Source organism: Macaca mulatta, chromosome 5, assembly GCF_049350105.2.
Source record: "Macaca mulatta isolate MMU2019108-1 chromosome 5, T2T-MMU8v2.0, whole genome shotgun sequence".
Classification (NCBI taxonomy): domain Eukaryota; kingdom Metazoa; phylum Chordata; class Mammalia; order Primates; family Cercopithecidae; genus Macaca; species Macaca mulatta.
The window spans coordinates 154,046,581-154,182,164 of NC_133410.1; the positions used below are offsets into that span (position 1 = coordinate 154,046,581).

Here is a 135,584-nt window from a genome sequence, read left to right on the forward strand (position 1 = left end):
CAGAGGCTCCCAAAGCTCAGCTCTTGTCATCTATGCACCTGCAGGCCCAACATCACGTGGAAGCTGTCAAAGCTTGGGGCTTGCACCCTCTGAAGCAACAGCCCAAGCGGTACCTTGGCCCCTTTTAGACATGGCTGGAGCTGGAGGGGCTGGGTTGCAGGGCATCATGTCCCAAAGCTGCATGGAGCAGCAGGGCCCTGGGCATGGCCCGCAAAACCTTTTTTCCCTCATAGGCCTCCAGACCTGTCATGGGAGGGGCTGCTGCAAAGGTCTCTTACATGCCCTGGAGATGTTTTCCCCATTGTCTTGGCTGTTAATATTTGGCTTTTTACTTATGCAAATTTCTGCAGCCAGCTTGAATTTGTCCCCAGAAAATGGCTCTTCTTTTCTTTTTCAACCACATGGTCAGGCTGCAAATTTTCTAAACTTTTATGCTCTGTTTCCCTTTTAAATATAAATTCCAATTTCAGACCATCTCTTTGTGAACACATATGACTGTATGCTGTGAGGAGCAGCCAGACCATATCTCTAGTGCTTTGCTGCTTAGAAATTTCTTCTGCCAGATACCTTAAATCATCTCTCTCAAGTTCAAAGTTCCACAGATCTCTACAGCAAGGGCACAATGCTATCAGTTTCTTGGCTAAAGAATAGCAAGAGTGACCTTTACTCTAGTTCCCAATAAGTTTCTCCTTTCTATCTGAGATCAACTCAGCCTGGACTTCACTATCCATATCTCTATTAGCATTTTGGTCAAAATCATTCAATAAGTCTCCATGAAGTTCCAAACTTTCCTACATCTTCCTGTCTTCTGTGTGCCAAATTGTTCCAACCTCTGCCCAGTAGCCAGTTCCAAAGTCGCTTCCACATTTTCAGGTATCTTTATAGTAATTTCCCACTTTCCTGGTACCAATTTTCTGTATTAGACCATTCTCACACTGCTATAAAGAACTACCTGAGACTGGATAATTTATGAAGAAAAGAGGTTTAACTGACTCACAGTTCTGCAGACTAAACAGGAATCAAGCCTAGGAGGCCTCAGGAAACTTACAATTATGGTGGAAGTTGAAGAGGAAACCAAGAATGTCTCATTATTGTGCAGCAGGAGAGAGAGTGTGAGGGGGTGAAATGCTATACTTTTAAACTATCACATCTCATGAGAACTCACTCACTATCACAAGAACAGCATGCGGGAAATCTGCCCCCCATGATCCAATCACCTCCCACCAGGTCACTCCCCTGACACATGGGGATTACAATTCAACATGAGATTTGGGTGGGGACACAGAGCCAAACCATATCACCCCACAAATTTAAGAAACTGGAAATACAAAGTTTTACTGTCATCATAATGTTTACCATAGAATTTTCACAAGGAACTTTGTAATGTATAGGCTGTTACAAAACTCTTAGGAAAAGGGCTGACAACTTTTTATTAATTCCTTCAATTTATAATTAGATCTGAATTTCAGACTTGGGGGCAATAATGAGAACAATTACTATGAAGTATGCTGTAATTAAGAAAAAATACCAATTTGTATTTGACCACAACAGTTGTATTAGAGATTTATTCTTTCAGCAAATATTTGAGGGTCTGCCATGACAGGTCTGTGCAAACTTTGGGCTTGGAGATGGGAACACAAACTAGATACAGCTCCCACCCACATAGTACTTAGAAGAGCAGTGGGGTTTTCTCACTGGATACTCAACAATTTGACTAAATACATTTATAATTACAGAGAGCTATAACTTCTTTGGAGCAAAGGGTGTGATGGGAGAATAAAGGATTCCAACAACAACATTTTTTTCAGAGACAGAGTCTTGCTTTTTGGCCTAGGCTGGAATACAGTGGCATCCTCACAACTCACTGCAGACTTGACCTTCCAGACTCAATCCATCCTCCCACCTTAGCCTCTTGAGTAACTGGGACTATAGGCGTGTACCACCACACCTGGCTAATTTTTTGTATATTTTGTAGAGATGGGGTTTCACCATGTTGCCCAGGCTGTCTCAAACTCCTGACCCCCACCCTGGCCTCCCAAAGTGCTGGAATCACAGACATGAGCCACCATGCTAGGCCAGCATTCCTTTTAATATGAAAAATAACACACCAATGATCCTTGGCAGGCTCATTCCAGGAAAACTGAGTCACTTAAATTCCCTGAGGGAGCTGAACTATAAATCATTACATTTATTTTTCTATTGAGTAGAATCATCTCTTAAAACAGGTTTTTGGATTTACGTTTTGCCTATATAAAATTTGCAGCCAATTTTAAGAGCTTCTCTTATCTTAAGTGATTAGTAGCTGATTTTTCCTGATAAACTGATTACAAAACATAATTAATTTGCCTTCAGTTCCTCACCATCTCCTTTTCTGGAAGGATCTTGTCCTCCTCTCTACCTCAGCCATACACTATCTCTGGTCACACCCCTACATCTTGGCATTGCTCAAAACTGCCCCAGCATCATGATTTCAATTTCAAGTATCTCATTCCCAGACTGCTCCCCAGCTTTTGGGAAAGGCTCCCAACTCCAGTAACTCATGGACCCCACTGGGACCTTCACTCGGTGGATCCTATCATCTTTCCAACATTTCACATTACTATACGTTTTCACCTTTCTCCTATCACAGACCCCCCGCAGTCACTCCATTGCCTACACCTTCTGCTGTCTGATGCCCTTTCCTTCCATGACATACACCTGGAAAACCCCAGCCCTAGTTAAACTCAGCTCTGTCCCCTTAGGTTAACCGAGGCTGGAGAAAAACCCACAGCCATGCTGACTGGTCTTACTTTAAATTCATGGCCACTAGACTGGGCGTAGTGGCTCATGCCTGTAATCCCAGCACTTTGAGAGGCTGAGGCAGGTGGATCACCTGAGGTCAGGAGTTTGAGACCAGACTGGCCAACATGGTGAAACCCCGTCTCTACTGAAAATACAAAAATTAATTGGGCATGCTGGTGCATGCCTGTAATCCCACTTACTAGGGAGGCTGAGGCAGGAGAATCACTTGAACCCAGGAGGCAGAGGTTGCAGTGAGCTGAGATCGTGACAGTGAGGCAAGATCATGACACTGCACTCCAGCCTGGGTGACTGAGCAAGACTCCATCTCAGATAAATAAATAATTAATTAATGTCCACTAACCTCAAATGGACACTTAATAGTAGCAATCCTACCACATTTCCAGAGTTCATTCGCTCTCAAACCTTCCTAGATGACTGTTAGATATCACTCTTTTCTTTTCCAACCTCCAGCATCTCTTCAATCCCACCATTCTCAGGAAGCAGGTTCCCTGGCAATTTCACCAAGATGAGAGTGTTGAGAAGAGACCATCCCCGTGTTCTCACCTCTGCAAGCAAGCACCAGCTTGTGTGCATCTTGGTCCACATACTCTGCCTTCCCTCCAGTCACTAGCTTTTCCTACATCATTGCACTGCCCCCAACCCCGCCCCCCAGCTTTTCAGTGCATGCGTAAAGTAGACTCAGCTTCTAGGTCTTTATACTTGCTCTTCCTTCTGCTTGGGAGGTTGGGAACTCATCCCTCAAGACTGTGTACTGTGCTTCCTTCCCTTCCTTCAGGACCTCTTGCAGTGAGGTTTCCTCTGTCCCTTTAGAAATAGTCATCTCTCCCGTTCTCAATCCCTCTTCCCCTGTTTTTTCCCATCACTGGTACCACTGTCTAGCATATTTGTGTATTTATTTAATTAATTATTTTTTTTTGAGATAGAGTCTCGCTCTATCACCCAGGCTGTAGGGCAGTGGCACGATCTCAGCTCACTGCAACCTCTGCCTCCCGGGTTCAAGTAATTCTCCTGCCTCAGTCTCCCAAGTAGCTGGGACTACAGGCATACGCCACCATGACCAGATTTTTTTTTTTTTTTTTTTTTTTTTTTTAGTAGAGCCGGGGTTTCACCATGCTGGCCAGGCTGGTTTTGAACTCCTGATCTCATAATCCACCGCCTTGGCCTCCCAAAGTGCTGGGATTACAGGCGTGAGCCACCATGTCCAGCCACGTATTTATTTATTTATTATCTGTCTTCCTTGATGAGGGCAGGGATTTTTTTTTGCTTGCCACCATATCCCCTGCTAGAACAGTGCTTCATTTACTCATTCATTCATTCAACAGATATTTAATATGCTCCTATTAAATACCAGGCACTGCTTAGGCACTGAAATTATAGCAATGAACACAGTAGACCAAAAATCCTGCTCTTTTGGCTAAATAACATGGAGACATTTAAGTGAAGACTTGAGGGAGATGAAGGAGTGAGCCATGTGGACATCTGTGGGAAGAGCTGTCTAGGGAGTGCTATGGTTTGAATGCATCCCCCAAAGTTTATATATTGTAAACTTAATCCCCAATGCAGCAGTGTTGAGAGGTAAGAACTTTAAGAAGTGATGATGTCATGAGGGCTGTTAAATTAAGTTTAGACTAAAGTTGCCTCCATATATATAGATATATATTTGTGATAGAGTTTTGCTCTTGTTGCCCAGGCTGGAGTAAAATGGCGCAATCTCAGCTCACTGCAGACTCCACTTCCCGGGTTCAACTGATTCTCCTGCCTCAGCCACCTGAGAATCTGGGATTACAGGCATGCGCCACCACGTCCAACTAATTTTGTATTTTTAGTAGAGACGGGGTTTCTCCATGTTGGTCAGGCTGGTCTCAAACTCTTGACCGCAGGTGATCCACCCACCTTGGCCTCCCAAAGTGCTGGGATTACAGGCGTGAGCTACCACGCCCGGCCCATACATATTTTAAGTTAAGTCTAAAGGTTTCTCTGGACACAGCAAACTGTAACCTAATTGGATATGCAAACAGATTATAACCACCTCTTGTACCAACCACAGAGTTTTGGTCAATCACAGGCAGCCAACTGTTCAACCTGTGTTAAAATAAGGCAAAAATTTAGCTCTAACCAATCCAGTTTTTTTCTGTACCTCACTCCATTTTCTGTCTCTTTTCCTTCTCTGCCCATAAATATCATCTGACCCTGTGGCAGCCCCAAAGTTGCGCTGAAACGATTCTGGTTCTGGGGGCTGCTCAGTTCTCAAATTGCTCTTTGCTCAATTAAACTTTGTTAAATTTAATTTGCGTAAAAGTTTTTCTTTTAACAGGGATCTGCCCTCATGAATAGATTAATGGCACTACGGGAGTGCGGTTTGGTATCTTAGGAGTGGATTACTGATACAAGCATGAGTTTGGCCCTTTTCTACCCTCCCTCTCATGTTCTCTCTCTTGCTATGTGATGCCTTTTGCTATGTTGTGATGAAGGAAGAAGGCCCTCACCAGATGCAGCCTCTTGATTTTGGATTTCCCAGCCCCCAGAGCCATGAGCTAAATTAACTTCTATTGTGTATAAACTACACAATAGTTTGTATTAGTGGTGGTTGTATTAGTCCATTTTCATACTGCTATGAAGAAATACACGAGACTGGGTAATTTATAAAGAAAACGTGGTTTAGGGCTGGGCACAGTGGCTCACGCCTGTAATCCCAGCACTTTGGGAGGCCAAGGCAGGTGGATCACCTGAGCTCAGGAGTTTGAGACCAGCCTGGCTAACATGGCAAAACCCTGTCTCTACTAAAAAATACAAAAAAAGATTAGCCAGGTGTGGTGGTGCATGCCTATACTCCTAGCTACTCAGGAGGCCAAGGCAGGAGAATTGCTTGAACCTTGGAGGTGGAGGTTGCAGTGAGCCAAGGTTGCATCACTGCACTCCAGCCTAGGTGACAGAGTGAGATTCTGTCTCCAAAAAAAAAAAAAAAAAAAGGTTTAATGGACTCACAGTTTCACTTGGTTGAGGAAGCCTCACAATCATGGCAGAAGGTGAGAGAGCAGCAAAGGCACATCTTACATGGTGGCAGGCAAGAAGGCGTGTGCAGGGAAACTGCCCTTTGTAATACCATCAGATTCTCGCAAGACTTATTCACTATCATGAGAACTGCATGAGAAGAACCCACCCCCATGATTCCGTTACCTCCCACCAGGTCCCTTCTATGACACATGGAGATTATGGAAGCTACAATTCAAGATGAGATTTGGGTGGGGACACATAGCCAAACTCTATCAGTGGTATTCTATTATAGCAATACAAAATGAGCTTAGAAAGGGAGGGAATAGCTAGCACATAAATACTGAGGTGAGAATGTGCCCAGATTATTCCAGAAGACTGAGAATGTCAATGTGACTTGGGGAAGTGAGCAAAGGGAAGAGTAGAAGTGCAGGTCAGAGTGGTAAAGGAGGGGGAAGGAAAGATTATGTAGAGTCTTGTGCTTATTAGAGGAACTTTTATTCTGAGTGAAACGAGGACCCAAGGGAGGATTTTTAAAAAATTTAATACAATGCTATTAATATACTGGCCATATTTAGGCTTTTACAATGGTCTCATCAATGTCCTTTTAAAAAGAATATCCAAATTTTTATTATCATTTAAAGAAGTAACTTGCATAATGGGCAAAATCAAATTTTATTGCATACATAATAATATTAATAGTTATTTAAGACTAGTAGGACTGCACTAAGAAAGGCCATCTAGGCTGGGCGCAGTGAGTCACGCCTGAAATCCCAGAACTTTGGGAGGCTGAGATGGGCGGATCACTTGAGGCCAGGAGTTCGAGACCAGCCTGGCCAAAATGGTGAAACACCGTCTCTACTAAAAATACAAAATTTAGATGGGCATGGTGGTTGGTATCTGTAGTCCTAGTTACTCGAGAGACTGAGGCAGGAGAATTGCTTGAACCCCAGAGGCAGAGGTTGCAGTGAGCCGAGATTGCACCACAGCACTCCAGCCTGGGCGACTGAGCGAGACTCCGTCTCAAAATTAAATAAATAAATGCCATCTATAGATTTTTAAAAAAATTAACTGCTTTAAAATGACAGTTTATAGCTCCCCCTCCCCATTCAGGATCCAATCAAGGTCATATACTGCATTTCATTGTCATACTTTTTTTTAATAGCTTGAGGTGAAATTCACATACCAAATGATTGACCCATTTAAAGTGTACAATTTAAAGGTTTTTGATATATCCACAGAGTTGCGCAACCATCACCAGAAACTAGTTTTAGAACAATTTTGTCACCCCATAACCTTTAGCAGTCACTCCTCAGGTTCCTCATTTCCCCAACCCTATGCAAACCACCAAACTACTTTCTGTCTCCATAGCCTTGCCTACTCTGAGCATTTCACATATGTGGAAGAATACAATGTGTGGTCTGTCTTCTTCCACTTCACATGTTTTGAAAGGTTATCCATGTAGCATGCATCAGTATCAGTACTTCATTTCTTTTTATGGCTGAATAATGTTCTCTTGTATGGGATACTTTATACTATTTATCAAGGGAGGGTTTTCAATAGGGGAGTGGCCTGATCTGAGTGGCATTTAACAAGGTTCACTTTCCTGTTGTTCTAAGGAGCAAAGGATGATCAACCGCGTCAAACGCTGCTTTTAGGGAAAATAAGATGAGGCCCACGAATTGACCAGTAAGTGCTCAAATAGGTTAAGGGAAAAAGGAATTTAATTAGAAGGCATATTCTGACTGCTGGGAGTGATTTTTTTTATTTTTTATTTTTATTTTCTTGCTTCATGTGAAATTTATTCCTCAAAAAAATCATTCTTAGTCTAACTGTAACTCAACATTATAGTAATTATCCAAGATTTTATGCAGTTTCAAGAGTTAGCCAAGAGAAAAGTTGACTCTTAGAAGATATTTTCAGTGTCTATGCAGATCAGGTTGGTAAGAGTTAAGTGCGAAGGAGTTGGCATCATCTAAAAGACTGTAAAAATTGGACCAAAAATGTGGAGTGTTAAAGCAGTATCTCCTTGTGGCATGTCATTTAGAGCAACAAGGTTACCTACTCGAATCACTGGATCCTGAGTTGACATAAAACGCATCTGTTGACTCAGGGTTTGTATAAGCACGTGCAGTAGTTACTAGGCTATCCAATTCTGGGTACGTACAACTTCTGGGGCGTGCAAATTATTGGAGAGTGCGTGAGGGGCAACGAAAACTAGATATAAAAGGGCGCGTCTCCAAGGATAACTGTCAACATGCACTCCACGTTTATAGAACGATTCGGTGGGCGCGGTGGAAGCATTAATGAACATTTCAGAAAATAAAAACATGGAGTATCGAAATTCACTTGCAGATAATGGACCAAGTCCGCTCCACCGGGACTAAAAAGGCAGGGTTAGGAAAGCCTGAACGCCGCGACACTGTTTTTTCTCCAGGAATAAACGGGACGTGGGGCTGCGGGTAGAAGGGGGTGGCTCCGGCCGCTCCCCCGCCTCGTCCTCCGGCCCCGACCGTGCTGCGCTCACGCCGGTCGGGCCGGGAATTTGGAGAGGATCCCTGGTCGCGCGGCAGCGGCGGCGGCGCGCGGGTGAGCGGGTGAGCGTGTGAGCGAGCGGGCGGGCGGGCAGGCGAGTGCGCCGGGTATTGGCAGCCGAGGAGTGGAGGCTGGGCGGCTCCGACTCCCTGACGCCAGCGCGACCAGATCAATCCAGGCTCCAGGAGAGAGCAGGCGGGCGGGCGGAGAAAGGAGAGGCCGAACGGCTCAACCCGGGCCGAGGCTCGGGGAGGGACCCTGGGAGCGGAGCGCGGCGCAGCGCCCGGCCGGCCAGACCCGGGCCGCGGGACCCCGCTCGCCCGGCCACTCGTGCGCCCGCGCGGACTGGCGCGCCGCTAACCCGGTAAAACGAAACAGACCCAAACCCAACTTTCCCTTCATGCCGCGTCGCCGCCCTCCCCTCGGCGCCCCAGGCTTTCCAGCGCCGCCGCCGTCGCCTCTGCACGCGTGGGGCCACCGCGGTCGTGCTGGGCTGGGGGCGCGGGCGGCGGCGGGGAGGGGGCTCTTTCTGCGCCGGGCGGGCTGCGAACCCCCCACCCCCCATGATGGCGCCTCCCTGCCGCTCTGAGGAGCGAACCTGCCACCGCGTCTTCTTCTCTTGCCCAGCCCGCCGGGCACCCCTGGTGTCTTTGTTGGGTCGTCTGCCGTGGGAAGCCCAGTTCCCGGGCCCCCAAGCCTCGGCCCTCGGGCCCGACCGCGCTGGGACCTCCCCGGCCGCGCTCCCCCTCCGCGCGCTCCTCACATCTCTCCCGTGCGGCAGCCGGGCCGAGGCCCGTTCGCGCGGCCCGCGGACCCATTGTGTCCCCCGCGCCGGCGGGGCGACTCCTGAGGGAGCTGGAGGACGACCGCCTGCGCTGCCCTCCAAGGCGCCTGGTGGAGCGGGTCTCGCGGGCGGGGGACCCCGGCGGCCCGGGCCCCTCCACATCCCGCACGGGTTTCCTTCTCGGCCCCAGCGAGCCTCTTTGGGGTCGAGGTCAAGGAAAGTTCGCACCGAAATCCCCTCTAATTTATTCAAAGGTTTGGCGGCGGCGCGTAATTTTTTCCCCCTCTTCCGCCTACACCCGCTGCGTCTCCTGGTGTCTCATTCCTTTCCCTTTACCGGAGTCGATTGCCTCACTGCATGTGTATTCGTGAGTTCGCGGTTGAACAACTGTTCCTTTACTCTGCTCTCTGTCTTTGTTAGTGTTTCTCGGGGTTGTTTCTGTAGGAAGGTGGGGGTGGTGGGCGTGAGAGACAGACGTGGGCTTGTTTTTCTAGTTGCTGAAGCTGTATGAAGGCTTTAAAGGGAGAACGTTTCCTTGATGTGCTTTAGGAGGGGAGGAGGAACAAATGCCTGCCAGATCTCACAACTACAGTAGCTGAGCTTTTGTTTATTTTGAAGCGCATGCAATTTTTAAATACACGGTGCAAGATAACCAGTAAAGGCTCGTTCCTTCTGAAAATTGAGGCCGGTCTCAACCATCTCCTGAGAAAGCATCGTTTTCGTGAGTGCTGAGACAACTGTCCTTTTTCTCTGCCCTCCCCCCTCTTTTCTTTCCATTGTATCTGAAGTTTCAAAGTACGTGGAATGATAAAGAAGTTGCATGATTTCTGTTATGTCTTCCTGTTGCTGCAACTCTCAGCGGCTAAATCTCAGAATGCCTTTATTTCAGAACATCTCTGGGTCTAATTGTCTGTTGTGGATAACTTGCCCACACCTCGGTAACACAATGAGAAAACTGTTCCCTGCCCATGTTGATTTTTCATCTTGTTTGTAATTACTTTAAATTGTACTGAAGGTGGGTGAGCTGTATTAAAGAAGAATCGGGGCAGAAGTGTTCACTGCCCCAGCATTTTCAATTGGTGTAAATATTGTTGCATCAGTGTTATTCTGATGTAGGTGCCAGATCTAAATATGCTGTACTGATTAAAGTGTTTGTTCTGCCCTCTCCCACTCTCTTTCCTATTTGCAGTTATTTGATATTTCTGTGCAGGTGGTGTATCATTGGTGTAATACTGCAGTTCTTAGGAAAGTGTAACTAGGGTCGTGAGAGATGATTTTTCTGAAGATGGGTGATGCCAGAGCCTCTAGAGGATCCAGGCAGGATCAGGTTTCTTCTGAGGGTAGGGATTTGTCCTTGATTTAGTTTTGACCCCTACAACCATAGGTATGTAACCAAATACATTTTACCCCTTGCAGTATCCTTTGATTTCATATCCTTGAAGAGCTGATGACCTTTGTGTTTTAGAGAAATGACAGTTTTTAGGCAATTAGAGACATTGACGTCTTACACTTCTTGGAATTTAATTTTATTTCTACTAAGTTCATTAAGGCATTAAGAGGAAGTAAGTCACATTTTCTCAACTACGTTGATTACATTTATTAGTTAAAAACTAAATTTCACTTTGTAATTTTGATTTCTAGCAATTCTGGGTTAAAGATAAAATCTAATAACTTAGTGGACTGGAAAAAGAAGTAACTTGGGTGTAATTAGACAAGCATGTTTAAGCTGCAGTAGCCTACATAATCAAGGCCAAGTGTGTGTGTGTGTATAAAAGATCTCATTTGTGTAGTCTTACAAGGCTAATGGAGGCATCACTGAGGCTTTATAAATAATGTAAGTTGGGTATAATGTAGAGTCTCCAGAGACAGCAGAGAAAGCATCATTACCAGCCTTTTCAACCTGCTTGAGATCTTAAATTGATTTACAGCACTGAACTGGTGCAAAATGATACATCAGGATGACATGGGGTCAGCCTGTAAAAGTCTATGATGTCAGCCTATTAGTTCAGTCATCATAATTAAACCATATTACAGGGGTAGCTAAGCAGGAGTCTGGCGTTATACTTCACATATGGGTGGTACATGGGTTTTGTTTATAGTGGAAGGGCTGAGATGGCCAGGAACACCAGTGTGCCTGAAAGAAGGAAAAGGCTTACAGAACTATGAATTTCTAGAGAGAAATTTAAGATAAATGCAGAGATATTCAGTCTGAATTGTATAAGTAGCTTTTCATTTGGTAGAGGCAGAACAGATGCTTTAGGGATGCTGATAAGGACCTTTGCAGCTCTGATATGTGTACTGAATGCTTCATGTGAGTTTGAATTTAACTTGGCCTTAGGGACCTTCTAAAATATCAGAGGACCGCATACTTAACTATGATCCTTTTATTACCACTGAATTTGCACTATATTGATGTATCAACTGACATGTTTCTTTAACTAGTCTAACTTACCAGGCCTATACCAGAAACAAAGATATTTGAATTGAACATATAAAAATTCAGGAAAAGAAGATCCTTGTTTTGCTTAAATTTCTGACAATCCTTATTTAGCTTATGGATTTTCTAGGGCTCTGCTATCCACTAAGGTAGCCATAGTCACATGTAGCTTTTTTGAAATTTAATTTTATTCTGTTTTTTTGAGACAGGGTCTCGCTCTGTCACCCAGGCTGGAGTGCAGTGGCACGATCATGGCTCACTGCAGCCTCAACCTCCCAGGCCCAGGCAATCCTCCCACTTCAGCCTCCCAAGTTGCTGGGACTGCAGACACTGCCACCATGTCTGCCTGACTAATTTGTTTTTGTATTTCTTGTAGAGACAGGGTTTCGTCATGTTGCCCAGGCTGGTCTCGAACTCCTGGGCTCAAGCTGTTCTCCCGCCTCGGCCTCCCAAAGTGTTGGAGTTACAGGTGTGAGCCACTGCACTCTGCTACGTATAGCTATTTAAGTTTAAATTAAAATTAAATAAAAATTCACTTTCTCAGCACCAGCTACATTTCAAGCGCTTAGTAGCTGCTTGTGGCTAGTGGCTGCCATACTGGACAGTGTGTGTATAGAATAGTTCCATCATCACAGAAGGTTCTGCTAGCCAGTACCGCCCCAGGACCTTTACTCTTGTCACTTGTTACCTCTACTAATGAGTTTGTGGAGTCAAAGATGGAAAGACATATAAACTAATCTTATCACTAACTAGCTGGTTTTTTAAAAATAAAACACAGTTTGGGAGGGACAGTTGAAGCTACTGGATAAAAGGAGTTTGACTTTTCTGTAGATATTATTATTATTAGTGTCATCGATTCTAATTTGGTTTAGAGCCTTAGAGAGGAGAAATAATTGTAGCTAACCTTTTTTTTCTGAATGTTTACGTATGTATGCCAGGCATTGTTTATAATACCCATATCTCATTTAAGCCTCAAAACTTCCATAAGTACTGTTGTTGTCACCTATTACAGGTAAAGAAACTGAGGCCAGAATGATTCAAAATCTTGCTTCAGGCTGTGTAGTGAACGATTATGATTTCTAATCTTACCTGGGATATGATCGAGGCAGTCAAACTCTAGAAACTCCATCTTAACTATGTTTTTGGTCTTTCGTTCAGAAGACCCAAATCATCGTCGTTCTGCTGTGCTTTGCTATGCCAGTATAGACATGACTTGGCTTGTATTTTTTTAGGTCTTTAAATAAATTTACCTTCTGTTGTGCCTTTCTGGGCTATCTTCTGTCGTCCTTTTGTAAGTGTTTAAGAAAGGAAAAATAATGCTTATCTAAGCAGCACATAATTTGAAGAGTAAATCTGACTTGAAAGTAACGGATTTCAAAGCCAAATTAGTTTTATCTCTGCTTTTCTGCATAATTCTTGTCACTTTCCTCTTGCATTTTCTTACATAATCACAAACTGGTATTAAGTTAGGAGGAAAGTTGTAGTAATTCAGTTTGTCTGTCTTATCAAAATTAGTCTGTCTTTCCTGAGCTGTTAAACACTGTAAGAATAGTAATTGCTAATTCTTTGGGGATTTTTAAAAAAACATTTAGCATCTATTTTTATAAATGTTTTACAAGGTCAGGGCTGTTTAAGAATCTGATGAAACTGTGGATCTTGTATCTTCTTATTCCCACCTTCCTATCCCAAAATGCTTATATGCCATGGTGAGTTAATGTATACACTTAACTCTCTAAATCTCATGGTCTTTTGGGTGAGGTAGGTCCATGGGACTGCCCTGCCAAGTGCTTTCATAAACATTAAGGTTTGTAATTTCTTTTACAGAGAATAGAGATATTTAGTATTAAAAGTTGCTTTAAAGATTTTCTAATCTGGTTGGTTCATATCAAGGTGAACAATCTGAAGTCCAGAGAAGGTAACTGACATCCAAAGTTACCTGTCTAGTGACTGGAAAAAGGGAAAGCCAGGATCTGGATTCCTCTTAGCATTAAGTGCCCTTTTCTCCCCCCCCAAACACCGTCACTATCTTTCTGAGGCTTTGGTGTGAGCATATCCAACGTAATTTAGGGAAGGGAGGAGAGAATTTTTTGGCATTGTAGCAACTTTTTATACCTAACATTGTTTGAGCTTAGTAGGAATCAAATCTGACAAACAGTGAGAAATGCTTATTTTCTACATATTAAAATTGATTCTTTTTCATTCTGGAGATGGAAAAGAAAAGCCCTATATCTAATTTAATCAACGGGACCTTATTAGAAAACGGGAAATCCAAGATTGTACAAAGTTCGAATGAAAGCAGGCAACTCTGATACCTAGCAAAATATACGAGTCTCCTCTTGACTCTCAAAAACAAATCACATTCCTAACCAAAAGCTAAAGTTTGGGGTATTTAGGGGATACTAGGGAGCAAGGGAGTCCTAGGGAGAGAGTTGGACAGGTCTGAGGAGAAAAAGGATAATTTAAATATAAAAAGTGGAGAAAATCGGTTTTAAGTCATAGCATGTCTTTGAGGTTGATGAAATGTTCTGCTACTTCTATATGTGGTTTTACTCTTTGGTACCAAGATTTTAGAATGTACTTTTATTACAAATAGGGGCGTCTCCTCTTTGCCCCGACCTGAAACCTCTTGACCCTTTATTTTCCTTTCCTGCTATTATCTGGTAATACAGATATTCAGTCTAATCTGTTGATCTGTCATCTGATTTGCAGCAAAAATACCTGACGCATTTTCATCACTCCGGTGTAGCCACCTTTAAAAAGAAAAAGGCAGAGCCAAATAGTATTAATGTAATTGCTTAAAATCTAAATTAAAATACTCATCTTGGTGTGCGTTATTAAGACAGTGTCAGTTCTAGAGGTGCAGGGCTAGTCCTATATGCAAAACAGTAATGTCTATAGCTATTGCGGGCTGACTTGCAGAAATGAGCGACTTCTCTAGAACATTCATTTGCATAAAGGAAACTGTCTTTCAGAAAAGAAAAGCCAAAAGTTTCATAAGCATTTTCACTCCAGTGACATCAGAGTTTTAATAAATACTGGGAACTACAGTATTTGAACAGTTTACATCTTTATAATTTTTGTTATAAGCTAAAATCTAACTTTAGAGAAGATTCTTGAAAATAAAACATTAAATCCTCTAAGATGTGAGGAAGTCCTTACCTGGTGATTCTCCCAAATTTCTTCTCTGTTTTTAGTGTTTGAAAAAGGAGCATATATATACACCCCTAGGTTTGCAGTATAGATTGGTTTCTTAACAATTTTTTTTTTTTTGAGGCAATAAGCCTGGATCTGAAGAAAGAACGTAGAATTGTTAATTATGCATGTATATGCTTTTGAGTTCAGGATGTAAATGAATATTCACTAGGTCCTGTTTGGGAAGAGGAGGAGAGAGGGGTCTCTCTGTTTATTCAGAATATATTTTTATACATAAGTTTTAATGCTTTATTTGTAGTTTCCCCTTAATTGTAGGGCTGCTGTACTGTGGATATTTTGCTCTACAGTCTGAGATTGTTAGGGTATAGTTACTCAAACTATTCATTTATTATCCTCCCCTGTCTTTTTTTTCTTTTTTTGTGGTTTCTTTGTGGTGTGCTTATGCAAAGTAGATGTATTCCAGACCTTTATAGCTTTTCTTCTTTTAGGTTCAAACACTGTAAGAAAAGTGGGGGGAGACTGTCTGTCAGCTGTTATAATTAGGCATTAAACTGAATCATTATTCAGTTAACTAAATGCACGATCTTTTGCTTGTTTAGATTGAAAAGAAGCGTATCTTTTTAATGAAGGAGGGATAGTAAATGGGCCCTTATTTGATAATTTTGCTGCAGTATTATAATTAAGTATGTGCTTCATTTATTCCTTGAATATTTATTAGTTCTGAGGCTCAATAATTAGAGGATACATAAAAATGAAAAATTAAATGCAGCAACATTATAAGAACTCTTACAAGGTAGTATAGGAGTAAATTGTACAGACAGCTCACATCAGGACCACTGTGGCCTGAGTTTGCATAGGTAGAAGGAAGAGGGACATTATAGGCAGAGTAATGGCATGGAAAACCTGGGAGATAAGCATGAGTGTTGAGTATCTGTAGAGCAGCACTGTCCAATAGAATTTCTGCAGTGATGGAAATATTCCACATCTGTGCTAATACAGTAGCTGTAGCCACACATGGAACAGCATTTTTTAATAAATTAATTTATGTTTCAGTAGCCACATGTGGTTATCATATCAAATAGCATGGATCCAGAGGTAGTGAGCAGCCCTGCCTGACCTCAGTGGGTGTTCTTCATGGAGCCTAGTATGATGGTGTGGAGGGGATTTTCAGAAAAGTTGAGTTCCAGTGAGAATTTTAGGGCCTTAAACTGCAAGAATAAGGAAACATTGGGAAGTCACTGAAAGTGTTTGAACATGCAGTTTGCACTGGAGGAATAGAGCCCAGTGCCAAGAGATCAGTAAGAAAGCTATTGAGTTATGTATGAGATGATAAATCTCTGATAAAGGTAAACATGGAAAGAGAAGGATTAAAAAAAAAAAAAGAAAATGAAGGCTTGGTGACTACGTGGCTATAAAGTAATGAGAAAGAGATGTCGGAGATATATCCTAAGTTTCTAACCTTGGTGGCTGGAAAACTAATAAAGGTGTTACTTAAGAATAGGGAAGAGCTGGTTGTAGAAGGAATAAAAATTGTGCAAATGATAAATTGGACTTGATGTGTTAAATTTAAGGTGCGATATCTAAGTCAGAGTATGCTACAGGCAAGTCAGAGATAAGGTTTGGGAGGACTTGAAAGCTTTACGTTGGACTCTCTGCAGTCATCTACTGGGTATTCTGAGAGAACCACAGAGAGAGAAAGAACTGGTGGACTGAATCTTTATTGGAGCCCACGGTTAGGAATTAATAGAAGGAAGAGACTAATTTGAAGTAGACTGTCTGAGAGGCTGTTTGACCTAGACCAAAGAAGAAACTGAAAGAAAGGCATGGGGTCAGAGGAGTGGGGAAACCAGGAAGCCACTGGAAGAGAGATTCTAGAAGTAGGTTTGGAGGGGAAAATGTACAGTTAAGGGTGAAGGAGAAGTCAGATAATCACGTGAATGCAGTTTCAGAGAAGACAATACATTAAGAAGCGAGAAATAGAGTCTTATACTGCCTTAAGTGACTTGCATTTTAAGATAGATGAGATCTCTTCATATTTGAAGGTTGAGGGGAAGAAGTCAGTGGACAGAGAGCAATTGGAGGTGATGGAGTTAGCCATCTGGAGCACAAATGACAAAATATTGACCATGGTAAGGAGAGAGAGTTGTCTGAGAAAGAAACAGAATGGGGTCCAAGTGAGAGGGAAGCATGTGGCAGAGCTCCTGCCCACTTTTGTTGATTTTCCTGTATTGTTGGAGGTAAGTCCTTTTACTGGGATGGTGAGGAGGAAGATCAGCACATGGTAAGGGAAGAAGAACCACCGGAGGTAGAGTGCCGGGCAATCTATAGAGAAGTCAAATTCTAAACAATTGGGGGGAAGCCTAGGGTGATGTGTGGTGAGGCTGTTATATAGGAGACTAGGTTAATTGTTACTTTTTGGTATCACTTTGTGGCCTGGTAGGCTTAGGGATAGCAAATGGGTTCAGAGATAAGGCTCTGGAGTCAGATTGCCTGGGTCTAAGACCAAGCCCCAACACTTAACTTGTTTTATAAGGAGCCTGATGAGCTAAATGAATTGAGAAGAGGTAAGCAATGAGAATCCTGGTAATGAGGTAGTGAAATATCAAGTTTGGGAATTTGTAGATAGAGCATTTCCCTAACAATTCTAGACAAAGGTTTCTAAGAAAAGTATAGAAATTGAACTAACAGAAGAGTCCCTTTAATGATTTTAAAGGTTATTTAAGTTGATTAGAACTTTAAAAAATAAGTATTCTGAATTTTTCTATGGCTTTTCTTACAGCATTCATTACGGTTAAAAACATTTCTTTTTCATTAAACCAGTACATGCTTAATGCAGAAAGATTCTGCAGTGGATTCTTGTCATAGCTTTAGAAGGAAAGGGGAGATTGATTTATGCCATTGGGGGGAGGGTTATTAATAGCCAGCCACGGAGCCCTTCTAAATGTGACTCCAAAGGCAGAAACAATAAAGGAAATGTTTTATAGATTTGATAGCATTTATTATGTGACCAAACATACTCAAAAACAAAACCTGAAAGACAGATAGAGATTTGCAACAAATACCGTTCTTTGTAAGAAAGACTTGTGTCAATAGGAAGCACCACCCCAATAGAAAAATTGGTGATGGACCTGAACAAGCATTTCACAAACAAATGAGATGCCAACTGCTGACAGGAAGGTTCTGCGCCTATAATCCCAGCTACTCTGGAGGCTGAGGCAAAAGAATCACTTAAACCCAGCAGTTCAAGGCTACAGTGAGTTATGATTGTGTCACTGCACTCCAGTCTGGGCAACAGAGCGAGACTATCTCAAGAAAAAGGAAAAAAGAAATACAAACGACTAATGAACATAAAATGTTTTGGTTATGTCCTCGATCAGACTCTTGATTGAAATGGGGATGATGTCTTCCTTTTTCCTGTATTTTGTCATTCTTTGTATACTAGGAAGTATCAGTCTGAGAAAACTAGGCTTTTCTCATTTAAGGAAAGGAAGTCCGAATTTCCCAGCCTTCTAAGAGAATCTGGAGTTTCAGGGAGGTACAAGATATATATAAAGCGGAGTTGTAAGAGGCAAGCACCCTGCTTCCCTCCATGACATGGTTTTCGTCCAGGAGTTTCCTTATTACACTGTGAGGGGCTATCAGTTATACACAGTTTCTCAGTCACCTGGCATAGATGATGAACCTTGAAGACACCAGTGCTTCCTAGATCATATTGAAATAGGCCCCTTTCTCTCCTACCTGAATTGCAGTATTAGATTTTATAGTGGCATTTACTCATTGATGTGAGACACAGTGATTATCTTGGAGTGTGGTTTTGATTATTGAGATGGACGAGTTGATGAGGTATTAAATAAAGTGAGAAAAGTTCCCCTTGTAGTAAAACCTTATAATGTTTTTTTAAAAACTTAGGTGTCAGTGTTTAATTTTCCAAATTTTTTTTAAAGGATAATAGTGGTCATGGGTTTTCTGTCAGTAGAAAACTCGAACTGTTTTTCCCTCTGCTCTCACATTACAACAGTCAACACAAAATACTTTTGTGACTAAATGTGTGTGGGTTTTTCCCTACACACCAAACACTGGCTGGATGTCTTCCAATTCAATTTTGACACTACCTGGAGATAGCCTCAGATCCCACAGATTGAGGGTTCAGTCCCACCCACTTCCGACATAAGTCCAGGACTCTGGAACTTCTGGCTGACCAGCTTCAAGTTGGGGCTTCTATGACCCCGCTATTTAGATTCAATTAATTTGCTAGAATGGCTCACAGAGTTTGGGGGAACTTACATTTACTGATTTATTATAAAGGATATTAAAAAGGATACAGATGAAGAGATGCACAGGGCAAGGTATGGAGGAAGGGGCATGGAGCTTCCATGCCTAACCTGGGCGTGCCACGCTTCAGGAACCTCTGCGTGTTCAACTTTCCAGAAACTCTCTGAACCTTGTCCTCCTGGTATTTTATGGGGCTTCATTTTATAGGCATGATTGATTATACCATTGGCCACTGGTGATCAACTTAACCTTCAGCCCCTTGCCCACTCCCTTGAGGTTGGAGGGTGGGGCTGAAAGTCCCAATCCTCTAATCCTGCCACCATCCTAAAGCTAGTTAGGGGCTGCCAGCCAGCAGTCAATCATTAGCATACAAAAAGACATCACTTTGGAGTCTCCAAGGATTTTAGGAGCTGTATGCCAGAAACAAGGTTGAAGCCCAAATATGTATTTTACAGTACCGCAGGTTTAAAAGGCTATTCATATGCTGCCCATAAGGGAATGAGTCTGCTGGTTATTGGTAGGATCCTTACCTAACTGAATTACATTCCGTCTTAAGTGGGTTCTTACCTTGCCCTAGACAGAATCAGAATTTGTCTGTGTCTTCTCTTATCATCTCCTTTCTTTTAAATGACCTGCAAACATTTTAAAGTTGGATAAAAAAGGCTTTTAAATCTCACCTTAAGGCTCACAGCTTGGCCCACCAGCATCCCCTGCCCATCCGTAAGTCGTTTCTGAGTGAGGTGTGACTGGGAATACGGGCCCTGAAGTGATACGCATTGGTGAGACTTGTCACTTAAACTCTTTGAGCTAAGTGGTAGAGGGAGGAGAAATGCCAGGAAAATCGGTCTTAATTTTATCAGAGACAGTAGTTTTTAATGAAAGAGAATAATGATGCAGTGAATATTGCTGTAGAAATTATACAGCTGGTTGTGTATAGCTTGCCATCTCATCTATTACAGCTTCCTGTTTTGCTTTTTGCCCATTGCTGGCTTTGCAGTCCAACATAGTTAATAGCAACGTCTTTATTTTTCATGTGTTTATGTTTGTGTGCTCAGGACTTCTATTTAGTTTATTCGAGCTTGAGGGAATGATTAGTTTTAAATGTTTTTCTGTTAACTGTGAACAAAATTAACTAGATTATCATTTAAATGTTGGCACAAAAACTGTATTTATAGCATTTATTTGCATTTATTTGTAGCATATTTGCTGAAGAGTTTTGTCAATTTGTGTGGGCTGAGATGGTCTGTATTCTAGAAAAGGCTCCTTTAAAAGGGGTGTATCCTCACTGTGGAGTTCTACTTTTTTGTTAAGCTGATATTAATTAATTCAGCAAGTATTTTATGCATTCCTGCTGTGCATCCAGCACTGGACTATGTTTTGGGTGGGATAGAGAAAAGTGTAAGTCATTTTCTGCCCTGAAGAAGTAATCTAATTGGTAAGAGGAGATTATACATTTGAAGCTGTTTCACTTCAAAATCAAGGGATTGGGGGGAAAAGTCTGATGCGTTTGGTAGAGCTTTTGCCTCTGGCTCACTTCTACCTTAGTTTATTCTTTTTTCTTTTTTTGAGACGGAGCCTCGCCCTGTCGCCCAGGCTGGAGTGCAGTGGCGCGATCTCGGCTCACTGCAACCTCCGCCTCCCAGACTATAGCGATTCTCCTGCCTCGGCCTCCTGAGTAGCTGGGATTACAGGTGCCCACCACCAAATCCAGCTGGTTTTTGTGTTTTTAGTAGAGATGGGGTTTCACCATGTTGGCCAGGCTGGTCTCAAACTCCTGACCTCGTGATCCACCTGCCTCACCCTCCCAAAGTGCTGGGATTGCAGGCGTGAGCCACCGTGCCCAGCCCCAGTTAATTCTTTCAGCAAGGTTTTGAGTGTCCGTATTTCTATTTATGCTTACGTTCATAGTGTATCTCTTAGACAGCTTGATAAAGTTGGGATAAGGGATTGTAAGTATAGGACCTGCACTGAGGATCTTCTAACTTTGAGGAACAATACAAACCTGCTTGTCTAGTCTAGCATCTGTTGTCATACCTTTTATAACAGTTACCTTATTAACTCTTTAGACTGGAGTTCCTTGAGGGTATGGCCAGTGTCTTTATGATCTTTGTGTTAGCACAGTGCCTAGCGCAGTGGTTCTGCCTTGTCTACTCATCAAAATCATATGAACAACTACTGCCGCAAAAATGCCTGGGCCCATCCTATCGAAGGGTTATGGTAAGGAAGCTCTTAAAAATATTAATATTGTTAATATCCAGCAATATTAAGAATGGTTGGCTGACACACACTAGGTACTTGATGAATGAATTTTTTCATTTTGTTGTTTTTAGAAATACGTCAGGAAATATGGTATGTTGTGAGTTCATTGTGGTTATGAACCATATCTTTTATACTTTGTAGCACTCAGTACTGTGTGATGCTGGTTGTGGGTGCTCAGACGTACCAGTTAAGTTCTGAGGATTGATTGCTTTGCTTCCCCTTTTTTTCATTGAGGAGAACAGAGATAGAAAGGGTATGTGTGTTTGACATTGCTCCCTTTTCCCTTTGTGGAAGAATCAGCAGTTCTGTGAATCCTGAAGTCTAGAATTGAGTTATAGGAAGCTATTGAGGCCTGAGGTGCTTAGATTGCAAAGAGAAAAGGAGAGGAAAAGTGGCAATAGAGCTGTGGCTCATCTGGCTATGTCAGAAAAATTTTTGGTTGTCACAAATTGGAGGGAGAGGCTGGAGGGTTGCAGATAGCTTCTAGTGGGTAGATGCCAGGGATGCAACCAAACATCCTGTAATGCTAAAGTTGAGAAACCCTGAAATAGAGGATAAAAAAGGGGATCGGGAGACAGATGGGATGACTGAAGTGGTAGTGTCATGACCATTTCTGCCACACCAGCACACAGTTTGTGTGATTTGTCTTCCCACTTTCCTTACCCCCGCTTCAGAGTGCAGAGCACTATTTTTGCCATTATCTATAAGTAACATTGTGACTTACAACTGTGTATTAGGTGTTGAAATTAATATCTTAGTATCTTATCTATGTTAAAATATACCTGAAAGATTCCTTTAAATTTTCTTTACATCTACTTGATTGGAAAACTATTAACCTCAAGATAAAGAGAGCTAGCAATTTTTGTTTTTGTTTTTTGTTTTCAATAGAGGATCTTAAAATAATCAGTGGGAGTGTAAAGAAAATTAATTTCCCTTTTTTTTTTTTTTTTTTAATTTACTAGACAGGGTCTTGCTTTGTTACCCAGGCTGGAGGCTGGAGTCTAGTGGTGTGATCACAGCTTACTGTAACTTCGAACTCTTGGGCCCAAGTGATCCTCCTGCCTCTGCCTCCCAAGCAGCTTGGACTACAGGCATGCACCACAGTGCCTGACTTTTTTTTTTTTTTTTTTAAATAAAGGCTATGTTGCCCAGGCTGATCTCAAACTCCCAGACTCAAGCAATCTTTCCATCTTGGCCTTCCAAAGTGCTGGGATTACAGGTGTGAGCCACTGCACCTGGGTCAAGAAAATGAATTTCTTAAAAGGAGTTTAATTTTAATGTTCCACAAATTCATCATGAGAAAAGGATTATTAAGATTTGAACATATACAAGAGCTAATGGTGCCAATTTTCTGATGTCTTGTTGAATGATAGCTTATAATGTCTTATTCTAAGCTCTTTAGATTAAAGTGAATTGAATTTTGTCACTGCTGCCCTGATAAAACTCTTGTTTTTTTTTTCATGTTCTGGGTAAGTGAGAAGATATAGAGAAGGAAAGCAATAGCAAAAACAAGAATAAATTAGAAAGGGATAGGAGATGGAGGGAATTTTTTTTAACTATAAGCAAATCCTTGCCTGTTATTCTGCCTTATGCATCAGACCAAGAAGGGGGCTACTGAGGAGAAGCAGTAGAGAGGTTACCTTGGCAGGTTCCTTAACTTTTTTCGTGCCTCAGTTTTGTCATCTATAAAATAGTACTTATTTTGTAGGACTCGTGTAAGGATTAAGAGAGCTATTTAATTAAATTTAAAGTGCTCAAAACAGTGCGTGTTGATTCATTATGGTGGTGGTTGTGGTGATGAGGATGATATAAGGATGATTTTGGGTTGTTTTTGAATATAGTTGACCCTTGACCAACAGGGGCTTGAACCACATGAGTCCACTTGTACTCATTTTTTTCTCAACCAATAGTGGATAGGAAATACAGTATTTGCAGAATGTGAAACCTGAATATGCAGAGGGCCAGCTTTTTGTTTATGCACGAGTTCCACAGGGCCCACTGAGACCTGTATGCAAGGATTTTGGCATTGGGTGGTGGGGTCTGGGAACCAGTGCCCCAGGTATACTGAGGGATGACTATACTTCTGTTGAAATTTGATGGAGACCATGGATGCACTTTTTTACAGTGTTTCCCATAAAACCACCTACCACTTTCTCCCTTTGAAGTTGGTGGTGATAGTGATAAAAGTTTCTTGAGTTTTCAAACTAATATGTTTCAGGTGTTCTGTAAAAGTCTGTTTTTTTGCCTGTACTCTGAATTCCAAGAGAAAGAGTGATTTATATGACATAAAATGTTTGTCTTTATGTTTTTGTAATATACTGAAACACTAGAGTTAACTGTCATCCATTTACAGATTTTCCACAGCAATTTTTGAATCTTAAAGAGGCATTTCTCTAGAATTTACTGTGTTCTCAGGGCATATTGTAGCTTTATTAATAGTGTAAGCAAAATATAAATGCTTAAAATCTTTCTTTGTTGAATCATAATAGATTGTCAAATCAATAGTTAATTACTAGTAAGGCTGCTTAGGATTATCCGTTCCATTTTTCACACCTACTGAAACAGCTGGTTGATATTTGGACCGTTTGGATTTCCATTGTAGGATAAGTAACACAGAGCTCAGCATGCGTGGAAGATGTCATTGTAGCACAGACTGTAGGCCGCTCTGTCTGCATGTATGTTTCTCCTTGGATGAAGAGCCTGAACAGGCAGTCCTGTGACTGTTATCACTGTCTACCATATGATATAGTTCTCCCATCTCTCCCATACACACTTCATTACCATAAGCTTGATGGTGATGGGAACTGTGTTATAACTCGTTTTCTTTCTACTGCACGTTTATGTTGGTGATAAGGGCTTAAAAATTTGTTCAGTTAAATGCTGGATTGATGGAAATGAAAGCCTTCTTAGTAGCTGAGCGTGTAAAGGAGGAGAACTTGGGTTCTGAAGTCTTCTGAGAATACTGTCTTAGGTTTTTCCATTGTAATTGGTAAATAAGTTACTTTGGGGAAGTTAACAGATAAAACTACTGAACAAGTGATCAGAGGTAGAAAGGACTAGATTCATGGGTACAGGTCTCACCTAATTCTATAGGTGATGCTTGCATATGTCTAAAGCATTATTTCTCTAAAACCAGTGAAAAACTTTGCATATGCTGCTTTTAGCTCTTAGGTGGAGGGAGCTCTCACATTCTGGAAGAGGGGGTTGCTGCTGTTTGTTCAGTTTCTCCTCTGAGGTGGCCAAGTGAATGTTTGCAATTCCAGTCCAGTTTGGCAGATTGAAAAAGTCTGTCATTAATTGTCATATGAAGGAGAGTGAAATCTGGCCGATGTCAATGTTTGTTTCAGTGGTTAGATAAACTTTTATTTTTAGAAGTTATTCTTTCAAATAACAGACTTCTGTAATGCAAAAAGTACAGGACCAAATTGCTTGTGAAGATATTTGAATAACATCGAACATTTTTATTTAGTAAGAAATTCATGCATTGAAAAATTTGATGTGAATAATTAATAGAAAGGGCAGTAAGGGTCTAAAATGGGAGGGAAGCTTACTTTTTTGCTATAATATGCCATTTTGTGAAATGGAATTTTTTGATTATGTGCCTGAATCCTTAATAAAAGAGAACATTCCATTCCTATCCATATCATGTTAACCCAGAATAGGGTGATGTATTTTACCAGAATACATTTCTCTGAAAATCCTGTGCAGATACACTTTCAATTATTTTTTTCCTCTATAAGAGGATATATCTTGCCACCTGTTGGTCATAATGCTGTCTTCTAGAGCCATGTAGAAATAACTGTCTTACCTACTGTCAGTTTTTATTTATTTTTATTATTGGGGTTTTAAATTTGAAAGCAGCAATTGGTTAAAAGTAAAAGAAGTTGGCTTTCCTGCACTCCCTTGTACCCAGCTTTCTCCTAAAGGTAACTACTTGTTCAGTTTCGTTTATTTTTTTCCAGGCCTTTAAAAATGCTCATGTATATACATAGACAGTTTTTGTTTCTATTTGTGTTTTTAGAAAGAGACCATACTATAGGTCTTTTTTACCACTTCTTACTGAACAGCTGTAGTATGGTTTTCTTTTCATGGTAGTATTGTACATGAAAGTCTATCTGTTTTTTCTTATTTTGTTAACAGTTACATCATAGTCGAATGTACCATAATTTATTTAATATTTCCATTATTGTTAGGCACCTGGGTTATTTAGAACACAAATATACTTGAACATAGATCTTTGTGTGTGCTCATCTGAGGGAGCTATTTCCCTGTGGCTCTCTCAAGCCGTGGCTAGTTTCTCCCATAAACCTCTTACCTCTTATTGCTGCCTTCAGACCATTCTTCTACCATCCTCTATAAAAAACACCCAGCTTCGACTATCACATAAAATTATACCACTCATTACCCTTCCTTGTTAGTCATTTTCTGCCCCACTGCCCATATCGTTCACCCTAATTCCTACAAGATTTAACTCCTAGTTGTTATTCCCTTTATACTATAGGTTGACCAACCCTAATCCGAAAATTCAGAATGCTCCAAGATCCAAAACTTTTTGAGGACTGATATGGCATTACAAGTGGAAAATTCTGCGCCTGACTTCATGTGACAGGTCATAGTCAAAACTTTTTTTGTGCACAAAATTATTAAAATTATTATATAAAATTGGCCAGACATGGTGGCTCATGCCAGTAATCGCAACCCTTTGGGAGGCTGAAGCAGTGGATCATTTAGCCCAGAAGTTTGAGACCAGCTTGGGCAATGTGGCAAAACCCTGTCACTAATAAAAATCCAAAAATTAGCCAGGCGAGATGGCACTTGCCCGTAGTCTCAACTATTTAGGAGGCTGAGGTGGGAGGATCTCTTGAACCTGGGAGGTCTAGGCTGCAGTGAGCCATGCCACTGCACTCCAGCCTGGGTGACAGAGCAAGACCATGTCTCAAGAAAAAAAGAAAAATTACTCTTCAGCCTATGTGCATAAGGTATAGATGAAACATACATGAATTTTATGTTTAGACTTGGGTCCCATCCCCAAGATGTCCATTATGTATATTCACAATATTCCAACCTTCAGAAATGTCTGGAATCTGAAACACCATCTGGTCCCAAGCATTTCAGATAAGGGAGATACTCAACCTGTATTCCTGTACAGGAATTATGGACATTTAGTCCATAATTCTTGGACTATTTTTCCTCCAGTGGCCTTGTCTTTGGTCGTATCTCAGATGCTCAATCTCTGGGTAGAAAGATTCCATAAAAAAAGAAAAAAAAAATCTCACTCAGTCTCATAGTCCCCGTAATATGGGATTTTGTACTTCTAAAAATTAAACAATTCTCCAACCTTACAGTTAATTATTTTCTTTATTTATATAAGCAGTAAAGTATTATTTGTTCACATCTGTGCTTTGAGAATATATCCAGAATCTGATGACTTCTGCCACACTGGTTGAAGTCTGTATCATCTTGTACCTTAACAATTGGCATAGCTTTCTAAATGGTCTCCCTACCCACCACTCCCTACTTCCATCGCTGCATCTTTCAATATGTTCTCAACCCAGCAAAGCCATAGTAATTCTATTAAACTGTAAGTTGGATGATGGCTCTCCTCTGCTCAGATCTCCCAGTGTTTCCATCTCAATTTGGATCAAAAGCTCTTAAGTCTCTGCGGGTCCCGCACATACCTTCCCCTGTGACCTCTCTGGCCTCATCTCTCATTTCTGTCCCCTCACTTACTCCATTCCAGCCTTGGTGAGGACTCCTTGCCGTTCCTTGAACATCTCAGGATCATCCTTGCCAAATGGCTTAAATGGCTTTTGCAATTGCCCTTCTCTCTGCTTGGAATGCACTTCCCCAGATAATTCCTTTTCAGGGGGCTATTCAGATATCACATTCGCAATGAGGCTTTCCTTGACCACCAGAATGTAGGCCCCACCAAGGCACAGGCACAGACTTTGAAAAACTTTTTGTGTCTCTTTCAGTGCTGTGTTTCTAGTGCTTAGAATAGTGCCTGGCTTGTGATAGCTGTTTATTGAGTGAATTGTATGACTGTAGTGGTTATCAGTTTTTCTCTTTTTGTGTGAAGTTAGAGCTTCATTAAACAGACAAAAACTAGACTGTAAACTTCATTTTTTTGGATATGCAAAATATTAAAATTAGCTTTATTCATGAACTTGCTTTTTTTTTTTTTTTTTTGAGACGGAGTCTTGCTCTGTGCCCCAGGCTGGAGTGCAGTGCAAGCTCCGCCCCCCCGGGTTCACGCCATTCTCCTGCCTCAGCCTCCCGAGTAACTGGGACTACAGGCGCCCGCCACCTCACCCGGCTAATTTTCTTGTATTTTTAGTAGAGACGGGGTTTCACCGTGTTAGCCAGGATGGTCTCGATCTCCTGACCTCGTGATCCGCCCGTCTCGGCCTCCCAAAGTGCTGGGATTACAGGCTTGAGCCACCGTGCCTGGCCTGAACTTGCTTTGTTAATAAATCACTTTGTTTTTCAGCATGTTATAATTTTGAAGTAAGCCTTTCATATTTATGTTTAATCTGCATAACCTGGTGGATTGGGTGATGGTATCACAATTTTGTGGAAAAGCAAATTGAGGCTCAGAGTTGTTTTCTTCAAAGTACAGCTACTAAGTGGAAAGCTGCAGTTCAAACCTATTCAAGTTAAAGACACTTGTTTTCTAATTTAGAAACCATCTTAAAATGACAAAAAAATAGGTAGAGGTTTTATTTGAAAGCATGGAGAATGTGCCCCAATTTCTCATTCTGGGTTTTGTCTGCCTTTTGTTTCCATTTTGAAAATATGTAAAATAAATGGTTAACTTTAAAATTCCTGACAATGACAGATCAACAAGTTTTATTTCTCTCACCTGTGGAGGAAGTGGCCTCCACCCAGTTTTACTGAATTAGGAGGGAAGTGATTTTTTCAAGTGATAAAAAGAAATAAAATTCCATGCTCTTCCCAGAGGAGGAGTTCAACAATTGGGAAAGTGGCGTGAGACCATATGTTGGTTTGTAAAAGGATATAACTTGTAAAGATGTTTCCTTTGATGCCTGTGATGAATATAGATGTGTTTCCCTTCTAGAGGGTCCTGATTAAATTATGCAATTAAGAGCTGAGCTGAAGGATCTAAATATAGGAAGAGAGTTCAGGCCGTCCTGCTTTGTGTCTGTCGGTTCACGCCTACAGATGTGCATATTTGTTGTCATAAACAGCACCTGTGAGATCAGTGGAGAGAGAGAAATATGTTCCAAAACATGAAATACAACAGGTTTTTTGTTTCTCTTTTTTTTTTTTTTAAGGGATAGTTTTTTCCTCCTGTAGTTGATTCTATTTTCATGTGTGAATTTGATATTTGGATTACTTTTTAAAAAAAAACTTGACTGAGGGACTTTAGTATTAGTCAGTACTGGTTTAAAATGTAGACCTACTACTTACCAGAATATGGTCTGGAGAAAGTTACTTTAACCTCTGAGCCTCAAGTTTATTAGTAAAATTGAGATAATGATTTCTACCTTGAAGGATTGGTGTGAGGGGTCAATGTAATGTTTGTAAAAAACAACCAGTATAATGCTTGTATAAGGTGGTAACTCAAATAATTTCGTTTATTAGCTACTGATGAATCATTCATAACTAGCCACTTCCAGAAATCTACCACATTTAGCATTCTTTGTAGTCTAAAATTGCTATTTTAGGATAACTGACTCAAAGAGAATAGTTTTTTTCTAAGAGACAACTACCGTAGACTTTTTTCTGGGGTAGTCAATAAAATTAAATCTTAAAATGTCTGTGGTCTTCAATCTTTCCTGTGTTTCAGGAGTGAGCATTTTAGGCCAGGAGTCTTTACAGTGTTTGAGTTGACATGAATGTGAATGGACTTTATCAGGGTAAGCTTATGGGGAGCTGGGTATCTTGAAAGGCTACCATGTCCTGAAGGACAGTATGCCATTACAAGCATGAATTTGGGAATGGGGATTCAATAGGATTAAGGAATGTTGTACAGCTTTTAGAGGAAATGGCAAGAAGATATTCAAAAGCCAACTTTATTTGTTGAAGTTGGGGACAATGAGAAAACTTTTAATTGCCTTAACTCTTCAAGTAATCATCTAATGAGAAAACAGATGTGACAGCTGCTATTTTATAGGGAATTCTGTGATTAAGAAAAATTAACCAGGTACTCTATTAGCAGCCTAGATTTGTCAGGATGGAAGGATTTGTGTATGCAGAACAGAACCAGAAAGAACTCTTAAATAATTTTCTGATACAATGAAGATAGGTTAATAGCATACTTGGCACACCTAAAATACATAAACTACAGTTATATCCTTAGAGACTCTTGTCATTGTGACATCCATAAGTTCCTTGATTCCTTTTCATCAAGGAGATGCTACTTTTGAAATTGTTTGGCTGAAATTTCACAACTTCAGTGAACTTACAAGTAGTAAGCTGGAATTCAGTCTACATGTTACTCCTTTTGTTTTTGATTCCTAAGATTTCTGCTTAACTCTGTTGAGGGACCACATTGCATCTCTTGCTAGCATGTCACTTAAGTCTTACTGGAGAGACTGGAAGACTTGCTGTCAGTGTCTGTGCTTTAAAGGCAACAGTACCTGCATTATTGCATGACTATAAATAGGTTTTCATGAGCCAAACCTCTCTCCTATTTCCAACCCCCAGTTTCTCCAGATTTAGAAAATCAATCTCTGACAAAAATAAATTTTCAATGGGAAAAATGTCAAACTAGCTATTCTGCATTGTCAGTCCCATGTATGGAAGGTTGGGAGGTGTTTGGAAGTAACCAGATCAAGGCTGAATAGTAAGAGGCTCAGTAAGATGGAACTTTACTTGTGGGTGTTTGTGACAGTAGGACTCTCCTGCTGCTGTGAACTGAGACCAGCAGAGTTCTGTGTTCTCTGTGGGTCTCCATATGGCTTTCTTGTGTAGGAATTTTGTTTAAATAAATTTTTTCCCCTACGGACTAAATCGAAATAGAGTTCATTTTAGCCTTTTTAGCTATGAAGTTAAACACTGTACTTTATGAAGTACATTAGAATCAGTAAAGAGCAAGGTTTTATCCATTTTCATTTTTCTGTTCTAGGGTTTTTTTTTTTTTTTATTTCCCTTATTTTGCTTAGTGGTGAGTTTTATTTAGCTAAATTTGACTCATTTGAGATTGAGACAAATGTTGAAAGGTGAGGGCTAACTGCTGTTTTAAAACAGGAAAAAGGAATGCAAGCACTTCACCTGTTTCCTCCTCCAATACAAATACAGACAAATACAGCAGGTCCTCAAACAACCTCATTTCGTTCAATGCCATTTCCTTATAACATTGATGAGAAAAAACATTGCCAGCTTAGGCCACTGCCAGTGTGGAGTTTGCATATTCTCCCCATGTCTGCTTGGGTTTTCTCTGGCTACTCTAGTTTCCTCCCATATCCCAAAGGTGTGCACGTTAGGTGAATTAGTATGTCTACATTGTCCCCATTGTAGTGAATGTAGGTGTGTGTGTGAATGCGCCCTGCCATTAAATAGTGTCCTGTTCATGGATGATTCCCACCTTGTACCCTCAGCTGCTGGATCGGCTCGGGCCACTGCAACCCTGAATTGGAATAATTGGGTAAATAATTATCTTGTTTCTGTTAATCTTTCTTAAATGTATATATGGCTCACATTTATTTCAGTGTTAATTTTAGAAGTGTTTTGGGTCTTAGAAGTTTGGTGATGTTTTTGTGACCAGAAATGTCCTGTAGGAACTTAACTCTTGTTTATGTAAATTAGCCGATGCTAAAATCAATTTTGTTTTACATTGTTTCACTTAAAGCCACGGTTTCCAAGAACCAGTAAGGACTTAACTGTGTCTGAAAACCTGGTTAGCTCCTAATTGGAGTAACTGGGTTAAAGAAGCGTTTGAAGATATTATTTGTTGAACCAGATCAAAGAACATTAGTACTTTAGGGTATTTTCTGGAACTGAAATGACTAGATCCATTTCTGTTTTTATATTCACTGTAATGTCATTGGAATTGTATAGCAAATTTTAACTTGTCTTTTGCCTGTCTGCCTTAAGGGTGGATAGAGATTTATCATTTTTCTTAAGGAGTTGTACAGTAATCTTTCATTCTTTTTGTTAGGAACCATTTACAATTCCTACTGTCCACTACTCATCATTGTGTTCTACTTATTCCAGAGTTCTGTCTCCACCTGTCTTCATTTTTAGGGGTACTGTTTTTTAGGGGTACTATTTCTCTGTTTGGAAATGTGAGCAGGTGGGCCATTGTCTCGTAGGTTGTCTGCTGTTCCACATTTAACTAATAGTTATTTCAGCTTTATCAAAGTTTGTAAGTTCCCAATTCTTCTGGACTTCTGATTAATTCAGCCTGATTTTATTTAGGGCGATTGAGTATGATTATGATCCCCCTCCCGTTTTGTGAATTTTTCCATCTTTTACCAATAAATGTCATTGTAATTCTTTGCTTACAAGATGGCTTGAAAGATGCAAGCAATGATGGATTGCTCTTTACGTTTTAAAATATTTATTGGCATTAAATTTCTGAAATAATATAGTTTTTGCAACCTTTGTGTTTTTATGCATTTTTAACCCTGCATCTTTAGTGTATAATCTTCTGTGAGTCTGTGGTGTCTATAAGTGTCAGGAATTTTTCAATAAATTGAAAATAAATTTTTCAATTTATTATCCTTTGGAATCATGATCTATTTGGACAATTCCATCTTTGTTCAGACTATACAGTTGACTTGAGTACCTAAGTGAAATGGAGCAGGTTAGAAAAAAGTAGTTTATTTTAGAGTAATGAGAATTACATTACAGGTCCCCTGCCATGTTCCCCTTTGACCTTTTTTGATGTTTTAATTTAAGCACCTCAAACAAGGCAGGAGTTAATCTCACCAGGCCTTGAATCCTATCCAAAATTGGATGTTGGGATAGATGACACATACATTTCTGTAACACTAATTAATATTGCCAGTTAATTTTGATCACTTTCTACAACATGTCTCTGAGAGATCTTACATGTCCATGGCATCTAATGAAGTGTATTGTGAAATGGTTTCATATATTAAAAATACTGAAAATTTGTGCAGTTTGCTCATGATCACTCTGAAGCCCACCATAGGTCTACTTTGGGAGCTCAAGTCCTACTTTTTCTGTGTATTTACAAGACCAGTCTATCTGATTAAGAAGATATCTGGTGATGTAAGTCTGGAAACACACATACGTAGTTTTGTTACTTGGAAATATTTGTTTCCAAAAGAAAAAAAAAAATGGATCAAACAATTTTTTTTTTCTTTTTTTTTTTTTTTTTTTGAGGCGAGTCTCAATCTGTCACCCAGGCTGTAGTGCAGTGGCACAATCTTGGTTCACTGCAACCTCCACCTCCCTGTTCAAGTGATTCTCTTGCCTCAGCCTCCCAAGTAGCTGGATGTACAGGCGTACACCACCATGCCCAGCTTATTTTTGTATTTTTAGTAGATACAGTGTTTCGCCATGTTGGCCAGGCTGATCTTGAACTCCTGACCCATGATCCGCCCTCCTCGGCCTCCCAAAGTGCTGGGATTACAGGCGTGAGCCACCACGCCCGGCCGATCAAACAGAATTTTTATAAAGGTGTCTTTAAAAAAAAAAAAGTATCCAGCTGTTAAACATTTTCAAAGTGAAGTTAATCAATACCCTGTACTTTTAGTTCCTTAATTCTTTTAATCTTTGTGCCATGATTTTTTACTATTAGTTAAGAAAGAGTAATGAACCAAAGAACAAGAGGTAGGAGGAGAAAATAGTTGCCTGCTTCATTTGACAATAGACCATTTATCTTCTGTCGTTTGCCTTTCTTAAAGTACTGACAGTTTTTGGATATTTTTCCCCTAGTCACTTTTTGTAGCCTGTATTTTTTTGTTTATTTTATTGAATAATATAATTATTCCCTCAATATTTAATGGGAGCATTTGTTTAGTCTGTTGAATTCCATGCTGGTGCAAGAATTATAAAACAGCCTCTAGTCTGAAGCTGATACAGAGAGTGGTTGGACATTTTTTGTTTCTTCATCTTTTTATTAAAGGTACTTGGGTTATAACATTTGGTGGTTACTCCTTCCTTTAATAAACAAATTATATCTTCATGTACAAATTAGAGTAATTTAAAAAAACTTTCTATGGGAGTTTGTGATCTATAACATATTAAATGGAAGAGAGTGTATTTTGTTGATATTCACAAGAGTTGGATCATTTACTTGTTGCTTTACTAGATGAGGCCAAGATGAAGAAAATGCTCATTTGTTCTGCAATTGGTTGATTAGGTTTACTTTAAATATAAAGCAAGTTACACAGCAGTTAAGAGTACTTTAACATTTTTTTCTTTTAATATTAAGGAATAACACATAAGTTGGAAAATTAAATAGCCATGTCGAGTAGTGTAAGAGTATCTTTCTAATTTCACTTCCGGCAATTCTGATAGAAATCCTTCCCATGGGTGAGACTCCTTAGGAAAACGTTCTGAATTTGGAACACTGCTTTAAACTACATTATATATTTTTTACTTCTCCAACCAGATCACACTATAAATCCAACCTGATTTCTAAGTAGGGTATAGATGTGGCTTGAGCTAATGAATTGATTTTTGTGGGGTTTTTTTTTTTTTTTTTTTTTTTTTTTGTAATTAACAAGTATTTGCATAGAAAGGCTTTTTTAAAAAAATCAAAAGTTACATTTTTTCGTTAAAGAGTGTTTGAAAAGTTTAGAAAAGGTGGAGAGAGACACATTACTAATCTTCCAAACCCAGTCATGGTTAATATTTTCATATATTTACATAGTTGTTCATGGTACATATAACCAGCCATTTTATGTTCTGATTACAGTTTTCCCCAAATTATTATGTAGTCTTTATGAACATAATTTTTAAGGGCTATATAATATTCCATTGAGTGGATGTATGCAGTTTACTTAGCTATTTTTCAATTATTAGATGTTTCTCCTTTTTTCCCTGTTATAGATAATGCTCTGATGAAAATCTTTGTGTGAAAACTATTTTCCCTTTCCGGTTCAGAATATTTCCTTAGAGTAAATTTCTGAAGGTAAAGTTGCTGGAATAAAGATCTCAATATTTTTAAGGCTGCTGGGTTTTTTTTTTTTTTTTTTTTTTTTTTTACTAGATGAATACTTTTTTGTCAGTGTGAAATGTTTATATTTGGACAAGAGGGAAGGAAATCTGTTTGCTGACTCATGTTTTTATTTTGCACTTTAAACTGATAAGGCCACTTAGCTTTTGACATAAACTAAGGCAGGAAGTACAAAAAGGGGCAGAAAAAAAGTAGTTGTCTTGCCAAGGCCATAATATCATGGACTCATTTGAGTTCCTTATAGGAGGTAGGTCACCTGTTTGACTTGTATATTAAAAAATGCTTAACTCAGGTAAAAATTAGTCATCAGCCTGCATTTTGTTTTGTCTGTGCATGTTTATATGCAAAGTACTGTGATCCTTTCACTTTAATTTTTGTGAGTGGCCTCATGACATTTACCACCAAACTGGCTTCTATAATGTTTGGATACCTTTGGTTTAAATTTTTTTTTTTTGCTCCCAGTATGAAGAAATTTTTCTGTATTGAAGATATTACCCTAGTTGTCTTTCTAAAATGTAGATCTAATCATGCTAATTCTCAGATGTAAAACCTTCCACTTGTCCACATGATGAGATTCTTCAGTCTTGCCCCTGCCTTCGTATCAGCCTGTGTCATCTCCAGCTGGATTAAACCCTAGCATTTCTATCATGTGTCTGTTAAAACAAGCCATTTGGAAAAGTGGTTTAAAAATTCTGGCTTTAGAGCCAGGCAAAATAGGTTCAGATCCAGGTTCTGCCACTTGTAGCTGTCTACATAGCTTTGGACAAGATGCTTAACTTTTCTATATTTTATTTTCCTTACATGTAAAATAAAGAAAATGATAGTATTTACTTCACAGTAAATACTAAAGCATTGTTGCTGAGATTAAACTGGTTAATATATAAACAGCAGTGAACAGTGTTTGTCAAGTAATGAACACACAAAATGTCTGCTCTATTGTTTTGCAAAATTCTGCTTATCCTTTAAGTCTGATGTTTTCTCTTGGAAAAAGAAGTTCTGAAATCTCTGGAATTGTTCTTTCCCTTTCCGTTTTTATATATTATTGTTTGTAGGCTGCTATAACAAAATACCATATAGACTGAGTGGCTTATAAACAACAGAAATTTATTTCTCAAAGTTATAGTAATTGGGAAATCCAAGATCAGGGTACCTGGATGGCCTCTTCTCACTGTAACCTCACATGGTGGAAGGGAGGAGAGATCTCTCTGGGATCTCTTTTATAAGGGCACTAATTCCATTCACAAGGGCACCATCCTCATGACCTAATCACCTCCCAGAGGGCTCACCTCCTAATTCTATCACCTTTGGGGTTAGGATTTCAGCATGTGAATTTAGGGAGGGGATACGAATATTCAGACCAGAGTGGTGTTGATACTTGTTTTATAGCCTTTATCACATGGTATTAGAGTTAGTTAATAGTAGGTAAATGCACAGCACGTGGGCCTCCTCTTCTATTATTATTGTGCCCGTGGGCAACGGTATAATCATAGCATTTCTTCTGACTGAGTCCCTGGAAGGTCACCTAATAAAACATCTCAGTAAAGTCCTTTAGAATTAGCATGCAGGTTAGCAATTTGCTTTATGGGAGTTAGTTGTTTACACACTGGCTTTCCCAGTGGATTGTGAGCTCCTCCAGGATGTTAGACATGTTTGCCTCTGTGTCTCCTGTGTCTAGCACCATGCTAGGCACTTAGGAGACACTTAATACAGCTTTGTTGAATGAATGCCGATTTGAATAGTTAAAACGAAAATCTGAAATGGTGGTTCTTACATACTACATTGCCTAACACTCTTGCTTTATATAACAAGTGATTTTGGGGGTATTTAAATGTATTTGTTATATATTTTTAAATAGCCCCAAGTTATTTTGATACAAACAGCCATTCTGTTTAAAAAGTATTGGTTAAAATGTTAAAAAGCTGTTTTTGAAGTAGAAGAAATGGACATATAGAATATGAAGAAATACACTCTCTGTATAAATTGTTCCTAGAAGCCTAGAAAAAAGTTCTTGTTCTTTTGCAAAACTAACCTTTTAGTAAAAAGGAAATTATCATATTGATAGGTACACTCTGACCAGGTGTGACTCTTGATAATAGCATAGTTTTGTTTTCTTTCCTTTAATGTTAAATGAAAATAAAAAAAACTAGTAAATTTGGGTGAACTCTTTACTTTAAGAAGGAAAACGGCAGACTCCCTATAGCCTCCCAGATAAAGTTGACATTCCATATTTGGCTTTCTAAATTCTTCAGGGAGCTAAATTATTCATCAGGCATTTAGTGAGAATCAGCTATGTGCCAGGTACTATGCCAAGTTCCAAAGGTAAGAAAATAATAAGTTGGAGTCCCACATCATTTTCATTTCCTGTAGTGAAGATGACAGATGTGTAGATTATCACAGTGTAGCTATCGACATGCACAATTTGCCATGACAGCTATTTATAATAATTATATTGTTTTTAATTTCTGAGGCTCACTAATGGTTTCCCCCATTCTAATCCATTTATTGGTAATTTGTGCCTTCTCTTTTTTATGTATCAGTTTTGCTAGGGATTTATCCAGTTTTATTAGTATTTTCAAAGAATCAACTTTGATTTTATAGGTTTTCTTTAGTATGCTTTAAATTTCTGCTTTCATTTTCTTCTACTTTCTTTGGGTTTATTTTTCCTTTTAAAAAATCTTTGGTGGGTATTAGAGTGTTAGTTTTCAGCTTTTTTCATTTTCTAATATATGCATTTAAGACTATAAATTTCTCTCTGTGCCTTGAGCCACATCCTACATTTTGGCTGTGTTATTTTTACAGTCATTTAGTTAAAAATATTTTCTATTTCTGCTGTAATTTCTTCTTTGACCCTTGGGTTATTTTAAAGTTTGGTTCTCTTCAATAACAATGTTTTTATTGATTTCTTATTTATACTGAGATCAAAGAATATATTCTGTATGATTTTAGTCTTTTGATACAGATTGAGATTTGGTTTGTTCATTATATGGTCAATTTCAGTAAGTATTCCATGTGTATTTGAAAGTGTTATGAATTGTACAGTTGTTGAGTGCTGTGATAATATGTATATAAATTGGATCAAGTTTTTAAACACTTTTTTTCCTGTATCAATTGATTTTTGTTTGCTTGTTTTATCATTTACTATGTTAATCTCCCACTGGGATTGTGGGTTTGCCTGTCGTTGTAATTGTTAGTCTTTTGCTCTATGAATTTTGAGGCTGTTACTATTTACATAAAATTTGGAATTTAAAAATTTGGAATTTAAAAATCTACATGGTTTTTACTGTAGATTTTATACTGATGGCTCAACTCATCAGTATAAAATGTCCTTTTTTTTCTTTTTTCTCCTTAAAAATCTCTGATGATACCTCTTACTTTAAAGTCTATTTTATCTGAATGGATAGCTATGCCAGCTTTTTGGGTAGAATATGCATAGTGTGTATTTTTCCACTCTTTTGCTTTCAATCTTGTGTTCTTATATTTAATGTGTGTCTCTTTTAAGTACAATATAGTTATATAGTGTTCCCCCTAACTCTACCTCTTAGTTGTCATATTTTAGTCTATTTATATTTAAGTAATTGCCTATACTTTGGGATTATATCTAAATCTTACTATTTTCTATTTGTCTGATCTGTTGTCTCCTTTTCATATGTTTTGCACTAATCATTTTTAAAATTTGTATTTGATTTTTAGAGACAGCTCTCACTCTGTCACTCACGTTGGAGTGCAGTGGCATGATCATAGTGCCTATCATAACTCCTAAGCTCAAGCAGTCCTCCTGCCTCTGCCCCCTGGGTGGCTGAGACTACAGGCACATGCCACCTTGCCAAACTACTTTTTTACTTTTTGTAGAGATAGGGTTTTCCTGTGCTGCCCAGGCTACTCTGGAACTCCTGAAGCTATCCCCCTACTTTGGCTTCCCAGAGTGCTGGGATTACAGGCATGATCCACCACACTGGGCCAATCATATGTATTTTTTTAGTTCCATATTTTTAACCCATCTATTAGCTTGTTATAATTTTTAATGTATTCTCTCAGTTGTTGCTTTATTATGACGTGAATTTATAACTTATTGTACTAATAATAAATTATACTTTACATGGACTGGATAACACAAGGACTTTAGAATGCTAACTTCATTTATCTCTTTTTGCTGTTGCCATGCATTTTAATTCTACATATATTTTAAACATCATGAGACATTCCTATTGTTGTTTTGTGAAGTCAGTATTCATTTAAACTTACCCTTATTTCCTCTTCAGGAGCTCTTCCTCATTTCCTGCAGTTCTTTGCTTATTTCTAGAATCTTTTTCCTTCTGCCTGAAGAATTCCTGTTAGTATTTCTTTTAGTGACAATCTACTGTAAACCAGTTCTCTCAGATTTTGATTGTTGGAAAGCATCTTTATTTCACAATCATTTTTTGAATGTGTTTTTCCTCTAAATGTAGAGTTTTAAGTTACCAGCTATTTACATTTGGCACTAACGTTGTCATTTCATTGTCTTCTGGTTTCCATTGTTTATACTGAAATGTCAGCTGTCAACCTGATTGTACTTACTTGAAGGTAATGTACCTTTTTAAAGAGTTTTGTCTTAGGTTTTCAGGAATTCTACTGTAATATGACACATTGAAATTTGTGGATTTCTCTGTGTGTATCCTTGGAAGCTGTAGGGCTTCATGAATGTATGGTTAGATGTCTATTGACAGTTTTGGAAAAATCCCTGGCTAGTATCTGAAAATATTGCTCTGTTACAGTCTTTCTTCTTTTCCTTTAAGACTCTACTTACGTGGTGCTAGACCTTTCACTAGATCCATTATGTCTCCTCAGTTCTTTATTTTTCATTTTTTTCCCTCTCTTTGCATTAGTATGAGCATTTTTTACCAATCTTCCTGCTCACTAATCTTTTATTCTACTGTATCTAGCCTGTTGTTAAGTTCATCCTATTTAAAGTCTCATTAGTTACTATATTTTTCAGTTCTAGAATTTTTATTTCATTCTTCTTTATGGATTCTAGTTCTCTGTTAAAATCTTCAACCTTGTCTTCTCTTTCCTTGACATACAAAGTAGTAATCATTAATACTTTAAAGTCTGTTTCTGGTAACTCCATTACCTGGGTCACCCCTTAGGTCTGTTTCTATTCTGTTTTGTTTTGGTCATTTGGTCCTGTTTTTGGTATGCTTAATAACTTTTGGTTCATTGCCATACACTGTGAATTTAAAATTGTAGTAACTAAGGTTGATGTCTTCCTCTATAGCGAAATTGTTTTTCTTCTGGCAAGCTGTTAGAGAGCAGTACACATCACCTAGACCAAGGCTAGGATTAAGATGACTCTAGGTTGGTTGTAAAGACTGCTCCATTTCATTTTTGCCCTTAGACTGGGGCATATTCCTCCAGGAGACTCCATTGAAAACCTAGACTATTTACCAGGGTTTCTCCTCAGCAGGCCCTCAACTCCATTTGTTGTTGTGTTGTTATTTTGGGGTTCTTCAGCACTATGAGGCTACTAGAAGCTCTGCTTAGTTTGTAAGCCTCTTAGTTACCTCTTTCTGCTTGGCTCCTAGACCTTTTGCTACTCATAGCATAGCTATTGGCAAATCCCTGGAAAGGAAGAGTGGTGACAAATATTCAGCTCACTTCATTGCATTTCCCCTCTCTCCAGGATCTTGGCCCCCTCAAGTCCTGCGTGCCTTGGTTCCTCTTTGATGCCTTTAAAAAGCTGGGCTTTTGTTTGTTTTCTGGCTTGTTTGTTTGGAAGGAGGTTGGTCTGATATGTGCTACTCCAGTTTAGCCAGGGTTTGTACAAAGTTAGCCTCCTTAACCTTTTTCACATTTTATGTTTTCATGTGCTGAAGGGTAAATAGAAAGTTTAAATGAAGCAACTTGGCTGAAGAATTTGGTACAGTATGTATCCATGTGCTTTATTCCTTTTATGTCAATAAATAGCAAAATTTTTAAAGCAGGAGATGTATTTCCTGTCCTATTTGCCCTGTAACCCATAGACACAGGTTTGTTCACTGAAGAAATACCCTAAAATATTACTACATTTATATAATAGGAATTTTCTTTTAGCATAAGAAATATTTGTAGAACAAACCAAAAAACAGAGATACTAGACTAATTTTTTTTTTTTACTCCCTGTTGCTTTCAGTTTTTGTTGATTGAGGTGTTTTGAAATATATTTTTAGAGGTTATAAGTGAATCTAAATCTAAAATATTACAATGTCTTTGGAGAACTTGGACTTTTTAACTTTGTTGCTTTTATCCCAGAGCTTTTGTTAGCAGTGGCTTACTTTTTAAACTGCTTCTCAGTTTACTCATCTGAAAAGTGGCAGCAACTGTATTACCTAGCTCAAAGGATTGTGAAAAGCATTAAATGCTATATATCAGTCTGCTTTGGTTGCCATAATAAAATATCATAGACTGGGTGGCTTAAATAACAGAAATAGATTTTATCTTCATTCTGGAGTCTGGAAAGTCCAAGATCAAGGTTCTGGACAATCCAGGCTCTTGTGAGGGCTCTCTTCCTGGCTTGCAGATGATCGCCTTCTTGCAGTGCCCTCAGTGTGTGGGCATAGAGGCTGGAGGAGGGAGATAGCAATCTTAAGACCACCAGTCCTATCAGATTAGGGCCCCACCCTGATGACCTTATTTAACTTTAATTACTTTCTTAGAGGCTCCATCTCTAAATATAGTCATACTGAGAGTTAGGGCTTCCGCATACGAATTTAAGGGGTCACAATTCGGTGCACAGCATACCGTATTACATAAAAGCATTTAAAATAGTACCTAGCACATGGTGATTACTTAATAAATTTGGTTGTATGGTAGAGATGATTCTAACCTTTTTTTTTTTTTTCTTTTGTAGGTGCTGACTGGGTTACTTTTTTAAACACTAGGAATGGTAATTTCTACTTTTCTGGACTTCAAACTAAGAAATTAAAGAGACTTCTCTGTAAATAAACAGATCTCTTCTGCTGTCCTTTTGCGTTTGAAGACGCCTTTATTTCACCGTATCCAAGGACTATATAACTAGTGCTGTCATTATGAATGTGACAAGTTTATTTTCCTTTACAAGTCCAGCTGTGAAAAGACTTCTTGGGTGGAAACAGGGCGATGAAGAAGAAAAATGGGCAGAGAAAGCTGTTGATGCTTTGGTGAAAAAACTGAAGAAAAAGAAAGGTGCCATGGAGGAACTGGAGAAGGCTTTGAGCTGCCCAGGGCAACCAAGTAACTGTGTCACCATTCCCCGCTCTTTGGATGGCAGGCTGCAAGTCTCCCACCGGAAGGGACTGCCTCATGTCATTTACTGCCGTGTATGGCGCTGGCCCGATCTTCAGAGCCACCATGAACTAAAACCACTGGAATGCTGTGAGTTTCCTTTTGGTTCCAAGCAGAAGGAGGTCTGCATCAATCCCTACCACTATAAGCGAGTAGAAAGCCCTGGTAAGTGAGTTATTTTATGTTGATACGGTTTGTGTGCCCGGTACTGGATTTGTGTTGTTTAGAACATCAAAAGAATCCCTTTCCTTGTTTTTAGTTGTAATTTAAAAATATTCAGGGAAACTGTATGTGTGTGTCTGTGTGTATGTAAGAGAGAAGGCCCTTGAGTGTTTCATACATTTTAACAGCTTAATCATCTCTAGTTAACATTATGTCTTGGGAGCAGGCTATGACAATTGTCATTGCAGTACTAATACCTCTAATTTTTAATAAATTTTCTTTCTAAATTTATTTTTTATGTCTCACATGGTTCTCTGCATTTCTCTAGATAAAATTATCTATGAATTGTATTCTAAGGGAAGAAAATTAGGAAAGAAATACAGTATTGCTGTCTATATGCTTGAAGGAAGTATATCATGAGGATAGTTGCCAGTGACTTAAACCATTTTGAACTTAAGAACAGCACTTTTTATCGTCTCTGTGACTTTTGCTGTGGCATGTTTCCTGTGGTGAATATGAAAGAATTATGTTCTTCTATGGAATTATTTGATACTATTACTTTATAAATATACCTGGTTTTTAACATGTATAGTCTTTTGGAAAGGTACAGTAAAGGATATATTTTAAAATTTGTATGGTTTTGCCCTCAAGTTAGAATCTACATTCTAGACAGTTGGATCATTGGAAAGTGATTAGATAGTCAAGCACTTACATGTCTCATCGTCAGATTGGGACCAATTTCGTTAATGGATTGGCTGTTAATAGTTATTGGGGTACTAAGGCTGTACATTAGAATCACATGGCTCTCCTCCCAGAAATCCTGATCCTGGGATAGCCTGGTAATCTGTGTTTTTAACAAGTACTTCAGGTGTTACTGATGTAGCTATTGGATTGGTGTTTGGGAATTACTAAACTAGATCGTGTAATAACATGGTTTTCAAATAAAAGGCATTCTGTATTTTTGTGGAATATTTAAGACATATTTTTTAAAAAGATTTTAAAGACGAATAGTATAACAAACATCTTTGTATCCACTACTTATTTTAAGCAATAAAAGATTACGTGTAAACTGGAATCCCAGCTTTTGCTCTTCTGATCCTGCTCCCTTTGGTAACCACTGTTCTGAATCTGATGCTTATCATTCGCATGCATGTTTTTATACTATTATTACATACGTATGAGTCCATGACAATATGTAATATTTTATGTATTTAAAAATGTTATATAATATTGGAGTTTCTTTGTACAACTTGTTTATGTTCATCCAACATTACGTTTTTGTGATTTCTAGATTATATACTTTAGGATTACCTTGTTAAGTCCTGTGAAAAACACTTTGGGAATTTATTGGAATTTCATTGATTTCATTTGGGGAAGACTGGCATACTATGCTCTTAAGCATAATATTATTTAGTGCACTTTTAAGTTTCTCCATACAGCCCTTGCACATATTAGATTTATTTCTAGATAACTGGTTTTTACTGTATCCTTCTAAAAGTTACATTTTGTTACAGTTGCTCTTGGCTAAGAGAGCATTGCCTTTTTTCTAACAACTGTGCTGAATTCTCCTTACCAGTTCCAATATAGACATTCTTTACTGCTTGTTATATCAGCTGTGATGCAGTGTTCTTTTTTCTAAACTCAACACAGAGGTACATGTCCCTCTTCTAGCCGGAAATGGAAATGGAGCTGAGAGTTTTGGAGAGTGAAATGTAGTGGATAAGTAATAGGTACCAGCATTATTATTTAGGCACATGATTTTTCCGATCCTCGTAGTAACCTTAAAAAGTATTAATACATAGGGAAGATTTTAATTCTACTGCATATGCAACAGAGAGGGATCTTTTAAGATGCAGACATGATCCTCTTGTTGTCCTGCTTTTCACTGCTCTTGGGAAGTCCTCTAGAGAGGTCTGCACATTCTAGTCCTTGCCTCCCTTTCCAGCTTCCTTTGTACTCTTGCATGCTTTGTGTGCTTGAGTTCTGTGGAAACATTCCATGCACATTTCCTCCATCTGTACCTGTTTCTCCTCCCTTTTTGTCTAGTCCACTCTTATTTATCATTTGTGTCTAGCACATGGTCATTACTTAATAAACTAAGTAGTTGTGTGATGGAGGTCAGTTTCATTGGGAAACCTTTCTTGATACCTCCTTCTCCACACATATCTCCCTATTCCACTTGGGGAGGTTAGGTCTCATTTCCCTTAGCAACCTGAATTTCTTTAGAATGTTCTTCACACTTGTAATGATTGTTCTGTTGGTCTTCTCTGCAAGATAGTAAATAAAGCTCGATGAGGGCAGGCACTGTGCATATTATTAACATCTCTATTTTTAGCAACAAGCATAATTTGGTAAATGTTTGCTGTTAAATGATAAGGCTGACTTTTAATTTAATATCGTCATTTGGCCATTTTTTTAGAGCTGAATTTTCAGTTTGTCTATACCTTTTGACCATCTTCTTCCCTTCTTTGGTCATTTTATGGCTATTACACCTCTGATACAAGGTGAAAAGTTAAAACCAATACTGAGATGAATTTGTTACTCTTAATAACATATGTGCTAATAAAATAATGGGGAAGAGGTGGAAAACTGGCTTACATAAGCATTTTGAGACTCCACAAATGCCATTTCAGCCTCCCCTTTACCCAGGAATCTTGTGAGTCATAGATAGAATAGAACAATTCTGGAAAACATGGAGGCTGAGGCTAAGATCTACTTAATTTGAACATATCAAGATTTTATGTATGTTTTTCACATTGTGAAGTGACTGATGTGGGAATTGGAACAAAGGACTTTTTCCAGAGACCACTATGAAGCAGTCCCTGTACCTTCTGAAGAGAAACTCTACTAAATCAAAGTGCAAGAAGCAGCCAGATGTAGTGGTACGTGCCTGTAGTCTCAGCTCCTCAGGAGGCTGAGGTGGGAAGATCACTTGAGCCCCAGAGTTGAAGGCTGCAGCACACTATGATTGTGCCTGTAAATAGCCATTACGTTCTAGCCTGGGCAGTGTAGTGAGACCCTGTCTTAGAAAAATAAGGTTAAAAAAAAATGCAACATAGTGAAAGCCCATCTCTACTAAAAATATAAAAATAAGCCTGGCGAGGTGGGGGCGCCTGTAATCCCAGCTACTCAGGAGGCTGAGGAAGAAAAATCACTTGAACCCAAGAGGCACAGGTTGTGGTGAGCTGAGATCATGCCATTGCACTCCAGCCTGGGGGACAAGAGTGAAACTCCATCTCAAAAAAAAAAAAAGTGCAAGGGGCTCTAGCCCCTCATACTGCCAGAATTGAAAAGTCATTTCCCCCTGTAAACCCCTATAGAGTACACCTGGGTATTATTTCTGTGAAATCAGGAAAAGGGGGTCTGGAATTCTAAGCTGCACGTATACACAGCTCAACACTGAATGATTTTGAACTTTGTCACTATTTTACCTCTGATGAAGTATCTCAAAGAACAGTTTAGCCCTTTAACATATTTAAGTCTCCCAAACTTGGTATTTTCTGCTGAGGTCCCAATGACTCTTGAAAAAAACTCAAAAATTCAGAATATTTAGGTTTAGAGTAGTGGTTTTCAAAGTGTCATCCACAGACTAGCAGCATCAGCACCACCTTGAACTTGTTTTAGAAAAGCTAATTATTATTTTAAAATTGACAAATAATTGTATATATTTGTGAAGTACAGTGTTATGTTTTGGTATGAGTATACATTGTGGAATGATCAAATGAGGCTAATTAACACACCTGTCGCTTCCCATGTGTATTTGCTTATTTCTTGTTTTTGTTTGTTGTTGTTTTTAATTTCTTTTTTACTGCCTATTCTCTGAACCTTTTTTTTATTGAGGTGGAGTCTTGCTCTGTTGCCCAGGCTGGAATGCAGTGGCACAATCTCGGCTCACTGCAACCTCTGCCTCCTGGGATCAAGAGACTCTCCTGCCTCAGCCTCCCGAGTAGCTGGGATTACAGATGTGCTTCACCACGCCCAGCTAATTTATGTATTTTTAGTAAAGACGGAATGTCAGCCACGCTGGTCTCAAACTCCTGACCTCAGGTGATCCACCTGCCTCGGCTTCCCAAAGTGCTGGGATTACAGGCGTGAGCCATTGAGCCCAGCTGAACCTTTTTTTTTTCCCCCACCATACTAATTTCTTTTTGGTGAGTACATTTAAAATCCACCCCTAGCCTAGGCAACATAGCAAGACCCTGTCTTAATTTTTTTTTTTTTTAATTAGCTAGGCATGGTGGCATGTACCTATAGTCCTACCTATTCAGAAGCTAAGTCAGGAGGATCACTTGAGTCTAGGAGGTCAAGCCTGTAGTGAGCTATCACCATGTCGCTGTACTCCAGCCTGGGTAAGAGAGAGACCCTGTCTCAAAAAAAAAAAAAGAACCCACTCTTAGCAATTTTGAAATACACAATGTTTTATTAGCTATAGTCACCATGCTGTGCAATAGATCACCAAAACTTACTACTCCTAGCTTAAGGTTTGTACACTTTGACCAACATTTCCTCTTTCCATGTTCACCCCTCCCTGCAGCCTCTGGTAACTACCATTCTAATTCTACACTCTACTTTTATGAGTCTGACTATTTTAGATTCCACATGTAAGTGAGATTGTGCAGTATTCATCTTTCTGTGCCTGGCTTATTTCACTTAACAGTAATGTCCGCCAGGTGTCACAAGTGACAATTTCCTTTTTTAAGGCTGAATAGTATTTAATTTGAAAAAAAAATGTTCAACATCAGTAATCATCAGGAAATGCAAAAACTGCAGTAAGATATACCTTTCACCTAATAGCTGTTATCAAAAAGATGAAAGATATCAAGTGTTGGCAAGGATGTAGAGAAAGGGGACAGCCATTGTGGAAGACAGTATGGAGGTTCCTCAAAAAATTAAAAATAGGACTACCATATGATCCAGCAGTCTCACAACTGGGTATATGTCCAAAGGAGGTCAAATCAGTGTGTCAAAGAGATGTCTGCACTACTATGTTCACTGTAGCATTATTTACAATAGCCAAGGTATGAAATTAACCTAAGTGCTCTTCAATGGATGAATGTGTAGAAATACAAATTCTTAAACCCTTCCACAGACCTACAGTACTGAATCAGACTCTGGAGATGGGACCAGCCATCTTTGTTGTAACACGTTCTCCAAGTGAAACTGATACTGCAAAAGTTTGAGAACCACTGGTTTAAGGTATCCAGGCAAGTCATCAAGTCCAATTGTCTAGATGAAGTTGTCTTGAATTCAGAAGAGATGCTAATGAGCTAGTCCTTTAAATCTTCCAGCATTTTTAATTTTACGTGTTTGGATACAGATAGAAAATTGCTGTTTCCAAAATTTTTCTTCTGGTATTCGTTAAGATTAGCCCTCTGACAGAATGGGATAAGGTGTCTTTAAGTGGGTGGGAAAGTTGGAGAGAAGTCCATGCTTTTTGTTATTCGGCTCAGTGCAAGTTTTGGAATTGTTCTTTAGAGTGTACTGTCTCTATTTCTTTGACAAAAATAATATTATGGACTGGAGTAATTGTTGTTTTTCCTTAACCTATGTCATTTATTTTCTTATAAATAAAACAGTGTAAAACAGTGTAAAAAAATGGTAGTGAAGAAAACCAAACTTATGGAAACATTTGCTACAACTGGTGTTTATTATAGTTAACAGTGACAAATGTGCAAGGAGAAAAACCTTCCTTTTGTTGAAATTTGCTACTTTGACCATTGCTGAAAAATAGATCTTTGGGAAAGTAGAAAATGTTAGGAATTTCTTTTTCTGCAAATGTGTGAATACTTACAGGAAAGAGAAAGTTCCTGGAGCTTCTGAAGACTATGACCCTGCTGATGATTTAACAGGTGGACTATTTACTTGGACTTTTACTAGTCTTCAGAATCAAGGCTACTTATTAGTGGTTGAATTAAATTGTAGGGTTTATTTTTTTCTTACCAGGGTAAATGCTGACAGTGGTTAAGCAAGTCATCTAACTGTGATATTGAGAAGACCATTCAGTTGCTATCTTCTGCTATTAAAAATGCCTTAATGGAGATTACCTGCCATTGGCCTTTTTTTTTTTTTTTTTTTTAGTGTTTTTCACATGGTTCTTGAAAATTATCTTTTGCACTTTGAACTTCATCAGCTTAAAAGGGCATATTAAATCTGAGCTTGAAATTCTGATATTTCAGTTTTGATCTTTAAGGTAACGCCCTAGCATTAGCTTCCAGGTGCTTTCATTTTCAACATGATGGCTGCCAGCTGTTTAAAATTCACGTAAAATCCTCTTCACCTGTTGACTGAATGCATGTTTTCATGCTTTGGCTGCCTCAGTCACTGTGTAATTCATGTCTTGGTAAATTTTACCTTGAAGAGAAAGTCTTAAAATTATAGAAATGAATGACATATTAGTTCCCACCAGGAGCCAAGAAGAGGAAAGAGGGGAAGGGGAGTGGGTGTAGCCATAAAAGAGCAAAATGAGGGATCCTTGAGGTAATGAAAATTTTCTGTATCTTGAGTGTATCAATGTCAATGTTCTGATTGTGATAATTTTGTAATATTCTGTGGTAGTCTGTAATATTCTGATTCTGTTAAGTAGGATTTCTCTGTTATCCTTAAAACCGCATGTGAATCTACAATTATCTTGATTTAACAAATAGTTTTGCGTTTAAAAAAAAAAAGCAGCTAGTTCAGCTCACAGCTCACACTGGTGCTTTTTGTGCGCTTTTCATTTTGTCACACAGAATATTAAAAAGACAAGAGTGGAGATGTAATAAGATTAATATTTTTTAAAAACAGAAATGGGCCAGGCGCAGTGGCTCACGCCTGTAATCCCAGCACTTCGGGAGGCCGAGGCAGGTGGATCACCTTAGGTTGGGAGTTCGAGACCAGCCTGATGAACATGGAGAAACCCCATCTCTACTAAAAATACAAAATTAGGTGGGCGTGGTGGTACTTGCCTGTAATCCCAGCTACTCGGGAGGTTGAGGCAGGAGAATCACTTAAACCTGGGAGGTAGAGGTTGTGGTGAGCCAAGATCACGTCATTGTACTCCAGCCTGGGCAACAAGAGCGAAACTCCGTCTCCAAAAAAAAGTGGAAAGCTTTAAAAAATGTCTTGCTTCACCACATTGTGAATGTATTTTTGTTTTTGTTTTTTGAGATGGAGTCTCGCCCTGTCGCCCAGGCTGGAGTGCAATGGCACAATCTCAGCTCACTGCAACCTCTGCCTTCCAGGTTCAAACGGTTCTCCTGCCTCAGCCTTCTGAGTAGCTGTGATTACAGATGCCTGCCACCATGCCCAGCTAATTTTTGTATTTTTAGTAGAGACGGGGGTTTCACCTTGTTGGCCAGGCTGGTCTCGAACTCCTGACCTCGTGATCCGCCTGCCTCAGCCCCCCAAAATGCTGGGATTACAGGCATCAGCCACCGTGCCCGGCTGTGAATGTGTTTTTATGACATGTCTGTGTTAACAAAAACTTTCAGTCTAATTGAAGTTTTTTTTTAAGTTTTTAAATATATGGGATTAATTAGCAATAATATTTACCATAAAAATAAGGCATTATGCCTTGTGTTCCTGTGTGTCTAAATTTGTTTTCATTCAGACATTTAAAGCACATGATAAACTCTTCAGGAACTGTGCCTGCCCCAGAAGGTTAGCATGTAATTACAGCACTGTATACTAAATTGAATAGAGGTGTGGACAGAGACTGCCACTAACTCTTACACACTGGATAGAGGCTACAGCTAACTCTTACACACCCAGGAATAACCACAGAAAAGCTTGCTCACTCAACTCTGACACATACAACACATGGTGTTTCAACCTGTGTGGTGATGGAATGTATGTGTATGTTTCAGTGTAGAAAGGACTTAAATCAGTTTACAGGTAGACATACAATAAAATAGAAAAGAATTACTGATAAAATAGACCAGGGAAAACACAATAAAAGATCAAGACTAAGAAAAACTAGCACAAAGGTGTTCCATAGGAGTTACTATAATACATATATACTACTATGTATAGTTATATGTTTGTAATCCTAGTCTGCATGTTTTTTGTAATAGTTTTGGTGTGGGAGAGAGGTGTAGCTATTAATAGCTTGGAGATGAAGGAAGAAAGTTTTAAGAGTTAGGAGATACAAATCAGCTTTAAACTTGAAGGTTGGGTTCTGGGCAGAGCCACTGAGGCCGTTGCAGAGGCTTCCAGCAGGAGGGGTGCCTTAGGGTGGAGTGGGTGCCCCCTGGCTTTTGCAGTTTCTCTTCCACAGTCCTCTCAGGGCTCCAGTCTTCAGTTTAAATGGAAGTTAGTTTTTGGCTTTTTGTTTTGGTTTGGTTTTTTGAGACAAGATCTGGCCCTGTTGCCCAGGCTGGAGTGCAGTCGTGCAGTCATAGCTCACTGCAGCCTTGAACTCCTGACTTCAAGGGATCCTCCCACTTCAGCTTCTCAAAGTTCTGGGATTACAGGCATGAACTACCATGCTCAGCCTGGAAGTTCTTTTCTGAAAAAGGACAAGGTCACTACTTAGGTTTCTATCCCCACAGCCAAGTAGACATGGAGATAAGACAGTGAACCCTCTCCAGGATTTCATCATTGGCATTGGCTTATGGTTAATTGTATCATTTTCATCTATAATATTACTAGAAACAGATGAAATAATATAGTAATGAGTAGGATTTTATACCCAGATCTTTTAGTGGATTCGTGTTAAATCCTAGGCAAAATGTGAAGCTTGTTATTTTAATTTTTTTCTTTTCTGAGCAACTGCTCTTAAATGCATTATTTGTGGCATTTGTTTTCGGTTATTAATAGATGAATAGATACTGTTTCAGCCATTACTTTATGTTACTTTTACATAAATTGTAAAAGTACATAAATTATTATACATGGATAGAAGCAGACATCTAGACAACTACAATGTTATTTGTTTCTGGGCAGAATTTTTCCATCGCCAAATCTACTTTAATTTGAAATTTTAAGACGGTAGTCTATAGATCATACAAAGTACCTTTCTCATACTTTTTCTTTCCTGATGTTTATCTCCTGCTTTATTTTTCTTCTTATTTTATTTCTTCAATATTAGGTGGGCAGGAGAAGATATTTTCAGATCTTTCAGATTCATTTAAAGTGCAGCTGTCTTCCACCCTCCATTGCTAGTTCATAGAGCAGAAAGAACACCGGCCAGCCAGCAACTGTTAAAAAGAAAACGGAAAAAAAAAAGTGACTGAAAAAAAACAGCAATTTTGAAAACCATACAAAAACATTTGTCATAATATTTTAAATTAAAAGAAAAAAACCAGAATAATATTTCCAGAACTAGCTTTGGGTGAAATAATAATTGAGACCTTCTGAATTGTGCTTTTTGGCTTATTATTCCCACATGTGGATCATCCTGAAACAATGACTTCTTGTAGGTTTGAGGACGTTTTATATGTGGTTGGGGTTGGGAGGAGTCACAGGTGATTTGCCCCATGTGGGAGTGCCCTATGGCCTTGCTGGACACTTGGAAAAGGGAGAGAAATAGAACGGGATGGTCAGCTTATGTAATGATCTCAGGCTGATTAATTTGGTTTTACTTTCAGCTTCTTTGGTGCCAGATATCAAAAGGCCAGAGAACAGACCAGAGATTGCTTTCTCTCAAATATATGTTCCATCCCCTTGCCATTTTCCCCTTAAAATGAAAATATTCTCTGGAAAGACTAAGCATCATGACTAATAAGCATGAATTAGCCAGATCATCAAACCTCTGCCCTGATATTTGAAAAAATGAGATTTGTTTGGGGAGGAGATGGGGAAGCAACAAGGGTTTATTTGTTCTGAAGAAGCAGAGCTGGAGGATTTGGAGCAGCTGTAGGGTGGATACCATGAGCACTGTGGTAAAAATCTGAGGGCTTGCAGAGTAGTAGAGCTAAAACCCCCACATTTTGTTAATTTGCCAGTTTGGCTGGGGATTGGTGTAGTTGTTTGATACTGGTGCTGAATCTAGTTTGAATGTCTGCATGCAGACTCGTTTCCCCTGGGTTTGGGCTGGGTTGGGCTAAGCTGGGCTGGGCTGGGCCGAGCTGGGCCGGGCCGGGCCGGGGCTGGGCCGGGCCGGGCCGGGGCCGGGGCCGGGCCTCCTGGTGTAGATATCTCCCCGGAAGATAGAGAGATAATCACTTGCTGCTTACCCACTCCACTTTCCTAATTATCATTGCCCTCAGTCCTCAGCAGGATTTCTCTAGCACTGAAGCCTGACCATAATACTCAATTGCAGGTCTGCTCCACATAAAACTATGTAACTAGAGGTAAATGTAATTTCCTTGATAAAAGATCTAGGGTCTTGGAAACACGTTCTGTGGCTTAAATCAAGATTTAGGTCAGCAAAGGAGTGTTTGGCAATTTTCCTCCAGTTCTCTAAATTGTAATGTTCATGCTCTGGAATCTTAGCAGGTTTTAAAAATGGAAAACCGGATTTATATTCTGCTATATCACTACCCTGGTTCTAAAAGAGCTCTCCAAGAGATGTTGCTGTTCTTAGTTCTTTACTCTTTCGCATGAAAAAAGCCATTTCTTATCTAAATAGTGGCCTGGCGTGGTCTGGCTTATGTGGTCGCACATCACCTTCACTTGACTAATTGCCCAGTTGCCTGACTGGGATGTTCACTGAGAATAAAGTAAAAGAAGAGTGATTGTATAAGGAGTATTTGGACAGCTTATTATAAACTAAAAATAAACATATAAATGATAACAGAGTGAAATTGCCTTGTATGTTTTTGCCTTTGTTTCCCTGTAGTTCCCCTATCAGTTCTAGCTCGCTAGCTTTGTGGCAGATTTTGCAGTATTTTTCATGTGTGACAGTATCTTCCTTTGAGCACATGAGAAGTTTACCCAGGATATGGTGGTGTGCCTGACAGGTATTTAAGTAAGATGATCAAGTTGGGAGAAAAGTCGTGGATAAATGTCTATTCACATATAATTTACAGCTTTTAAATAGGAAAAATAATAGCTAATCTTAAAATGTTATTTAAGAGAAAACTGATGGGAGCATGTCACAAAGACCCAGAGGCCAGCTTGTGACAAATCTGAGACAATTTGATCAACAGAGTAATTAAGGACAGAAGTGAATTATAAACTACTGGGAGAAAAACAGGAATCCATGCCAATGATGAATGGGGGAGAAGGAAAAGGCTCTTGCTCACAGTAGAATGCCGTTGCCGACCAGTAAATGTGGAGTTCTTTAGGATATTCTGGACAATAAGGCCATTTAAAGGAGATACTTATTTCTCTTTAGTAGTTAAAATATGGTGGGGAAGAATCTAGGGTTAGAAAGCCCGGACTGAATTTTGGCACTTGATAACTTTGACCTTGTGTTAGTCATTTGCCCTCTTTGAGCTTGTGTTTGCTAACTCATAAAATGGGGGAGTGGTTATATCCACTTTTCAGGTTGAGGATAAAATTAATGCATGTGAAAAGGCTTTATGTACTAATACATTCTTGAAACAATATGACTGAAATAGTGATACAAGGAACATCACTTCTGTGTATCTTTCTTAGAATAGAAACAAAATTAGTAATGTAAGCAACTTTTCATTAAACAAATATTCAGAAAACGAATGATATTATTAGAATAAAAATAGTAACAAAGTTAATGACTTTTTATGCTTCCTGTGTACTGGACACTGCTTAATCACTTACCATCTATTCTCATTTAATCCTAACCACGACTGCAGGAAGATGGTACCAGCGTGACTACTGAGATGTAGAATTTGAGTAGATTTTTCACATAACTTTTATCTGGAGAGACAGGATTCAAATTAAAGCCTAACTGCAAAATGCATGCTGCTAACCACTGTACTGTACTGCTTCCCAAAAGAAGTCTTTTCTTTAATCAGTTTTCTCTCAACAAAAAGGAGGGGCATCCAGAGATTTTGGTAGTAGAGAATGATCATATGTGCACCAGCTGCATGAGTTTTGGGCTGCAAGTCCCCATCTGCCCTTGAAGTGTTTATGGAGGCTTGTGTTTATTTCCCGTTGATCAGTAATTTTTTTGTTTTTGAGACAGAATCCCACCCTGTCACCCTGACTGGAGTGCAGTGGTGCAATCTCGGCTCACTGCAACTTCCACCCCCCCACACCCCTGCCCCTGCCCTGGGTTCAAGTGATTCTCCTGCCTCAGCCTCCCAAGTATCTGGGACTACAGGCATGCACCACCACGCCTGGCTAATGTGTGTGTGTGTGTGTCTGTCCACACACACACACACACACACATATATTTTTTAAATGGAGTCTCACTCTGTCACCAGGGCTGGAGTGCAGTGGCAGAATCTTGGCCCACTGCAACCTCTATCTCCTGGGTTTAAGCGATTCTCCTGCCTCAGCCTCCTGAGTAGCTGGGATTAAAGGCACCCGCCACTACGCATAGCTAATTTTTTGTATTTTTAGTAGAGACAGGGATTCACCATGTTGGCCAGGATGGTCTTGAACTCCTAATCTCGTGATTCGCCCGCCTCAGCCTCCCAAAGTGCTGGGATTACAGGCGTAAGCCACTGCGCCCAGCCTAACTTTTGTATTTTTTAGTAGAGATGGGGGTTTCGCTATGTTGCCCAGGCTGGTCTTGAACTCCTGACCTCAAGTGATCCACCCACCTCGGCCTCCCAGAGTGCTAGGATTACAGGCGTGAGCTACTGCACCTGACCATAATGTTCTTTATTAGATACCAAGTATCTCATTTTCATGGAATGTATTTAATTGCATCAAATACAAACTCAGAATGAGCTGAATATAATTAATTCAGCTGCAGTTACAAATTAAACAAAGATGCCTGGTTGACACCTGGGTTAGTCATTTACATATTGATAGTGCAATAGATGATTACACACCATAAGCTAACTGCTTTATATGTAGTGATGACTGTCACTGAGTGCTTATGGAACTTTGTTAAAACTAACGTGTGCAACATTGAGAGACACCATAGCATAGTGGCTAAGAACTTGGATTGCAGTGCCAGGCTGCCTAGGTTTGAATCCTGTCTCCCCTGGTTATTGGTGATATATTCTCTATCTCATTCTCTGTATCTCATTTTCCACTTTTATAAAGTAGGGGTAATGTAGTGCCTAGGATCAGAGTTGTTACGAGGATTAAATGGGTTAATATCTGGTACAACTTGGTATATGGCACTTGGTACACATGTATAAGCACCATATTAAAAGAAAATCTGAGAAGTACTATTATTCCTATTTTACGATTAAAAGTGAGGTTTAAATAGTAAATTGCCCTAGTTAATCGACTAGTAAATAAGCAGAATTTCCAATTTTGGAACTGAAAAACTAAAACCTGCTTTTGACTGTTATTATACTTCGTGTGTAGCTTTTGAAGGTATTTTTTTTCTCCTGATGTTTTTAGGTTATACCCTGAAGTTTTTTCCTACCTCTAACAACTTTTGAAGTCTCTAATAACATAGCACCTTCCTTCTGTGGAAGTAAAGCAAATAAGTACTTGGCAAAGGAAAGGAAGCTACTGGGGTGAAAGTAGGAAGAGAAAAGAGAGGGAACTAGGTTTGACAAACTGCTGTGTGCCACCATTCTTAATTCTCAGAGTGCTATTAAGGGCTTGCTATCCCTTTGGGGAAACTGAGGTAAGAATTTATGTCACCTAAATTCATACAGCTAAGACCCTGGGCTATCTTGATCCCAACCCAGTGCTTTTTCCATGACACTATGCCTCTTGACCAAACAAACTGGACCCTATAAATTTTCTGTAAGCTTACTATAAGGCCATGCCAGCCTTTTCCATGTCATTTGGATTTATGTCTGTATACTATCAAAGAACCAGGACCAACACTGTGTAGAGTTTTTTATAAGTGAAAGGGATGATCTCTAGAAATTTGACTTAAGATGAGAAAAATTGAAGTTCAAGTCCCACAGCTACTTAGAGCCATAGATAGGGCCAGACACCTAGCTCTCTTGCCAGTGCATGTAGTAACCGTTTGTCTTCCTGTACCTAGGCTCTATTCACCCAAAATTGCTGAAGGTTTTGACTTGTTATATCTGGGATAAGGTATAAGAATCTGCCTTTTTACGTAAACCCGGGAGGCGGAGCTTGCAGTGAGCTGAGATCCGGCCACTGCACTCCAGCCTGGGCAACAGAGAGAGACTCCGTCTCAAAAAAAAAAAAAAACAGAATCTGCCTTTTTAAATAAGTATCTAATTCAGGTGCAAGGAGTCTGAGGGCCGAACTTTGAGAAAGACTGGTTTATATGAACACTTATACTAGACAGGTCAGGAATAGCAATACAATTTACAAACATCAATAACTGAAAAAACATTCACTCAGGACTTATTAGGTGCCAGACACTGGCACCTATTTTCTTTCAAAAGAAAGTCAGTTCTACCCACAAAGGCATTACAGTCCAGGTGAAGTAAAGTCAAATTAGCAATAAAATGTTTCAGATGCTACAATGACAGTCTGTGTGGGGCACCCTGAGGCACAGGGAGGAATTCTTTTCTACCAGGGCTAGGTAGAAAGACCAGGAAAGGCACCACGGGAATGCTGTTAGAACTGAGACTTGGAAATACGGCCAAGTGAGCAAAGGTGCAGAAGTATGAAACTAGCAGAGGAAAACTGCAAAAAGCCCCAAAGATAGGTTGGAGCAGGAATCTGAACTAGGTCATGGAGTCATAGCAGATGTTCTGTGGGTGCCCAGAAAAGGTATTTTTCAAGAAAAGTATCTGTGGTATACAAAAAGAATCATTGGCCTGGCATTAGCTAGGAAGTTGGATTCTCAGAAGTTGAGTTAGATTTAGGTGATTTTTAGGTAAATTTAGTGGCTTTTAATGCTTGATGATATTATTGAATGAAATTCATGTCTCTATGCCAAATTATGTTCATATGTTTGTCCTTTAATATATTTGTACTTGAGTAATTATACTCCCAGAAAGTAAATACTACAGTGTTGCTACCTTTAGGCAAAACTGTCATACCTTTTAAAAAGATCTTGGCCCCCAAAAAACAGAAAGATGGAAAGAGAATTTAAAAAACAACTTCCACAATCTCTTTCCAGTTTTATAGTACTGAATGATTGTCTAGTGGTTGTGAGCAGACCTTGATTCACAACCTGACCCTCAATTAGCAGCTGTGTGACCTTGGATGGGTTACTTAGCTAGGCTGAGCCTGATCCTTCACCTGTAAAACGGAGATAGCTACTGTGAGGATTTAGTGATAGACACTTTTCCCAATGGGCAAGGACAGTGTCTGTCCTGTTGACTCATACCTGCAGTGCCCTGCATGATGGAGGCATATATGGTACCCAGCGAACCTTATAGACCCTCCGTACTAACACCTCATCACCAATAAGCAGACCAAAAAAGTGCCACCACTGAGGGATTTAGGCTGTTATATATTTTCATTAAAATTTAACCTCTATTGAGGTTCCCAGAATCATTTCTTCAGCTTAGAGTTTCCCTGACATATCCTGAGGTAAGGAATTCTATTTCATAAATGTGTCTGCTATTAATTTTAAGTGTTCTTACTCTTACCCTTTCCGGCACTTCCTACTTGAAGTGTCTCTGTTTAGAAGGTCACTGAACACACTCTATTGGGGACATCTGTCTCGTGTAGGCATCATATTGGGCACAGCTGCTCTGGCAGCTTGCCCTCCCTTTCTCACGAGAATTGCTGCAACTGACTGGCTCTGGGGCCATTCTTGCGCTAACCCTGGGCCTTCTTTCTGCTTGTAGGTGGCCTCACTGAAATGTCCTGAGATTCAACTTAGATGCCATCTGGTGCTGAGCTTTGAACATTACGAAGCTCCAGGTGTACATGAGCAGCATTCTTATCAATCAGAAGACTTGCAGAATTTAGAGCAGGAAGACCCTGTGGAGAGCAAGTTTCTTGCTCTTTTGTGTGAGAAAACTGAGTCCCTGAGACATTAAGTGATTGGCTCAAAGGCACAAAGGTAGTTATGAGAGTCAGGACTAGAACTCAGGTGTCTTGACTCTAACCTTATAAATGCCTTCTCCACCTTGTCAAAACTGGAAAGCATTTCCGTACTGCCAGGTAACAGCTTGTGTCCGTTACTTCTGTTTGGGCAAACATATATCAGAACTCTCTTGTGTGTTTAAAAAAGAAGAAAGCTGCTTTCTCACAAACATTTGGTGGGTGGGGATTTGTCAGACTTAGTCTCATTACTAGACTACTTTACCACTGACAACTTGGTGATAGAATTTCAAGCAGTACTTCAAAATCTTAAAAAAGCTCTCACATCTAGAGTTTACAGGAATCCTTTCCAGAGCTCAGCTCCTCTCTACAATTTTAACTGTTCTTTTTCATTCTTTTCCTTGTACCTTAGCAACGCAGAAAAGCTGAGTGTAATAGCAGAATCACAAATATCTCTGAAACTTTTGCTTCCTGAAACATTCTTAGTTGGGTTTCCCTGTTGACTGGAAAAGGGATTTTATTTTTAACAGAGATGCACAGTTTGAAAAGCAGAATTATGTCACTGAGAAAAGGCAGAAATCTGAAGGTTTTTTTCTCCTGAGATAAAAGGAAAATAGATCAGGAAAAGAAGATAGCTTCAGCCTTTTAAAGATATAACACAATTAGAGATTTTCAAATGGGTGGAGAGGATTAGTGAAATCACCTAGGGGCCTTTTTTCAGAATACATTTGAGGGGTTGGGGTGGGAAACACGATCTGGGTTTTTACTAGGGTTAGAGCTCCTAGGATACAAGAAGGCCATACATGGTCTGATTTTTAAATAACTCAGAAGAAATTCATGTGTACAAAGAACGATGTTTTAACGTTGGGCTCCTCTTTGAAAGCAGATTCTTATTCAAATTAACCAATAGGAGCAGCCCTTAAAGAGGGAAGTCCCACACTTTAGCCATATTTTGAAGTTACCAAGCAGGGTCACCTTAGTGCACTAAGAAAATGGTTCCCCAGAAAAGTCTATGTTCCCATATTTGTTTTCCATAAAATAGGAACAGTCCGAGACATAGAACAAGTCAGAGGGAAACATTGCTCACCCTCTCTCCCTTCCTATTGGTGACCTGAGTTGGGCCTACAGTTTGCAAATCCTTATTCTTTAGGCTGGTAAATCTCTCACCCAAGAAATGAGAATTGCACAAAGAAAGTGTGCTTAAGCATGAATAATTGAGTGTTTCTTCTTTCCTTTTCTCCTAATAGAAAACATATTTTAATTATTCTTTACTGAAATCTTGCTGAAATGAAAGGAGCATGAAGTGGGGGTAGAGTGAGACATCTGGGAGAGAACCACAGCATTGTCCTTCAGGATTCCACATAGGGAGAGAGGCCTGGGCCTTGTTATTTTAGAGCAGCACGTGTGTGTAGGCTTAACCCAGCCTGACTAACTTCCATGTGTCTCCTCTCTGCTACATTAATACTTCTTTCTAGGGCTGGCAGCTGTTCCAGACCTAGCTCTTTACTTTCCTGAATTTAATTAGTCATTGCTTATAGTTAGTGTGAACATTTATTGTCCAAGCCAGGAGGCTTGAAATTGACAAGAGTCACCTATTACTAATTACTAATTGGACAACAGGTACAAATTGGGACTGTCCCAGGCAAGCCAGAACTTACAGACACCCTACTTATACAGTCTCCGGTGTGGGTGTGGTGGCTCATGCCTGTAATCCCAGTGCTTTGAGGGGCTGAGGCAGGAGGATAGCTTGAGACTAGGAGTTTGAGGCCAGCCTGGGTAACATAGCAAGACCTTGTCTCTACAAAAAATAAAAATTAACTGTGCATGGTGGTGGGCACCTGTAGTCCTAGCTGCTCAGGAGGCTGAGTCAGGAGGATCGCTTGAACCCAGGAGTTAGAGGCTGAATTGCTCTATGATCATGCCTGTGAATAGCCACAGCACTCCGGCCTGGGCAACATAGCAAGACCCCAGCTCTAAAAATAATAAAGTTGTTTTAAAAAAAACAAAAGAAAGAAGTTTTTGTAAGTGCTGCTGTGGACCATGTGGTAGTAATTACCAGCTAGAAGATACATTGGAGAAGAAGCCTCATTTAATCTCATTGAAAGTAGCAACAACTTGATAAATTTAACAAGAAATGTACAAATCCTGTATGTAGTGTTAGGAACTGAGTTGCGTGCCCCAAAATTGATATATTGAAGCCCTAACCCCAAACACCATAGAATATGACTGTTTTTGGAGATAGGGCCTTTAAAAGAGGTAATTAAATTAAAATGAGACTGTGGGCATGGGCCCTAATGCAGTCTGACTGGGGTCTTTATAAGAGGGATGAAACATGCAGAGACATCAGGAGAAAAGACCGTGTGAGTACACCCTGAGAAGGCAGCTGTCTGTAAGCCAAGAAGAGAAGCCTCAGGGAAACCAACCTGCCAACACTTTGATTTTGGATTTCCAGCCTTCACAGCAACAGTGAGAAAATAAATTTCTGTTGTTTAAGCCACCAGTCTGTGGTATTGTGTACAGCAGTGCTAGCAACTAATACAGACAGTACTTGTAGAACACAAAAGTAGGCTTGAACAGACCTTCCTACATCTTCAAAAGGGCATTTCAGTATCATCAAGATATTAATCTTAATTTATGAATATAATGTGACCTCAATAAAAGTGTTAATAACTTTTTTTTTCTGGAAGTAAACAAGGTCATAACTGAAGTCATATGGAAAGCTTAAGCATGCAAACAAAACACTGAAAAGGAAGAACTGTGAGAGGGGCTGGCCCTATCAGCTATTAAAATCTCTATAAAGCCTTTATAATTAAAACAGAGTGGTACTGGGGCACAGACTAGAACAGGATGAAATGTAGTGGAATTAAATGTCTGAAAGTAGACTCAAACATTTATGGAACTTTTTTTTTTTTTTTAAGTGGCAACTCCAATCACTGGGTGAAAGATGGGCTTTTAATGAATGGTGTTGGGGTTAACTGGCTAACCATTTGGGGAAAGATAAAATTAGATCCATTCCTCATACCACAAATAAAACTAAACTCCAAAGGGATCACACACAGATCTGAATAAATTATGAAACTTTATATGCACTAGAAGTATGCATGGATGAATTCCTCCTTATAACCTGGGTATAGGAGAAGACTTTCTAGGACTCAGAAATCCATATACAATAAAATAAAATGTTGATAAATGTGACTACCAAAAAATACACATAAGCAAAGTGAAAAGACAAATGATAATCGTAAAATATCCACAACGTATATCACAGGCTAGTATCTCTAGTATGTTGTTTTTAATGAAGGGTGAAAATACAAAAATGGGCAAAAGGCATAAGTCAGCAGTTCACAGAAAAAAATGGAAAAGCACTCTCTGAAATACATGAAAAGATGATCAACTTTCTTTATAAGAGAAATGTAAATTAAAATTACACCAAAATGCCATTTCTCACCTATCAGGTTGTCAGGATTCAAAAGCTTGACAGGCTCTATTCTGGAAGATGTGGGAAAAAGGCACTCCTGTGTGACAGTGCAAAATGGTGCAACCATTGGGAAGGGGTGCTTGACAATAACAAAGTTATATATGCATTTACCCATTCACCCAGCATTTCCACATCTAGGAATGTGCCCTGAAGATACACCTTTGACAATGCTACCATATATATGCACAGTCATTGCAGTATTACATTTTATGGCAAAATACTGTGAAATACCTAAATGGCCAGATATGGGAGATTGTTAAATGAACTTTGGTGTTATTATCTGTCAAACCACATGAGGAAGACCTCTGTGCACTAATATAAAGTTATTTCTCTTATATAGGTGAAAAAAGCAAAGTGCAAAAGAGCATGTATAGCAGGCTACCTTTCTTTTTAGCAGTAAAGACGAAATAAGAAAGCATCCATTTATCTGCTTGCTTTTTTCAAGAAGAAACACAGGATAAACCAGAAAAGGAAATTGGTGACCCTCTGAGGACGTTAAAATTGGAGGACTAATTTAGAAGGGACAGGGTAGGGAGTATATTGTTTTGACTTTAAAATCATGTTAATATTGTCTGTATTTACAAAGTAAAATTAAGTCAACAAGAATGAGAGAGGGAAATTCCTAAAACTAAGTGCAAACAGCAACAGATGTATTCAGATAAACTAACTGTGAAAGGGAGAAATTGAATAAAATTTCAAAGTAATAAAATAACACTGAAGAGGGGGATGAATCCAAGTAGATTTTAAATGAATTTGAATGAATCCAAGTACTTTGTATACCAAAAAAAAAAAAAAAAAAAAAAAAAAAAAAAAAAAAAAAAAAATTAAAGAAAATAAACCCAAAACTTAGTAGGTTTATTTTATAATTTCTGAAACTTTTTCAGTGTATTGTAGAATTAAGCACATTCATAAATACTTTGATGTTGGTAGCCAAGGTTCTCACTGTTGAAGTAAGGAGATACAGATAGGAAATAGAGAAAGGCAAATGAAAACCCTGTGGAGTTGGCTTACACTTGAATGTAACAGCATAACCCAATTTCTAACACACACGCACACACACAGGGCTTAGAATCAGTGTGGCTCCAGTAGACATGCAGAACACAGCCACATCCCAGATTTTGGTTTCTAAATACTATTCCTCACTAAAGGGAACCAGAGATTGCTAGACTGGTGGAAAGGGAAGGTAAGAGATAAGCCTGGAATGTCTTGTTCCAGAAATTAAGAAATATTCAAATAATTGGAACATGTTACAAAGGCACAAGGAGTAGCTTGAACAGGCACCCAATGGCCAAATCTAAGACAATATCACCATCGAAATAAAGACGGTTATAGATTATAGCTCATTGATTAAGAATCCATGAAGCCATACTGATGACTATTATATATAGGTATATAGACACGAGATAGAAAAGCACGTCCTCGTATTACAATTCTGACTAATAATTAAGGAATAATGGATTTAAAATTCACCAGTTCACAACCATTATAGCAAAAATTTATTCAAGCAAAATGGATGCTAAATATATGGAATAAAGCTTGATGAGGAACAGGATATTTACACAGTCTTGTGTCTCACTACTTATTAATTACAAAAGGAGAGACAGTAACTGTCTGCAGTGGAAGAAATGCACAATACCTTAACCAAGGGATCAGGATTAAACCTCAAACAGGCAGACACATCGTGTGCTTTTGTGTGTATGAACTGAGAAGGGAATAATACCACTTACCTAGTAGTCTAACCAAAAATCTGAGAGTTTAATCACGGTGAAGCATTGGAGGGACCCAAATTGAGAAACAGTCTGTAAAATAACTGCCTGTATTCAAAAATGTCAGTAGCATGAAAGCAGGAAGGAAAAAAAATGCTGAAGAACTATTCCAGATTACAGGAGACTAAAGAAATAATGACAACAAAGTACAATATGTGATTCTACCTTAGGTCCTGTATCAGGAAGTTGCTACATAGGACATGGTTGAGACCGTTGACAGAGTTGGAATATGATTTTATGTTAGATAAAATCAGCAATGTTAAATTTCCCAAGTTTGATAACAAATGTGTATATGTAAGTTAATGTTCCTTTTGGGAGTTGCTCTGAAATGCTTTAGGAAAAAGGGATATGTATGTTACCTGCTCTCAGATAATTCAGAAGTGTATTTGTGTTCTGGGGCCGGGGAAGGGAGGAGAGAGAATGAGTTAGTTAATGTGGCAAGATGTTAAAAATTGATGAATCTGGGTAAAGGATATTTGCGTGTTCTTTGTACTCTTGCAGTTTTCTGTAAGTTTGAAATTATTTCAAAATAAGTTATTTTTTAAAGTTCATAGAAGTTTTTATAACTTCCTCAAGCTGGAAACAACCCAAGCATTGGGTTGTTTTTCTTTTCCCCAACCCAAGTATTTATCAGCAGAAGACAAAATTGTATCATCAAATAAATTGTAGTTTATACACATAACAAGATGCTACACACACAACACTGGATGAATCTCACATTGTGAGGAACACGTATGCAGATTATCAACTTGGGGAGCAGAAATACATTGCCCTTTGCTGTGGCCATTGCAAAGGCTAGTTCTTCCTCCCTGACTACCCCCATCTGCAAGTAGTAGGAACAAGTAAGTCTCCAGTTCTAAAACTGTTAGGAAACAGGAACTGCTAAAACAGATGCTCCACTAAGTGTTAGGGTGGTGTAAAGTTACTGCAGTCTTTGCCATTAAATGCAAAAAGCACAATTATTTTTGCACCAACCTTAATGGACTCTGTGAGTGTGTTTTGGGAGGGAGGGGTCCTCTAAAGGATAGAGGACATGACAGATTGATTCTAGTTGCTGTATGGTGCTGCATTTGTGGGGAGGGGTTTAGGGGCCAATGTTTCCCCCTTTTACGGGTAAAAATCGTAATTGAGACCATAGCTAGATGCCTGTAAAAGGCAAGCTGGGAAATGGCAACTCAAGTCACAGCAGCTAAAAGAAAAGGGAGCGTTTATCGTTGCAAAGGTAATTGAAAGGAATTGGACTGTTTGGGAATATAAATTTTTATTGGCATTGGGGATCCCTTATCAGGAATGTTTCTTCAACAAAACAAAAGCATTTTATAGTTCAGATGACTATTGAAAGGTAGAAGAAGAAATTATGCTTTTAATGGTTTGGTTTGGGAAGATTCCATCACTGTACTAAAAAGAAAATACATTTATTATATACTCAAAAGATTTGTTCCTAAAGGATCAAATAGGGAAATAACAAATCTGATGCTATGGGATTATGTAGGAGTATAAAATGTAGCACATGAGAAATTTTAATACTTTTTAAAATACCTATTTTTATCTAAAAAGCAATGTTCAGTTCATAAAAAAGTGATAATCCAAGTGTTAAGAGCACTTTTTACTGTAGAAATGATATAAATTTTGCATAGATTCCCTGGAAAGCCCTCAAAAGTCTGCTAAATTCCTATTGCCACCAAATATTGTTTCTTTGGGGAGATTCCTAACAACCAACAATAATCATAAGTTTTAAATCTCTCCTCTCATGCAGTTTATAAAATGGGTTGCTTTTCTCTTTGCAGCTGAGGCCACGGGAGCTGGAGGGATTGCAAAGGCCTTTGTTAGAGCATCCATCTGGTGACCCTGGTAGGGAAACTTAGGATCTAACCCTAGGATCTGGCTGGGCTCTGTAACTGACTGTTAACCAGCCCTGCCTTTCTAGGATAATTATATTTATAGTGGCTTTGCTTCAGGAGGTTTCTGGAGGTTGATGACCATGCCAATTATTAACTCCTTAGGTTCCTGATATAGAGCATTTAGGAGTGACAGGAGTTGTTTTCTTTGCTTCTCAACAGGTGCCTGCCTGTTGGGCCACCTTTGTACCTTGAGTTTTCAGTTGGCAAAATGTGAATTGTATGACCTATTTCTTTCTTGACCTCACAGGTGGTGGTAAGGATTCTTGAAAAGTGGGTAAGATCCTTAGAAAAAAGATGTTCATAAAGTGTGACTCCTAGGACAGGATTCAAGATAAATTCTGTCCCACAAAACGCCTCGTATTTTGTATAATTATCTTCATGGCATTTGAGTTTTCTACAGTTCACTGATTTTACCTCTTCAGCTCTATTTACTATGCTGCTTTTTTTGTGTTAAAGTGAACTAGTGTGTCAGCTTAAAACACTTGTGGTGAATAATTCATATCATTCAATAAGCATTAACTCAAATGTGAAGTCTTACCAACTGGGGCTGTGAAGTGTAAGTGTCAATGGTGATAAACAATTATGCTTTGGTTTTTAGTGAATGAAAAAAATTAAGAATGAGAGAACCTTAACATTTGTAACCTAAAAGATTGTATTTTGCCAACTTTCTTTGGGCAATTTGTGAATACTGCAAATCTCAGGCGTAGGTCATCAGTGATTCTAAAGGGATTATATTTGTTCCTGCATTTGTTCTTGAGGGTAAAATAGCTTTTCATTTGAATGATGCTTTTGAGTTGGCAGCAGGGCATGGAACAGATAATTTGTTGTTGCTTACAGATTATGTTTTACTTTATTGTGATGTAATTATAGATCATTATTCTCATTTTTGTCCTTCTCTTTTTTCCCTTCCTTTTTCTAGTACTTCCTCCTGTGCTGGTTCCAAGACACAGCGAATATAATCCTCAGCACAGCCTCTTAGCTCAGTTCCGTAACTTAGGACAAAATGAGCCTCACATGCCACTCAACGCCACTTTTCCAGATTCTTTCCAGCAACCCAACAGCCACCCGTTTCCTCACTCTCCCAATAGCAGTTACCCAAACTCTCCTGGGAGCAGCAGCAGCACCTACCCTCACTCTCCCACCAGCTCAGACCCAGGAAGTCCTTTCCAGATGCCAGGTAGGTTGGAATGTTCAGTGATGTTCTGTGGTCACATCAGTGTTACCACAGTGTCATGGAAAAACTGGGTCAGCCTGCAGTGGAGGGAGGTTTTCAGTCCCGGTATATGACATAGTGCTCTCGCACTTTTAGGATACAACTTTTGGAGAAAGGAGACGACATAGCCAAGTAAGCAAATGTCTTATTTTATATTTGTCAGGCACAGATGCTTGAATAAGCTATATTTTTCCCTTGTTTTTTAAAAGGTTTTGAAACAGCTGCATCCTTCTGGGAGTGGCATAATTGTTACAGTCTTTACTCTTGATAAAAAGAAAAATAGTGTGTTACACACATTTGCTGTTATGAGAGCACAAGTTCAATTAGCATCGTTTTCATACATGGAAAAAATTCCTGTTGTAAGTGCAACCTCAGAAAAAGTATTTCCTGAGGGATGATCCCACCCCCTACTTAATTAAATTCATTTAAATGATGATGTAATCCCAAGAAATGTATACTTTAACAACAAAGGAATTACAACAGAAGTACTGGAAACCTTCTGCTTGTTCAACTTAGCAAAGACAAAAAACAATTATCCTCTTTTTTTAGACATAACTGATGGTGTAATAGTTATCAAAATACATGATTAATAAGGACATTATATATTTTGAAGTTGCAGGTTAATGAGCAAGCATCTCCAAAAAAAAAAAAAAGAGTGGCAGATTTCTTGCCAGTAGACCTTAAGAAGGATACCCTAAACAAAAATATACTTAATATCTATTAATGTTTTTGGAAGGGAAAAGGACTGGGCAAGTGTATTTATTGGGCTCCTTGAAATGTTTTTAAGTAAATTTGAATTCAACATCAGTGCTAGGCCTTCAAAAATTGAAAAGTGGTCCACATTTATATTGCTTCCTTTTATTTATGTATTTATTACTTTCTTTTATTTAAATCTTGTTTATTTCACATTGCTTTGTCTGGTTTTCACTCCAAAGCTGTTTGGGCTGAGAGTTGGGAGATAGACTAGTTTAAAAATTAAAGTAACTGGTGACTTCCCGTCTACCTCACTCCCTTCCTCCTCACCACTAACCTGTATGATGGGCAGGTTAGTGGCGAAGAGATACATTTCAGAAGACTTTTGAGCAGTGACGGCAGCCCAGAGTGGCCACAAGATTGAATTAAAGGTTATTGCTTGAATTTACACTTTGTCCCTAGATGTCAGAGATTAAGGCACAGGCCAAGTAACAGAAATATGGAAAACAGTTGCAAGGGACGGGAGGAGGTGTTTGTAGGAATAGTAGAATAGTATCAAGAATTATCGGGTCCCTCTTGGTTGTGCTGATGCCACAGGTTGCCAATGAAATTTTCACCAGCTTCTTGGCAGAAATTCATTGACTTGGGCTCAGAGGAGGCTCTTTGTCTTTGTTCCTGGCTTGAGATAAAGCCGAGTCAGGCTTACAGCTGCAGGGAAGAGGCTGAATTAAAAGAAGCTGGAGAAAGGGCAAAAGAGGCATCCAGAGAAGATCCCAGTGGTCCTGTCTCAGTACTATGAGTCGTTGCTTGTTAGCAGCTGGATGTGAAGTTACTGGGTTATGATTCAGCAGGAGAGTGAGTCTTGGAAATCACTGGGGCCTTCTGAAGGAACAGCATGAGTTATGCGTATTTGACAGTTGCTCTGAGTGGTCTCAATTACTTATCCAAGCATTCGCGATTCCCTCAGGTAAAATTTTGTCTCCAAGACTGTCACGTATGCTAGACGGGCTCATGATAGCTAGTGAGGAACTTGCTTTTGGATGGAAGAGGATTATTTGTGAGAAGCCTATACCCTTTGTTTTATATTAAGAAAATGCAAGACTTGTGTTAGTGTTCTTTGTTTAAATTAAAAAATCATGTTTGCCTCTTATTTACCAGAAGAAACATATATGTAAATTCTGAAATAGAAGATAGCTGTGACAAACTGATTCATTTTCTATTACTCTGTTGCTAGAGGTTTTAAAGCTAGTGATCATTTAAATGGGTAGGGAGAATGTGGTCCTAACAGATTCCCTAAAGTCCTGGAAAATTAACAGTTCAAATCAGTAGGCTGTAATGAAACTCAGTTGGTAAATTTTCTAAAAGTCTAGAGATTTAATGCAAAAGACCCTGAAGCTCCTTTTCTTAAGAAGTCCATTGAAGCTTTCAGAGGTTTTCCATCTACCAGTGAAACTGAAATGCAGAGGTTCTCTCAAAGCAGATTATATTAAAGTATGCTTAAAATGCTCTTCTGATTGCTTTTAAACAGCATGATCCTGGATAGGCAAACAGCTTCTAGAACTGGTATATAGTATAATACTTTTCCTCCCACTGAATTTTGACAAAAATGTGTATGATTGTGGCATGGTTAATACTTTTCAGAAATTGTACATCAAGGCCACTGCCTGTAGCCATTAGTCTTTTAATGGGGAGATTGAAATGGCAACTTGATCTCTTAAGAATTTCAGTACAGAAGAGGATATGTGTTTTGAGCGTGTATGTTTACTAAGGGTTACGAAATAACTTCTTTAAAAACTTCGTAGCTGATACGCCCCCACCTGCTTACCTGCCTCCTGAAGACCCCATGACCCAGGATGGCTCCCAGCCGATGGACACAAACATGATGGCGCCTCCCCTGCCCTCAGAAATCAACAGAGGAGGTAAAACTAATTGCTACCTGTTCCTTTTCTTAGAGTCTAAAGTTTGTCCAGATGTTACTTTCTCTCACAAATTGTTGTTAGTCTTTAAAAAGAGAGCTATTTGAGAAAAATAGAGCCCAATGATAAGAGAAGCTCAGTAGAATTCCTGGATAACAAGTAAGTCTTTCATTTAAAGAACAAAAATATACTGACTTAACTAATGAAGACCTGAGAATAATTTTGCAGTTATCTGTTTAGATCTTTAATACTTAATCATTTTTAACTGATGATGAATTTTTTTGTTTTTTTTTGAGATGGAGTTTTGTTCAGGTCGCTCAGGCTGGAGTGTAATGGCGCAATCTTGGCTCACTGCAACCTCCACCTCTGGGTTCAAGTGATTCTCCTGCCTCAGCCTCCTGAGTTGCTGGGATTACAGGTGCACACCACCACACCCAGCTAATTTTTGTATTTTTAGTAGAGATGGGGTTTCACCATGTTGGCCAGGCTGGTCATGAACTCCTGACCTCAGGTGATCCGCCCACCTTGGCCTCCCAAAGTGATGTGATTATAGGCGTGAGCCACCACACCTAGCCAAAAAGAGTATTTTTAAATGAACAAAATGGTATTTAGAAACCGTAAGTATAACAGAACTAAAGTAGAGTTTTCACTGGTGATTTCCAAAGTTGGAAGTTGGTATAACTGGGCTGTCCAAAGGCCTTCTTCTGTAATTAGGATAGATACTCATAAACCCCATCTATTTTTCAGCCCTTTTATGTCTGTAACTACAACTGGAACAAACTAATAGAATTTCTTTCTTGCTGTTTGTTTCTAACTTTGTTACTGAAAGAAATTGAGGCACAAGTTTTTCCCCTTCTCAGCCTGAAGAACTTGCAGGCAGAAATGAAAATTTCTTCCCCCTCTAGTAACAGGCGGGTCTTTGATTCCAGCACTGTATTGTCCTTAGCAGTGACAGGGTGGAGGACACCGTCACTCTTCCAGCCCTGCATAGGCAAGTGGCATAGACTTAAGTGAGCAGAGAACTCAGGTAAATGAGTTTGGTAGACTCTCTGAGAATCTGTTAGAATCCACAGCCACACTAGCAAATAAAACTGTTCCTAAGTAACGTCTCATGAAGGAAAGTGCTTCGCTGCTGCACTCAACACATGGCATGGGTCATGCAGTTTATATAATGTTTATGCAAATTGAAGTTAAAGTGCAGTTTGGTTACTAGGTATGTCTTACTTCATTCTTAGTGCTTTTTTATTAAAATAGGAGATACTTATTAAAATAGGAGTTGCTTATATTTTTAAGTACTTAAAATTGATTTTGTCTCTATGATACATTATACAGTGGTAACTGCCTGTCATTATACATTTATCCAAACCCATAGGATGTACACCACTGTGAGTGAACCCTGATGTAAACTGTAGACTTCAGGTGTAGGTCTGTAGCATGAATGTTGGTTCATCAGTTACAACAAATGTGCCACTCTGGTGGGGGATATTAATAATGGGGGAGGCTAGGAAGGTGTGGGGGTGGGGGACATATGGAAAATCACTCTATCATATACTCAATTTTGCTGTGAATGTAAAACTGCTCTAAACATCGATTTAAAAATTGGTGATGAAGGCTGGGTGTGGTGGCTCACGCCTGTAATCCCTAGCACTTTGGGAGGCTGAGGCAGGTGGATCACCTGAGGTCAGGAGTTTGAGACCAGCCTGGCCAACATGGTGAAACCCTATCTCTACTACAGATACAAAAATTAGCTGGGTGTGGTGGCAGGTGCCTGTTGTCCTAGCTACTTGGGAGGCTGAGGCAGGAGAATCACTTGAACCCAGGAGGCAGAGGTTGCAGTGAGCCGAGATCACACTGTTACACTCCAGCCTGGGCAACAAGAGTAAAACTCAGTCCCCCCCACCCAAAAAAAAAAAAAAATCGGTGATGAACTCAAAGGACCTTTCTTGGATATACAGTGTCATCAATTGGAATGTACACCGTTTTAATCAATATGATTTTTAAATCTTTTTTATTACCTCTGTGTTTTATGGTTCCTGATTATCTCTTAAACATCTTATCATACATAATTCTTTGTCAATGAACACTCTGGTTGGGGGAAATAACCCTTATTTCACACATCTGTGGAATTTATATTTGGAGACCAGGATACCAGGGGAGAATAGGCACAGTACCACACTATTAGGAGCATGTGGACCCAGTAACTATTATTGCTAAACCCAAAATGTCTGATTTTAGGAAACAGATCTTTAAATTGCTTTAAGATTTTTTTCATTTAAATAGCTTTAAATATTTTTTTTCTTTATAGTTTATAGTCAGTATTTTCACGAGGAAGGAATGTTGGCCATTTTTTTTCTTCCCTGCCTTTTTTTTTTTTTTTTTTTTTTTTTTTTAACTTCTTTTTAACCTTTGGTGATTTCCCTAGAGCAGGGATCAACAAACTACAGCCCACAGGCCAGTTCGGCCTGCTATCTGTTTTTGTGAATAAAGCATTATTGGGCCACAGCTGTATTCATTCATTACATATTGTCTATGACTGCTTCTGTGTTACAAGGGGAGAACTGGATAGTTGTGATAAAGATTATACAGCCCACAAAATCTTTCTGGCCTTTCACAGAAAAAATGTATCAACCTCTGACCTAGATGAATAGTATTTTGAAGTATCCTGATAGCTGATAAAAGCCTTCTGTTAATAATGTTGCAGTCTGCTTTAAGATTTGGCACTTTTAAATCACTAAAGTTTTGCTCTTTGGATTATGGCAAATTGACGTGGTAGAGTTGCTTAGCAAGCAGGGAAGATAGTGTATGTTTTTAGCTAACTACTTACATATATAAAGCAGCTAACTTGCGTGTGGGTTTTTTAATGAGTATTTTCCTTGGTTTTTTTTTTTTTCTTGTGTGTGTGTGGTGTGTGTTGTTGTTTTTGTTTTGTTTTGTTTTTTACCAATTTCTAAAAGTACATTTTAGTATTTGTGGAATTTGATGTTAAGAACACAGAGGTGTTTCTCCCGTAGCAGTTATAGTCTGGGCTTCTGATGTGGACTGACTTTCTTTTCTTTCTCTTATTATTGTACACCCAAGACTTCAAAACCTCAGATCATTATATTATTGGTATGCTGGAAATATATGGTTTGTATTCCTGGAATCTCTAAAGCAGTGGTACTAGAGGTTTTACTACAGAAGGAATTCATCTTTAAAGCCTTTTAGTTGCAAATGTTTAGAACCATGTTCTGTTGGGAGATTTGTTAGTCTTAAGAGATTTGACTTAACAAGCTGCATCCTGTCAGTAAAGTTGGGTAATTTCCATTGTTGGCCCATTCTGGGAATGGAGAGACAAAACACACCTGCTCTGCATGACTTAAAGCAAATATAAGGAAGTTAGCATGAAATCTGGATGAGAAAGATATGATTCATTCTGTAAGAATGGCCAGCTGGCAAGATTTCTTCCTGAGTTTGAGAACTGGAGCAACACTGTAGCTGTGATAGTTATTGGCAACTTAATATGAGGTAAAGTAACTTTTTATCAATAATTAGAAACTGATTTTCATTGCTTTGAATAAGCATAGGCATACTTAGCCTTGCCAAAAGTAATTCATTTTTATGCCAATACCTTTGGCATATTTCCTATCTTCTATTGTTCTCTTCCCACTTATTTTTTCACTTGTCACTTGTTGTGTTTCTTTAGATGGTGAGCCAAAGTCTGTGGTAGGGGTGATTTCCATTTCTGCATATTACAAAGCAATTAGCATATTGTTAATATTCAACAAAAGCTTTTGCTGTGCTTCCTTAGCTGGCGTTTTGGTTATCTGATAGTAACTGGAGAAAATGGTTTTCCAATTTTCTCCAATTAGAGTAAGGAGAATGTCATATTTAGTTAAGAAGTACCTGCTTTAAACATCATAGAAAAACTGCATACATTATAATAGCAATTGCTTTTCCAATGTCTTCATTCCATGATCCTGAGCCAATTCAACCACACGGTTTCAGTTTTTGAGAGCCTGAGGCACTAACCTTGGTTGATATAATGTTTTCTTTCTATAGATGTTCAGGCAGTTGCTTATGAGGAACCAAAACACTGGTGCTCTATTGTCTACTATGAGCTCAACAATCGTGTGGGTGAAGCTTTCCATGCCTCCTCCACAAGTGTGTTGGTGGATGGTTTCACTGATCCTTCCAACAATAAGAACCGTTTCTGCCTTGGGCTGCTCTCCAATGTTAACCGGAATTCCACTATTGAAAACACCAGGCGGCATATTGGAAAAGGTGAGTTTTTGCTTTAACCTCTTTCGGATGTTTATCTGTTGTGTCCCTGTTCCTCCAGAGCTGACTTAAAATCATTCCTGTAACAAACTAGTGTAGCAAAGACCAGGTAATGTTCACTTGCTGCAGTTTGTAAATATTTTTCCAGTTTCTGCTATCTAGAAGCTCTTGCAGTCAGTGATTTTTGTGGTCGATCAACTCTCATAATATTGAAATTAATTACTTGAAATTATGATTTGCCATTTTAAGACACTATTCTGTATGATATTTTGCTACAGAATAAATTGGCTGTTAAAAAATGAATTACAACCTAAAATTAAAAGCAAATTAAATTAATTGCTTAATTGTATTTCAGATGAATACCATAACTCAGTAAATAGAAAAGAAAGAACTAGATTCTAGCACAAACATCGTGCAAGGTGGCACAATAGAACCCTGCAGTGAATGTACCTTCACAGGGACACCAAATTGAACAACTGTCCATATAAGAAACTGTCCATATAAGAACAACTGTCCATATCCTCAGCCTAGGCTGAGTGGAATAGATAGAGTAGGGGTAGGATTTCAAATAAATCCCAAATTCTTTTTAGTAAACTTGATTATTTCATAGCAGTATGAGTGAAACCATTCTGAAACTTTCATATGTAAAGATGAAGCAAATGACTAAATGTGTGGATATTGTTGGGAGCCTGGGTTTCCACTGTGGAAGACAGACATATAAATGCAGGGGGGAGCAAAAACTAAACCCTATGAAGGAGAATAGAGGTATCAATGCAAAATTCTGATTTTAATAATACTTATATGTGTGTGTGTATGTATGTTTATGTTCTCATGTATTACATATGTGCGTGTGTATGCGTATGTATATGCGTTTTTACGTGCGTATGGTTTCTGATCTGCCTGCTGAAAGGGCCCAGAAGCTTCCATACCCAGTAGCAATAAGCATGTCTAGTGTTCAGATCATCATCACTAATACTGTGTCCCACTAAAAGGAGCTAGGGCTCCTTGAAGAAATGGCTGACCCCTAGGCTGGGATAGGTAGGCACAGGAGGACCCTAGAGCATCTGTTATGGCAGAAAGTAAAGAAATGCTGATGGAAATCATGGGGCATGCCTCAGGAGCCAACTCTCAGACAATTTGAGCCCCCAAATAATTACAGTATGAAGTAAAATTACAGAATTTTACTTCATTTTATTTATTTATATTTTTTTGAAATGGAGTCTCCCCCTATCACCCAGGCTGGAGTCCAGTGGTGTGATCTTGGCTCACTGCAACCTCCACCTCCCAGGTTCGAGTGATTCTTGTGTCTCAGCCTCCTCAGTAACTGGGAGATTACAGGTGTGCACCACCATGCTCGGCTAATTTTTGTATATTTAGTAGAGTCGTTGAGTTTTACCTTATTGGCTAGGCTGGTCTCGAACTCCTAACCTCAAATGATCAGCCTGCCTTGGCCTCCCAAAGTTCTGGAATTACAGGTTGTGAGCCACTGTGCCTGGCCTCAGTATGGCATTGAATTTTACACCATTGAAAAACCATATGAATTCGTAAGTCCATACTCATAATAAATAGATAAATAAGTGAATGGGGAAGGCTGGTTGATAAATACAGAGTGAGTGCTAAAGTTCGAATATCATCATTTTGCAACCATCATAGTAATGATCAGGCAAGAATCATCAATGGATGCTAAATATAAAGAAAATGTGTATGAGAATCAGTATATTTGCATGGTCTTAAGAGTGTTTACCCTCAAACTGCCTTTTAGTATGAGGGAGAATAAAAAGCATTAACTAAACAGTGGAGAAACTGTATCGTTTGTATTTTAATTGTAATTGTATAATTGATGGATGCCCAGTTTTGACTGGGAGATCAAAATTATCATCACCAATGAGAGACAGATGGGTATCATTTACCTCCAGATGTCATACCCTGAGAAGGCCATAACATCACCTACGCAGGATTCCAGCTGAGAATGCAAATCCTAATCTAATCCTGAGGAAATATCAGACAGACTCAAAACATTCTATTAAAAAGGGTGAAGAAGGGGGACTAATTTTTCCAAGATATCAGTGTCAAAAGACAAAGGTATGGAAATGTTCCAGATTAAAAGTAGTTAAAGAGATATGACACCTGCATGCAGTATCTAGCCCTGGATATGATCCTGTACTGAACCGGAGAAAAATATTAATGTTGTAAAGGACATTGTTGAGGTCAGCAGGCAAAACCGAAATATGAATGGTGGATTAGACCAATGTTAAATGTATTAGCATTGCCAACTATACTATGGCTATATAAGAGACAATCCCTATTCTTAGGAAATACTTAAGTAAGGAAGTGGTTCAGGAATAAATTAGTATATAAAGATACCTGTCCACTCACCATCTATCTACCTAAAACCTGTGTTACAATACATACAGACAGACAGACACACACACACATGCATGGTGCGTGTGCAGCAGCAGTGGGGAGAGAGGGCCCAAGCGATCAAGCAAATGGAGTAAATTGTCACAATAGATGCATCTGGATAATGGTTATACGGGTATTCTTTGTTCTGTTTTTCTGTGTTCCCTTTCAAACTTTTCTACAAATCTGAAATTATTTCCGGGGTAAAAGTATGAAACAGTGACCTGTGAAATTTAGAACAGTGGACCAGATTAAAAGGTTATTTATTAGATGCTTTAAAAGCACTCAAGATAAAGTGTAACATTTAATCCTGCGGGAAGAAAACTCCAACTCTTAAATCAGGAATTGGTAGATACTTTCTTATATAACTAAAGGAAAAAACTCTGACTATAAATTTAATAATGAAATGCTAGAACCTAGGTTCATAACATACATAGGTATCTGTCTCTGGTCTGTAAACCTCTGAAATTGTATATAAACAACATTTTGCATACATTTGGGAGGAAAGGACATACTTTTCATTAAATTCTAAAGATGACTCTTATCCCAAAGTAGCAAAAAAAAAAAAAATTGTACTATGGGACATTTCCTCCTAAAACATTATTAAGAAAATAAGGATTCTTGGAATGCTGTTATTTAAAATTGTTCCAGATGCCCTGAATAGTGTACTCAAATATACAATTATAGATAATGGAAATAAGGCCAGATTATTATGTGTAGATGATATGTGTGATTGACAATATTCTCAGGATAGATTCTTGAAGTGAAATTAGTAGATCAAAATCTATTGATATATTTCACCCAATTACTTTCCAAAAAGAAATTCCAGCACTTTGGGAGGCTAAGGCAGGTGGATCAGTTGAGGTCAGGAGTTCGAGACCAGCCTGGGCAACATGGTGAAACCGGGTCTCTACTAAAAATACAGAAATTAGCCAGATGTGGTGGCACATGCCTCTAATCCCAGCTACTCGGGAGGCAGAGGAAAAGTTATCACTTGAATTTGGGAGGCGGAGGTTGCCGTGAGCTGAGATCAAGTCACTGCTCTCTAGCCTGGGTGACAGAGGGAGACTGTCTCAAAATAAATAAATTAATTAAAATAAAATAAATAAATACATACATACATAAAAGGAATTTACATTCCTACCAGAAATATATGAGTGCCTTTCTCCCTTCATCCATGCCAGTATTATGGTTGGGCATTGTGCCTATTCAAATGATACGATTATTTATCTAGAAACCTCCAAAGAATCTATCTTTTAAAAATTATGTAAGTCAGTTTCCTTTAATCTGGTAATAACCAGTTAGAAAATATAATGAAAGGGGAAATCCCCTTCCCAATAGCCACAGAAAACATCAGTTTCTTCGAAATAATCTGAACCTGCCATATGTGAGAATTACATGAATAAACCAAATTTAACTGAGAGAAGGAAAATGTGAATAAATAGGCAGTCCGTGTTCCTTAAAGGGAAGGCTTAATATTGTGAGAACATTTTAAGCGTATTAATTCCATCTAATTTAACTTATAGGTTAAAGCAACTCTTTTCAGAATCACAGTGTGATTTTTTTGAAAATTGGAAAATGTATTCTGAATATTACCTGGAAGAATAAGCAAGTAAGGCTAGCTAACTTTGTAAATGGAAAAATATAGAAAAAAATTATTGGCATTAGGGTTAATAAAACATTGTAAAACTATAAGTAAACCAGTGTGTAGACAAAACAGTAGAATGAGTTAAACTCAGACTATTCTGTACATAAAAATATAATGTATGTTAAGTGAAGCATAGCAAATCAGTAGAGTCTTCTAATGGTTCTACAAAACCAAGTTAACTTTTGGGTGAGGCTGGAAAAGAGAAACCCTGACCTCATACTATATATGCAAACAGATTAATGAGTTGAATGTTTTTCAAAAGGCAAACAATTAAAAAGCTAGAAGAAAATATGCTTGATCAGAGAAGTAGAAATTTTCTAAGCATAAAAAGCAACAAAGGATTGTAAAAGGTTTGACTAAGAGATTGCATACTTCTGTAGGCTAAAAATATGTCACAAATAAAAGACAAAGGACTAACAGGGAAACAAATAAGAAAGTATTTATATCCTTCTTACATGAACAGTTCATAAAAAAAAAAGTAAAAATAGGACCCCAGTGAGATAAATAGATAAGAAATATGAACAGTGAATTCACAAGAGAAACACAGATGGCTGATAAACTTTGAGAACATATCCAGCCTCACAGGCAAATTAAACAATTATTTGTCAACTATAAATGAGGGGAATTTTATTTTTGCTATACACGCAGATTCAGTACTGGCACGGGTGAAATGAGAAAAGCATTCCTACACTGCTGGTGACAGTGTAAATTGATGCATTCTGGAAAGTCATTTGGCAGAGTTAATCAGCAGCCTTCGATCCAATAATTTAACTTCCAGGAATCTCTCCTAAGGATATTATCAAAAATTGTCCAGAGACATTTATCATGGCATTACTATAAAAGCAGAAAATTGCTATCAGCCCAGTGGTCCACTAATGGGAAAATCATTTTAAAAACACTCATACAATCATACAGATATTTTAAATGTTTGCAAAGACATTTTAATGATAGCCAAAACCAAATACAGTGTATCAAACTATTAATAATTATTGCCTCTGAGTCACTAAAAGAGTGATAATATTTTCTACCTCTTTATATTTTGATTTACTTTCTGATTTTTCAGGATGAAAATTTGTCATTTTTATCAGGAAAAATTAGTAGCACACACACTCTTAAATTGTTTTATCTACATCAGGCCAAACAAATGGGCTTCTGTTCCAGCAGCTATTTAATTGTTACAGAAATCCTAACTGTTGTGTATACATATAAACACAACATGTAACATTTTCTATGAGACACAGTATAGCCTTGACTAAGCCATACCAGAGTTACCTACAAAGTGGATCATTTAAACCCACATAGGATCTAACGCTGCTGGGGGACCTATATAAAGTCATCTCCCACAGTGGTGTGGGGCTTTGTGAGAATGAGTTTTTTACCCCTACTTTCCTTTTTTTAAAGGCAGGGTAAGACCAATTTGCTACACTTTAAGCAGTCTGGGTCTCAAAGGAAGAAGTTCGGAGCAGGTGATAGTTTAGTGAGATCTAATTTTACATACACCGTATGACTTTTCTAGTTTCATTTTCATGGTTTTTTTTACTGGATCTCATATCTTACAGCTCTTGGCAATACTTCTTCCACCTGTGACTTTACAGTTCCTCTCTTCTCTTTCTCCTCTCTTCCCTTTCTAAAATTTTCCAAACATCTTAGCTGTACAATAAATGCAAAAGTGCTTTATAGTAAATACATAGCATCCAGGTTTTATTATGTTGTATTTTTAGAGTGCAAATATACTTTCCATGTCTGGCCAAGTAGGACATTAATTACTTACCAAAATGAAATCGCTTCATTTTGTTGTTGTTGTTGTTGTTATTTGAGACAGGGTCTCACTCTGTCACCCAATCTGGAGTGCAGTGGCTTGATCACAGCTCACTGCAGCCTTGACCTCCTTGCCTCATGCAATCCTGCCACCTCAGCCTCTGTGTAATTGGGACTACAGGTGTGCACCACTGTGCCTAGCTGATGTTTTTTCTTTTTTTTCTTTCTTTTTTTTTTTTTGGTGGAGATGGGGTTTCGCCATGCTGCCCAGGCTAGTCTTGAACTCCTGAACTCAAGCAATCTGTCCACCTTGGCTTCCCAAAGTGCCGAGATTACAGGTCTGAACCACTGTGCCTGGCCTATTAGTATTTTTTTAAACATTTTGTTATTTTTCTAGAAACCTCCTAGATACTGTGTTAACTAATACAGTTAACTAAGATTTTATCAATCATACATCAGCCATCCCCAATCTTTTGGCACCAGGGACCGATTTCATGGAAGACAATTTTTCCACAGGGGATGGGGAAGGGATAGTTTCAGGATGAAACTGTTCCACTCAGATCATCAGGCATTAGATTCTCATAAGGAGCACGCAACCTAGATCCCTCACATGCACAGTTCACAATAGGGTTCATGCTTCTATGAGCATCTAATGCTGCCACTGATCTGACAGGAGGAGGAGCTCGGACTGTAATGCTTGCTCACTCACCTCCTGCTGTGTAACAGGCCACGGACTGATACAGGTCCATGGCCTCGGGGGTTGGGGACCCCTGTTGTACAGGACTTAGAGAATAGCTATCTAACTAGCCGAAGTTTAAATCCATGTAAATTTAAGTTTCTGTGTTGAAGCTGCACAGGTGCCTTTGAGCTATAAAAATTAATAATAACTAAATTATATGCTTTGTCTTCCAATAGGAGTTCATCTTTATTATGTTGGAGGGGAGGTATATGCCGAATGCCTTAGTGACAGTAGCATCTTTGTGCAAAGTCGGAACTGCAACTACCATCATGGATTTCATCCTACTACTGTTTGCAAGATCCCTAGTGGGTGTAGTCTGAAAATTTTTAACAACCAAGAATTTGCTCAGTTATTGGCACAGTCTGTGAACCATGGATTTGAGACAGTCTATGAGCTTACAAAAATGTGTACTATACGTATGAGCTTTGTGAAGGTAAGTGAACTCTGACTCCTCCATTTAGGGTCTAACATACTTTTGCTGTGCTTTTTTTTTTTTTTGGCAATATGTGAATCTATATCTTCTTGATAATATGTTTATATTAGCTGACTTATTATCTAGGCATTTTTAAACTGTAACAAGAGTGTCAATTATTAGGAAAATATCATAGGAACATAGGAGTACTTGTATTAAATATCAATAGCTGTGGGTTTTAATAGCCTTTTCCTTATTCAGATAGCACCGCTTTAGCTATTGTATTACCAGTAGAATATGTTATGTTACATATTTAAAATATAATTTAAATACATGGTTGTTTTACAAGATCAGTTGAGTAAACATATCTTCCTTACTTTTCGTTCTTTGTTTTTAGTACTTTTATGATGGTAATGCTTGTTTTTGTTTCAAGAGTAAGGAAGTGATCTTTTTGTAAAAATTAAAGTTCATCACATTGGAAATTGTGTTTGGTCAGGTTTTTTTAGTGGTTTCAGTAAGCCTCATGATTTTCTTAACAATTCAAAAGTTAATAAGGCCCTTGCCCAAGATAAATAGATGCCTTAGCTCAAAGATTGCATTGTAAGGTTTGATGAGGGAGAAGGTTAAACACATTGCTCATAATAATTGATCTTTTTGCTGTCTCATCTTCTGCCTCTGAGAAATAAAAATTTTTAGGATGCCATTGAAATCTAAAAAACCTTAAATGTCTGATTAGATTTCATGAGTCAGTGACTTATTCTAGTAACTGACCTGTCTCTGAATTCTCAAAAATAAGTTTCATCCTCTTGTACTTTGAGAAACAGAACTAATTATATATTTGAGTGAGGCAATTACCTTTTATGTCTTCTGTTCAGAAGCTCACAAAACTTGTTGTTAAACCTGTTTTGTAATGTATTTATTACTGAGGATAATTTTGGAGCCTTACTTGTTAATCATCCCTTAGATCAAAGATACCTTTTCCTGAATATAATTACTTTTCCTACTTATTTAAAGCATCTTAGATTTTCAGTGTGTTCCCTTAGTGTTTGTTTTTGTTTGTTTGCTTGCTTGCTTCCTTTTTGCAGTGTACTTCAACAGTTATTTGTAGCTGAGTCTGGTACCTTGTTAGTATTAAGAAATTTTTTTTACACTTTGAAGAGGTTGACCTATATGCTATGTACATATGGGGCTACAAAGACCTATCTTATTCATTATTAACATGTGCTGTTTAATTTTTGACTTAGCATTTGGCTCAAATGGTTTTTAAAATTAGAACAGTGACCTGCCAGAAGTGTTTTCGTTTATTGTTTTTATTGGTATGGAGGAAAGAACAACTCTTGAGAGTCGAGGTGCAGTTTCCAGTTTTTTCCTGCCATTTTAACTGTGTGATTAAGGCAGATTTCTTCTCTGGTTCTCATCTTTATTATCTTTGAAATGGGGGTGGATGGAGTTGAGAACTGTGGTAATTATTATTAAGGTCCCTTAGTGAGTCTATTATTGAAGGACCACTCTAGGAGAATTTATGACTTTAATGTTCCAATTAGCTTCCTGCTCAAACTCATTTCTTATTGTTTATCCAATCAATGTTCATTATTTTACTTTTGTACAGTTTTAATAATTTACTTTTACACAAGTAAAAACTTTTACACTAATAAAAGTATTTATAATGCAAAGTTATGCATTCAAAATTTATTAGATTTTATTCGTTCAGCAGATATTTTAGCACTATTTCAGAGAAGTAATACAAAGATGAAAAAGCACCTAAAGTCTCTATTATCAAGATCCTTATGCTCTAGTATATCTTTAATTATAATCTGATAAGCACTAGAATGGAGAATTATACAAGATATAATGAACTTAGCCTGGAAGTTGGATTTAGAGAGCCGAAGGTAAATAATATTTAAAAATCCTGCTGAATGTTAAAGAGAAACTGTTTATCATATATTAGCAACAAAAAATGTGCACACTGTTTTTACAGAACTGTTCTTTATTATATGGACTGCACACTTTATCCTCTCCCACTCAACATTTTAAAGAAATTGTAACAGAACATTTTACTAACAGTAGCCAATCTTGAGCTGTTTTCAAAATGATTTTTGGATGTTAACATAAAACATATTTTATAAATTATTTGTACTTTAAACTCTATGTCTGAAAAGTCCAAGTCAGCTCAGCTGAACACATATTTATAGAGCTTCTGCCTTCTGTCGTTATGCTATATATCGGAGGTAAAGATAAATTCCTGCCTTCAAAGATGTTGATATCTGATGGAGGAAACCTGCACATAAGCCTGTAAATTAAATTTAGGAGTTTGTTTATATTTACAAACGCATGAGTGTACGTACATCTATGTAGATACATATATCTATATAGATGTAGTTTATACAAGTTTTGATGTTCGGATACATTTCCTTTTCTTTCTTTCTTTTTTTTTTTTTTTTTTAAGACAGAGTCTTGCTCTGTCGCCCAGTCTGGAGTGCAATGGTGTGATCTCGGCTCACTACAACCTCCGCCTCCCAGGTTCAAGCAATTCTCCTGCCTCAGGCTCCCGAGTAACTGGGATTACAGGCGTGTGCCACAGCACCCGGCTAATTTCTGTATTTTTAGTAGAGTCAGAGTTTCGCCATGTTGGCCAGGCTGGTCTCAAACTCCTGACCTCTAGTGATCCACCTGCCTGAGACAGAGTCTTGCTCTGTCACCCAGGCCGGAGTGCAGTGGTGTGATCTTGACTCGTGGTAACCTCCGCCTCCTGGATTCAAGTGATTCTCATGCCTAAGCTTCCCAAGTAGCGGGGATTACAGGGATACACCACCACACCTGGCTACTTTTTATATTTTTAGTAGAGATGGGGTTTCACCATGTTGGCCAGGCTGGTCTGGAGCTCCCGACCTCAGGTGATCTGCCCGTCTTGGACTCCCAAAGTGCTGGGATTACAGGTGTGAGCCACCGCACCTGGCCCCAGATCTATTTCTTAAAACTACTGGAGTAGATAGGTAGCAGAAATAAATAGAACCCAACCTTCTCTGATACTCCTCATGAAACAGTGACTAAAGGATTAATCATTGTCCATCCCCACCAGTGAGTTTTTGATCTTTGCAGTAGCAGTTACTTTTCTCTTTTTCATAGTGACTTTATTCTGTGGAACTCTACTGTCTTAATGCAGTAGTTCTGACAAGCTACCTTCTTGTACAAATGAATGATAGAATGTATTGATTCATGGCAATGGCTAGGTGTCAATAATAGCTTTTTGGATACTTAAATGTACTCCTGCCCGTTTTGCTTAGAGATTGAAAGATCAAGAGCTGTGTGTTGATAGGAGGCTGATTCAGTGGCCGAATAAGGAAGAAATTGAATGTCAGTCTGTCTAGCATAGCTTTTTTGTTTTATTTTCTTGATAAAATGAGAATTTAATAATAGCTATTACATTACTATCAGAAATGGGCAATTAAAATAAAAGTTTTACAGTGCCTTTATTAAGACAACTTTATAATGTATTTTAAAATCTTCATTCCTCAAGACTGGTAATTCTTATTGGAATCCTTGGATGGACCCTGGGGAGCTAACATCCATCCTTTGAAATTGCCTGCCAAATTATATGTGTGTTTGTATATGTGTGTTTTTTTCTCCCCGGCGGCGGGGGGCAGGGAGGAAAGATGCATAGCTTTAATCAGAGTCTTGGTTATGTGAACCCTTCTTACTTAATAAGTTTAACCACTGAGTTAAAACAAGTTAAATGACCTCCAGTATGTTTTTCCTAGGGCTGGGGAGCAGAATACCACCGCCAGGATGTTACTAGCACCCCCTGCTGGATTGAGATACATCTGCACGGCCCCCTCCAGTGGCTGGATAAAGTTCTTACTCAAATGGGTTCACCTCATAATCCTATTTCATCTGTGTCTTAAATGGCCCCAGGCATCTGCCTCTTGAAAACTATTGAGCCTTGCATGTACTTGAAGGATGGATGAGTCAGACACGATTGAGAACTGACAAAGGAGCCTTGATAATACTTGACCTCTGTGACCAACTGTTGGATTCAGAAATTTAAACAACAAAACAAAACAAAAAAACCCACCTTGGTAACATACTGTTGATATCAAGAACCTGTTTAGTTTACATCGTAACATTCTATTGTAAAATCAAACTAAAATGCAGACTTTTAGCAGGACTTTGTGTATAGTTAAAGGAGAAATGGCCAAGCCAGGGACAAATTGTCTATTAGAAAATGGTCCTAAGAGATTCTTTGGTGTTTGGCACTTTAAGGTCATCGTTGGGCAGAAGTTTAGCATTAATAGTTGTTCTGAAACGTGTTTTATCAGGTTTAGAGCCCATGTTGAGTCTTCTTTTCATGGGTTTTCATAATATTTTAAAACTATTTGTTTAGCGATGGTTTTGTTTGTTTGTTTTCAGTAAAGGTTAGTCTTGATGATATACATAATAATCTTTCTAAAATTGTATACTGACCATACTTGCTGTCAGAATAATGCTAGGCATATGCTCTTTCCTAAATATGTATGTACAGAGTATTTGGAAGTTAAGAATTGATTAGACTAGTGAATTTAGGAGTATTTGAGGTGGGTGGGGGGAAGAGGGAAATGACAACTGCAAATGTAGACTATACTGTAAAAATTCAGTTTGTTGCTTTAAAGAAACAAACTGATATCTGAATTTTGCTGTGTTTCCATTTTTTAGAGATTTTTATCATTTTTTTCTCTCTCTTTTGGCATTCTTTTATCTCATGCTCTTCAAAAGGCAGTTCTGCAGCTGGTTAATTCATGTAACTGTGAGAACAAATGAATAATTCCTGCTATTCTGAAATTGCTTACATGTTTCAATACCAGTTATATGGAGTGCTTGAATTTAATAAGCAGTTTTTACGGAGTTTACAGTACAGAAATAGGCTTTAATTTTCAAGTGAATTTTTTGCCAAACTTAGTAACTGTTAAATATTTGGAGGATTTAAAGAACATCCCAGTTTGAATTCATTTCAAACTTTTTAAATTTTTTTGTACTATGTTTGGTTTTATCTTTCTTCTGTTAATCTTTTGTATTCACTTATGCTCTCGTACATTGAGTACTTTTATTCCAAAACTAGTGGGTTTTCTCTACTGGAAATTTTCAATAAACCTGTCATTATTGCTTACTTTGATTAAAAATTTGTCATTTCCTTTGTTCACCTACTAGATTTTAGGATCAGTAAAGTTTGCTACCCTTCTGAGAGTTTTTTTCTTAAATATCCTCCACCAAACATGAGTGAAATTACTATTTCAGAGACTGGACACAGTAGCATGAAGAGACTGGAGCCAATTTCAGTCACAAAACACAGGAGATGTACACCTTTAAAAATTAAGAAAAACTACAAAAATCTTACGTGTATGAACTTTTTAATTTTAGAAATTATAGCAACAGCACTTGTTGGTTAGTACCAGGCAGTCAACCAAAGCAACAATTTCTAAACTTCAGATGAAGATACAAGCGTGACTGTGGGAGGAGGTAATAAAGGGGGAGGGATGAGAACTCACAGTGCAGCAGATGACGACTACCTTTGCAGTCAGTCTACTTAAGGCTGGGATGATCCCAACACTACCCATTCCCCCACAAAAAAGTTTCCCAATGAGGGACACAGATTGAAGGACACTTAGATTATTTCCTGCCCCAATAGATGCCATTCTTTCTCCTTTACATTTTTGTGTATCTTTCCTGGAGTGTGTTTATGAGACCTGAAATTTAAGGACCCTCCCTTTTTAAACCTGGTTTCAAAGAAAAGAATGCCTTTTTCACCCCCAAAATACAACATTTATTCCCTAAACTATGACCAAGCAAAAATTTCTACAGCTGCTTTTTGTGTCCAAAAAACAATGATATAAGTAGAGAAATCCCCGGACAGAAGTCCTACATTGTAACACAAATTCACGCACATCTTTGCTGGGTCACTTAACTTCTGTGAATCTCTGTTTCTTCATTTGTCAAGTGGAAATAATGTAGTTGTGACTTGTCACAAAATTGAGGTGCAGATGCCTTAAAAACGCATCTGCCATGCAAGTGTGGGAATCAGTTGAACTCTCCCATACGCTCTATTTTCCACTTACCTAAGTCATTTCAAGCACAGGCGATCTAGATAATAGTGATTGGTGAGATAAAATCAAAGTTGATATTTAAACTATTAGCCTTAACAATGAAGTAAAGAGATAAAGAGCTCAGGCTAGGATTCCTCATCCTTTTCCTAGTGAAAAGCCATTTTTGAGTTCCCATGGTTGCCTGGTGGGACAGTTATGCAAGTTGTTAGTTGGGTGTAGCAATGCTGGTAGCCAGCTTGAAGTTCTATCAGATAAAACATCAGGATCATCCAGTAGATTGAAATCTCCTGGTTGGGACCTGTGGCGTTTGCAACATGGTGCATAAGTAGGTCCTTCATGGTTAAGTGCAACTCTTATGTATTTTTGGTGAAATCTTAGGAAGACCATTGTCATCAGCCATAGGAGGCTATAAGTCTCTTGGAAAGGTTTAATTAAAGGAATGAAAAAAATCAACTATTAGACGTGGAGGGCCCTAGAGCTCTTGCGTCATTCTACATTTAATAGTAGTTGACTTCCATCAAGTTTTTTAGTTTTTCTTCACCTGTTTCCTTATCTATAAAATGGAGACAAGCCTACCTCCTGGGGTTATCATGAAGATTAAGCTGATACATGCAAAGCAGTTAGAACCTCTCAATAAGTGTTAATACAGCCAGCTAAATCTGGCTGGGAAGACACCTGAAAGGAATTTTATTCAAGAGAGTTTGATGAAGACCTACTTACCTTTGAAGTATTTAATAAACACAGTGGAAGATTTATCTTTGAGGAACTCAGAGTCTAGAGAGAGAAACCTGGAGAAAACTAGCAATGCTTGAGTGCCTAGCCTGTTGTTTTCCAGGACTCTGCAAGGGGTTCCCAAACATTGTCTGTCATCCTCCCAAGGACATATGAGATACTACTCTGTCCCCAACTCCTTATGGCATTTTTCTTTCTTTCTTTCGAGATGGAATTTCACTCTTGCTGCTCTGGCTGGGTTGCAATGGCGTGATCTCAGCTCACCGCAACCTCCACCTCCCAGATTCAAGTGATTCTCCTGCCTCAGCCTCCCAAGTGGCTGGGATTACAGGCATGTGCCACTATGCCCAGTTAATTTTGTATTTTTAGTAGAGATGGGATTTTCCCATGTTGGTCAGGCTGGTCTTGAATTCCTGACCTCAGGTGATCAGGCCGCCTCAGCCTCCCAAAGTGCTGAGATTACAGGTGTGAGCCACTGCACCCGGCCACCATTTTTCTTACAAATGAGGAAATTTAACTCAGAAGCTAAGGAAGTTGCCCCAAGTCACCTAGCTAGTTGGTGTGGAAATCAGAGCTTCAATTCAGATCTGACTTTAAAATCTAGAGTTAATTCTATTAAATACTATATTCTTTCTCTCGTGAGTTTACAGTCATATGTACTTACTATAAAATAAAGTAGAATGAAGAGCACAGAGGGAAGAAGTAGTTAAGACTTGGTTGGCTGGAGATCAGTGGAGTTTTTACAGCGGAAGTGTCATTTAAGATTGAGCTTTAATCATGGGAAGCATTTTGATAATTGGAGGAACTCGTGGGCAGGAGAAGACTCCAAGATAGATACCTGTTGTTTGCCGTGCCCCAGCATCTACCCCCCAGTTTTTAAAGATGTGCCTTCCAGCCTCAGGGTGACTGGGATTTATCATACTGCATGACATACCACCTCTGGCCAGTGTTGGATGGAACCTGCTCTTTGGGAATTCTGGAGCTGGAAATAAAGTCTCTGTGTGGCTGAAGATACAGTAAACCTTGTGAATTGTCCCCTGTCCTCTCACCTGCTATATGGGCTGGAGACGAGAAAGAAGAGAGAATTCTCAGGGCATCCAGCGTCCTGGCTCTAGGATTTACCAAGACCTGCCACATTTCTGTTCTTTGCTATCCTACCCCACCTCCCTTTTGCTTAATGTGGTTTCATTTGGATTTTTGTTCCTTAGAAGCAAATGAGGATTAAGTAATACTGTATGTAACTATTTGACTGTTAAAAAAAAAAAAGATAGATCCTTTTTTAAATAGATCATTTTCTTTTAACCAAAATAATACTTGTTCACGAAAGATTTTTAAAGTATGGGATAAAAAAGCGGAGTCACGCAGCGGAAGCATGCTGGACCCATAAAGTAAGGGATGAACAAAAAGAAGAAACCTAAAATCACCTGTATTAACCCATGATAATTAAATTAGTTTATCCTTGAACTAGGTCATGATAACCTGGCATAGAGGTAGCACGCTATAGGAAATGCAAATCTAGAGGTTAGTTGGATCACCTGCTTAGTAAAGAGATGATGATTGACTCCATTTTTTAAGCAGTTATTGAGTACCAATCCTGTGTCAGCCACTGTGGTGGGTGATAAAAGTGAACAAATCTCAGCCCTGCCCTCAAGGGGCCTGAACTCTAATGGGAAAGACAGACAAATAAATAGACTGATGGCACAGTGCCATGATAGCAAGGAGCACAGAACGGTACATAACCCAGACAGGAGTAAGGGGGAAATTCTCAGAGGAGACAGTGCCTCAGAGCTGAGTCTTGCTGTGCTAATAGGTATTACACGGCAAGGGATGGGAAGAGGGAAATGTGTACCAGGCAGAAAATAAGGCAAGACTGTTGGGAACCACCGGTAATTCTGGGTAGCTGGAATGTAGGACAATTCTATGCAATGGTAAGTAAGAGAATGGAGAGGTAGGAAGGGGCCAAGCCATTAACAATCTTGTGTATGTTCTGCTAAGAAATGAGATGTTCCCCAAAGATTTTAGCTCCTCGGGATCTCAACCCAAGGATCAAATAGAACAGGGGCCAGGAGAAAACCAACAGCCAACCATACACGTAAGGAGGAGAAAGGAGCTAACAAAGAGTGGGAAATAATCATGGAAGCCAAGGGAGGCATTTCAACAAGCAGGGCTTGATTTACAATATAGAGAAGGATGGAACTTAGAAGAAGTTTACACTTAGTAACTAGGAAGTCTTTGATAACCTTAAAGTTTTGTAGGAGTGGGGCATAAAGCCAAATTACAAGGGACTAAAAGGAAGGGGAGCATCACACATCGGGTCCTATTGTGGGGAGGGGGTAGGGGGGAAGGGATAGCATTAGGAGATATACCTAATGTAAATGATGAGTTAATGGGTGCAGCACACCAACATGGTACATGTATATATATGTAACAAACCTACACGTTGTGCACATGTACCCTAGAACTTAAAGTATAATAATAAAAAAAAAAAAAACAAGGAAAGAGTTTTTTTCTTTTGTGAAGATGAGGTCTCACTATGTTGCCCAGGCTGGTCTCAAATTCCTAGGCTCAAGTGATCCTCCCACCTCAGCCTCCCAAAGTGAGATTACAGGCATGAGCCACTGTGCCCAGCTCAAAAGCATTTTGATTCTAGAAAAGTTTATTGGTAAGAAGGATGCAAAGAGAATAGAATGAGGTGACTGGAGAGATAAGTAGTTGTGGAGAGAGACTCTGTTAGAACAAGGAGCTATGAACATGCCTGTTCGATGATGTCTGCCTCCTTGGTGAGGTCATCCACTCAAAGGGGACTAAGACTGGTTGAAGAACAGAAAGGTCAGAGCAGCCACTATGAAGAGAGGAGTCCACTAGTAATAAACCAAAGCATTGTCAAGAAGTATCAGTGTGCATGGCAAAGGTTGGATGATAGGACCTTGAGGTGGATTCAGTCCACATAATCATACAAAGTCTCTGGAATTTGGGGACTAAATCAGAGAAAAAGAATGGTAAAGTGCTTAGAGTTGGAGGATCGGCAAAGCAGTCCTGGGGAAATTCTGTCAGACTAATGACCATCATTGGAATGATGGCCTATGTGGAGCAGGCTAAGAATCAAACTAGGAACAAGAAGCCAAAGGGAGTTGCTGGGAAGCTGAGATGACAGCAAAGAGTGCATTCAGTGTGAGTGTCCACAGTCTTCAGTCATTACTTCCTCCCAGAGAAATTTGAGAAGACAAGCATCTTGAAATTCTCAGAAATAATGAATCCTGAACCAAGGCCATTTCACAAGGGTTGCTAATATAGATCAGAGTTGTGAAAGTCATTGGAGGAGAGGAAAATCAAGGAACCAAGAAGTAGACTGAGAGGAGTGAAGTGTTTTTGCTCCTCCTTGCATCACCAGGTAGTGCCTAACTCACAGTAGGCTTTCAGTAAAGAATGAGTGAATGATATTGTCTAGCCTCATAGACATTTGAGTTACCTATGGTGATACAGGAGGCACTGTGAAGGTTACAGTGAATTAGGGAAAGGGAGGGGCAGAGCCACTGTAGTAAAGAAACAAAAGTTAAACCATCAACAATTCAGAACAAGGGTCTGAAAAGGAAGATAAATGAGAAAGAAAACCAGGGCAAATCAGCAACATCTGTCATCCTGGGATCAGAATGGTCTTCCCCATGCTTGGCAGAGGCAGGTATTATACCAGAGCTCAGCAGACATTCATCTTCTGTCTTGTGTATCTTTTAAAGATTCCCTATACCTGAGGTTGTAGAAGGATTTCTGAAGAATTTCTAACTGACGTCACAGAGGCTGTGGTACTGTTAAATAAAGTAGGAACTCAAGAAAGAGGAAACAAGTGTGGGGTGAAGAAAATTAGGTTGGTGAAGCACACTGGCTGAGAATTCCCAGGCTCTTGAGAGTCTCCTTCTTTCTCATATTTCAGGTATGAACTAGTTGCTTCCCATGTGTTACTATGTCAGTAATAATATGCAGAATAAGAGCACACCCAGCAAGTGGAATGAATGGAATGTAGTGAGAAGGTCATAGAGAGAATAGCAGGAAAGGAATATGGTGATGGGGATACAAGATCTTTTCATCTCAGCCAAACCTCTCTTCTTCCCAAAGCACACTGTATTTCTAGCCACAAGGGAAACAATAGTGAATCTCTGAAAAGCTCATTGTCTATTGCCAACTCTAGGGACCATGGGCATAGGACATTTGGTATTTCCTGGGCTGATATAATCATTTAGAACAGCAGGTATTTCTTAAAAGAATGTTTCATTTTATGCCTGCATTTTTGTATACTACCAGGACTTATTAAAAAGAAATAATTTGCTGGGTGTCTTAAAAGTGTGCCAGATGTGGCCAGGCATAGTGGCTCATGCCTGTAATCCCAGTACTTGTAACCCAAGGCAGGTGGATCACTTGAGGCCAGGAGTTCAAGACCAGCTTGGTCAATGTGGTGAGACCCTGTCTGTACTAAAAAACATTAGCTGAGCATGGTGGCGCATGCCTGTAATCCCAGCTACTTGGGAGGCTGAAGTGGGAAAATTGCTTGAATCCAGGTGGCAGACGTTTCAGTGAGCCAAGATTGCACCACTGCACTCCAGCCTGGGCGACAGAGCAAGACTCTGTCCAAAAAAAAGAAAAGAAAAGAAAAGAAAAGAGCCAGATTCAGGTTTCACCCAACATAAAAGATGAGCTATAGGCCACAATAATTGGTTTCTTTGTTACATGTACATGTGTTTGTTTTAACTTTTTCTGGGATAATTGGGATTGCACAAATTGTAGGCAATTTACTGAAAAGTCTGCTTTTTATTGAGTCTGGTAACTGTGTACCATGTGTAGTTTCATAATTCTTAAGTGGTTTCTAAAGCAATGGTACCCCAAAGAGTGCTGTAGGGAAACCTCAGGCCTGCAGTTTTCAAGCACTGGGACTGTAAAACCACCTCAACAGATTTGGAAGCTCAGTGTTTGCAACTGAAAGGACATGATCTATTCAGACTAAATGTTGGCTGATAATTAAAAGGCAGGGAATTTCCATATTTAAAGCTTGAGGAAAGATGGCAAGATGGTTGACTAGACACAATCAGGAGGTATATCTGCCACTGAGAAACCAGGACATTGGGAAGACTGCCATATTTCTAACAGATCTTCAGAAGGAAGGCATTGAGAGTGAATGATGAGAAGACACAGATGCTGGGCTAAAGGGGGAGGAAGCTGGGAACCCTGCACGGGACCACCATACATTGGGACTTTGTCCTAGCCCCCAGTGACTCCTGGGGAAAGGGTGAGTTGAACAGGCAAGGAGAAACCCACTCTTACCATAGGCGTCCAGAATCCTGACAGCAGGAGACTCCATGACCACCATGGACACTTGAATTGACAAGGAGAGCTGCTCAGAGAAGTGGTAGGGGCAGAACTCCAGCTGATGCAGAGCCCACAGGGTTTTGTGCAGGAGCACATGTAGTTGAGCATAGCCAGGGATGCCCATGACCCTAAGTTCCACTCACTCCCACATGGGACTTTAGCCCCAACAGAACTGTCAGGCCTGAACTCTGTAGGGTGATCCTGCCCATAAAATGGGGCCAGTCTGACCTGAGCACCCCTTAGTCTGGTGGCCTCTCCTGGTACCCCAGCCTGCCCATGCCCACTTGCAGTGCAGCCTCGGGTACCCAGGGAGCCTGGGGACCCACATCATGGTTCCTTTGCTGGAAGACCACACCTGACTGGAAGAGAGCTCCAGCAGAGCAGCTCCCACAGACACGCACCAGCCCATTCACACCCTTTCCTCACTGCAGCCTCCCCTGCACTGCTTTGCCTGCATGCATTCACACACAGCCACCCCCAACATCACTATGCCAGTGCACGTGTGCATCAGCAGACCTTGCTTCCTTTTCCTCACCAGCAGGCATGTGCATGTGCACCCTGTCATGCCACTGCTGCTGGCACAAATGCGCCCTGCCCCTTTCCCCCACCACACGGCCACTGCTGTCAGAGTGTTGGCAGACATGCAGCCTGCCAGCCATGCCCCAACCAGTGCCTCATCCCTGCACTGTCACTGCCACTGGTGCAAAACTAGGCACAGAAAACAGTGGACGTGCCCCCACCCTGGGTAGCCACCACTGCTGGTGTGAACGTGTGCAGAGGGCACATAGTACTATGCCCAATAGTGTCCTGCCCCCATGCTACCACCACCACTGGCAGGAATATATGCACAGTCACCAGCAGAATCCCTCACGTCCCCCACACCAGCACCTCTCAGCCATGCTGCCTCCACTGATGTTGCAAATGCCCACACAGAGACAGGCACTTTGGTATCCACTAGCAACCTTCTGCAACCAATGAGCGTGTACCCCACCATGCTGCTGCTGCTGCTGCTGCTGCTGGCTTGTGCAAACAAGGATAGATACCACTGCTACTGCCCTACAAAGTGCTTTGGCTGGCACTACCCATTGGAGTGTTGTGACTAGCTTGTGACTAGCAGCCAGAGAACATGTCAGCCCCTCCAGTGCAGCACGTTTCTAACCTCAAGAAGCCAAAGAATAAAGCCAGGACCCAATACCAATCCCCCAGAGTCACAGCATGCAGTCTAGAAGTCCTGAGCTGAGGCCTGGCTCCCTAAAATCTTCCAGGAATGAAGCCAGTCAAATGAATCCACCTTATACCACAGTCAAACCCCCAAGGTCATTAAATAGGATAAATAAAATAAAATAAAATAAAAATACCATAAAATAAATAAATAATAATAAATAAATAAAATAAAATAAAGATCATCCAAAGGACAGCAACTTTAAATACTGAGGAACATCAGCCCACAAAGATGAGGAAGAAACAGCACAAGAACTCTGACAGTTCGAAAAGCCAGAGTGCCTTCTTTCCTCAGATGACTGCACTAGTTCTCTAGCAAGGGTTCTTAACTTGGCTGAGATGACAGAAATGGAATTCAGAATATGGATAGGAACAAAGATGATTGAGATTCCCGAAAACATTGAAACCTAATTGAAGGAAGCCAAGAATCACAACAAAACGATACAGGAGCGGCAGACAAAATGACCTATATAGAAAAGAATGTAACCAACCCAAGAAAGCTGGAGAAACACACTACAAGAATTTCATGATGTGATCACAAGTATTCAGAGCAGAATAGATCAAGATGAAAGATGAGGAAAGAATCTCAGAGCTTGAAGACTGGCTTTCTGAAATAAGACAGTCAGACAAGAATAAAGAAAAAAGAAAGAAAATAAACAAAACCTCCAAGAAACATGGAATTATGTAAAGAGACAAAGTCTATGATTCACTGGCATCACTGAAAGAGATGTGGAGAATGGAAGCAACTTAGAAAACATATTTCAGGATATCATCCATGAGAACTTCCTCAACCTAGCTAGAGAGGCGAATATTCAAATACAAGAAATGCAGAGAATTCCCTCGTGATATTTCACAAGAAGATCATCCCCAAGACACATAATCATCAGATTCCCCAAGGTCAAAATGAAAGAAAAATGTTAAAGGCAGTTAGAGAGAAAGGTCAGGTCACCTACAAAGGGAAGCCCATCAGACTAACAGTGGACCTCTCAGCAGAAACCCTCTAAGCCAGAAGAGATTGGGGGGCCACTACACAACATTATTAAAGAGAAGCAATTCCAACCAAGAACTTCATATCTGGCAAAAATAAGCTTCATAAGTGAAGGAGAAATAAGAGCCTTTTTAGACAAGCAAATGCTGATGGAATTCCTTACCACCAGACCTGTGTTACAAGAGCTCCTGAAAGAAGCACTAAATATGGAAATGAAAGACTATTACCAACCACTACAAAGACGTACTGGAAGTACACTTACCAGGAACACTGTAAAGCAACCAGACAAACAAGTCTGCAAAATAACCAGCTGACAACACAATGACAAGATCAAATCCAGATGTATTAATGCTAACCTTGAACATAAATGGATTAAATATCCCAATTAAAAGACACAGAGTGGCAAGCTGGATAAAGAAACAAGACCCAATGATATGCCATCTTCAGGAGAAGATATGCAATGACATCCGTAGGTTCAAAATAAAGGGATGGAGAAAAATCTAACAAGTAAACAGAAAAAAGTGGGGATTGTGATCCTAATTTCAAACAAAACATTTAAAACCAACAAATGATTTACAAAGACAAAGAATGGCATTGCATAATGGTAAAGGGTTCAATTCAACAAGACCTAACTATGCTAAATGTATATGATCCAACACAGGAGCACCCAGATTCATAAAGCACGTTCTTAGAGACCTTCAAAGAGACTTAGACTCCCACACAAAAACTGTGGGAGACTTCAACACCTCACTAACAGTAGTAGACAGATAATCAAGACAGAAATTTAACAAAGATATTCAGGACGTAAACTCAACACTGGAACAAATGGACCTGATAGACACCTACAGAACTCTTTACCCCAAAACAACAGAATATAGATTCTTCTCATTGCCTCATGGTACCTACTCTAAAATCAATCACACAGTCGGACACAAAACACTCCTCAGCAAATGCAAAGCACTGATGTTATACTGACTACTCTTTTGGACCACAGTGCAATAAAAAAAGAAGTCAAGACTAAGAAAATCATTCAAAACTATACTATTACCTAGAAATTAAACAAGCTGTTCCTGAATGACTTTTGGGTAAATAATGAAATTAAGGCAGAAATCAAGAAGTTCTTCCAAACTAATGAGAACAAACACACAATATATCAGACTTTGGGACATAGCTACAGAAAATCTGCAGCACTAAATGCCCACATAAAAAAGTTAGAAATATCTCAAATTAACAAACTGACATTACAATTAAAATAATTAGAGAAGCAAGAGCACACCAACCCCAAAGCTAGCAGAAGACAAGAAACAACCAAAATCAGAGCTGGACTGAAGGAGATTGAGACAAGAAAAATCATTCAAAAGATCAATGAATCCAGGAGCTGGTTTTTTGAAAATAATAATAATAATAATAATAATAATAATAATAAGGTAGATAGACTGCTAGCTGGACTAATAAAAAAGAAAAAAGAGACAATCCAAATAAATAGAATAAGAAATGGCAAAGGGGATGTTACCATTGACCCCACAAAAATACAAATAACCATGCACACAAACTAGAAAATCTAGAAGAAATTGATAAATTTCTGGACACATACACCCTCCCAAGACTGAAATAGGAAGAAATGGAATCCTTGAAAAGAACATAATGGGCTCCAAAATTGAATCAGTAATGAATAGCCTACCAACCAAAAAGCCCAGGACCAGATGGATTCACAGCAAAATTCTACCAGCTGTATAAAGAAGAGCTGGTACTATTCCTACTGAAACTACTCCAAAAAATTGAGGAGGAGGGACTCTTCCCCAACTCATTCTATGAGTTGGTACCATCTTGATGCCAAAACCTGACAGAGACACAACAAAAGAAAATTTCAGGCCAATATTCTTGAAAATAGATGCAAAATTCCTCAACGAAATACTAGCAAACCGAATCTAATGGCACATCAAAAAAGCTTAACCACCACAATAAAGTAGGCTTTATCCCTAAGATGCAAGGTTGGTTCAACATATGCAAATCAATAAATACGATTGATCACATAAACAGAACTAAAGACAAAACCACATGATTATCTCAATAAACTAGGTATTGAAGGAACATACCTCAATATAATAAAAGCCATCTATGACAAACCCACAACCAACATCATACTGAATTGGGCAAAAACTGGGAAAAATTCACCTTGAAAATTGGCATATGACAATGATGCCCATAGCCACTCTCACCACTCCTATTCAGCATAGTATTGGAAGTCCTGGTCAGAGCAGTCAAGCAAGAAAAGAAATAAAGTGCATCTAAATAGGAAGAGGGAAAGTCAAACTATCCCTGTTTGCAGGTAACATGATTCTACCTAGAACACCACATAGTCTCAGCCCAAAAGTTCCTTAAGCTGATAAACAACTTCAGCAAAGTTTCCATAGACAAAATCAATATACAAAAAATCATTAGCATTCCTATATACCAACAATAGCCAAGCTGAGATCCAAATCAGGAACTGATCCCATTTACAATTACAACAAAAAGAATAAAATACCTAGGAATACAGCCAGCCAGGGAGGAGAAAGATCTCTACAGTGAGGATTACAAAACACTGCTCAAGGACATCAGAGAAGACACAAACAAATGGAAAAACATTCTATGCACATGGGTAAGAAGAATCAATATTGTTAAAATGGCCATACTGCCCAAAGCAATTTACAGATTCAATATTATTCCTATCAAACTACCAATGACATTGTTCACAGAGCTAGAAAAACCTATTTTAAAATTCATATGGAACCAAAAAAGAGCCTGAATAGCCAAGGCAATCCTAAGCAAAAGGACAAAGCTGGAGGCATCACATTACCCAACTTCAAACTATACTACAGGACCACAGTAACCAAAACAGCATGGTACTGGTCCTAAAGCACACACATAGACCAATGGAACAGAATCAACGGCCCAGAAATAAAGCCACACACCTACAACCATCTGATCTTTGACAAAGCTGATGAAAATAAGCAATGGGGAAAGGATTTCTGATTCAATAAATGGTGCTGGGATAACTGGCTAGCTATATGCAGAAGACTAAAACTGGAGCTCTTTCTTATACCATAAAAAAATCAACTCAAGATGGATTAAAAACTTAAATGCAAAATTCAAAGCTATAAAAACGCTGGAAGACAATCTAGGCAATACCAACCTGAACATAGGAACTGGAAAAGATTTCATGATGAAGATGCCAAAAGCAATTGCAACAACAGCATTGACAAATGGGATCTAATTAAACTAAAATGCTTCTGCATAGCAAAAGAAACTATCAACAGAGTAAATAGACACCTGTAGAATGGGAGAAAATATTTGCAAACTATGCACCTGACAAAGGTCTAACATCCAGCATCTATGTGAAACTTTACAAGCAAATTTACAAGAGAAAATAACAAACAACCCCATTAAAAAGTGGGGCAAAGGACATGAACAGACACTTCTCAAAAAGAAGGCATGCATGCCACCAACAAGCATATTTTAAAAAGTTCAATATCACTGATTATTAGAGAAATGCAAATCAAAACCATAATGAGATACCATCTCACACCAGTCACAATGGCTATTATTAGAAAATAAAAAAAATAACAGATACTGGTGAGGTTACAGAGAAGATGAAATGCTTATACACCATTGGTGGGGGTATAAATTAGTTTCAAACATTGTGGAAAGTAGTGTGGCAATTCCTCAAAAAGCTAAAAACAGAACTCTCATTTAACCCAGCAATCCTACTGCGGGGTATATATCCAAAAGTATATAAACTATTCTATCATAAAGAGACATGGATGCATATGTTCACTGCATCACTATTCACAATAGCAAAGACACAGAATCAGCCTAAATGTACATCAATGATAGACTGGAGTTATTAGTCTGTTTTCATGCTGCTGATAAAGACATACTCAATAATGAGTAATTTATAAAGAAAAAGAGATTAACGGACTCATAGTTCCATGTGACTGGGGAAGCCTCATAATCATGGCAGAAGGCAAAAGGCATGTCTTACATGGTGGCAGGCAGGAGAGAATGAAAGCCAAGCAAAATGGGTCTCCCCTTATAAAACCATCAGATCTTGTGAAACTTATTAACTACCATGAGAATGGGGGAAACCGGCCCTTGTGATTCAGTTATCTCCCACCAGGTCCCTCCCACAATACGTGGGAATTATGGGAGCTAGAAGTCAAGATAAGATTTGGATGGGGACACAGCCAAACCATATCACTGGATAAAGAAAATGTGTTACATAACCCATGGAATACTATGCAGCCATAAAAAAGAACAAGATCACATCCTCTTCAGGAACATGGATGAAGCTGGAGGCCACTATCCTTAGCAAAATAACTCAGGAACAGAAAACCAAAGACCACATGTCTTCACTTATAAGTGGAAGCTAAATGATGAGAACACATGGACACAAAGAGGGGAACAACAGACCCTGAGGCCTACCTGAGTGGAGGGGGGATGAGGAAGAGGATTAGAAAAAATAATTATTGGGTATTATACTTAGTACCTGGGTGATGAAATAATCTGTACAACAAACCCCTGTGACATGAGTTTACCCATATAACAAACCTGGACATGTACCCTGAACCTAAAACAAAAGTTTTTAAAAAACAGTAAGAGAGGTTGGGCACGGTGGCTCATGCCTGTAATCCCAGCACTCTGGGAGCCCGAGGCAGGCGGATCACGAGGTCAGGAGATTGAGACCATCCTTTCCTGGCTAACACGGTGAAACTCCGTCTTTACTAAAAATACAAAGACAAAATTAGGTGGGCGTTGTGGTGTGTGCCTGTAGTCCCAGCTACTCGGGAGGCTGAGGCAGGAGAATGGTGTGAACCCAAGAGGTGGAGCTTGCAGTGAGCCAAGATCATGCCACTGCACTCCAGCCTGAGTGACAGAGCGAGATTCCGTCTCAAAAAAAAAAAAAAAAAAACAAGTAAGAGAAAATAATACAAATAAAAAAATAAAATTAAAGCTTAGGAGCATTGTCTTTAAGAAAAACTTTGTGAAAACCTGAGAATTTGTAAATTTCCCCTTGATCCAAAAAACAAGTATATCGAAATAACATGGCTCTCTTTATCTATAAACGTAGACAATTTTTTTAAATGGAGTGGAAAGAAAGAAAAGAAATTTCAACAGTGCTCCTTGTTACTCTAGGATTATAAACCCTGTGAGAACATGAGAGAGAACATTTTCTTTTTAAAAACAAACAAAAAACACCTCTTATTTATTTATTTATTTATTTTTCAGATGGAGTCTCATTGTCACCCAGGCTGCAGTGCAGTGGCATGATCTCAGCTCACTACAGCCTCCACCTTCTGGGTTCAGGTGATTTTCCTGCCTCAGCCTCCTGAGTAGATAGGATTACAGGCATGCACCACCATGCTCGGCTAATTTTTGTATTATTATTATTATTATTACTACTTAGTAGAGACGGGGTTTCACCATGTTGGCCAGGCTGGTCTCAAACTCCTGACCTCAAATGACCCACCGGCCTCGGCCTCCCAAAGTGCTGGGATTATAGGCGTGACCTACCACGCCTAGCTGGAGAGAGAACATTTTCATCTTTGCTTTGGTCTTGTGTCTGACAGAGACTACAGAAGAGTCACCTACACCTAATTTTCATCCCATGGATTTTGAATTATACTGCAGATGTAATGGCTAGGAGTGGGTACTGAGTTATATAGACTTCCCAGCTCTACCATTTTCTAGCTAGGTCATCTCAGACAAGTGAATTAATCCCTGAGCTTTAGTCTCATTATCTGTAATATGGAAAAATAACAGTCACTCTCTCATAAGTGAGGTCGTAATGGTGTGATGCACATTAAATACTTGCACAGAGCCACACAGTAAGTGCTTAATAGTGGCTTGGCTGCAATGGTCATGGTGACCTAGAGGGGTTCATTAATACAGGTCTAGTGTATACAAAATAAGTGGAGATGGTAGGGTTTTCAGTATTCCTGAGATATGAGAGTTGACTTGAAACCCAGTAAGAATTTTTTAAATCCCCATAACAATAATAAGCGTTATGGTAAAGAAAAGAAGAAAAAAAGAGGTCTGATCCAAGATGACCAAATAGGAACAGCTCTGGTCTTCAACCCCCATCATGATTGACGCAGAAAATGGGTGATTTCTGCATTTGCAATTGAGGTACCTTTTTCATCTCTTTGGGACTGGTTGGACAGTGGGTGCAGCCCATGGAGGGTGAGCCAAAGCAGGGCAGGGCGGTACCTCACCCAGGAAGTGCAAGGGGTTGGGGGATTTCCCTTTCCTAGCCAAGGGAAGCCACAACAGACTGTACCTGGAAAATCAGGACACTTCTGCCCAAATAACTGCACTTTTCCCAAGGTCTTAGCAATCGGCAGACAAGGAGATTCTCTTCTGTGCCTGGCTCGGTGGGTCCTACACCCATGGAGCCTTTCTCACTGCTAGTGCAGCAATGTAAGATCGAACTGCAAGGCAGCAGCCTGGCTGGGGGGAGGGGCATCCGCCATTGCTGAGACTTGAGTAGGTAATCAAAGCGGCCCAGGTGCAGCCCACCTCAGCTAAGTCAGGCCTACTGCCTCTATAGACTCCACCTCTGTTGGCAGGGCATAACTGAACAAATGGCAGCAGACAACTTCTGCAGACTTACACAGCCCTGTCTGACAGCTCTGTAGAGGGCAGTGGTTCTCCCAGCATGGTGTTTGAGCTCTGAGAACAGACAGACTGTGTCTTCAAGTGGGTCCTACCTGGGAGACACTTCACAGTAGAGGCTGACAGACACCTCATATAAGTGGGTGCCCCTCAGGATAGAACTTCCAGAGGAAGAAATAGGCAGCAATATTTGCTGTTCTGCAATATTTGCAGTTCTGCAGCCTACGCTGGTGATACCCAGGCAAACAGGATCTGGAGTGGACCTCCAGCAAACTCCAATGGACTGGCAGTTGAGGGACCTGACTGTTAGAAGGAAAACTAACAAATAGAAAAGAATAGCATCAACATCAACAAAAAAGGACATCTACACCAAAACCCCATCTGTAGGTCACCAACATCAAAGACCAAAGGCAGATAAAACCACAAAGATGGGGAGAAACCAGAGCAGAACAGCTGAAAATTCTAAAAACCAGAGTGCCTCTTCTCCTCCAAAGGATCGCAGCTCCTTGCAAGCAACAGAACAAAGCTGGACGGAGAATGGCTCTGATGAGTTGACAGAAAGAGGCTTCAGAAGGTCGGTAATAACAAACTTCTCCGAGCTAAAGGAGCATGTTCTAACTCATCACAAGGAAGCGAAAAACCTTGAAAAAAGGTTAGACGAATGGCTAATTAGAATAAACATTGTAGAGAAGACCTTAAATGACTTGATGGAGCTGAAAACTAGGGCACGAGAACTTTGAGATGCATGCACAATCTTCAATAGCTGAGTCAATCAGATGGAAGAAAGGGTATCAGTGATTGAAGATCAAATTAATGAAATACATCGAGAAGACAGGTTTAGAGAAAAAAGAGTAAAAATAGATGAACAAAACTTCCAGGAAATATGTGACTATGTGAAAAGACAAAATCTATGTTTGATTTGTATACCTGAAAGTGATAAGGAGACTGGAACCAAGTTGTAAAACACTCTTCAGGATATTATCCAGGAGAACTTCCCCAACCTAGCAAGGCAGGCCAACATTCAATTCAGGAAATACAGAGATCACCACAAAGATACTCATCGAGAAGAGCAACCCCAAGACACTTAATTGTCAGATTTACCAAGGTTGAAATGAAGGAAAAAATGGTAAGGGCAGCCAGAGGAAATGGTCAGGGTACCCACAAAGGGAAGCCCATCAGACTAACAGCAGATCTCTAGGCAGAAACCCTACAAGCCAGAAGAGAGTGGGGGCCAATATTCAACATTCTTAAAGACAAGAATTTTCAACCCAGAATTTCATATCCAGCCAAACTAAGTTTCCTAAGTGAAGGAGAAATAAAATCCTTTACAGACAAGCAAATGTTGAGAGATTTTGTCACCACCAGGCCTTACAAGAGCTCCTGAAGGAAGCACTAAATATGGAAAGGAACAACTGGTACCAGCCACTGCAAAAACATGCCAAATTGTAAAGACCATTAATGCTAGGAAGAAACTGCATCAACTAACGAGCAAAATAACCAGCTAACATCATAATGACAGGATCAAATTCACACATAACAATATTAACCTTAAATGTAAATGGGCTAAATGCTCCAATTAAAAGATACAGACTGGCAAATTGGATCAAGAGTAAAAACCCATCAGTATGCTGTATTCAGGAGACCCATCTCGAGTGCAGAGATACATAGGCTAAAAATAAAGGGTTGGAGGAAGATCTACCAAGCATATGGAAAACTAAAAAAAAGCAGGGGTTGCAATCCTAGTCTCTGATAAAACAGACTTTAAACCAACACAGATCAAAAGAGACAAAGAAGGCCATTACATAATGGTAAAGGGATCAATTCAACAAGAAGAGCTAACTAACCTAAATATATATGCACCCAATACAGGAGCACCCAGATTCATAAAGCAAGTCCTCAGAGACCTATAAAGAGACTTAGACTCCCAAACAATAATAATGGGAGACTTTGACACCCCACTGTCAATATTAGACAGATCAATAAGACAGAAGGTTAACAAGGATATCCAGGACTTGAACTCAGCTCTGCACCAAGCAGACCTAATAGACATCTATAGAACTCTCCACCCCAAATCAACAGTATATACATTCCTCTCAGCACCACATCGCACTTATTCTAAAATTGACCATATAATTGAAAGGACCATATAACTCCTCAGCAAATGTATAAGAACAGAAATTATAACAAACTGTCTCTCAGACCACAGTGCAATCAAATTAGAATTCGGGATTAAGAAACTAACTCAAAACCACACAACTACATGGAAACCGAACAACTTGCTCCTGAATGACTACTGGGTCAATAACAAAAAGAAGGCAGAAATAAAGATGTTCTTTGAAACTAATGAGAACAAAGACACAATGTACCAGAATCTCTGGGACACATTTAAAGCAGTGTGTAGAGGGAAATTTATAGCACTAAATGCCCACAAGAGAAAGCAGGAAACACCTAAAATCGACACCCTAACATCACAATTAAAAGAACTAGAGAAGCAAGAGCAAACACATTCAAAAGCTAGCAGAAGGCAAAAAATAACTAAGATCAGAGCAGAACTGAAGGAGACAGAGACACAATAACCCTTCAAAAAATCAATGAATCCAGGAGCTGGTTTTTTGAAATTATCAACAAAATTAATAGACTGCTAGCAAGACTAATAAAGAAGAAAAGAGAGAAGAATCAAATAGATGCAATAAAAAATGACAAAGGGGATATCACCACCAATCCCACAGAAATACAAACTACCACCAGAGAATACTATAAACACCTTTACACAAATAAACTAGAAAATATGGAAGAAATGGATACATTCCTGGACACAGACACCCTCCCAAAACTAAACTAGGAAGAAGTTGAATCTCTGAATAGATCAATAAGAGGCTCTGAAATTGAGGCAATAATTAACAGCCTACCAACCAAAAAAAATCCAGGACCAGATGAATTCACAGCGAATTCTACCAGAGGTACAAAGAGGAGCTGGTAGCATTCCTTCTGAAACTATTCCAATCAATAGAAAAAGAGGGAATCCTCCCTAACTCATTTGATGAGGCCAGCATCATCCTGGTACCAAAGCCTGGCAGAGGCACAACAAAAAAAGAGAATTTTAGACCAATATCCCTGATGAACATTAATGTGAAAATCCTCAATAAAATACTGACAAACAGAATTCAGCAGCACATCAAAAAGCTTATCCACCATGACCAAGTGGGCTTCATCCCTGGGGTGCAAGGCTGCTTCAACGTATGCAAATCAATAAACATAATCCATCAAATAAATGGAAACAATGACAAAAACCACATGATTATCTCAACAGATGCAGAAAAGGCCTTCAACAAAATTCAACAGCCCTTCATGCTAAAAACTCTCAATAAACTAGGTATTGATGGAACGTATCTCAAAATAATAAGAGCTATTTACAACAAACCAACAGCCAATATCATACTGAACAGGTAAAAACTGGAAGCATTCCCTTTGAAAACCCGTACAAGACAAGGATGCCCTCTCTCAGCACTCCTATTCAACACAGTGTTTGAAGTTCTGGCCAGGGCAACAGGCAAGAGAAAGAAATAAAGGGTATTCAATCAGGAAAAGAGGAAGTCAAATTGTCCCTGTTTGCAGATGACATGATTATATATTCAGAAAACCCCATCATCTCAGCCCCAAATCTCCTTAAGCTAATAAGTAACTTCAGCAAAGTCTCAGGATACAAAATCAATGTGCAAAGATCACAAGCATTCCTATATACCAATAACAGACAAACAGAGAGTCAAATCATGAGTGAACTGCCGTTCACAATTGCTACAAACAGAATAAAATACCTAGGAATCCAACTTACAAGGGATGTAAAGGACCTCTTCAAGGAGAACTACAAACCATTGCTCAAGGAAATAAAAGAGGACACAAACAAATGGAAGAACATTCCATGCTCATGGATAGGAAGAATCAATATCGTGAAAATGGCCATAGTGCCCAAGGTAATTTATTGATTCACCACCATCCCCACCAAGTTAACAATGACTTTCTTCACAGAATTGGAAAAAACTACTTTAAAGTTCATATGGAACCAAAAAAGAGCCTGCATTGCCAAGACCATCCTAAGCAAAAAGAACAAAGCTGGAGGCATCATGCTACCTGACTTCAAACTATACTACAAGGCTACAGTAACCAAAACAGCATGGTACTGGTACCAAAACAGAGATATAGACCAATGGAACAGAACAGAGGCCCCAGAAATAACACCACACATCTACAGCCATCTGATCTTTGACAAACCTGACAAAAACAAGAAATGGGGAAAAGATTCCCTATTTAATAAATGGTGCTGGGGAAACTGGCTAGCCATATGTAGAAAGCTGAAACTGGATCCCTTCCTAGCACCTTATACAAAAATTAGTTCAGGATGCATTAAAGATTTAAATGTTAGATCTAAAACCATAAAAACGCTGGAAGAAAACCTAGGCAATACAACTCAGGACATAGGCATGGCCAAGGACTTCATGACTAAAACACCAAAAGCAGTGGCAGCAAAAGCCAAAATTGACAAACAAGATCTAACTAAACTAAAGAGCTTCTGCACAGGAAAGAAACTACCATCAGAGTGAACAAGCAACCTACAGAATGGGAGAAAAATTTTGCAATCTGCTCATCTGACAAAGGGCTAATATCCAGAATCTATAAAGAACTCAAACAAATTTACAAGAAAAAAAACCAAACAACCCCATCAAAAAGTGGGCAAAGGATATCAACAGACACTTCTCAAAAGAAGACATTTATACAGCCAACAGACACATGAAAAAATGCTCATCATCACTGGTCATCAGAGAAATGCAAATCAATACCACAATGAGATACCATCTCACACCAGTTAGAATGGCCATCATTAAAAAGTCGGGAAACAACAGATGCTGGAGAGGATGTGGAGAAGTAGAAATGATTTTACCCTCTTGGTGGGAGTATAAATTAGTTCAACCATTATGGAAGACAGTGTGGTGATCCCTCAAGGATCTAGAGCTAGAAATACTATTTGACCCAGTAATCCCAATACTGGGTATATACCCAAAGGATTATAAATCATGCTACTATAAAGACACAGGCACATGTATGTTTATTGTGGCACTATTCACAATAGCAAAGACTTGGAACCAACCCAAATGCCCATCAATGATAGACTGGATTAACAAAATATAGCACATGTACACCATGGAATAGTATGCAGCCATAAAAAATATGAGTTCATGTCCTTTGCAGGGACATGGACGAAGCTGGAAACCATCATTCTCAGCAAACTATCACAAGGACAGAAAACCAAACACTGCATGTTCTGACTCACAGGTGGGAATTGAACAATGAGAACACCTGGACACAGGGCGGGGAACATCACACACCAGGGCCTGTTGGGGGGTAGAGGGCTGTGGGAGGGATAGCATTAGAAGAAATACCTAATGTATTTCTAATGATAAGTTGATGGGTGCAGCAAACCAAGATGACACATGTATACCTATGTAACAAACCCGCACGTTGTGCACATGTACCCTAGAACTTAAAGTATAAAAAAAATATAAAAAATTTAGATTAAAAAAAAAAAGCGGTGCTCAGTACGTGTATAGCTGATGTTAATAAAATAGACCCTGCCAATTTTCCCCTAATGCTTCCAACAGGAATCTCATCCGTAGATTCCTGACTTGAAGATAATGATGTGACTATTTTGCAAGTTTTATCCTATTTGCTGATAATTGTACTCTCAGGGTACTTACAAATGTAAATTTTCATATATTTCATTCCCTACCACACCTTTAATTTATAGACTAGTCAGCTGCTTTTTAGGGCATCCCTTACCCTTGTCATTCCCAATATTAAAATAATTTCTTTATCCTTGTTTCCATCCAGTTACACTACCTTGAATGATTTCCACATCTGATCTCAGACCTGTGACTCCCATCCTCAGCCTCAGAGCACTGCTGACCTCAAAAGATTCTAGCTACTCTTCAGTTCTTACTGTCACCCACATCCCACTGTTGCTGCTGAAACCACATCCCAGTCATTCTTTCACCCCACCAGGAATTCACAGTCAGTATGTGGCTTCACCATGACTTTGGACATTCTCTTTCTGTAGAGTTCCACATCCCATATACTTCTTTAGTCCTTCGCAGGCAAGGATTTATTTCGGTAATGTAATTTTGTCTCCTTTGGTCAAGACATCAAAGTTTCCTCTTCCACTTCTGGAAGTGTATGACTCATAACTGGGTGAACTGGCAGCCACTTTGCCCTGGATGTCTGCCTAAGTACACAGCAGATTCTACCCTTACCAGTCAGCATATATTAACTCACTTGAACCTAGTAAAATCCATTAACTCATGTCCCTACTAATTTTCCTACCCACCCTCCAACACTTGCCTAAATATATTTAGAAAATTAAATTGGCGTAGGTCCTTTTGAGAGGGGGGAGACAAGATAAGCCAACCTAACATTTATAGGATACGTAATTCTACATAAACACAAGGCATTAAACGTAACACCACTAAAACATTTCTTTGAAGCCAATCCCTATATGGCAGTAAAATGCTTTAAAGTTCAAACTAGTAAGATTCCAATATCAATGCGTTTTGATCTTGATGTATCCTTAAAATGGGTGGAGGGTTTTCTGTGTGTATTCCAGACTCCAGCTTCCACTTTTCAGGAGATGAAGGGGAGGATGAAGTAAGGGAAAGAGAAAGGATTTGAGTTCCAGAGACCTGCGTCCAAATCCTGGCTCCTGTACTCTCTTCTGGGGTGATCTCTGGCCAGTTCTCCAGATCCTTTGAGGTGGGATGTTCGCTCTGTAAAATGGAAGATATACTCTTCAGGGATGCTGGGAGGATTACGATCAATTAAATGCTGCTTATCATATCTGTCACCTAAGTTGATGCCCAATAAACAGTAATTGCTGTTTTATGTTTTGTTAAACTGGCAGGGTCATTTAGTTTCTAACTTATATATGTCTATTTGAAAATGCACTGTAACCACTTCAAATTAAAGATGAAAATTGTATGGTATAAGAGTTATACCTCAATAAGGCTCTTACATTTTTTTAATTTAGAAAATTGAATCTATCAAATCCCCTTAGAAAATGTGAAAGTAATTTTTAAACTGAAAAATGTCATGGCCTATTCTGTGGCTGACCAATAAATACTGATTAATGGACTTTATCTGTAATTTTTCATGAGAACATAAGTCCAAGACCTCCCTTATGTAGCCTGCTCTTAATCCAAACACTAATTACTACTTTGGTATCGTAAGATTATTATGATATCCATTCTCTATGCATTGGAAATAATTTGAAATTCATGAAGAAGTCCATCCTCATGCTTTGATAAATGAGTATAATTCGTTTCAAAATTTCTGTTCATAAGCCCAAACTGGTGTCATCAATCATTGAGTATTCCCATTACAATTAATGTTAAAAAACCTCAGTCTTTCTCTTAATGGAGTAATTAATAGAAGAGAGTGCCTCATTTAATAGTGCTGAAGGTCCCCAAGCCTCTATCCTGGCCGCCTTTCTCTCCTCCATCCACCTACTCTCCCAAGGTGACCTCACGTCTCCAATCCCAGGGCTTTGGATGCCTTCTGTGTACCATTGACTCCCAGATGTGTCTCCAACCAGAGCATCTCACAGGAACTCATATATCTAACTTGACATCTCCACACGGCTGTCATCTCAAACTTGGGAGTGGCACAGGGATCATGAGTTCAGACCACATTAAATTTAAAAACATTAAGAAGACAAAAGCCACAGATTTCTCCTAGGTTCCACAAAGGTATGTATCATTCACTCAGTTGCTAAAGCCAAAAATCTTTTCTCATCTTACATCAATACCATCAGTAAAACCTATTGCCTTCACCCTGAAAACATCCATAGTCTATGCATTTCTTTCCATCTCTGCTCCTTCCCTGCTGCCTTGCCTGAGGCTAGTTATCTGTTGCCAAAGTCGCCCTGCCACCACTCTTGCCCCTGCTACCACTTCTTCACAAGGTATCCAGAGCACTCAGAAAAATGCAAATCAGTTTATGTTACTTCCCAGAATGAAATCTTTCAGCGGATTCCCATAGTACTTTGAATAAATCCAAACTCCTTCCAGTGGCTCAGTGGTTCACATTCCTGAGGAGTGCTTGGAACTTCATGGGAGAAATTTTTATTGTTGATATGGTTGGAAAGAGGGACTGCAACTGGCATCTAGCAGGCAGAGTCAGGAATGCTAGATATCCCACTATAGCGAGAAGGTCCTTCATTTTGCCTGTCAATTATTATCTGAGCCTGGATCATTATGCAATATTATATATTAAATACAAAGTACTTACATGGAATTTTCCAGGAATGCAATGACTGTGTCAATGTAGAAAAGGATGTGCTTTGTTTTGTTTCAAAATTTGTCTAGAAATGTTTACTATTTCAGAAAATCACCTCACCCTTAGAGGAGCTACTGGCTGTATCTAAGCCACTATTGCAACATTCCTGCACGTGCACAGTGATTCTACCTAAAGAGGCAGTCATTTAATGGCTTCTCATTCTTTCTAGTAGAGACATGTCTGAGCATTGATATGTGGCAATACGAAGCACTTTATTATAAATTTCTTTATGAAATTACTCCTTTAACAATAATTAATGATTGATTGACAATACCAGTCCAGGCTTATGAGCAAAAATTTTGGACTAGTTATACTCATCCATTGAGTGATGAATGTATTTCTATATGAAGCCACAGATTATTTCCCGATGCATAGAGTATGGTTGTCATAACAATCTTAAGACAAAATAAGCAGGAATGAATGCAAGCCACAAGGGAGCAGTCTAAATCTTTGCGCCAGCTATTTATTCCCTCTTCCTACAGTGCTCCTCCTGACAGTTTGCATGGATGGCTCCTTCGTGAGTATCACCCTGAGGCACTCTCCATCCCATCACCTACTTGAATTCTCTTTGGCACTTATCACCTGATAAAGGACCTTTTTTGTCTTACACAACAGTGTGTCCACTGTGCCTTGAACATTTCCTGGAATATAGTAGGGGCCCAGTGCATACTTGTGGAATGAAAGAACAAATAAGGTGAGGCAAAGTAGTGAGCATCCTCTTGGTAATATATAAATAGCATTTCCAATTACATAAGATAGAAAACTGTCAAGTTTTGCCCAGTGAAATAAAGTGTTTACAGTGTTAAAACATTTGAGCCAACCTGTAGCATCTGTGGCACCCAGGTCACCATTTCAGAGGTGGCAAATTAAGGCTAACCGAAGCTGACATTCACAATATATTTGCAAGCTCTTTTATTCCAATTAGTTAAAACATATTTATGGCCACAAATGTTGGGTATAAAAGCTTATGTAATATCTTATCAAAACCGGGGATAAAAACCATCCAATCATAGTGGATGGATATGAGGTCAGATGCCTCCCAGCAAACCCTGATTACCAGTTAGCACAAAAAGGCTTGTCAGCATCAAAAATTGAAGTATAAGCATAGTTCTCAGGCAAGTGGATATTTTCCTCAAGGGAATCTACAAAGAGATGTGTGTAAAGTGTGTTAACCTGCTCCAGCCTCCCCATCTCCAGTCCATCCTTCACACCATCTTTCCAAAATGCCAATTAGATCACTCTACTCTGGTGAAAATCCTTCAGTAAGTTATTGTCCCCCTATATGACATGTGTAATGAGATTTTAAAATGCCATTTACTTGCAAAATATGTAAGGACGCTTTATAGTCCTCCCATCCTCCTAGCATGACCCCACACATGGCTAAGCTCTAGCCACACCTCCCCCAGTCTGTACTAACAACTGCTTGCTCTTACACAGCCATCTGTCCGAGAGCTTCTCCTGCTGCCTGGAAAATTCTAACTCATCCTTTAAAAAATATTTGAGGCCTCCCCGATGCCTGTCTCAGGCAGTGGTGGGTGCTCTCCGTTGCACACGCACCATTTCAAGCAATAAGCACTCCTTGTGTAATTTTCTAATCATATTCTCGCACTCCGCTAGCTGCTGTTTGAATCCAGGACTGTATCTCATTTATCTTAGGATTCCCAGTGCTGCACCGGGGCTCAGAATATGATAAGCACTCAATAAATGCTTATCTGAATGAAAAAGTGGACTCACCTGAAGCTATATAAACTCTTTGTGCAGGAGTAGACAGGCCTCTCAGAAATAGCTATTATAAATACGATTTTTGGCTGGGCACAGCGGCTCATGCCTGTAATCCCAGCACTTTGGGAGGCTGAGGCAGGTGGATCACTTGAGGTCAGGAGCTTGAGACCAGCCTGGCCAACATGGTGAAATCTCATCTCTACTAAAAATACAAAAATTAGCCAGGCATGTTGGCACACACCTGTAATCCCAGCTACTCAGGAGGCTGAGGCACGAGAATTGCTTGAACCCAGGGGGCGGTGGTTGCAGTGAGCCAAAATCGCACCACTGCACTCCAACCTGGGCAACAGAGCGAGATTCCACCTCAAAAAAAAAAAAAAAAAAATACATACACACACACACACACACACACACATGATTTTTATTTTTTTAGGGTTCAACATGACTCAATTTGTCTGCAAGGAAGCCTCACTCAGTCTGAATGTAAGATCTGAAGTTTCCTTCCTTGGGATTCTTAGATTCTCTCTCTTTAGAATACAGTTCAGCAAAAACAGGAGATACATGAAGGCAAGTGAATAGTTATGTGCATTAAATTCAACAAGATTTTTGTTTTTTTGGAGACAGGGTCTTGCTATGTTGCCCAGGCTGGTCTCAAACTTCTGCCTCAAGTGATCCTCTCATTTGGCCTCCCAAAAGTGTGAACCACCACTCCCGGTCCTTAAACTTCATAAGATTATATCAAGGATATTTTCAACCTTAACACTATCATGGAGTTCCCAAAAGAGTGAAAGATGTGGCCCAGTCTGGGTCACAGTTAAACTGAGGAGGCCCAGTATACAAGCATAGGAGCAAGAATGAGGGACCAGGCAGATGGTGTAGCTCTACAAGCCCTTGATGGTCCCTGTGAGGCATTAATGGCCGGAAAATGAGATCCTGAAATTGCATGTAAAATATTCTGTGCATGTACCAAGGTGTATTTTCCCTAAAAGGGTGGAGGTGGATAGGCCCATAGCTTTCATTAAATTCCCAAAGCCATCTGTAACTGATAAAACATTAAGATCTAGCACAATATCCACTCCTCACACCTCTATGGAGGAAACTGAGGCCTGAGCAATTAGGTGATTTCTCCCAGACCTCATGGCACACTCACTGTAGTGTCACATCTGTGTCGAGATCCCAATGTCCAGGGATCTTTCCACTTCTTGGCCACGTCGTTGTCCTATCAGAGAAGCCTGAAGGCTCTGGCAGTTTTGTTGGAAAGGCTTCATAAATTGATGGCAGTGTTTCCATTTGTCCTAAGTTAAATATAATATCAAAGGGTAGCACTTTAAAATTAAGGGTAAATACTAGGCTTATCATGTTTGATCTCCGTTTGACACCAGATTATATAACTATACTATGATACTTACATCTCCCTGTCCCTTCTCCCTGGCTCTCTACAATTTGAAGATGCTTTTAAATTCCTTTTACATTTGTACCAGGTCAGAATGCAAATTTTATAATAAAATTACTGAGTTGTGTTTGAGCTTTTAAAATTGTAGTTTCATAGGCTCTTAGTTTCTAAAATAGTGATGATTTGCTTTATTTATACACGAGCTAAGCTATTTAACTCTTTAAAAGGAACTATGCATTTCAATATTTGGTTTTCTCTGTAGAAAATGACAATCAGAAGTTCCCCAGGGAAATTCTTGTTTCAACTCCATTTTTATGCTTTTGGAAAGAAAAACATCATTGCTTTTTGATTTGGAATAACAAAAAGAGGTTATATGTTTCTGTTTCTCATGGAATATGCCCCCCTTTAGAGTTACTGCCTTGATGCAATTGCTGTATCAATGAAAACAGCCTATCGTCCTGTAACCATTTTCTTTCCTGTAACCATTTTCTTGGCTTTGGAACATAGTATTTCTGCGTATCTGAGGCATATAGCAGAAGGATTGGTTTCAGGACACCCTCAGACATCAAAATCCCCAGATGCTCAAGTCCCTTATATAAAATGGATAGTATCTGTGTATAACTTATGCACATCCTCCTATGTACTTCAAATCATCTCTAGATTAATTATACACCTACTACAATGTAAATGCTATGTAAATAGTTATGCTGTATTTTTAAATTTATAAAATAAATACACTACATTGTTTTCTTATTTGTGAGATTTTTAAGAAGAAGTTCAACCATGTATAGTTCAGAGGTTCAACCACAATACTAAAGGAGAACAGGAAGTTCTTCCCAGGTTGCACACTGTCTACAGTGATTCTGCTTAACATGTGGTATTATTGCTGAACTAATCTCACTCAGAGTGTTCAAATGGGGTAAGGGAGGGGGAAAAAGCTTCCAGTTGCGGAAGAGCTCAGTGACACATGCTACTATCACTATGAAACATCTAACCTCAGGGAGTTGTGGGGAGGAGCTAGTGGGGAGAAGGGAGAATGGAACTAGTTCTCTCTCTGCGGGAATTCCTAAGAGAAAACGGAAAAAAAAAAAAAAAAAAAAAAAAAGATAGTCTGGAGGAGAAACGACCAGAAGGAAAGTCTAGGAGCATTATGCAAATATAGTAAAGCATTAGCATTATGTACACAGGAGGGGCAAATGCATGTAAATTGCAAACACAGAGGAAAACTAGTGGAGCAGGAGGGGTGATCTTGGAGGAGGCTTCACAGCCCAGGCCAGGGGCAAAGGAAGACAAGAAAGGAGGGAAAAATGAGGAGGGTTAAGGAATGACAACAAGAATAAAAAAGAAGAAGGAGAAGGGGATGGGCAGAAGGGGAAGTAGGGAAGCAGGATTAAAGAGAGGAGGAGGAGGAGGAGAAGGAAGGAAAAGACTGGGAGGAGAATGCAGTTGTTATCTGTAACTCCCCATTTCCCCAAGGTACCCACCTCAAGTTCCCAGTCTTCCCCCAACCTCTAATTGCTGACCTGCTTGTTCCTAAGCTCCTCTTTAAAGCTGATTTTTCCAGCTTCTGATCATTCATTCAGGTGGCGAGCATTTCTTCAGCAAATTTTTATTGAGAATGGCTCTGGCAAGAGTAAAGAATTCAGCTAGCCTTGGAGCAGGGCTGCCAGGAAATTGCAGTGAGGAAGTAAAACCTGGGACAGTTCCAACAACAGCCTCAATCCCCAGCAGTGTGTGGTTACACTCAAACAGAATTGGGGTCACTGACAAAATGGTCATTTTCCCCGGGTTCCCTTACACAGCAGTCAAGTGGATGCTCTATGTGCACTGACTGTGGGTGAAGTGGGCAAGAGGCAGGGGCCTGAGATGTCAGGCCGTGGGAGATACGCCCTCTGACATTAGTTAGGGATTGGTTGTTATGTTACTATCTCATTACACTTGACTTGTTCTCTAGTATTCTGCCCCAGACTCCAGGCCAGGCTGAAGAATGAGGAAAGGAAAGGTGGATTAGAAGCTCTGAATATGGGCAAAGGGCCTTTCTGACCAGCAGGTTTCCCTGCACAGCCATTGTTAGGGGATCCCTAAGGCCAAAATGGCAGGGTTTTGCTCTAGGGTTCTGAGCTCCGTGGTGGCTGCCCTAGTTCTTCCCAGAGAGTCTGTATGCTCTGCGTGTTTCCATGCTGAACTGCCACGTTGGCCCTCAATCATGAATCTTGGGGGGGCTTCGCTGCAGCCATAATTAGGCAGTCACACAGTGGGTGGTAATCCCAGATTCCCTTGTAATTAATAGAATTACTATAGTCCTCTTTAGTCTCACTTTCACCCTTTACATGTCCCACATAGCTCCTTGTTTCTGAGATTTTTTTTTACAAATACAATTGTTCAAATTTTTATAAATGTTACATGCCTATGGTTAAATTAGTACAGAAAATCTTAGAACTGCAAAGCAACAATCTTGGACTCTACCCTTTCCTATCTTAATTTTGCTGTCTTGAGGCAATGTTTTTTGTTTTTGTGTTTTTTTGTTTGTTTGTTTTGTTTTGTTTTTTTGAGACGGAGTCTCACTCTGTCGCCCAGGCTGGAGTGCAGTGGCCGCATCTCAGCTCACTGCAAGCTCCGCCTCCCAGGTTTAAGCCATTCTCCTGCATCAGCCTCCCGAGTAGCTGGGACTACAGGCGCCCGCCACCTCGAGACGGGGTTTCACCGTGTTAGCCAGGATGGTCTGGATCTCCTGACCTCGTGATCTGCCCGTCTCAGACTCCCAAAATGCTGGGATTACAGACTTGAGCCACCGCGCCCGGCCAGTTTTTTTTGTTTGTTTGTTTGTTTTTTGAGACGGAGTCTCGCTCTGTCACCCAGGCTGGAGTGCAATGACACAATCTCGGCTCACTGAAGTCTCTACCTCCCAGGTTCAAGCAATTCTCCTACCTCAGTCTCCCGAGTAGCTGAGATTACAGGCGCCCACCACCACGCCCAGCTAATTTTTGTATTTTTAGTAGAGATGGGGTTTCACCATGTTGGCCAGGCTGATCTCGACCTCCTGACCTCAGGTGATCCACCCACCTTGGCCTCCCAAAGTGCTGGGATTAGAGGCGTCTGTTTTTCTTTTGGTTGACATCTCCACAGCGCTAAAAAATTAGCTTCTACTTTTATATCTTGATTTACTGATTTTAGGCCTTATTTATTGATTTCCTCGAGTGATAGAGAATTTAGCTAACTTATATGACTCCCACATCCCTTTCCCGCCTCCTCCCAGTGTAGCAACTTCATGATTCTCATCTCCTTCACTGGCCTTCTTCATGTCTTCACACCTTAAATCTCTATTTTGTGTTCCATCTATTGTAGACAGTTTCCCATGGCTGCCCACTCACTGAGATGAAGACGTAAGTGTTCATACCTTGGCTTCAACTTTACCTACCAACCTCGTCACCTGAACCTCTATTTGTATATAACATTTACACTGCATTCCTTATACATAGCCAAGTCTCCTGTGATTTGTTCACAGGTTGATTCTAAATGTTCCAAACCATTTACATTATCCTAACTGTGTCTATCTGGAACCAGGTGGTGAGGTCTGACTACCCTTCATTCTCTAAGGTTCCAACATCACAACAACTCAGCCCCTCAGTGGAAAAACGTTTCTAGAGTCAACTTCTCAAGTAGCTGAGGCTACAGGTGTGTGCCACACCCAGCTAATTTTTTAACTCTTTGTGGAGACAGGGTCTTGTTATGTTGCCCAGCTAGTCTGGAACTCCTGGCCTCAAGCAGTCTTCCCGCCTTGGTCTCCCAATGTGCTGGGATCAGAGGCTTGTGCCACTGAGCCAGGCTGATTTAGTCATCTTTATCATCAACCTTTCATTATTATAGGTATTATGTTTTCAATTTCCAAGAACAATTTTTCTTGATTCTTTTTGTATAGCATCCTGTTACTACTTTATGGATAGGCTAGCTTCTTGAATCATCACTCTGAGAAGTTTTTCAGTAATATGTTTTATTTAAAAATTTTTCTTCCTGCATCATAAATTTTTTTGAGTTGTTGTTGTTGTTGTTTTTGAGACAGGGTCTTGCTCTGTGACCCAGGCTGGTCTCAAACTCCTGGGCTCAAGCAATCTGTCTGTTGCAGCCTCCCAAAGTGCTGGGAGTACAGGCGTGAGCCGCTGTGCCCAACCTGTTGTTTATTTTTAATTTGAACATTTTACATCTTTGTGTTCGCTTTTCTCAAATATGTGCTGAGTTCTAATTGTTCATTCATCCTGAAGAATGAGGGATAGAAAGATGGATTAGAAGCTCTGAATATGGGCAGAGGGACTTTTTGACCATCAGGTTTCCCTGCACAGCCATTATGTTAGGGAATCCCTAAGGCCAAAATGAGCAGGGTTTTGTTCCAGGGTTCTAAGCTCAGTGGTGGTTGCCCTAGTTCTTCCCAGAGAGTTTGTTGGGGAAGAATCTTTGTCTTGGAGTAATTGCTGGGTTGTCACAGTTCTGCAAGCAATTCTGCTGGAGTTGGGAGGGAGGTGGGAGAACTGTACTCCATATTAGTCCTTCTGTTCTCTGCCTCACTTCTCATTTCTGTACTGTGATGTCTGTCATTTCCAGTCTCCTTCCCATAGCTGCAGCCTTCACAGCCTATGTTCTAGGTGGCTCCTGCCTCCTGTCTGCTTAATGGCCAACACTCGCCATTCTCTTCACACATTTCAGAAATGTGTTGAGCTCTGTTATCAGTGGATGGGTCCCTTGCCATCCATAATTTTATTATTATTATTGTTGTAAATCTTTTTTTACATTTTAAATTACTATAATATTAATAGACTCTCAGTTGGAGCTGTAGATCAGCATGTGTGCTTCGGTCTGCCATTTTGAGTACAGTCTTCTATGGAAATTTGATACACCAGAAATAGGTTCAGGATATGGGCAAAGGAAAATCATTAGAAAAACAACTTGAGGCAAATGGGGCTTGACTGTGCCCTGAAGGACAGGAAACACAGCCACAGACAAAATAACATAAGATTCCTATTGGCAGATACACAAAAATTATTAATTGTCTTTAGCAGACCAGTTGGAAGCACCCCAGTGCTGACATGCATCATCACAGCCACAAGTCACAGGACAGTTTGCCCATGTCGTCAACATGGAAAAAGATGTTAACCTAGCACAAATGGTTTTTTCAGTCGCCAACACCAATAATCAACATCCATTCAATAAATAGTTCATTAAGCATCTATTTCATGCCAGATACTGTGCCAAGTGCTTGAGATATAATGGTGAACAAAATCGGACATATTTCTTGGCTTCATAGAGTTTACAATCTTATGATTATATAATTAATATGGTTTTGCCGTGTCGCCACTCAAATCTCATCTTGAATTCCCATGTGCTGTGGGAGGGACATGGTGGTAGGTAATTGAATTGTGGGGGAGGGTCTTCTTCGTGCTGTTCTTGTGACGGTGAATAAATCTCACAAAATCTTATGGTTTGATAAGGGAGAGTTTCTATGCACAAGCTCCCTCGTTGCCTGCTGCCATCCATGTAAGATGTGATTTGCTCCTCCTTGCCTCCTGCCATAATCTTGAGGCCTCACCAGTTCTGCAGAACTGTAAGTCCAATAAACCTCTTTGTTTTGTAAATTGCCCAGTCTCAGGTATGTCTTTATCAGCAGCATGAAAACAGACTAATACAATAATTAAATGTAAAGTTGCATCTGTGGTTACTGCTTTCCGGAAATAATACATACATCTGTGAGAGTGAATAAGGGGTTTTGCTGACCAAGTCTGAAGGGTAGGTGAAGGTTTTTGGGAGGATCTGACTTATGAGGAGCACAATTTTCAATAATGGCCACTGTACATTTTATAAATATGTATGTATACTTTTATTGCACAGATAGGTTTAACCATGAAAGATAGTTAAATCCAGCCTAGGCAACAGGAGACCTGGGAGACATTTTAGTTTCAGATTTGCCAACAGATGACTGTATGACCCTGGGCAACTCAACTCAGCTTCCTTCGGAAGGATTTTTTCATCTGTAAAATGAAGAGATAAGACAAAATAATCTGTTAGATGATGAGTAAGACACAGAAATATATTTGTGTTTTCACATAAAATGACCTCATATCTTTGTATATTTGTGTTTGCACTTAAAATGACATCATATTGACAAATATACATTGGTCTTGTTTTTGGGAGATGTATTGGCTAAAGAGCAGGGTTTCAAGCAACAATTATTTTTTAGTATTAATTAAGTATTCCTTTGGGATTTTTGCTCCTGGACTCATTTTAAATTGTGAAAGTTTCTAAAATGTTAATTTGCAATAGTGTTAACTATTGCTTTTAAAATATGCTTCACGAAATCGGGTGGAAGTTTGTGTGCATGTATGTGTGTGTGTGTGTTTTGTATTTATTGACAATAAAATCCCCCTTGAGGAAACACAAGATGATTTTCTTGTCTATGAAACTGTCCCTAGAAATGGTAACACATTTTAGGTTGCCTGAGTGATTTGGCAGATTGAAAGAGGAACTTATATGTGGTCAGTACCCCAAAACAGTTTTTAGAATTAGGCTAGCTCTGCTTCTTGAAGCATGTTATCTTTAACCCCTTGTTTATCAGTTTGTGCTGATTCTTGTGCTTGATTGAAAATATTTATAGTTTGGAAACAATATCTCTAAGTGAATTAAATGCTCGTGTATTTTAGAAATAAAATTGCACTTCCATCTTTTAATTTATTTTCGAATTATCCTTGATTATACTCATAGTTTTAACTCCTAATTTGGAGTAAACTCTCTACCTTCAGGAGCTTCAAGTCAGTGATCCACTCAGTCCTCAAATCTAAGTGAGTTCATTATTTCATCAGAGGGGCCGTCCCTCTCCCGTGGACAAAGAGTTGGTACTCAGGTATGGTTTATTTAGCTAAATTCACAGAAAACCTGACTCCACTAGATTTCTTTGGGTGGTACTGAGACAGAAAATAAAGGTAAGATGTGACTAACAATTGAGAGAGGAATCTCATCTGGGTCACTTAAAAAGACTAAAGGAGAAATGTCTGTCTTTCACCAATGATCCTGAGAACAGTGGTTCCACCAGCAGAGTGTAATTGTCCATCTCTGTTGATCTCCAAGAGCTTTTGAAATATGAACATAATTACAAATAGGGTGTTGGGTGGCACAAGGAAATACTTAGCATCATCTTTGGGAAAGTGGTTGTGCTCTTAACAAATTTCAATTCAAAGGCCAAATTCCTTTCAAAAGGAGTTTTGTGTCTTTCCCATTTTCTGTATTATACTTTGTGTTCTAGTGGCTAACTTCCATTTACAGTCCAGAATGTGCAATGAGATGGCAGTCAATGCATAAATAAATACTGTGAACTGCTAATAAGTGTCTCAGAAAAAGACAGTCATTTTCAAGTATTCATGTCAACATTACCTTATAGGCAAATGTATTAACAATACACATAGCCTTGATCGGCTGTGGCTATATTAGTCAAAATGCAGTTGTGAAGGGATTAAGGAAGGGCTGACTAAATCCTTTCTTAAAAATTGCATTAAAATGCAACACAGAAGAAAAAAAATGAATGAAAGCATGTGTGAATTTCCTAAACCTACAACATCTGTGCTGATAGTTCAGACCTGCATTTTAATATTCTACATATATAGTTACACATATAAAATATTTTTAGCATTGAAAACTATATTGAGGATGAATATTTACTGACATGGGAAGAACTTTGTAGTAGACTGATAATTTAAAATTCAGATGAAATAACAATTTGTAGTGAATGGTGCCACTGAAGTGGATAAGTGTATACATATTTATTAAAAAGAAGAGAGCTGAGTTGATACAGAGAAGCTGTTAACAGTGATTACCCCTAGACAGTGGGGTCACAGGCATCTTATGTTACTCTTCTTGCTGACCTTTTTCCCAATTTTTCTTCAATAGGGTTGCATTGTCTTTTTAATAAGAAAAATAAATATTAAACATACTGTATAACAAAATGTGTTATGATCATTTGTCAGCAACTGAGCCACTGATATTTGCAGTGATCACAGAAGCATGCATGAGAAACAAATAAATAACAGTAAATTCCTTGGGGCCAACTTTTCCCAAAGTGTGTTCCTGAGAACATAGGTTCACAAAATTATCTGTGAAAAGCATAAACAGGGTTGATTTTTAAGATCTATAGCTATGTCGGCAACATTTTAAAAAGGACTCTAAATCTTTCGTAAATTCAAAAGGCACTCTGGAAAGTTCTGCAGTAGAGAACCCTCCACAGCAATTTCAGTTTTTGACCCTCTGACAACATGGGTATTAGTTGTTAAGTTTTGGGGGAGTCAAAAGCTGCATGCAGATTTTTGCCTCTATGGAGTTGGTGCCTCTGACTTTCAGGTTGTTGAAGAGTCAACTGTAGTTATTTGACCACAGTTGTACTTATTTTTTTTCATGGAACACCTATTAATATTTCATGGTCCCCACTTTAGGAAATGCCATCCTAGTTCATTTTTGTGTTGTTATAAAAGATCACCACAGACTAGGTAATTTATAAAGAAAAAGAATTCTTTCTTAAGTCTTGGAGGTTGAAAAGTCCAATATCAAAGTGCCAGCATCTGGGGAGAGCCTTCCTGCTGCATCATTTCATAGTGGAAGGTGGAAGGTCAAGAAAGGATGCTCCAGAGAAAGCAAGATCAGAGGGGCCTGAACTCACTTTTATAGCAAGCCCACTCTCATGGTAACTGACCCACTCCCGCAATAGCAACATCAATCCATTCATGAAGGCAGAGTCCTTGTGACCTAACTACCTCTTATTAAGCCCCACCTTCCAACACTGGTGCATTGGGGATTTAGTTTACAGCACATGGACTTTGGGGGACACTACTGAAACCATAGCGCCATCTTCAGTCTGAGAAGAATTTCTGTCTTTCATTGAAGTTCCAAAGGCTTGTTGTTTTGATGACTTTGCCTAAAGAACGGATGCTATGGCCAAATGCTTTCTTTTTAATATACCTAATGAGTAAAAGTGCAAAAATAACTACAGAACTATCAAACAGCAACAAATGTTCTTCTGCTGCCTACCACAGAATTTTCCTTGGTGAGAAGAAAACCCTGCATTACATTTCTCTTTGGCTTCTGTCTCTGCAGGCAAGAGAAAAGTGGACACCCCGCAACAAACTACAAGGAGTTTCAATTTTCACCTCCTAGCCCGAATTTCTCAGGGTTATCCCTCTTACTGCTCTTTTCCAATCCATTCTCACTTTCTCCAGTTGATACAAATGATGCTTCAAAAGTCCTAATGAGAATTTCCAGAGCTGGATTCCAGCATTCACAGACCAGTAACTGGGTGTTTGGTACCCACAAGACTAACAATTTGGGGTACTTTTTTTAAGAGATAGGGTCTCACTATGTTGCCCAGGCTGGACTTTAACTCCTGGGCTCAAGCAGCCTTCTCATCTTAGTCTCCTGAGTAGCTGGGACTACAGGTGCACGCAACCATGCCTGGCTTTAAGTACATTTTAATCACAATTTTAAAATCATAATAAAACAATTACTTTATCTTTTTAAATTATACTTCAAGTTCTAGGGTACATGTGCACAATGTGCGGGTTTGTTACATATGTATTATATGTGCCATGTTGGTGTGCTGCACCCATTAACTTGTCGTTTACATTAGACATATCTCCTAATGCTATCCCTCCCCCCTACCCCCACCCCACGAGAGGCCTTGGTGTGTCATGTTCCCCTTCCTGTGTCCAAGTGTTCTCATTGTTCAATTCCCACCTATGAGTGAGAACATGCGGTGTTTGGTTTTCTGTCTTTGCGATAGTTTGCTGAGAATTATGGTTTCCAGCTTCATTCATGTCCCTACAAAGGACATGAACTCATCCTTTTTTATGGCTGCATAGTATTCCATGGTGCATATGTGCCACATTTTCTTCATCCAGTCTATCACTGATGGACATTTGGGTTGGTTCCAGGTCTTCACTATTGTGAATAGTGCCACAATAAACATACGTATGTATGTGTCTTTATAGCAGCATGATTTACAGTCCTTTGAGTATATACCCAGTAATGGATTGGCTGGATCAAATGGTATTTCTAGTTCTAGATCGTTGAGGAATCGTCACACTGTCTTCCACAATGGTTGAACTAGTTTACAGTCCCACCAACAGTGTAAAAGTGTTCCTATTTCTCCACATCCTCTCCAGCATCTGTTGTTTCCTGACTTTTTAATGATTGCCATTCTAACTGGTGTGAGATGGTATCTCATTGTGGTTTTGATTTGCATTTCTCTGATGGCCAGTGATGATGAGCTTTTTTTCATGTGTCTGTTGGCTGCAGAAATGTCTTCTTTCGAGAAGTGTCTGTTCATATCCTTTGCCCACTTTTTGATGGGGTTGTTTTTTTCTTGTAAATTTGTTTGAGTTCTTTATAGATTCTGGATATTAGCCCTTTGTCAGATGAGCAGACTGCAAAAATTTTCTCCCATTCTGTAGGTTGCCTGTTTACTCTGATGGTAGTTTCTTCCCTTTGCAGAAGCTCTCTAGTTTAATTAGATCCTGTTTGTCTATTTTGGTTTTTGCTGCCACTGCTTTTGGTGTTTTAGACATGAAGTCCTTGCCCATGCCTATATCCTGAATGGTATTGCCTAGGCTTTCTTCTAGGGTGTTTGTGGTTTTACGTCTAACATTTAAGTCTTTAATCTATCTTGAATTAATTTTTGTATAAGGTGTAAGGAAGGGATCCAGTTTCAGCTTTCTACTTATGGCTAGCCAGTTTTCCCAGCATCATTTATTAAATAAAGAATCCTTTCCCCATTTCTTGTTTTTGTCAGGTTGGTCCAAGATCAGATGGTTGTAGATGTGTGGTATTATTTCTGAGGGTGCTGTTCTGTTCCATTGGTCTATATCTCTGTTTTGGTACCAGTACCATGCTGTTTTGGTTACTGTAGCCTTGTAGTATAGTTTGAAGTCAGGTAATGTGATGCCTCCACAATTACTTTCATGTGGCAAACTGTAAACAATTACTTTAATGTGGCAAACTGTAACAAAATTTGCCATTTTGACCATTTTTAAGTATACAATTAAGTGGCACTATATACATTCATATTATGCAGCCATCACCACCATCCATTACCATAGCTTTTTCATTACTCCAAATAGAAATTATGCACCCAATAAACATTAACTCTCCATTCTGATCTCCCCCTAGCCTTTAGTAGCCTTTATATTAGTTTCTATCTGTGTGAATTTGGCTATTCTAGGTATTCATATAACTTGAATCATACAGTATGTGTCATTTTATGTCTGGCTCTTTTCACTTAGCATAATATCCTCAAGGTTCATCCAAAACATAGTATTTTTCACTTAATAATGACTATTTCATATCAGTGAAAGGGATGATGCTCTTTGTAATTTTTTTCCAAGATAAAGAGCCCACATGCAGTCCATTTCTTTCTTGACTCTATTTCTGCTGAAATAGCTCTGATCATAATTATTGGTCATCAGGATTGGTAGAATTGTTCAGGACCTCTGTCTAATCATTCTAAATATATGGTTTAAACATGTACCCAGAAAGTATGGTATGATTTCTTTCTCAGCAGTAAGTCAGATACTAGAGGGAAAAACATCATACTTAATACCTGGAATGTCTTCTATTATAGCCTCAGAGTTGATGATGAATGCAGTCCTGCTCCACTTCGATTCCATCTGGCTCTGGAAGGTGTTTCTGAAGGTTTGTGAACAGCATTTGGATTTGTTTGTTTTTATTTATCTTGTTTTTTTACTATGATGTATAAATATGTCCTGTAATATCATTGATCTATATGATGAATGAGACAATCAAGTGTTAAAATGGAACTTGTCGATTAGGATATTTATACCATAGTTTGGTTTTAAGAAACCCTGACAGACACGATATTTAAAATGATTACATTTACGCTTTGACATGAGGCTACTAAAAGGGAGAATATATCATTGAGATACGCCACTTGAAAAAACTACTTTTAAAAAAATGGAATTACTGGTGTCATGAAGAAAAGAAATGCTTTTATCTAAACCCTGGTTTCAAAAACTTGTGTAAAAACTTTTCACCTCAGTAAATAGTTTACTTCTGTGTAGAAAAGGAGGCTTATGCTTGCTGCCAATTTGTTCACAAAGCATGCTTAAAAGATAAACACTTGGGGCCACAGTTTGAATGTATTAGTTACTTTACCAACTATTTTCTGGGGACAAAGCAATGCATAAAGGACATTCATTTTTATCCATGTAAACATTTTCTTGTTGAGCATATACTGCTGTTCATGTCTTTCTAGCCTAAATCATAGTTCACGGAATAATTGTTAACTATATGAAAAACTTCCCCTAGCATGGAGTTGGAGCCATAAACTAGCCAATAAGTCATTGAGCGCTTTTTTCATATATATCTGCACATTTCTGTCAAGCACTGATTGATACTCTGCACACCTGATTCTTTCCACATGTAAGCCAAGTATCTGCTAGCATGTACTCCTGATAACACATTGTTCTTCTGTGCTGTATGCCATTAATATTATATGATGTACAGCAGTTCACTTGGGTTATGAAATTGCCAGTAGCTAATTAAAGTTTCTTCCTGAGCATGGTAATGATCATTAACCTTAGAACTGGTTTTAGAAATTTGTTGGTGATAATGTGACTTCTATATTTCTGTTTTTGATATATAACTTTGAATAATGTTTATTTAGTTTTAGTCTCTTCTCCATCTTTAAATGACGAAATTTATCAATTTCATATTAGAAAGCATTATTTTGTGCTTGTTCAGGAAAAATTCAATTGGTTTATCAGAAAGGTCACAGAACTCTGAAAGCAATGCAAAAGCTCCTGTGGCTTCTTGCCATTCTTTAACAAAGTTTTGTAACAGACAATGCAATAGAAACTGGAGGCAAATTGATTGCTGGTCTGATAAAATCCAATTTTCACATATTCATCAAGATTCACTTGTTTCAGCAAATACAGCTTCATATTTGATATTTGCATTGAATTCCTGTTCACTGTTTACATTTACAGTGTTGTTCTATTACAATTTTCGTCACTATTTTTATCCTTTACTTTTAAATAACTGATTTATTTCTGTGAATTGGCTATCATGACACAATAAAAATTCTAAAGCTGACAGATGTGAATGACATTTAAATGTACAAAATTCAATAGTCAAGGCAAAGCGCACCTTTAACTATTAGCTGAAATGAACAACTTTTAGGAAGAAACACAGTGATTATTAAGCATGTGACTAGCTTTCTATAAAACATAGTAAGTTAATCTTAACTCTCAAATTTATAGAATAAACATGAACTAAATTGTTTCCTTGCTATTTCCTCCTATAGCTAGCCTGGGAAACACCTATGACTCATAGTCTACCTGGGATCAGCATTTCCCCATAGGGTATGATTTTGGCGTATTGGGATGGCTGCCTGTCTTCCAAAATAGCTCATTATTTAAAGCCTCCAAGTTATTTTTTTCTTCCTGTGACTGCAAGATAGATCTGGCTCATAAAACTCAAGGCATGTAAGTACTGTGTGAACGAATTGCGTCACTCGTCCCAGCTACTCCGGAGATTGAAGCAGGAGGATCACTTGCGCCCAGGAGTTCAGGGCTGCAGTGAGCTGTGATTGGGCCTATGAATAGCCACTGCCTTCCAGACTGGGTGACATATAGCAAAACTCTGTCTTAAAAAAATACTCAAGGCAATTTTTATGGATATCATGGAGCCTATACTATTAAAGGCAGACTATAGACATGAGCTACATATAAAATAGAAATAGTCCCTGCCTTCCCAGACCATGATTCAGATCTTAAATAAATAAGCATTAATAAACTGCAAACTACCAATTGTAGTAAGCGCTGAAGGAAAAGAAAGATAAGAGAGAATAATAAAGTGAAGAAGGGTGTCTAATTTAAATTGTTGGGTCAAAGGCAAGCACTGTGTGAGCTCTTTTCTCTGAGCTCCTCCGCCGGAGGAATAATCCACAGGTACTTAGTATATGTCCTTTTTCTAATGACATTTGTGTAGTATAGGAATGTCTGGAAATAAAAGATGGGTTCTTTTCATTCATTTACTTTTTTCTTTAGTGCTTACTATATTAAGACATTGTTCTAGACTTGGGGGCGGGGGCGGTGCGGACGGAGCACAGCGGTAAGACAGACAAGATTTCTGTGCTTATGTAGATTTTGTTCTAGAAGTGAAATGTTCCTCCTCAGAATACGGAAAGAGAAAAATATAACTAAACTCTGGAGCAAACTATTTAAAAAGTTTATGAAGTTCACCGTGAGGATAAAGAAATATACTCTTGTCCAACAACACTTGCTGTAACCAGATTGAATATTTAATAATCTGTTTTTTTAAAAAGGCCTATATCAATCAGAAGTGGTGATCAGCAATGTAGAAGATAAAGGCTCACATGGAGCTGGTGTAGTAGGTATTACAGATTGATGACACTAGCCATTACTACCACCTTACTCCTCTTCTGACTGAAATTTGGCCTCAAATAGAAATTTGCCTGTAGAGAGAATTATTAACAAGAATTGGGTATGCTGCTGGCATTTTGCTCACATATATTAGTGTCTGGGAATGTATTTACCATGAATCTTTACTTCAGGAGACTATAAATTAAGCTGTGAGACTGCTAGGCCGGGAACTGGCTTTGGATTCAGTGCAGTGCCATCACCCCCAAGTAGTACCCCTAGGGTCTGTGTTGGGGTGGCCAAGCAGCTTTCCCCTTTAGACTACTGGCTTTAGAGTTGGAGTTTTTTTTTTTTTCTCCAATCAGCAATTTGAATTAATCAGTTATCTTGAGATATTTTCAAGATATTTCATTAACTATCCCTAGAAAGACAATAATGATTTAGAATGTCAGACAGGAATGGTAATTTCAAGGCTTCATTAAAAAAAACCATTTTAAAAGATTGGCTGATATTCCCAAGTGCTATCAAAATAGGCTAGAAAATGTAGGAGCAATTGAACCCACAACGTTTTATCCTTTTATAAATGCAGTTGCTGTTCTATAAGGAAGAAGATGGAATAACACAGTAAACAGGATTCTTTTCAAATAAATTAATAAATTAAATACACAGACATTTCTTTTATTCTGACAGCTGAAATAGTGCGTAAGATCAAAAAGAAACATTCAGCAGTTCAGTCTTGTCTCCCTTTCTTATGAAACTGAAAAGAAACAAAATAAGCACATTTGAATTTGATGTAAAGGAGACTAAGAATATTTATCATAGACAGTTGAATATTATTCATCTGAGACCAAACCTACTCGTTTCCAGTTCGGCAAAAATACACAAAGAATTTGATAACTATTGAATTATGCTTCAGGGCAGCTGCTCATGTAGGTTGAGACAAAAAGAAATACAACATATTTTTAAAATCGTATTTGGTAATGGACTTTAATTTCAAAGTAGAAGGAAAGAATTCTTTTTTAAAAAAAGATTATATTAAATCTTTTTCAAAAAAGATTTTTTTTAAAGAATTTACTTCAACTTCAAGAATTTCTTGAACTTCTCTTCAGTTCAAATTACATCTTTTATCATTTCTTCTTTGAGATTTGCACTGCTGGTAAACTCTTTATTTATTTATTTATTTATTTTTTGGTCTGAAAATATCTCTACCCTCATGCTTAACAAACAAAGAATTTTATTGAATATAAGATTTTAATTGGCAGTTATTTTATTTCAACATATTAAAGATATTTCACTACGTCCTGGCTTCCAATGTTTATCGTTGCTCTAAGTGAGGTTCCTTTGAAAATAATCAGTCTTCTTTTTCCTATGGCTTCTTTTTAAGTGTTAAGTCCTTGCTTTTCTGCAATTCAGTTTGTGTCAAGATGTATACTTATTTTTGGTTTCTTTCATTAGTCCTGGAAAATTCTTTTTAAAAAAATGTTTTTTGAAAAAGATTTAACATAATCTTTTTTTAAAAAAAAATTCTTTCCTTCTACTTTGAAATTAAAGTCCATTACTAAATATGATTTTAAAAATAAATTGTATTTCTGTCTCAACCTGCATGAGCAGTTACCCTGAAGCATAATTCAATATTTATAAATATTTAATATATTAAAAGATTTAATATAATCTTTTTTTAAAAAAATTCTTTCCTTCTACTTTGAAATTAAAGTACATTACCATATATGATTTTAAAAATACATTGTATTTCTTTTTGTCTCAGCCTAGGGAAGAGCTGTTGCTTGCTTTTACACCACAACCTTTGGTTATTTTTCTAGTGAATAAGAGGAAAGAAAGCTTGGACATTTGTAGAAAAAATGCAGCAAAAAGGAAAAAAAATAGGCTGACAGTAAAATGATGTGGTCATGTTAGCTATATTGCATATACTATTGTTAAGACAGTGTGTTTAGAGACATTAACTTAGATTATGGTAATTATTTTGGAAATTTATAGTATTCAATTTATGGAGCTTTGTGTAAAATGGAGAGTACTTAAGCAACTGAAAACAATGATTAGCTTTTTTAAACTTTGCACATTAAGATCATGGGGCATTTTTAAATGTTAGTTTTTTTATTCATAACAATTAAAAAGTGCTCTTTGCATATTTAACTAAAATATGAAAGTAGGAGACAGACACTGCTAACATGTTGTGCATGTCCTCCAGCATCTAAATAAATAAAGATAGATGTAGATCTAGGAATCACATTACTAAGAGATTGGAAAATGAAAGTAGGAAACCCTCAAATCTTCTGTCTTCCCTATGCTCTACCAAGGCACCTGAAAAGAGATGCCTCCGTCACAATCCCAGCTTCAGGTCATGCCTTTGCTGTCGTTTCCCCACCTAATCAACCAATTTTCCCTAGACTATGTATGAAATAATGCTTCCTTTCCCCATTTATTTAGGACGCCACCTTTCTCATAATTTTTTGTTGTTGGTATTCTGAGTCAGGCATTCTTTTTTTTTTTTTTTTCTTGTCGCTCAGGCTGGAGTGCAATGGCGCGATCTTGGCTCACTGCAACTGCTGCCTCCCAGGTTCAAGCGATTCTCCTGCCTCAGTCTCCCGAGTGGCTGGGATTACAGGCGTGTGCCACCATGCCCGGCTAGGTTTTGTATTATTAGTAGAGATGACGTTTCTCCATCTTGGCCAGGCTGGTCTCAAACTCCTGACCTCAAGTGATCCCACCAGCCTCGGCCTTTGCCCTTTATTTCCTATTACATATTAGACTCTCCCCTTCAAATCACTTCTCTTCAGTTCAAATTACATCTTTTATCATTTCTTCCTTGAGATGTGCACTGCTGGTAAACTCTTTTTTTTTTTTTTTTGGTCTGAAAATGTCTCTACCCTCATTCTTTTTTGTTTTTTTTTTGAGACGGAGTCTCGCTCTGTCGCCCAGGCTGGAGTGCAGTGGCCGGATCTCAGCTCACTGCAAGCTCCGCCTCCCGGGTTTACACCATTCGCCTGCCTCAGCCTCCTGAGTAGCTGGGACTACAGGTGCCCGCCACCTCGCCCGGCTAGTTTTTTGTATTTTTAATAGAGACGGGGTTTCACCGTGTTAGCCAGGATGGTCTCGATCTCCTGACCTCGTGATCCGCCCGTCTCGGTCTCCCAAAGTGCTGAGATTACAGGCTCTACTCTCATTCTTAAAAAACGATTTTATTGAATATAACATTTTAATTGGCAGTTATTTTCTTTCAACATATTAAAGATATTTCACTGCCTCCTGGCTTCCAATGTTTATCGTTGCTCTAAGTGAGGTTCCTTTCAAAATAATCAGTCTTCTTTTTCCTATGGCTTCTTTTTAAGTGTTAAGTCCTTGCTTTTCTGCAATTTAGTTTGTGTCAAGATGTATACTTATTTTTGGTTTCTTTCATTAGTTCTGGAAAATTCTCAGCTATTATCTCTGTTCCATATCTTTCTTTCTCTTCAACTGGAACTCTTATCAGATGTGTAATAGATCTTCTTAACCTAAGAAACTCTTAAATGAAGAAGCTCTAAGCTCTGTGTTACATAAACTCTGGTTTATACTTCCTACTTCTTTTTGTCTCTGTATTCTGAATAGTTCTTTTCTTACCAATCTTCAAATTCACTAATTCTCTTTTGAACTGCTTCTTGTGTGTCATTTATATCCATTGAGCTTTATATTTCAATTGTTACGTTTTTTATTTCTAGAAGTTTGCTTAGTTCTCTTTCAAATATGCTAAGTTTAAAAAAAATAAGTTTCCTATTCCCTGAAAATACTTGGTTTTTCATTTTCAAAGCATAGTCATTTTATTTCCTGTAACTGGAATATTACAATATCTAAATCAATTGTATATTTGTTTCTGCTCTTTGTTGTTTTTTGCTGGGTCTTGTGCATAGTGACTTATTTCTTTGTGGTGCTTGGTTACTTTTGTCTGTGAGTTGCTTTTTGAAGTCTTCTTTTGTAATTATAAAAGCATATCCAAGTGTTTCTATCCCCTTTTCCATTCCTAATGCATTAGGTATTTGTGTGGTGCGTGTGTGTGTATTTGTGGTATGTGTGTGTGTGTGTGTCTGTGTGTGTGTGTATGTTTCTTAATTAGAAATCTCCAGGGCATTTTTCTTTTTTTGAGACAGGGTCTCACTGTCATCCAGGCTGGAGTGCAGTGGCACAATCATGGCTCACTGCAGCCTCATCCTCCCAGGCCCAAGCAATCCTCCCACCTCAGCCTCCCAAGTAGCTGGGGGACCACAGGTGCATGCCATCATACCTGGCTAATTTATTTTTATTTTTTTTGTAGAGACAGGGTCTCAGTATTTTGCCTAGGCTGGTCTCTAACTCCTGGGCTCAGGCAACTTCTCACTTCGGCCTCACAAAGCGCTGGGATTACAGGCATGAGTCACCACCCTCAATCTTTAGGGCATTTTTGTATTATTTTTTCCTTCAAAGACACAACTTTTGGTCTACTTATAATTCTAATGGCTTTTATTTAATAATTATTTATTTTTTGTCTTTATTTTTCTTATTTCCTTTTCCTTAAGTAATGTAGTTTGTTTGAGTTCGTCTTCACATGCATCCCGTTTGTTTTGTTATTTTATATACTTCTTTTCTAAAGGAGCAATAATTATCATTTTGTTTCCTTTTTGTCATATAACTTATTTGGGATAATTTCCTTTCCAAATTTCTAAATGACTGATTTTTTTCCCTTTGTTTAATCATTTGTTATTAATTTTTATTGTATTTCATTATTTTTAGAGAATGTGGTCTAAGTTTTAGATTATTTTCTAAATACTGAGTTTTAAATGGCCTAATGTTATCAATTTTAGCATATATTCTACAGATCTTTGTCAAAAAGAAATAATCATATTTAGGGTCTAACATTCAAGATATACATAAACATAAATAGGTAGGTAGATATTAATCTTTTACATTGTAATCTTAGAATTTTTTTGACTTCTTTTTTTTTTTTTGAGATGGAGTCTCGCTCTGTCACCCAGGCTGGAGTGCAGTGGCCGGATCTCAGCTCACTGCAAGCTCCGCTTCCCGGGTTCACGCCATTCTCCTGCCTCAGCCTCCCAAGTAGCTGGGACTATAGGCGCCCGCCACCTCGCCCGGCTAGTTTTTTGTATTTTTTAGTAGAGACGGGGTTTCACCGTGTTAGCCAGGATGGTCTCGATCTCCTGACCTCATGATCCGCCCGTCTCGGCCTCCCAAAGTGCTGGGATTACAGGCGTGAGCCACCGCGCCCGGCCTTTTTTTGACTTCTTGATTTGTCAGGTCATTAATTCAAATGACACAGTTATAAAATGAAAATCTTTCTTAGGGATAACATGTCTAAGCATATTGTTTTCTATACATAAAGAGATTTTCCCTTTTATTACTTCTATTTAATATTTTCATTAACAAATAATGCTTGGCAAAGCATGTGATTAGTCTCTGTAACAAGATTTTTTTTCTGTCAGATTTTAATCCCCTACATCCCTTTCAACATTGAATACGTATAAACTATGCCAGAATGGTCTTTCTATGCCTTGTTTCTGCAGTAAGCAACATGATGACCTTGGGGTTTTTGGTGTATGTGGAAGGGGGAAGGTGGGTTATGCTGTGGACTGTCATCTGTGTTATATTTTGTTCTTACCAACTATACATTGAGAACAAAATGGGCGAGAATGTAACCTCTGAATAGGACTTTGGAAAGCCGCTTCCCCACCCACATCCTTAATCATTATAAGACTTATTTATAGGAGTAAAATAGTTTCTCATAGAAAATTTGAAAACAGCATCTGCAATATAAACAAGCAGGAGGAAAATGGTACATTTAATCACATCACTCAAAGGCAACCATTAACAACTAGTTTTGCTTCTTTCCTTCTAATATTTCTTCTAGAATTGTTTTTACATAATTGAGACTCTTCCACTATTATATAATAGGCATTCTCCATTATTAAAAATTATTCAACAGAATCATGTTTAAATGCCTTGACAATATACTATTTTTTACTTAATATTTCTTTAATTTTAAACTTGCATTTCCAATATATTTGTATTATTAATTATGCTTTGGCATGATCTCAGCTCACTGCAACCTCCGCCTCCCAGGTTAATGTGATTCTTCTGCCTCTGCCTCCCAAGTAGCTGGGATTACAGGTGCCCACCATCATGCCCGGCTAATTTTTGTTATTTTTAGTAGAGACAGAGTTTCACCATGTTGGCCAGGTTGGTCTCAAACTCCTGACTTCAGGTGATCCGCCTGCCTCAGCCTCCCAAAGTGCTGGGATTACAGGCATGGGCCATAAGTAACACAGTGCATCCCTAACTTTTGGGTGCATCCGAAACCCCTGAAAGGCCTCATTCCCCAAGTTCCTGATTCAGTAAAAGTCTGAGTGTGGACAAATAATTTGTATTTCTAATATTTCAGGTGATGACGATGCTGCTAGTCCAGGGACCAAACTTAGAGAATCACTATAATATTGACATATAAGGATTTGTTTCAATAATTTCTGAAAAGCAATGCTTCTTCCTTCTATTGTTGGTTCCATCTTTGATAATGCAGGGAAAAATAATACTTATTTTAGATTAGAAAAGGAAGTAGTAACGTCTATTAAAGATTTTTTAAAATCTTTTAGTCATTGGCTTTTGCTAACTCTTTTGCACTGATTGTGGAATCTTACTGGAACCATTTGACCCTGGAGCCACATCACTATACAGCTGGTCTCATTTTTTTTTAAGTCACCTGCTCTCATTTAATTCATTTCCTTTGGTGTCTTCCTTCCTGTGGAAAGCCTCTGACATCTGTCCTACGTACTTCCTTATGAATACAAAAGCTCATTTTTTTCATTTTTAACTTTTATGAGCCAATTACTCTTACCCTTTTTGTATTTGTGATGTTTTCATTCCTTATGTTTTCAAAAGACACTCTAGTCTATAATTATTTAGGATTGCTCTTTAAAAAAAATTTTAAACATTTTTTACTACATTCTGTTGACATATTTAGGTCTGAGCCTAATGTCAAATACTAGCAGCAGATGACTTCTCACTTCACTGGCACCATCATGTGGTGAAATTTTGCGCTACATTGAAACATTTGCCAACATGGTGCCATTTCATCACATCTTATGTACAGGTAACACTGAAATTGGACCTATCACAGTAAGTTAGGGAATCTGAAATAATCCTGTTACTTTAGTAAATACACAGAAAAGTAAGCACCAATGATTAAGTATGTGGACACTGAAGTCAATTACATGAGCTCAAAGCCAGGCTTTTATACTATCATGTAACATTGGGCACATTGGTTAATTTCCCTGAGTCTCAGTTTCCCCGTATGTAAAATGGGATACCAGTAGCATCTATCTCACAGGGATGTTGACAATGGCCATAAAATAGTTTAATAATATCAGCTGTGATTAGTTGTTACCATGCCATCACATTTCATTTTCCCTTTATGGTCAAACCAAGAAAAGAAAGAGTATCAGAAGACTTCCCCTGTGAGTTTAGAAAATTATACCAACATGGAATAATTATTTTCAGAATGAATAGAAGTAACATGAAGTTAAAAACTGTGAAAGATAAAGATTGAAAAAACATTGAAATAAAAGTTATTTTTTAAAAAGGCAACTTCTGGAAGGAAAGGTCTATGAACTGTACTTACCAAGTGAAATTTGAAAATTAATCTGGTTATATTAAGCATAACTGACAGTCAAAATAAATAATTGTGAGGATGAATAACTTAAAACCTTTTTAAGGGTCAAAAATACTTTTTAAAATTAAAAATGATTTATAGTCCCCAATCCTCTCAATGTGCTATTGAAAGAGAAATGTTTAATTTTATAAATCCTTGAAAGAGACACATGTGGGACAGATCTATATGTTGGAAATCTTTCTATTAAAAAATAAATTCTAATTATTTTATCAGAATAATAGAGAGAGTAGAAGCAAGCAGGCAGGGTTGCTGTGATTTGAATGTGCTCCCTAATGTTAATGTGTTGGAGGCTTCATTTCCAATGCAATGGTACTGAGAAGTGAAATTTTTGAGAGGTGACTGGGTCCTGAGGGCTCTACTCTCATTAAGGGATTAATGGAGCCATTATTGCAGGAGTGCATTAATTGTCATGGGAGTGAGTTCCTGATAAAAGGGTAAGTTCAGCCCCCTTCCCTGCTCTTCGCCTTTGTCTAGTCTTTCCCTCTCTTGCCCTCCTGCCTTCCACCATGGAATGATGGAGCAAGAAGGCCTCACCAGGTGTGGTTCCCTTGATTTTGGATTTCCCAGCCTCCAGAACTGTACGAAATAATTTCTCTTCTTTATAAATTACCTAGTCTGTGGCGTTCTGTTATAGAAGCACAAAACAGACTAAGACATAAAATTGGTGCTGAGGAGTGTGGCTATTGCTATAACAAATACCTGAAAATGTAGATGTGGCTTTGGAATTGGGTAACAAATAGAGGCTGGAAGAATTTGGAGGAGCAAATAGACAAGCCTCTACTGCTGTGAATGGAGCATTGGGCAATTCTGGTAAAGACAAGAGCTGTGAGGAGAGCCTAATCTTCTTAAGGATTATTTAAGTGGTCATGACCAGAAGGCTGGTAGAAATATGGACAGTAAAGGCCATTCTGATGAAGTCTCAGATGGAAATAAGAAAAATGCATTGGAAACCAGATTAAAAGCTATCCGTGTTTTGCAGAAAATTGTGGTGGAACTCTGTCCATTTCCTAGGACTTTGTGGAATACAGAACTTAAAAGAGGTGAACTAAAATATCTGGTGGAAGAATTTTTTA

General features: G+C 39.0%; 1 protein-coding gene across 10 annotated transcripts; it reads left to right on the forward strand.

Annotated features, from left to right (window-relative positions):
• Positions 1-7,395: 7,395 nt before the first annotated feature.
• On the forward strand, positions 7,396-85,021 carry SMAD1 (SMAD family member 1). Of its 10 annotated transcripts, none has more exons than XM_078001422.1 (8): positions 9,441-9,833; positions 30,797-30,843; positions 41,213-41,790; positions 65,752-66,009; positions 68,541-68,657; positions 72,693-72,914; positions 79,633-79,889; positions 83,627-85,021. In XM_078001422.1, the coding sequence occupies exons 3-8, from the start codon at positions 41,391-41,393 to the stop codon at positions 83,768-83,770; spliced, it is 1,398 nt and encodes a 465-aa protein (XP_077857548.1). In that variant the 5' UTR covers positions 9,441-9,833; positions 30,797-30,843; positions 41,213-41,390; the 3' UTR covers positions 83,771-85,021.
• The last annotated feature ends 50,563 nt before the right edge of the window (positions 85,022-135,584 follow it).

Bases quoted from the DNA above. Each gene is read 5' to 3' on its own strand.
- SMAD1 (XM_078001426.1), top strand. From the start codon at position 41,391: ATGAATGTGACAAGTTTATTTTCCTTTACAAGTCCAGCTGTGAAAAGA. The intron at 66,010-68,540 runs GTAGGTTGGAAT...AAAACTTCGTAG, and splicing joins AAGTCCTTTCCAGATGCCAG to CTGATACGCCCCCACCTGCT. The intron at 68,658-72,692 runs GTAAAACTAATT...TTCTTTCTATAG, and splicing joins CTCAGAAATCAACAGAGGAG to ATGTTCAGGCAGTTGCTTAT.